The sequence below is a fragment of the Peromyscus eremicus genome, chromosome 15, assembly GCF_949786415.1.
Source record: "Peromyscus eremicus chromosome 15, PerEre_H2_v1, whole genome shotgun sequence".
In the NCBI taxonomy this organism is placed as follows: domain Eukaryota; kingdom Metazoa; phylum Chordata; class Mammalia; order Rodentia; family Cricetidae; genus Peromyscus; species Peromyscus eremicus.
The window spans coordinates 10112341-10234236 of NC_081431.1; the positions used below are offsets into that span (position 1 = coordinate 10112341).

General features: G+C 42.9%; 2 protein-coding genes across 4 annotated transcripts; both read right to left on the reverse strand.

The window, feature by feature from the left end:
- Positions 1-2676: 2676 nt before the first annotated feature.
- Positions 2677-13477, reverse strand: Slc30a10 (solute carrier family 30 member 10). 2 transcript variants are annotated; one of them, XM_059281030.1, is made up of 4 exons: positions 12996-13477; positions 12083-12171; positions 5303-5542; positions 2677-3965 (listed from the first exon to the last, which is right to left on the reverse strand). In XM_059281030.1, the coding sequence occupies exons 1-4, from the start codon at positions 13475-13477 to the stop codon at positions 3499-3501; spliced, it is 1278 nt and encodes a 425-aa protein (XP_059137013.1). In that variant the 3' UTR covers positions 2677-3498. The 2 variants fall into 2 exon arrangements, with proteins under 2 accessions (XP_059137013.1, XP_059137012.1); XM_059281029.1 differs by having other exon boundaries at positions 12083-12160; positions 12859-13477.
- A 32036-nt stretch (positions 13478-45513) lies between these two features.
- Positions 45514-116950, reverse strand: Eprs1 (glutamyl-prolyl-tRNA synthetase 1). Of its 2 annotated transcripts, none has more exons than XM_059280160.1 (32): positions 116771-116950; positions 112285-112369; positions 109526-109625; positions 107991-108147; positions 105135-105274; positions 104052-104146; positions 98691-98817; positions 97848-98040; positions 95462-95633; positions 92127-92360; positions 90737-90821; positions 89613-89672; positions 84345-84455; positions 81854-81990; positions 80590-80797; positions 79577-79689; positions 78758-78875; positions 72523-72882; positions 66954-67187; positions 66398-66660; positions 65077-65128; positions 63866-64075; positions 63504-63576; positions 62065-62144; positions 61778-61879; positions 61152-61307; positions 59569-59766; positions 56673-56846; positions 54346-54506; positions 49890-49968; positions 45957-46021; positions 45514-45870 (listed from the first exon to the last, which is right to left on the reverse strand). In XM_059280160.1, exons 1-32 carry the CDS (start codon positions 116814-116816, stop codon positions 45720-45722), a joined length of 4539 nt encoding a protein of 1512 aa, XP_059136143.1. In that variant the 5' UTR covers positions 116817-116950; the 3' UTR covers positions 45514-45719. The 2 variants fall into 2 exon arrangements, with proteins under 2 accessions (XP_059136143.1, XP_059136145.1); XM_059280162.1 differs by lacking the exon at positions 116771-116950 and adding an exon at positions 116223-116557.
- Positions 116951-121896: the final 4946 nt, after the last annotated feature.

Consider the following 121896-nt stretch of genomic DNA (forward strand, 5'->3'; position numbering starts at 1 on the left):
CTGGCTTCTAGCCTTGGCACAAGTGAAATGAAATACTTTTAAAAATACTGCTTGTAAACAGTGAATCCTAATCCAAGTGTGGTGGTGAATGCCTATAACCACTGGATTCAGGAGGCTGAGGCTGTGGGATGGAGAGTTTGGGGCCAGTCTGGGAGACAGGGTAGTGAATTCTGCCGAATGGATGATACTAAAAACATTGCTGGGTTTGGGATGGGTGAGGGTTCCATTAGTACTGTTCAAACACAGTTACAGCTAGTAGTTTAGAAATAGGAAGGGACACAAAACTTCTCCCCAGGGAATATCTAGAGGAATTCTTAGTTGTCATAAGTTGGGGAGATGATTTGGGATTTGGGATTAGAAGCCAATAATGCTACTAAATAACATGCAATACCTAATATGGTCTGGAACACCCAACTCAGAATGCCAGTGTGTCAAGGTGGAGACACCCTGACAAAGACAAACACGCACTCCATTGAATCTTGGAGTGCCTAATTTACAGGGCGTGTGTGTGTGTGTGTGTGTGTGTGTGTGTGTGTGTGTATGTGTGTGCAATGGAGATTGGTATCCTTGTGAGTGTTTGAATAACCAAATGTCAAGAAACAAAGATCCCAATTTTTAAAACTGAGATTAGAAGATAGGAAATGAAACAAAGGGATCAGTTCCTATAACTGGTGCTGAAGTGCTGGAAGGAAGTGATGTGTTATCCATAGAGAACCAAAGACAGGAGAGCAAGGAAAATACCCAAAGGAGAGCGGACAAGTCGGCATGCAGGACACCTAGTCCTGATGCCCCACAAAGGGTGTAATGCATGTTATAAAGAAGTCTGTGAGGTTGGGGCTATAGCTCAAGAGTCGAGCGTTTGCCTGGAAGCCTTGAAGGCCCTGACATTGGTGGTCACAACCACTTTAGGGGGAAAATGAAGAAGACAAGCAGAATGGAAGGAAGGGCAGGCAGGAGGGTTGGAGCTGGGGGTTCTAGGATCAACCTGAGCATGCAGGAACACGAACTGAGTGTCACTGTTTACCTGAGCTCAAAGAAAGTGTGTTGTCTTGTCTACCAGATGCATATCTGATTGCTGATTCAAGAGGGGAAATATCATGCACTGCCCTCAGAGAATTAAAAAAACAAGACAATCAACGGTCCAGGAAACCCTAAGCAAAAACACCACACATCCAGGGCTGGTGGTGTTGAATACAATCATGTAGCAGAAACATTGCAGCCTCTTGACTTGTTTGCACATTATTAAATGCACTTCAGCTGTCTTCAAAAAGCCATATTTCACACTGGCTTCTGTCTATATTTGCTATGCAAGGATCAATCAAGGTCGTTTTCTCAGGTTAGGTTTAATTACGTCAGAATTAAATGTATTTTCTTTCCAGAAAAATACTTCAGAGATTAAAGATTGTTATTTTCATGCAAACTAGAATATATTCCTTTAGCTAGTAACAGGAAAGCTGTAAAATTTTAGTTTCTCCTTTAATAATAAGGCAGTGATATGAATTCAGATTTTTAAGTTAGAGACCAATTTCTATTTTGGCTTCAACTAAGGCATTAAACAGTGTTTATGTGGAGGAATTTGCTCACACATCACCGTGCTGGGTGCCTAGGGAATCCACTAGCCTGTTACTTTTGATGCCCAAAATAGAAATTTTGTCTTTGCTCCTAGCTTATAAAGTGCATATAATCTAACACAAAAACTTCTGGGAATTAGGAAGGTTTTAGATAGTTTTCTATTTACTTAAGGATGGTTGATCTAACCAACTTAAAAGGAACAAAGAATTTCCTATATTCCTGACCATAGCTGCCCAACAACCTCTAAATTTAAGACTAATAGCTAAAAAACAAGCAAACAAACAAAAAACTGAGTCTCACTATTTTGCCTGGACTCCTAGGTTCAAGTGACTCTCCTTCCTCAACTTCCTGAGTAGCTGGGCTACAGGCATATGCCACTACACCCAGGAAAGACAGTTTCTTTAAAATGGTGTTTGCACTGAAAACTCTGGGTGCCGTTTCTGTGACCATTCACCAGTTCTGATGAGTCCTGTGTAGTTTCTCAATACGACCAAAGCTGACAGCCTAGGACAAGATAACTTTCCACAGCCTTGGAACTTGTCAAACTCCATGCTGGCTCCCTCAGTCAGGCATCCCCACGTCATACCTATGAGGCTTTGATTAAACAAGGATGCCCAAACAAGGTAAGGTGTTAAACACATGACAGACATTTCTGCACTTTCTCCTACCAATACAGTTCCGTTATATGTCTGAATCAGATCATAAACAATTTATTTGAACTTGGTAACGTGGGTCACAGACATAAAACTCTAAGTGCCATCAAACACATTAAAAGCAACAATCAAATTACTTTTCATTTCTCGATTGGATACAACTTTTCCATACAGTTATTAGTTGGCAACTATAATAAATACTTTAAAATATACCTAATTAAAGCAAAGGCAGGCTAGCTTATTCATTAAGCAGGAATGAATATTTTCCTGTCCCTGGAATATTCATCTCCCCCTGGTCAATACTACATGGATCAATGTGATCATAAAGAGAAGACTGTGGGGAAATCCGGACAAGAAAATCATTATCAGAACAACAAGTGCCAACAATCCTACCTGGAGACTCTCAGAAATGGTAAATAAGTAAATAAGAAAGTAGAAGTCTGTCCCCACACTTCTGACTGTAATGGATGTGTTACATGATTAAGCATCGGCAACACACCACAGCTTAGCTTAGCTCCCAGCAGAAAGTAAACGGTAGCCACCTCACACCTCACAGAATGAAGAGATGGTCCAGAACCCACTTTCCCCTCCACCCCAGTAAAGTCTACCTCCTCTAATGTGTTGAGAGCATTTTCTGCCTTAAGAGGCTTTCTGTTTGTGCACCTTAACAACTAAGCATTTTGTGTTTTTTATTAGGTGTCTGTTTCTCATGGTCCAAGAATGGACCTAACAATATATATTTCTGAAGTGCCACAGATAGCCGACTTCCATCTTTTATGATCTTTGAGGGGAAGAGAGGAAAACATACTTCATGTGCCTCAATTTTTTTCCTACCCATTTAAGCTTTGAGCTCATTTGAGAGTCAGCTAGAAATTCTGAACACTTTAAAAACAAGGGCCATGGTGAATCTCTGTAACAGAGCAGTTCCTTAGCACACATGAGCCCTGTGTTCAATTCCCCAGCACCACAAGACAAGACTGAGTTTGAGTCCTGTGCCATGGTTACTGAGTCCCAGCCTTCAATATCCCTGATACACACGCCAGTGAAGTCTGCTTGAGGAAACCCACGTTCACGCTAAAATTGTCGCAGGGAAGCATGAGACGCCCAGGGTAATGGAAAGGGGTGACCACATGAAAATCAGCAGGCTTGTTCCACGAACATCCCAAACATCTGACCCCTACTGACAGGGTACACACCAACAAAGCTCTTTCCACAGGCAGAGCTGGTGACCCAAAGTGCCTGTCCAGACAGTCTGGTTTTGTGTGGAAACCCACTAAAAATGAGTACTGTTTTCATAATGATGTTCCTCTTGAGTCTTGCTAAGAGTCTGTCCCTGTTCCCTCGGACCGCCATCCAAAGCCATATCAATGGCCACTTCCTGAGCATCTAGATGGGGTCCACCATTGTGCTCTGCACAGCCATTGACGAGAGCCAGTGGCAGCGCCCCCGGGGGACAGCACAGTTTCTTGGCACAGCTCTGGGAAATGCAGGGGACACTGCAGGTCAGCAAGAAGTCCTTCTGCTCCAGGGCTTCCTTCAAGTCCACCATTTCAAACTGGACGGTCACACTGTGGATTCCAGCATGGTGAAAGATCTCTCGGATTTTTCTGCTGGCATCCTGGTACTCCGTGCCCTTCTGGTACTTGACGTGCAGGGTAGCGATGATCTTCCCACTTATCAGTTCCCAGATGTGCACTTCATGAACACTGCTAATTCCAGGCACACTAGAGAGCTTGCTCACTACAACAGACAGGAGCAGACAAGAGCCAATGGTGAGTGCTGGAATAGAAGCCTGAGAGGGGCCTGCCTGCCTAACCATGCCCACCAAGGCTGTGCGTTTATCACAGCCCACAGAAGAAGAACTGTCCCTCAAGGGTTCATTTTCCCATAACCACCCTTTCCTCTGCCTTTCTACACCACATAGTGTTAGCCTATAAGTAACTCAAGAGCCTGAGGCAAAAAGATTACAAGTTCAAGACCAGTAAGTTCTGAAGCAGCCTGGGCTACATGTGCACAATCTGTTCCAAGCTAGCCTGCTCTACATAGCAAGTTCCATGCCAGTCAGGTCAACATAGGGAGACCCTATCTCAGTTTAGATAGATAGATAGATAGATAGATAGATAGATAGATAGATAGATCTTACATACATACATACATACATACATACATACATACATACATACATAGACAAATAGATGATAGAGAGTTAGATAGACAAGAGATACATAGATACATAGATTGTAGATAGATGAGTGATAAATAGGTAATTGATAGATGATAAATAGATATGTAGATGATACAGAGATAAATAGATATATAGATGAAATTGATTGATAGATCAATAGATGAATAGATAGATGATAGAGATAGGTAGGTATATAGATAGATGATAGATAGATAGACAGACAGATAGATAGATAGGCAGACAGGCAGACAGACAGCAAGATGGGCTAGTTTAGCAGCATGGATCATAAGCACTTACCAGAATGCTACTTCTAAGCATATATTCAAAGTCTCTGAAACCTTTCACCTCTGAGACACATAACTGAGGAGAGACTCTGACTTCTAGCTGAGCAAAGAAAACAAGAAGACTTCACTCTAGACCAAGGAGGGGCCCTTTAACACGGCCTTTTTACAGTGTAATGTGCCACCAAGTAACTTCCCAATCCGTGAACGTCAACTAACTGAAAGGCATTATCTATACCATGAATGACTCGTTTTTTGCGGGGAGGAGGAAGGTATAAAGGTATATATTAAAAAGAGGGTAAAAAAAAAAATCTAGGTCTTGCAGAGTGGCTTTAGTAGAATTAAAACACATCCTTGTCGTAAGGTCAAACCACCCAGCAGTACATTTTGGCCAATCTTTACATTCTCAGAATCATGCTACAAAGCACCTTTGGTTCTTGGAGCTGTGAATTATCATTCCAGTCTGCAAGACACATGAAGCATGCCTCAATCACACGAAGATCTAGGGTGCTTCAGAAAAACACCAATCAAGCAATGCTCTGTGATCATAACCCTCTGGATCGAACAATGTTAAAGTGTTGGTGGTCCCCGGGTGCATGCAGTCTACTTACTGAGCTCTTCCATGTTAACTCCCTTGGGGACCATCTGCAACAGGATGACAGCAGTCTCCTTGATCAGTGGGAAAGCAGATGACAAAATAATGATGACCATGATAACAGTCAAACTGGGGTCAATGTAGCATTGCCAGTTACACGGGTCTTCACGTCTCAGGGGATGGACATAGAATATGATGGCCGTGATGACCACGACCACGGACCCCAAGGCATCTCCCATCACATGCAAGAGAACACCTGTCAGGAAGGAAGGCAGACCAGTGAATCCCAGAGCCAAGTGTTGGAGCCACATGATGACCCGTGATCCGAGCTCACAGATGTTCACTTTTTGTTAGAGCACTGAATAGGTCAGAATTTTAAAAAACAAGCCCAGTATGTGATATACACCTATAATCTAAGCATTTGGAAGGCTGAGGCAGGAGGACAGTCTAGGCTATAGAGTGAGACCATCTTAAACAAAATAACAATAGCAACGACTCAGAAAGCAAAATCTCAGGCCAGGGCCATGTGATGGTTCAAGCTAATGGGGGCACCTGTTACCTAGGGTTGGTCCCCAGGACCCACGTGGTAGAGTAAGATGGCCTGTGGCCTCTAACTTCCACATGCATATCCATACATTCTCTCTCTCTCTCTCTCTCTCTCTCTCTCTCTCTCTCTCTCTCACACACACACACACACACACACACACACACACACACATACACACATACACACACAAATGTAATGAGAAAATGATTTTAAAGGTAAATGATATAATTATATTTTAATTTCAAAAACTCTTTTTTTTGAGACAGGGTTTCTCTGTGTAGCTTTTGTACCTGTCCTGAATCTCGCTCTGTAGACCAGGCTGGCCTTGAACTCACAAAGATCTGCCTGGCTCTGCCTCCCAAGTGCTGGGATTAAAGGCGTGTGCTGTCACCACCCAGCTTCAAAAACATTTTTTTAATTAAAAAGAAAGAAAGAGAGAAAGAAAGAGAGAGAGAGAAAGAGAGAGAAAGAGAGAGAGAGAGAAAGAAAGAGAGAGAGAAAGAGAGAGAGAGAGAAAGAGAGAGAGAGAAAGAGAGAAAGAAAGAAAGAAAGAAAGAAAGAAAGAAAGAAAGAAAGAAAGAAAGAAAGAAAGAAAGAAAGAAAGAAAAACCCAGGACCCAGACAGCCCAGGAAGAGGAACAACCTAGGAAGAACCTGGGCTAGCTGTCACTCACTGTGCCACCAGCCAATACTGCCACATCACTATCCCCCACCACCCATCAAAGAGCATCATGATGGGAAACAGAGCTGAGCAAAAGATGTGTTGTTCTTTCAGACAAGCATCTGTACATCAAATTCTTTTAAACTTTTGTTTCATTTTGTATTAGAGAAAAAGTCTCACAGTGTAGCCCAGGCTGGCCTCCAACTCCAAATCTTCCAGCTTCGACATCCCAGTGCTGGGACTGAGGCATGCCTCACGGTGCCTGGTTTCAAAGTTTGCAACCTTATTACACTCCATGAGACCGGTATGGGGGGGGGGCTCCCCTCCTAGTCCCTTATGAGCTCATCGTGATGGAGGTCCCATCATCTTTTCTTGATGTTTTTATGGTTACAGTGGCGGGGATGGAGCCCAGCATCTCACCCATGCCAGGCAAGCATTCTGCCTCTGGAGTACAATTTCAGACAGAACTATGAACATCAAGAGTGGTTCTTTTGGGTCTCTGGCTTCCCTCAGCCCCAATCCACTCCCCCTTTTCGTGGTGCTCAGTTTAAGAAGGCCTAAACAGCAGGGATGCTGATGAAGTTTCCTCTGAATAAAAAGCCATTTGTCACAATCACATAAAATTAAAACTCTGTGTGTAAGGGTTAAAGCTGTATGTTCTAAAGGTCTCAGCCAATTAATTGCAGAAAGTCTTCAATCTTCAGCAAAGAAGATCTGGGCTGTGGATTAAGTTAGAATTCAGTAAATTCAGTGAAAATCTGGTCAGAGGGATTAAAAATGGAGACACAAAGCATTTGCGTTCTGAAAGGAACACCAGAATCTTGCTCCCTGAAATCAGAGCAGCAGCAGCAGCAGCAGAAGCGGAAGAACTTGTTAGAAACAGTCTCAATCTCACGTGGGTCCTGTCTAGATCTGAGAAAGGGGTGTCATTCACATGACCCAGCACACCCCACAAAATCACACCAAACAAGAACTTTAAATCACCAGGCTGACATTAAGGACACCTGTCAACAGACCGTGCCGATGGTTCAGAGACAAAGGTCCCTGCTGCCAAGCCTGATGACTGCAGTTCGATCCCCCAGACCGGCGTGGTAGAAAGAAGGAGCAACCTGACTCCTGCACGTCGTCCTCTGACCTCTACACATGTACACATGTACATTCTTATAATATATTTATTATCCATGCAATAAATAAATATGACTTTTTTAAAAGATTACCTGTGACTGGGCATGATGGTATCCACCTACAATCTAACTACCCAGAAGGCTGAGGCTGAAGGATGGAAAATTCAGGGTCAGGTTGGACTACATGGAGATTTTCAGGCCAGCCTGGGCTACAAAGAGACTTCCAGGCCTCTTTAGGCCACATACTAAGACTCTGTTTCAGAAAAACATGAACAAAAGTTTAAAAACTATGAAACTGCCCAGGCCATAAAGGCAGAGAAAAGGCCACCCAGCACCTGATACTTTACAGAAGCAGTGGGGGACCCCAGCAGGACAGTGTTGGAGGTAGGAGGTGTGTCAGGCCAACAGTGCTGCTGGACATAGGGTATTTGGCCCTAAAAGAGGGTGTGGTTGAACATGCCTTTAATTCCAGAAATGTGGAAGCATGGGCAGACAGATATCTGTGAGTTACAGGCCAGCCAAGGTTACATAAGAAGACCCAGTATAAAATAAAATAGAGTGTTGAATTTCTGTTATATATGATCAGAAATACAGGGAGCAAAACCAGCCAATGAAGTCATCAAGAGAACCAGTAAGCTTGAGCATTTAGATGGGGACTCTGGTCGGGGTGCATGAACTTCGAGAGCTCATAGTGGGATTAAAATACACCCAGTATGCCCACCCACCCACCACCAGCAGCAGCCAGTCCTCATGGGAAGGATGGAGCTAAACTTGAAGAAAACAGTCTCTTAGAAGAGACAGAAACCGCAAAACACACGGCACAGGAATGAACCACGTGTCAAACAGTGCTAACAGAAACCAGAGGAAAAGGAGAGGCAGGAGGGAGCCCCACCCTCAAGGTCCACCTGAGATTCCCTCTCCACTCTACAAAGGGGGACATTGAGGCACTGAATGGCTAAGCCACTTGACCAAGATCACACAACCACCAAAGCCAAGCGAGCATTTGAACAAGATTGCCTGGGTGATTCAAATGCACACAGAAGTTGTTAAAGGACTGTTCTAGAAGAAAATATATAGTTAATGAAGGTCTGCCTGGTCACCCCAGCTATCCAAAAGGTTCACTCAGTAGAACTGGTAATGATTCCAATTGCTAATTGCTCGCTCATGGATGAGACTTGAATAGTCTGACCTGGAAGGTGATGGAATTGAGCTGCTCACACATCCTCTGAGGGACGCCCTTGGTAAATGGCATTGTCCCCATGCCTTTTATGGAGTGGTTACTTAAAGCAACAGGACACTGATTCAATATATACATGAGACAGTCCTACTTTCTAGCTCTCTGTCTCCCATCCTCCCCAGCCCCCATTCCCAGCCACAGGAAAGAAATTCAGAACCTTCCCAGAAGGTTGCCCTACCCACCTGTTCCCCCGACACAAGCTAAGGAAGCTTTTGCTTTCTTGGTGACAGGACCAAATGTTACTGTCCAAAGAGGAAAACCTACTGTCTCCTCCTCATTCTTAGTGTCCCTATCTCAGGACTCTGCCTCATTTAAATGTGATGGGGGTCACACCCTCACTTCCTGGAGGCTGACAATGGAGGCTCAAAGACACAGGTAGAAGGAAAAGTCTGAGCAGCCGTTTGGACCTGTAAGCCCAGCACTCGGGACTTTAAGGAGAACCCCAGCTAGCTGCAAGACCAACCTGGACTACAGAATGAGACTCTCTTGAGAACGGCCACAGCAGAGCGTGAGGGGAGGATGGATGCCTCTAAGTCTGGATAGAGGGCTGCTGCATCCTGTCCTACACAAGCTCCAGTTCCCACCCCAGGTTTCCCACGCTTGGCCACTGAGAATCCCACACAACAGCGGCTCCCACACTTCTGGTCCCCACAGCCTATACTAAAAGTTTTGTGTTGCATCCAAGCACACACGGAGATACGAGCTGAAGCAAAAAAATAAACAAACCCCATCCTTATGATGTATTTCTCTTTTCTATTCTGTTTCAGTCCATCCTAATGGTGTCTAAACTCTGCTAAGCAGAATTAGGGCCCAAACTATCATGAACTTCAGCTGATTAAAAAAAAAAAAGCTGTGGATGGGGTAAAGATTCTAAGTGTAGAGTATGTATGTAGCATGCACAAAGCCATAGGTTCAAGCCCCAGCACCAACAATATAACACAACTGTTGAAAATCATTAACACTAAATGTACCCCCTCATCTCTCCGTATACACATAAAATGTGTCTTCAGTGCTGGGATAGAACTCAGGATCTACAACAATCTAGGTGAACACCCTACCACAAAGCTACAACCCCACCTGCTAACATCTTGTTTCCTAGTCAAACAAAATGTGAAGAAGGAGTGTCCACTGTCTTGAGAACACAGTTCCCTGGCAAGATGGGAAGAAAAAGTTTCATTTTAACTGATAAATAAAAATTGAACATGTTGAGGACTATTTTGACTTGTTTGGGGGGAAATGTTTGTTTTGGTCATTTCTTTCCTTTATCTGTTTTGACACAGGGCCTCACTGGATTGTCGGGGTGGCCTCCAGTTCATGCTTCTGGAGTGCTCAGGTGACGGTTCCGTACCACTAAGCCAAGCTCCCTGTGCTATTCTGATACATGTACATACTATGCAATATTACGTCAAATATCTAGTTCTCTGAACCTTTCTTTCTTTTCCTTTTCTTTATGGTAAAAATAAAAAAAAATACTCCAAGCCTTTTCTTCTAGCTTTTTTGAAAGGTACAGTAGTACCTGGCTGCTGTCACAGTCGCCCACTGAGTGAAGGCACACAGGCCAGACTCTGAGCTGGGTGTGTCAGTGACATTTTGGGGAATGGGGGTTTTCTTGATGAGAACACTGTGGAGTGAAGGGGGGTTCCTGAGGAGGAGAGTGAGTGCAGCAGGCAGCCCCAGGAGAACATTGTCACACGGGCAGGATTCCAGGGAGGCTGTGAGTGGAAGATGCCTTATAGGGGAAGAGACAGGTAGCTTCTGCTACTTCCTAGTTTGGTGACTCTGGTTGATTGCCCTGCCCCCCACCAGCTGCCTGCAGTGGCATACACCTACAGTGTTGTGGTGAGGCTCCCATGCACCCTGGTGTGAACAGAGGACTCAACAGTTGGTACCCATCCGATCTCCACACATCAGCGTCACATGAGTGCTACACTTGCAGCTTATTTTAACTGGTTATGATTTGTTTGTTTTTTCCACCTTTAGCAAAATCACAGTCAACACCAAGCATAGTGGTAAATATGCTGTAATTCCAGCAGTGAGGGGGCTAAGAAAGGAGGACTGCCACAAGTTCATGGTCAACCTGTGCTCCATATTGAGTACCAGGCCAGCTATGGCTATATAACAGTACCCTGTCTCAAAACAAATCATAGCCAGTTAAAATAAGCTGCAATGGGGCTTTGGGTATGGACAAAAGGTACAGCATGTGTTTAACATGTACAAGGCCCTGGGTTCCATCCCCAGCACCACACACACACACACACACACACACATACACACAATCTTCTGAAATAAATAGGATACATTTTATGTCAGTAGTATTCATGAAAGTAGAAAACCAAGTATAGCAGTCATGTGACACTGATGTGTGGAGATGAGATCAGACCAACCTGTCCCTGAGTGGTAGAGTTCATGAGAACATGATGCTGATGTATGGGAATCAGGAGAACAAGACACATATGTGAAGATCTGCAGAACATGACACTCATACGTGGACATCAGGAGACACGACACTGATATATGGAGATCAGTAGAACATGACATCGATGTATAGGGATTAGGAGAACTTGATACATATGGGGATTTAAGAAGATCATGACATATACGTAGAGGTTAGAAGAACATTGTATTGCTATGTGGGGATCAGGAGAACATGGCATTCACATGTGGAGATCAGGAGAACATTTCACTGATATTGTGGAGGTCAAGAGAACATGCTGTGACTGATGTGTGGACATCAGGAGAACATGTTACATGTGTGGATATGAGAATAACATGACACGTGGAAGTTAAGAGAACATGTCCTTGATATGTGGGATCAGGAGAACATGATACATATATCGAGCTCAGGAGAACAATTCACTGATAATGTGGAGGTCAGGAGACCTGGACACTCATGTCTGGTACTCAGTGAGATGCAACACTCTTATGTGGAACTTAGGAGACCATGACACTGACATGTGGGGATCAGTGGAACATGACACTATGTGTAACCCAGAAGAACATGCAGCAGGCAGCTGTGGTGTGGCTTAATTAGAGCAAAGATAAATCATTAGCAACTAGTTTTTCCCTCAGAATCAATGCCATGATTAGGCAAGAGAAGAGGGTCATAGTCTGCAGGTAACTGACCTACTTTCCAACAAACTGTTGCCTCACTAAAGCCGGACAGAAGTCACCGCTGCAGCGCCATGAACTACGGGGAAGGGTCCGCGGCGAATCCAGAGACAACCTACCTCTGATGTTCAGTGCTTCAGACTTTTTCTCTTTTTTCGTCGTCTCCTCTGGCTCATTCTGGGTGTTCAGGGAATCACCTGCATTCAAAGAAGAAACCTTGTGTTGTGTATAAGTTCTACAAACAAAAAGAACCAGTGAACTCAAAATGCAGTTTGGTTATTTTCAATTCCTCCTAGCCTATGGGAGTCCCCCACCTCTCCCACACTCAGCCCAGACAGGCGCCTGTCAACCCAGAGGAAGCCCGCGGTCTACCCTTGGACTTCACACACACTTTTCAAATTTAAAACGGGACAAGTATAAGCCTACACCTATCCCCCAAATCCACACCACCCAAGGGGCAGAGGAGAGCCCTGACATTGATTTGTCAAGGGTGGAAACAGTCCAGATAGCACCAGGGGAGGGGAGGGATAGGGAGTGCTCTCTATTGCCCAATAGTAAGAATTGATTTCCAAGATCAATACTGCCACAAGGAGAGGGGAGAGGATAAGGACTGCGGGGTCAAGGAGGAAAGGAGGGAGGGAGAAATGGGGGAGAGGGGGAGAAAGAAGGCAGAGAAAGGAGAAGGGAGATGAGGAGGGAGGAGAGGAAGGAAAGTTAAGTTAAGAGGGGCAGAACAGGCTACGAAGAGGATTTTTTTTTTTTTTTTAATCTGTCAGGAAACAAAAGGAACAAGAGAGAGTGGATGAAAAAAAAGGGACCAGATGCCTGGGGCAGGAGGGAGGATGGAGGGAAGGACAAAGCGGTCCCAGTCCGGAAGGATGCAACCGAAAGGCACCTGCTACATTCGAGAACACGGTCGCGCCCTCCTGCAGCTTTCTTCCGGCCGAGGCCCCCCGGAGAGTCACTACTGCATCTGAGCCGGGGGTTGTGGCTGCCGCAGCCCCTTGGGGGCTCCCCAAAGCGCCGCAAGGGTCCCCCTGGGGCGGCGGTTGCGGAGGGCGGGTCCGCCGCCGCCGCCGCGTGCAGACCGCAAAGCAGGCTCCGCAGTCCTGGAAGATGAGCAGCCCCACCACGTTGACTGCCAGCCCCAGGGTGCCCACGATGAGCACCAGCTCGGGATCGTCGATGCGCTCGGGCCTCGCGAGGCGCAGCACGGCCTCCACGAAGATGGTGAAGCAGAGCGCAGTGAGGAAGACCGCGTTGCTGAGCGCGCCCACCACCTCGGCCCGAGCATAGCCGTAGGTGGCGCCGGAGCCGCGGGTACCACGCCGCGCGATGTAGCCCGAGCCCAGGCCCACGCACAGGGAGATCAGGTCAGACAGCATGTTAAACGAGTCCGAGAGCAGCGCGATGGAGTTGCCCAGGTACCCCGACACCAGCTCGGCCACGAAGAAGGCCACGGTGAGCACCAGCATGAACAGCAGCCGGCACGTCTTGCCCGAGTAGCGGCCCATCTCTGCAGCCCGCAGCGCCCCGCAACAGGTGGGGGGTCTAGAGCCCACCTCCCGCCGCAGGCCCGCCCTGCCTCGCCGGGGCCTTTTGTACAGCCAGCTCGCGCCCGCACGGCCAGAGTCGGCAGGAGTGGCCCCGGTATCGCAAAGGCCACCTCCCGGGGCCCCTGCCCCTCCTCCCTCGCCGCCCAAGCCTGACTTGGCAGGTGGCCACCGGCCTGTGTCTCCTTCTAGGACTGGGTTGGAGAGGAGAGCTGCTGGGAGGAGGGGCGCATCGGGATGCCAATCTTCTTAGATCCCCACCTCCGCCCTCACAGAGAGGCGGGATGGTTCCCCCCCCCCCCACCTCCTCTAGCTCTCCCCAACCCCACGCCACTACAGATCTGTGAATGCCGCTGATAAGGACCTGGGCTGCAGTGGGAGTGATCACTGCACACCCGTGCCTACGTGCCCAGACGCGAGTTGCAGGGCAGATTCCATATGAGCTGGTGGGGCCAATTGCCCTTCAAGGCGTTTCCTGCTTTTTCCTTTGGTTAAATGGTATCTCATTCCTCACTTAACCCCCCATTCCTGCGCCCACCGTCAAGGCTCTTTATCCTCTCTTCCTCTTCACAAAGAGAGGATCCGTTCTGTTACTCCCTCATGGCATAGTATTCCCCCTCTCCTCTTTGGGAGATCTCCATGTTGATCTTTCTGCAGAGGAGCGAAAGGCGGGCAGCCCCGGGGGCATGGCTGCCACACCACTGTAAGCATAAGCGTGGAGCGCTGGTGCAGCAGCCCAAGGCCCGGACACGGCGGCGGAAGATACAAGTCCCTTGGCCATCGAAGAAGCCAGGCTTAGTCTCCTTTCCTAATATGCCGGAAAGAATTTCTACTGACTCCATAGATGACCCGATGTCCCTAGTTCAATTGATTGACCCAAATCGTTTCTTCCAAACAGGCCCGCTTCCAAATGACAGTCACTCCAAGCGAACGTGTCCAGGACATTCCACACAGCAGCTCCTTCAGAAAGGGCATTTGCTGTTGGTCACTTCAGCGGGAGGTGGGTGAGAAACCCTGTGCCTCACTCTCATTTTATGAAGGGTCTGAAGGCTAAGTAGGGTAACTTCCTCCGTGTCTCTCCATAAGCTTTCACCACCCCACCAAGAAAAATGCAGCGGTTTGGACCTTGAAAATGAATACAATCCCTCCCGCCAAACAAAGCCACCAGCAAGTCATAGTAGCGCAGGTCTTAACTCTACTGTTCTAGAGGGTTAGCTTGAGACTGGAATCCACTAGCAAAACATTTAACTTAAAAATAATTTGGGTTAAATTTGTTGCTATGGCTTACACAAATGGAGGCCAGAGGACAACTTTTGGGACTCGATTCTCTCCTTCCACGTGTTGGTTAGTCTCGAACTCGGATCATGAGGCTTGGTGCCAAACACCTTTGTCTGCTAAACCATCTTTCCAATCCCCCTTTTTTGGTTTTCTTTTGTGGCCTAAGCAGGGCTTCCTGTGTAACATTCTACCTTCCCACCCCAATCATGGTCTTAATCTTAAAGTATGCTTCCATCTTTTTCTAAAGGTTCCAATCAATGGTATTAAAATATCCCCGATTTGAAGGTCCTACCTTATCACTAGGTAAACCCCAAATGCAAGGAGCTTACTAATATTCCCTTTTTAGCCAGGCAGATGGCTCAAGCCTGTAATCCCAATATTTGGTAGGCTGAGGCAGGTGGACTGCTGTGACAGGTCAACTGTGAGCTTGTCTTTAAATAAATAAATAAACAAACAAACAAATGAATAAAAATTATCTCCAGGAGAAATAGCTCTACACAAGAACTTGAGGAAATTCTCTAAATAACTAAATAAAAAGTTATCAATAATGTAGAAGAACTAGAAGGTATAGACAATGAAAATTTTAAACTATAGAGGCTTTGGACAAGTTCCTTGATCACCTGGATCCGTTTTCATTACTGTAAAGTGGGATTGATGATTGTATAGCAAGGACTAAACAAACTAATGTGTAAAGTGCTTTTAATGGTACCTAGTATACAGTATGAACTCAACAAATGCTAGGATTATAATTGCTAGTGTGATTAGCAGTCATGCAGTATACATGTAATAGAGTCACTACTGGTCAACAGACAAAATGCTGCTCTACACCAGAAATGTATCCAAGTACTCTTCCCAGCATATACCCTACACTGTCGTCAAAACATTTGATGTATGACCGCAAAAATGGGACTGAGAGTATAGTTCAGTGATACAGCACTTGCCTAGCACATTCAAGGCCCTGGGTTCAAGCCCCAGCACTAAAAAAACAACTGTCTGATGAGAGAGTGGGCCCTTTTGTAACTCACCTGACAGGGCTAAAGTGTTCCTGGCTAATTGTATTTCTTGTTCATTCACAGCTGGGGAAAAAAAAAAAGAAATCAGCAGAAACATATCTCTCCTGCCTCCTGGTTAGTCATTCTCCCAGCTAAGGGAAGATAAGAATTGTGTCACTGGCCCAGGAGCAATACATTAAGAAAAGCCAGAGGCTAAGGACCAGGAGGTGTCACAGATGTCTGATGTCCCTGTCCTCAGCCAGTTCCTGACCATAAGGAGAGGTAAGTGTTCCAGATACTGCAATAAAATGCCCTGTAGAAAAGTGGGATGTGTATGTGGTGCTGTGTGTGTGTGGCATGTTATGTACATGTTATGATTGCATTAGGTGTGCACATGTACACTCGTGTGGTCAAGGCTGTCTTCCCTAATCAGTCCCACTTTGGGGGACAGGGGGTGGGGAGAGAACAGAGTCTCTCATTGAACCCCAAACTCCCTGATGATTAGCTAGGCTGGCTGGCCGGGAGCTGTGGAGATCCACCTGTCTCCACTTCTCCTCCACTGAGGTCACAGGATGTGCAGAATGTGCCCTACTTCTCACACAGTTGCTGGGGATTGAACTCGGGTCCTTGCTGACATTGCTGACTGGGTCATCTCCCCAGCCCCCAGAAAAGTGCTTTGACTAACTTACATTAAATGGCCTAAGTTCCTTGACAGACACAGGCCACCTTACAATGAATGTTTTAATAGCTTTTTATTTATTAAGCTCTGATCTGTATCTCTGGACCGAGCATTTTATAGGCGTTATCTCATTCCACCTCCCAGTAGCCTCACGCAGTATTTTGAACATATTAAATAATGTTTTATTACAAACTGTTTTATTTCTAAAGAAGTTGAAGCCTGGAGTTTTTAAGTCACCAGGCCAAGATTACACAATCTATAAATGACAGGTTGTGAGCACTGACCTAGGCATAGAATGCCCAAAGCTTATTTTCTTCACTTATACCAGATTGATCTGTTTCAATCGTTTTGTCCTTAAAAAAAAAATAGCGTTTTATTTGTTTTTACTTTGAGATAGGGTCTTGCTGTGTAGCCCAGGCTGGCTTTGAACTCAATCTTCCTGTCTTCAACTCCCACTACTGGGATTATAAATTCCTTTTTCAAATGCCCTGTGGGAGCCCGTTCTCAGGTTCCTCATGGCTTTACCCAGCAGGTCCTCATAGAGGATGATTAGGACCACGGGCCTAAGTGCAGGTGTCTGAGATGGTCTGCACTTGGCTGTGCTGGGGGAGGAGGTCTTTTGCTCCACCCCTTGGCGTCTCTATAAAAACCCTGGGGCAGAGACAGTCGGGGCCCGTTGGAATAGGTTCCAGGCCCTCTCGAGGCTATCCTTTATTTTCTATCTGTTTATCTCCGCGATATTCTCCGCAATAAATCCTTCTATCTAATATTTCCTGCTGCTCGCACTCAAGAAAACTCTGGGGAACTGTGGGGGTGGTTGGGTAAACGCCCCACAGAATGGCGCCCGAACAGGGACTAAAGAAAAAAGAAAAAGGGACTAAAGAAAAAAAAAGGGGGGACTAAAAAAAGGGGGGACTAAAAACAAATGAACAGGGACTAAAGACAAAGTAATAGGGACTAAAGATACAGGAAAATAATAGTTTTATTACAGAGTTTTTGGCGAAAGTGCTGAGTTCAGCCCTGCCAGTGGATAAGGCATGCCGGTGTTATGGAAAATATATATTTTTTATATATATTATTGAGAGGCAGGGGTTTTATCCTCGAGAGAAAAGGAAAGCGGACTGGAAGGATGTCCGATGCTGCAGCGATTCTCTTCTGTCAAAATTTTCTATCTTCTATCCCTTTCTCAATTTCTATCTGTGAAAAATAAGTATAAGGCATAGGGTAGTAAAATAGTGTAGGAAAAACTTAGAAGTGTAAGATCGTGTAGAAAAAAATAAGTAAGGCAACTAGACAGAAAAACTCTTCAATTTTCTAACTTGGGGGCTCTGAATGCAAACTGGGGGAAAAAATCTATCTTTGGGCTATTTGGGTAGTAAAAAAGCTCTTCTTCGAGCTTATGGGGAAGAATAAGTTTCCTATGGAAGCTTTTGACCTGGGGCAGCTGAAATGCTAAGTCCAAGTGGCAGGAGAAAGTGATTTCTCCCTGAGGCAAAAATGGGGGTGTAAGAAGTCAAAGTTTAAAGATGGGAAGTTTTGGGAAAAGTTGGTCTTTCTCTTGGGAAAAAAAAATCTTAAACTATAAAGCTTTTCTTGGAAAATTTTGGGGGAAAAACTCTCTAAAAAGTCTTAATCTTTCTCAAACTAAAAGCTCTCTTAAACTTAAAAACTAAAGCCTTTAACTTTCTCAGAGGGACAAATTAGAATCACCTGAAGATATTAGTATGGGGACTACCTGTGATTAGCTCAAAGGGAAAGACAGCAAAACCTCTAAGTTCTCTTTCAAGCTTTAAAAATCCTCCCTGCAATGCAGGAGGCAGGGACAAGTTCCTAAAAACCTCTCTAAGCTGTCTCTTCAAGCTAGTAAAAAGCAGAGGGTCAGAGTACCCTGAGGGAAACGCTTGGGAGAGTGTGGGTAAAAAGCTAGAGAGAGCCCAAAAGGGCGGGAAAGTTTACCTGAGAAAAGCAAAAAAGTCAAGCTTCTCAGTTACAGCCGAGCTGAGGCATCAAGGGTTTTGTTTCTGAGTGAGCGTTTCAGAATGAAAAGGTGCTCCTAATCGTCCTAACGCAAAGATCCCCTGAAGCATTGTATCCTCGATTCTGACCAAAAACCCAGAGGTGACTGGCCAGCGTCTCTGAGTTGGAGTGCATTTCAGGGATACTAGGGTTCCTGCAGTGGTAAACTTCCTGGAGCACAGAGCTGAGGCAGGAAGGTGCAGGACCCAGGGGAAGATTGCCAATGAACAAAACTAAAGCCAGTGGGAACGGCACAGTTGTCCACTTTCCTACAAGTCCCGGGTTGATAGGTCCACAGCTGCAAAAATGAGAAAAAGCTTTCCTATCAGAGTAAGGACCTTTCTGGGAAAACAGTAAAGCTGAACTGTGTCTGAAGCAGTTGTGCTGCTGAGTCAGAACGCTGTCTGGGGAAAGAGCCCAGCCAGGGCAGAACAGAACTATCCAGGAGTAAAGCTTTCTTTTCTGTAAGAGAGAACACCTCTTTGAGAAAAGCTTTGTTTCAACTGACTCCCCTGAGATGAGGGAGTGTAGCCCTGAGGGGTGATTGCCTCTGGAATAAGCTCTGTCCTTGAGCACCCACACAAGCAAATGCAACCCACTGGGGGACTGGGCCAGGTGAAGGTCTGATAAGGCAAAACACCTGTCCTAATGGGAGTTTAGAAATGGCAAAAACCTCCCTTGTTAGATTTTCAGTCTGTACGCAAACCACACAGACCCTGAAAGAAACGGACAAAAAAACCCCTACCTTCAGTAGCAGGGAAAGCCGCCACTGTAGTGTCGGAAACTGTTTCTGGGGTAGAGGGGATAAACTGAGACCAAACTGGGAACTGTCTGGGAAAAAGACTCCAAAGAAACAGAAGGGACATATTCCTCCCCAGAAAATGCATGACCTGAAAAAGCTGCTAGAATTTGAGGCAGATTGGGGGGGGGGGGGGGGGAAGCCCCTACCTCCAAAAGCAGCTAGCAGAGGAACAGAGCCACAGACAGATACCTGAAGCTCTGCATCTGGGGAAGGAACAAGCAAAATGAGATAGATCCATGGGAGAAAATCTCTTCTGAATGAGCTATGGAAAAGCTGTTGTACATGATCACTGACTGGCTAAGGCAAACACAAGCCCCGAGGAAAGTTGCTATCAGAAATTGCCCACCTCAATGCGCACTAACGAGGAAGGTGCAGTTCTGATTTGGGGGCCAGTGTCAATTAAAGGAGAGACACCTGTTAAAGCCAGCTGAGGAGAGACCAGAAAACCTCCCAATGTCCCATAATTGAAAATGTAAAATGCCTGTTCAAATCTCCCGTTGCAAAAGCAAAAAACTTTGTTCAAACCTCCCGGGCAAGAATTTGTAAGCAAGTCTGGTAAAAAAAGAACTTAAAAGTTGACTCTCAGACCCAAAAAGAACTATGGGAAATGACTGATATAAGGGAAATGATATAAAGGACTGATTTAAGGGACTGATACTATTATGGACTGATATAAGGGAAATGCATTCTGGGAAAGGTAGTTTTTCTGCTAAAGATGGCGACATTGCCCTGAAACACTTTTGTCAGCTCGAAAATACGTTCATGGTAAACTTTAAAATACAGCTTTTAAAAGAATAAGGAGGAAAATCATCTAAGAGTTTTAAGTGTCAGTTCCAATGAAACATTGAAAGGATATGGAACTAGGCACTTCGCGGTTTGGGGGTTGGTAAAATGACTTATTTACCCTAATAGCTGTGCAAAGTTTTAACGGTAGTTGGATGACAGAAAGCTACCTATAAGATCAAACAAGCCACTTTAAAATCCTTAAAGCAAGAGAGAGCAGTTTATACACTGAACGTTGTCTTAGATATGAAGGAAACTTATGCTATCTACAAAAGAAAGCTGCCATGCTTTGTGGGCCATATTAGAGTTCACTCCAATCTTCCTAGTCCTTTAGCTGAGGGTAATGCGAAATGGAAAGATCCCTGCTCGGGATTGTGGAAGGGTCCCGATCCTGTGTTAATATGGGGTCGAGGACATGTTTGTGTTTTTTCACAAGAGGAGAATGAAGCTCGGTGATTACCGGAGCGTTTCGTAAGGAGCTTGGAACTAAGAAAGGTCAGCTCCAATGATGTTCCTACAATGGAACCAGAATGAAAGTGGCTCAATTAGTGTTTCTGAGGTTTTGTCACTGGTTAATGCAAACAGTGAGGAAATAGAGTTCGGAGCTGTGCCGCTTTTGGCTTTACTAGCTCCTTTAGAAAAATACTTTATATCACCTAATAGATGTGCGGTATTTGGCAAAGACCATACAGCAGCTAAATACGGTAATTTCACCCTCAGTGTGAAGTGAAGTTTTTCCGTAGAACAAACCAAGAGTACTGCTGTAATAGAAACATTTGTCTGAATTGAAGCACTTAGGGGAGCTATTATGAATTTGGGTGAAGGGACAGCCTCTAGTTAAAAACCGTCTACCGCTGACAGTGCATCTCTGCTGGTCCGGAACGGCTGAGAGAGCTGGCAACTTTGGAGTGTGGCATCATCCTGGGAAGGTTACAGTCCCCTAGCAACAACTATCACAATTCTATAACAACAACACTCACTAAATCCCAGTGCTTTATAGCAAAGCTGACTATAAACTCTAAACTTTAACAATGATGTACGTACTTCCTGTCTAGTTAAGAAAATCTTTCTAATAGAGATAGTAATAATAATTAAGAGTAAGAAATAGAAAAAGGTGAAAATAAGATATGTGAGTTTGTAAAAATTCTGTCTTGTTAGATCTGTGTTAAGAAATCTTTGGGTGTTTGCTAAGTTAAATATATGCTAATAGTAGCCCTATATAAGTTTGTAAAATAGATCTATAGAGTTCATTTTAAGAATATAAGCTTGCAAGAAATATCTAAGGTAGTCTTAAGACATGTAGTAATAAGCTTGTAAGAAGTAAAGATGCTAGTTGTAAATGTAAGTTTAAATAAGAAATATGAAAAGCATATAAGAAGTAATAAGAAATATATTTGCTAAAGTAGTTCTATAGTTCCCTTAAAGAGTATAAATAAGTAGATGTTAATGTTATATGTGAATTTGTAAAAAAGTGTAAATGTTAAACATGAATCTATTCCTAATGTATATGGTGAAAGAACCTGAGACACAGAAGGTAGTGTCCTAGTAGACTGCAAAGCAGGCAGTCTGAGCGGTTTTTCAAAAGCTCCAAAAGCCGCTAAGAAGCTAAGAATGGCGGACGCCAGAACCAGCACAAGGCATCTGCAGCTGAGATCCGTGGAAAATCGACGCAACACAGAAAAACCTGAGCTAACATCAAAAATGGTGCGGTTTAGAATACTACTGTACCTAAAAAAGAATAAGTTCAGAGACGCTTGTTTGAACAAAAATTGTTAACTGCAAAAAGTTTTGGTTGAAAAACGTCTCTTCATATTTGGAAGTGAAAGCCTGATACCAGAATTTATTTCTTGTTTGAACTCTTTGAACTTAAAATGAGATAAAACTACAAAGATTTTGGTTTTGGATTTCTTCATATTTGGAAGGCTAGTACCAGAATTTATCATTTGAATTTTGGGACTTAAGAAATGAAATGAACAATAGAGATTTCATTGCAATTGGACAATTTTGAGTTTATTCATAGTAATGACCTAGGAACAGTTTTCTGGAATTGGGTTAAATGAAGAAATTTATTGTTTCTACCTAGAATCAAGATGCAGTTTTGTGTATGCATATATGCTTTATTAATAGGTGATTCATGAATTGTTTTGTGGAACTGTTTATGTAAAATGGAATTACTTATGGAACTGGTTTGTGTTACAAACGGAACTGTTTAAACAGAAGTTTGGGTTTTCTAACTAGGCTTGAGATTTTGCTTAACTTATAAAGAAAGGGGGAAGAGTTAATATTCCTTAGTCTAATTTCAAAAGTTGTTTGAGGGATTAATGTCATGTTTTTGTTAGTAAGAAATGCAAATGGGGTATATTAAGAGACTACTTTTAAAGTTTAAAGAGTTTTATTAAGAAACTGCTTTTGGATGTTTTGCTAAGTTTTCAAAGTGTTAATGGTTAGATTGAGAAGATTGCTTTTCAATATGGGTTTGTAGGAATTGTATGAGTTTGGGTTCTTCTAACTAGGTTTTAGATTTTGTTTAAAAAATTATAAAGAAAAGGAGGAGTTATGAGGTTGAATTATGTTTGCAGAAATTATATTTATCCTATTGATATTAATGCACCCTGGTTTTGTGGAGTTAAGGAATATTTAAGTTTGATATGAATACATCGAAGTTTTTCCTATGTTCTGTTAGCAAGAAAATTCAAATGATTGAGTTAAAGTTGTAAGACGGAGAAAATTGTTAACTATATATAGCACCATATATGCTAATTCAAATGGTTCTGTTAAGAGTTTGCTTTGAGTTGTAAGATAGAGAATTGTGGCTATGTATAGCAATGTTTATGTTAACCTGTTAATGGTAATGATGAAGCTAAGGGATTCTTTAAGTTTGTAGTTGCCTTAAGAGTTTTTGGCTTAGAAAGGGCTTGAGGCAGCTAAGACTGCTGTAGTCACTTTGGACCTAATTCAAAAGAGAAATGCCATCTATATCATCCTCTACTCCCATACTGGGAGGTGTAACAGCTATGGAGATTGCTGTAAGCCATTATTAGTTATTTTTTTTATATATTAAGAAAGGGGGACCTGTGGGAGCCCGTTCTCAGGTTCCTCGTGGCTTTACCCAGCAGGTCCTCATAGAGGATGATTAGGACCACGGGCCTAAGTGCAGGTGTCTGAGATGGTCTGCACTTGGCTGTGCTGGGGGAGGAGGTCTTTTGCTCCACCCCTTGGCGTCTCTATAAAAACCCTGGGGCAGAGACAGTCGGGGCCCGTTGGAATAGGTTCCAGGCCCTCTCGAGGCTATCCTTTATTTTCTATCTGTTTATCTCCGCGATATTCTCCGCAATAAATCCTTCTATCTAATATTTCCTGCTGCTCGCACTCAAGAAAACTCTGGGGAACTGTGGGGGTGGTTAGGTAAACGCCCCACAATGCCCCAAACTTGATACATTACAGTTTGTAAATTTGGAAATGATTATACTCAAAATTCTTTCTATGTTGGCATTTTGTTTTTATATATCAGTTTTAAAATGCGACTTTAAAAATAAATAAGGCAGCTAGTAAGATGGCTCAGCAGGTAAAGGAATTTGGCATCAAGCCTGATGAATCCAAGTTCAATCCCGGAAACCTACAAGGTGGAAAAAGAGAACTGACTCTTCTGACCTCCACCTGAGCATCATGACCTACACCCATGTGAATACACACGAGGAAGAGAGAGAGAGAGAGAGGAGAGAGAGAGGAGAGAGAGAGAGAGAAATAAATAAATGTAAAATTTAAATTAAAAATAAATCAACCAATCATGGTCTTTGGAGTTGGGCTGATTGGAATTAAATCTGAGCTCTACTATTTGCTACAAGTCATGTGACCTGGACAAGGTCCTCACATCTTCTCCTTCCTCATTGGGGGGGGGGGGGTTACAGTTGTAACAGCATCTAACTCATGAGGCTGTCATGAGACTCACGTAGGGAAATGAAAGTTCGTAAGGAAGGTCCACGGGTAAGTAAGTGTTCATGAGTAACCCCTCCGCTGAGTTTTGTAATCCAGCTGGAGGAGGTGGGTAATTCCTTTCACCAAGGGACTCAGAGCTTTGAGTCTGTCTGATGCATTTGAGGGGCAGAGAGGCCAGGCTATCGGGGATCCTCTGTGTTATGAACACTGTATCTCTGGTCTACGGTGACTTATAGAGAAACTTTAAATAATTGCTTTCAGCTTCACCTAAGAAGCAGAGAGATTTATATTGGCATTAAGTAAACAATTTCAGGGCTGGTGGGATGGCTCAGCAGGTAAAGGCCCTTCACAAGCGAGAGTGGTGACTGAGTTCAATCTTTGGAACAAAGGTAAATGTGGAAGGAGAGAAACAATTCCACCAAGCTGTCCTCTGACATTCACATGTATGCTATGGCTCCTGCGCACACACGAGTACGCACGCGCGCGCGCGCACACACACACACACACACACACATACAAACACACACAAACACACAAACAAATAACTTAAAAACAAATAAGACATTTTGAAATCCCTGCAACTACAGGAAACAAATCATCAGAATGACAATACTTCCACAGAAACAAAACATGGCGCCCCATGTCACTGAACTCGCTCTGTACACTAGGCTGGCCTCAAACTCAGAGATCTGCCTGCCCCTGCCTCCCAAGTGCTAGGATTAAAGGTGTGCACCACCACTGCCCTGCTAAGACTTTTTTTTTTGAGGCATATATTTGTACAGACACCAAGGATGACCAAGGGTTTCCCCTCAAAGTATTTCAGAATACACCAAATTTGAGAGGTTCTTCAGTTGATGTGGTGACTATTTTCCTGACGGAAGTGTGGGATGTGAACAAGGATAAAGGCAGCAGTCAGCACCACTCTGAACAGGTCATTGGTGAAGCTGAGACCGTCCTTTGGCCTGTCCCCTGTTTAAGAGCAGAGAGCATCTACCTGGGATTCACTTGTGGTTACGAACACTGACTTTGGACTGTTGTCTCATCCCTCCTCTGGATAATAAGGGCAGTCCCAGAAAGCCACTATGATTAGTGAGTATTGCTTGTTAACTTGCAAGGACCTAGAATGGTTTAGGGAATGCTTCATTTGAGAAAGTATCTAGGTTGAGTTAACTGAGGTGGAAAGTCAGGCAGCACCATCCCATGATCTGGGGTCCCAGACTGCTTAAAAAGGAGAAAGTGAGTTGAGTACCAGCACTGAATTCTCTCTGATTCCTGACTGAGGGCTCAAAGCCCAGCTACCTTACCTCCTGCCACAAGGCTTCTTCACCATGACACACTGCTCAAGGTCTCAGCCAAATCCAACCCTTCCTTCCCTAATTTGATTTGGTCAGGTATTATTTACAGCAAAGAGAAGGGTAACTAATAGTCACTGTCATGGGGAACACTGCTCAAGGCCTGTGGAGGTGTGGGTGTGGTTTGGGGAAGAAGAGGAGGGCATTAGAGGCCAAACCAGGAAATGAGAAAGCACTTCCCATTCAGAGTTCAACACTACCTACTGACATCATGTGAAGTCTGATGGGGATGGGGGTCAGCTATGAGACTATTTCTAATTCAAATGAAGGAGAAAGAATATTCAAAGTTTAAAAAAAAATAGAAAATGCCATGGAATATTCCTATACAGTTTGTGAATATATGTCTCTATGAATGGTTTACTAAAGAAGCCGACTGGCCAGTAGATAAACAGAATAAGGTTGGGGGGCGGAGTGCCAAACTGAGTATGCTGGGAAGAAGGAGGGTGTAGTCTGGACTAGCAAGCAGACACAGAGAGAAGCAAGATGAGAGTGCCATACTGAGAAAAAGTACCAAGCCACGTGGCAAAGCATAGACAAGAAATAAGGGTTAATTTAAATGTGAGAGTTAGGTAGTAACAAGCCTGAGCTATTGGCTGAGCATTTATCATTAATATTAAGCCTCTGTGTGGTTACTTGTGGGACAGAAACTTCTGCCTACAAAATGTCACCTTGGTGTTCATTCTAAACCTCACAATAGTTTTAATGCAAGTAAAATTCTATATTGTTTCATAATTTACAAAAAGATTTCATGTGTTACTTGAAGCCATCAGAAATAACTCATACAAGCAGCTTTCTTCAACTGCTGGACTTCCCTGAAACTTTAAACTACACAAAAATGAAAATGGCCATTTGCCCAAGAAATTATGAGAAATAACTATTTGAATAATCCCTGTTGGCTGAGTCTGGTGGTGAATGCTTGTATATCCCAGCATTTGTGAGGCAAAGTTAGAAGGGTCATGAGTTCCAGGTCAGCCTATGCTACATAGCGAGTCTCACACCATCCTAGGCAACATAGGGAAACCCTGCCTCAAAATCTTTAATTAATTAACACCTCCTGACAAGTGCCTTCATGTACCCAATGCACTGGTTACATATCCAGGGTGGAGCAGTACAAGGACCCAGATTACAGAGACATGAAGATCTCAGAGCCATTCCCCCGCTCTGTCAGATGTGAGCCAGGATGCCCTTTGTGTTCCCATTTATAATGTAGACATGGGGTATCACCCTCTTCCACGGGGAATCACATCAAATAGCACATGTTCACAGCTGGCATACCACCAGTAGATAAGCTGTAGCCCGTCCCATTAACGTCTCACTGTCAACCTCCCTGGAACTCGACTTCCAATGACTAAGTAGCATCGTAGAGTTTCTTTGAGAGGTATTTGGAACATTACATTTTTCATAAAATCATTACCCTTGGTCCAACTAATCTAATTAGCTTAATTGGCTTAGAACTAATTAGTTATTGATTAACAGAGTATTTTACAAATTTAAACGGATTTAAAGGGTGAGGAAACGTAGCTCAGAGGCACAGTGCCTGCCTGGCATGTGCGAGACACTGTGCTCAGTCCCTGTACCACCACTGTTAGGCCTCAAACTTGGGACAAATGGCTGAGGTGCCCTTTTAAATCAAAGTGGATGCTGGGCTGGCTGCCAGGTTCTCCCTGAATCCCTCAGTCTCTACCTGTTACAGGACCTTCCTGGCTAGCATAACCTGCCCTCTACCCTGAACTCTCCAGCCTAGGTATTGGGCTGGGCTTCCCTCCCCCATGTCCTCTGGCCCCTATATAACTCAGCCTTTTGGGGGAGGCCAGTCTTCTGGCCAGTTTCTTGGCCCAGGCCTCCCCTCTTGGTCAGGGGCTCTTTTCCCCTCTGGCCATGTTCATTCTGGACTCTCCCAGGTGTCCTTGCCTCTGCCTATGCTCTCCCTTTTATCTACAATAAACCTTCTCCTGCTGTAGGATGTTCTGTATGGCAAATGTGTTGCTAATTCGTCAATAAATAAAACACTGATTGGCCATTGGCTAGGGAGGAAGTGTAGGCGGGAAAAGGAGGAGAATAAAGCTGGGAAGTGGAAGGCTGAGTCAGAGAGACACTGCCAGCCGCCATGATGAGAAACAGCATGTGAAGATGCTGGTAAGCCATGAGCCATGTGGCAAGGTATAGATTAATGGAAATGGATTAATTTAAGCTGTAAAAACAGTAAGAAGCCTGCCATGGCCATACAGTTTGTAACCGATATAAGTCTCTGTGTTTACTTGGTTGGGTCTGAGTGGCTGTGGGACTGGCAGGTGAGAGAGATTTGCCCTGACTGTGGGCCAGGCAGGAAAACTCTAGCTACATTCTTCTCTTCCAGAGGACCTAGGTTCAATTCCCATCACCCATGTGGTAGTTCACAACCATCTCTAACTCTAGCTCCAGGGGATCTGATGCCTTCTTATGGCCTACTCAGGCACAGACACACATATGGTGCACATATATGCATAAGGGCAAAACACTCAATATACATTAAATAAAATAACCTAAGTTTTAAAATACCTAGAAGAAATGCATTCAGATTAAAAGGAACTCAGCCTTGAGGTACAGCTTAGTGGTAGAGCGCCTATCTAGGAGAGGCAAGGGAGGGGAGGGAAGAGGAGAGAGAGAGAAGGAAAGGAGAAACGAGGAGGAAGAAGATGTAAAAACCCTATTCATGACCCTGTTGCCTAGATGGATTCAGCTTAACAAATATTTGTGGAAACCAGTCTTCTAGTCTCTGGATTAGATTATTTGCAGGCTTTTTGAAAGGAAGATAATAAGTTAATCCTACTCAGTTTGTTTATTGGTTCACTTGTGTTCCTTAAAAAAGTATTTTTTAATGTTATTGTATTAGGTGTTTAGCCTGCATGTATGTCTGCACATCACATGAGTGCCTGGTACCCACAGGCCAGAAGAGGGCATAGGATCCCCTGGAATTGGAGTTACAGAAGGTTGTGGGCTGCCATGTTGGTGCTGAGAATTGAACACAGGTCCTCAGTGCTCTTAACCACTGAGCCGTTTTGATACCATTGGTTCATTTGTTTTTGAGACAGGGTTTCCTCTTTGCAGCCTAGACCGGCTTCAAACATCAGCCTTCCCGCCCTCACCGCAGTGCTGGGATTACTGGCATGGAGCATAATACCCAGCATGCTGTTCTGTTTGATAGTTATTTTAACAGCTAAGACATGAAAATGGGGTTAAATTCCTTGGTGTGTGTGTGTGTGTGTGTGTGTGTGTGTGTGTGTGTGTGTGTGTGATGGTTATGACCAGATCATGAGCTTGTCATGGATGGCTTTGTGTATTATGCTAAGGAATCTAAAGTGTACCATGAAGGCAGAGGAAGCTAGTAATGAGTATAAATAAACAGAAGAGGTTGAGGAATAGCATACATGGGCTTAAGGGTGAGGAGGTAGACTGTGAGGCACGGTGAGGCTAGTCCCAAGAACTCAGTGACTGAATAGTGGTACCCAGAAAAAGAAGAGGGAGGACTTGAGAAACAGCCTCCTTGCTATCCATCCAATCCATCCCTCACATGGAATCAGGGACTTATAGTGAGTCTTCTGGGACTTCCTTTTCAGACTCACCTGCTCACAAAGAACTGAGCTCTTAGAGAGGAAAAATAGCTGAAGCAAGATGTGCCCTGGGGGTTGGGGTGGGGGGTCTGGGAATGGGCAGATGAGGCTAATTCTTCAACACACTCTGATGAAGACAGATAATGAGGAGTGTCTAGAGTTCAAAGAAGCCTGTGGGGATAGAGATGTTAGAGACACAGAGGATAGAGATGATGGAGACAGAGGATAGAGATGATGGAGACAGGGAATAGAGATGATGGAAACACAAAGGATAGAGATGATGGAGACACAGTGGATAGAGATGATGGAGACACAGAAGCGGGGCTGCTCATTGCTTACAGAACAGCTAATAGTCTCTCTCTCCCTCTGTCTCTCTCTCTGTCTCTCTCTCTCTCTGTCTTTAAGACTGTTTTTATTATGATTATTAGCTTCAGTCTTAGGTACAAAAGAAATGAAAAAGTAAGTCATTTGTTCCTCCAGAAACATCCAACAAATTGAGGTAGAGGGAGCTTCTGTGGGCCTAGAGAAATGCAAATAATAAAAAGAAGTGTGCCCATATCTGAAAACTCTTCAAAGGGAATTAGATCAGGCCAGCCTGGGGACTGGCAACCAGAGCAATCTTTCAGAGACAGAAAGGCAAGACTTCGGAGAGCAATCTGGACAGCAGCCATCCTCTACCCTGTAAGAGAGAACCAGACTCTGGAAGTGATTTAACAGTCATCACCCTAAAGGTGTGGATGCTGTCTAAAACAAACACAACTGGGACGTGACTCCAGGGTCCTGTGCCTGTCCCCTCACTGTGTTGGGTAGTTATGTGTACAGAAAGCAGCCTGTTTGCTCCTTTAGTTCAAAGATCTTCCAGCCAGGGGGAAACCTTGAGGAGTTTAATCTGTGGAATCTGTATCCCAGAGTCATTTAGGATGATAAGATCCTAGACTTTCAGGAATCGGTGGGAGAGGTGAGCGCCTTTTGCCCATGGAAAGGATTTGTTGTGTAGAACGTTTTTTGAAGATGCCTCCTCTCCATCTTTTCTTCTGCACAGTGACTTCCATGCTTGCATCCAGATGTGGGGGCTACAGGCTTGACACTCCTTCCCTCTCATCACCACAGCCTCAGATTTGAAAAGACAGGGATGCTTCAACTTTGATTGTCTGAAAGCTGGGCTGAGAATCCTGTGCCACCTCCAGCCATGTCCTGAGGCTGCTCTATCCAGCATGAGGAAGCCACATGGACAGGTCATCTGTCGGCTGTCTGGCCAGAGGTCCTGAGCATCAAGACCTACCAGACCATGTGCCAGACCAGTGACTGGATCCTCCAGCCACAAAGTGTCCTTGGTCTACCAGGCCACTCCCAGCTTCTGAGTCTCCGCAGGTGAGACCTTAGACACTGTGTGTACAGGCAGGCTGTTCACACTGTGTCCTTTCCAAGCCTGAAATTGCAGAAAATCTGGGTATAAATTGGAGGTGTTTTATTAGACACTAACCAGAAGAGCCATGTGGCCACTACACAGGAGCATCTGTGGAACTTGGAACTATTTAAGCAAAGCCCAGAGAAACTCACATAAAATATTTATGGTATAGCAAACAAAACAAGAAAGAATTGGGACTATCGAGACGCATACAGGGAATACTGATTGGGATCAAGACAGGGCAGTGATCCTTTGAATTGGACCTAGGGTAGAGGCTAGGTTTAACTAGAAAATGCCTTTTGAGTGAGAATATCCAGCTCAGGGTGAGAGCTGACAGGATTTGTTTGGACAGCAGTTGCTTTTGGCCGACCCATAAGACATTGACTTCATTCCTCTCCTTGTGATTAGAAAACAACAACAAGAAAACCTATGTTTGAAAAACAAACGTCTGACCCAGAAAAGAACAAAGACGAGGAAGGCGGTCCAATAAGGACACCAGCCTTCCATATGGCAGGCGCAGGAAGGAGGCCAAGTGTAGAGCTTAATTAAATGGTCAGGCCACTAGCACGCAGCCGAGCCTTCGGGAGAGCACAGAGCAGAGCACAGGAGGCCCGTCTCCAGCCTCAGAGCTGATGTGCAGTGCCTGGAGAAGCACAGAACACAAATGGAACCCGAGCCTGGAAGGTCCCTGCCTCTGAGGGCACCAGGCAGTCACACAATGCAGACACACATGCAGGCAAAACACCCCCACACATAAATAAAAGTAAATAAATGTTTAAAAGCCACAACCTAAGTAAAAGTAAAATCTAGAATGGTAAGCTGAGGCTGGAGTCTGACTTGGAGAAAGCTGTATCAGTCCAACAAGAAAAACAACTCATCTCTTGGTTTTAACAGACATGACTGTATGCAGCTTGAAAGATTACAGGTTGAGGGATGCAAAGTGGAGAGGTGCACCAAAGATCCTCTTATGAAGCTAGATCCCTCAGCGGAAAATTCCAATTCAAACCCAACAGTTAAATACAGAGAATCCCACTGCTCTGAGGAGCGCAGCAAGTAGAGGGGAATATTTTAACCTCAGTGGTGGGCAGAGAGAAAAGTGTCTGCATGGAAGCTGAAGGTGACATGGGAGTGTGGACAAAATACAGACTGTCCATAAAATGATAACAACAAGAAATGTCAGGCCAATCGTTTAAATGTACCCGAGCTCCTTCTGCATCAAAGCACCTGTGGGTTTTGTTTGGTTTGGTTTAGAATTTATTTATTTTTATTTTCTGTGCATTAGTGTATGTATGTCTGTGTGAGGGTGTTGAGTACCCTGGAACTGGAATTACAGACAGGCGTGAGCTGCCATGTGGGTGCTGGGAATTGAACCTGGGTCCTCTGGAAGAGCATTCAGTGTTCTTAACTGCTGAGCCATCTCTCCAGCCCTTGTTTTTTTTTTTTTTTTTTTTTTTTTTTTTTTTTTTTTTTTGTTTGTTTGTTTGTTTTTTTTTTTTTTTAGGCAGGGTCTCCCTAGGCAGCCCTAGGCATCCTGGAACTGGCTATGTAGACCAGGCTGCCTCTGCCCCCCAAGTGCTAGGACTAAATGTGTACGCCACCATACCAGCAGATCTGTGTTTGAAAATGTACCTGTGTAGGGCTGGAGAGATGGCTCAGCAGTTAAGAGGACAGACTGCTCTTCCACAAGACCCTAGTTCAATTCCCAGCACCATGTGGCTACTCACAACTGTCTGTAATTCCAGTCCCAGGGAATCCAATGCCCTCTCCTGGCCTCTGTGGGCACCAGCCATGCAGGTGGTACAGACATCCGCACACAGGCAAAATTCTTATATACAATTTTTTAAAATCAAGTAAAAACATGCAAAAATCTTTAAAATCTATGCTTATATCCTACATTTCAACAAAACAAAGTCTCAGGAAAAAATCATTAAACATTAGTTCATGATGGAAAATTGCAAAGCACACAAACCATCTGGGGTGGCACACACCTAGAGCTCTAATTCTTAGGAAGCACAGAAAGGAAGGTGGAAGGTTCAAGGCCAGCCTGGGTTACACAGGCAAACCCAGCCTCAGAAACAGAAAGTCATAAAACAAGACACCCAGAGAGAAACAGCAAACACAGTAAACAACAGAGGTACGGACGCCACGTGAACCAGCTGTAAAATGTATATGCTTATTGGAAAGGAAAAGTCTTGTGAAGCCCTGGTTTTGATCCCCAAAACAAAACAACAACAACAACAAAAAACCCCAGGAAAATATGAAGATGAATAAATAGTTAAAATTAAAGCTCCTCCCCTGCAGGTGTGAGTGTTGAGGTCCTAATGAGGGGGCAGGACTCCTGCCCCTGCCAACTCACAGAAGCCCAGGGTCAAACCTTGGACTTCTGCCACCAACTGGCAATAAACAACACGGCTTTGGGTCACCAGCCTATCAGGAGGATGAGCCAGAATCTCACAATACCTAAACGTCCAGGCCCAACAGAAAGTCTCTCCTTCTACTAAAAACTAGGAAAAATGCAACTTGCATGGACAAGACACTAAATATGAGGTGGCAGGCATGTCAGAATTATCTGGTAAATAAGGATTTTTAAAGTCATACTTTAAAAATTGTTTTTTGGCAGTTAGTTATGAACATACTTGAAAGGAATTAAAAAATTCTCAGCAAAAAATACAAGGTATAAAGAGAAGTGGAGGGCTGAGGAAACAGCTTTCCAAACAAGCATGAGGACTGGCGTTTCATCCACAGATCCCACATAAGATGTCAGACGTGCTGGTACACTTAGAATCCCAGTGCTGGGGAGGCAGAGACAGGAAGATCCTTGGGCTCTCTGTCAGTCTAGACTATTTAGAGACCTCGAGGCCAGTGAGAGACCCAGCCTCAAAAACACAAGGTTGACAGAGCTGAAGAACCACACTGGGAGGCTGACCTCTGGCCTCTACACACAACACACATGGGCACCTGAACATGTGTGTACACACACAACATAAACAAAAGTTTTAAAAAAAATGATTCAGAAACTTTAACAGTAAAAATATAAGGACCCAAATAAGAACTCAATGGATAGGCTCAGCAGCAGAGATGAGAATTCAGAGTGAGGAATCACTGAATTTGAAGATAAAATAATAGAATGTACCCTATTTTTTTTTCTTTCTATTTTGAGACATGATTTGTCTGGGTTAGCCCTGGCTGTCCTGGAACTCACTCTGTAGACCAGGCTGGTCTCAAACTTCCAGAGATCTGCCTACCTTTGCCTCCCAAGTGCTGGGATTAAAGGCGTGTGCCAGCATGCCAGGCCAAAAATACCTTATCTTAGCACTAGAAAATAGAAATAGGAAAGGGGGAGGGAGGGAGAAGGGAGGAAACAGGAAGGGAGGGGAGGAAGGCAGGAGATGAGGGGGCAAAGAACAGCATGGGGAAGAAAAAGTAAAATAAGGATGTCCTTGGTTCACTCACACTGGAAGTCCACAGCAATTTAGAAAGGTGTATAATAACACCCAAAGAACAACTAGCAGGGCCGCATGCCAAGATGTCCTCAGAAATACAGCACAAAACTTAAGAACAGAACTCTGAAAACATTCAAGGAAAACAAAAAAGGAAAAAGAGAAAAAAATTTAAAAGACCAAACAGAAAATTGAAAACAGTAGACACGAACCCTGCCTTCCAACAACGGCATTAAATATAAGTGGCTTAATAGCCAATGAAAATGAGCTGAGAGGCTGAAAAGCACTCAATGGACGTCCATACAAAGGACACCAGCTGCTGACGTCTGAGCAGCTTTGATGGGTCTTAAGAGCATTGTCCTGAGAGAGAAAAGCCATTTTCAAAGGTTGCATGGGATGCCCAGCATATCAACACAGCATTCTTGAAATAAAAAGACTACCAAGGTGGAGGGCGGATTAATGGTTTCCAGGGCACAGGTGAGGGTAAGAGTGGTGGGTGTGGCTGGTGAACAGCAGCAGGAGGGCTGTCTGGGCTTTAACAGTCCTAGATCTTGGTTTGGGTGGTAGTTACAGGTCTACATGTGATATGTTCACAAACTCCAAATGTCTGTTTCTTGGTTTTGATTTTGTTAATGTTTCGGTTTCACTGGGGCAAACCAGACGAAGTGTCTGTGAAGCCTCTTGGTATTGTCTTTGTAATTTTTTAATCTTGACAAAAATAACAGTTTTTGTTTATTCTTTGAAATTTTCATACACATACACAACTTCTCCTGCCCTCACAGCATATCTCCCTCCCAACTTCATGTCACTTAAAAAAAATAAATAAACTACTGAGTCCAACTCATGCTGACCTTATGCACAACATATGGAACTATGAGCCTAAAGTTATATCTATCTAAAGCTAATGGGCAAGTTAATAGGCATCAAAAAGAAGAAAGGGAGACACACAAACATCCATCTGGAGACCTGCCAGGAGATCCCCATGGGTCACATTTGTATCAGTGCTTTTAACAGACACACTGTGTGGCCGGGCTATTCTCAAACTCCAGGCTGAAATGATGTCAACCTTCTGGACAGCTGAGAGGATGGACATGTGTGCTCCTGTGCCAAGCACACGAGAACACTTTGCAAAAGGGAATTGTTTGTATTTCAAGCTGTTAAAGATTATACATACATACATATACATCCAGAGTGTGTGCGCGTGCGTGCGTGCGTGTGTGTGTGCGTGCGTGCGTGCGTGCGTGCGTGCGTGTGTGTGTGTGTGTGTGTGTGTGTGTGTGTGTGTGTCCAGTAGGATGGCTCAGTGGGTAAGGTACTAGCTGCCAAGCCAGGCGATCTGAGTTCAATGCCTGGTTCTCCACCGTACGAGGAAAGCACTTCCTCCTGAACATGCCTGTAGTCCCATTGGCTTAGAAGACTGAGCAGACCAAGGCCAGCAAGTGCAACACGGGAAGACACATTTCAAAATAATTTAATAATAATGATGGTGGTAAAAAAAAAAAATAACCCTGAGAGGAAACCCAACACCCAGAAGATTTCTTTGGAAAATAATGTACCACAAACTTATTATGGTTTCTCAAAATAAAAACACCCAGATCCCCAGAACAGAGTTGGTTCACAGTGGTCAAGCATCCTCTTTAACACCAAATCTGTCAACCACAGAAGGTCCAGAGATTTGTTTTCCAGCTCTGAGGCTGTGCTCCTCGGCTTCACCCTAGTAGGACTGCCCCTCACCCCATCAGCCTTCACACACACATTCTATGTGATTTCTAGGGGAGGTGGTGGGTCTGTACTGATCAAAATGCAACTAATAAACAATTATAAGAACACTGGCCGAAGATGAGGTCGGCTGCCATCCCACAGCTGTGTGAGCAAGGACTCTGTGCACACAGTGAGCTTTTACTGTTTTTCTTTTCTTTCCTCCCTCTTTCCTGATGGTTCTCCCTATTTGCTTTTAGCCTAGGGTAGTCTCAAACTCACAATCCTCCTGCCTCTGCCTCTTGGGTGCACTATCGTGTTTGGCTCTGATCTTACCAGTATCTCCTTTATAGCCTGTTTTTGTTGGTGGTGGTGGTAGTGGTGGTTGTGGTGGTTTTTTGTTTTGTTTTGTATTTTTGGTTTTTCGAGACAGGGTTTCTCTGTGTAGTTTTGGAGCCTGTCCTGGATCTTGCTCTGTAGACCAGGCTGGCCTCGAACTCACAGAGATCTGCCTGGCTCTGCCTCCTGAGTGCTGAGATTAAAGGCATGCGCCACCACTGCCTGGCCCTGTTTTGTTTTGTTTTGTTTTGTTTTTTGTTTTTTTTAGCAAGCATGGCAATCTGGTACCACCATCACTACCCTTTACTGAGTTACCGAGTGCACTAGAAGTGTTATGCTGAATACTGCATTTGTAATACAATTTTGTCTTCACACCATCCATGAGGTGGAGATTCCCACCTTACAGATGAAGTAACTGAGGTCTAAGAAACTTATTTGTCCTTTCCCGGTGCTCCTCTGTGACCAATGCCAAATAGCTTTTCACATCTGCAGTTTTTTTCCCTTGTTTGGGTCTTTCTTTTGGGGAATTCATTATGAAAAATGGAGATAGAAAATGTTCTCCCTAGCTAATTATTTTTGCAAAACACACATTTCTCCAATTGCATATGACTGAGCTGTAAGTACACTCTCACAGTGTCAAACACTTACTCTTCATTACCATTTAATTCAGGTAACAGTCAGGGAATACCCCACACACTATAATAAAATATCCAAGAACGTGGGGCTGAGCTCCTGTTTCCTTCCCCTCTGTTGAACCTGATTTCACATTTGAAAAGGTACCAATTCCCCAACCTTCCTTAAGACTTTCCTATTCACTTCCCGGAACCGCTCCAGAACCCTTTAGTGGGCAGAAGGAGGGAAGTGGGCTTGGCCAAGAGTCAGGAACATAGAGAAAGAGATGCTGGGAATTTCCCCAGCATCTGGTGTGAGGCAAGGAGAGCGATACGGCGTGTGCTCACACCTGCCACTGAATCTTCCTATGAAAGCAGACTGCTCCAAACTTGTGAACAAAAATAGGCAAAACAGAGTGGCTACTCCTAGGAACTTAAGCTTCATGGTCCTTAAAGTGACTGGTGAACAGCCAGTACCGCTGCCCAGGAGTCCCACCACCCCCTTCCCGCCTTTCCAGTTTGAAGTATCAGGTTCTACTGGTATGCACTTTTTTCTTTTCCTTTTGTGTTTCTGTTTTTACAATGTCCTTACAACGTGGCTCAGGGTGGCCTTGAACTCATGATCCTCCTGCCTTAGATTCCAAAGTGCTGGGCATACAGGAAGAGCCACTACATGCAGCCTGTGGAGGTTCTTACACCTAACTTACTCCGTAGTATTTGCCACCGAAGGAAAAGCAGCAAGTTCTCCCTTGCCTCCCCTAACCCAGAGCCTGGCTTCCCTCTCAAGAAAGGAATCCCGTTTGCCTCCGCTATCCACAGCACTGGCCGGGGGGACAGTGGGGCTTATCTAGAAGCTGTACAAGCAACAGACCAGAAGATCATCGGACCTGCCAAGACCACCCTTGACAGGCCCTGTGAAGCCACTGCTTACGCAGCATGTGGACCAAAGAAAGTGCTGTTACAGGGTACAGAGTCAGGGAAAGGAAAAGGAAGAGTAGGGAGGGAAGGAAAAGGGAGGGGAGGGAGAGAAGGGAGGGGAAGGAACAATTTGGAATCAAAACAAAATCAATTAACTATTAAGGAAAGGTATTTGTGAAAAACACATTATACATTATATATATAATGTATACATAAATTATTTGATGCACAGGTAATTTATAAGGCAGAATGTGAAGTATAACCCTGTAATCCCAGCCCTTGAGGTGCAGGCAGAACAGACAAAGGGTGCAGGCCAGCTCGGACTGCAGAGCAAGACTCCTCAGAAAGGCAAGAGGAGGTGAAAGGGAGGGACAGAATGGAGGGGGAGAGGGAGGAGGAAGGAGGTTGGGGCACAGGGAAGCCTTAGATCAGGAAGGGAGGATGTGGGACCTACAGACACAGAACAGCGTGTGAAGAAGCTAGGAGATGGTGGAGCTGGCATTTTTAGCTAAAATGAAAGACCAAGTGAAAACAGAAACTTAAGGGGAAGACAAACAAAATAAGCTTAAAGTCCAAATGCTGGTGGTTTTATGCATGATCGTGGTTAGGGGAACTGAGCAGGGAAAGGGGTAAAGGGAAAAATGTATGTAGATCTAAACTCGGAGGAGACTGGCTAGTTGTCTCCCCAGCTTCCTCCTTTCCTGTCTTTTCTCTCCCTCCTTCTCCCTCCCCTTCTCTCTCTCTCTCTCTCTCTTTTTGTTTTGTTTTGTTTTATTTTGTTTTGTTTTTTGAGACAGGGTTTCTGTGTAGCCCTGGCTGTCCTGGAACTCTGTAGACCAGGCTGTCCTCGAACTCACAGATATCTGCCTACCTCTGCCTCCCGAGTGCTGGGATTAAAGGCATGCACCACTTCTGCCCAGCTAACATCCAAGATACTGTTAATTTTTTTCCCCCGAGGGTAAAAAAATTTGCTGCCTGTGCATGGCTGATTCTCCAGCACACCTTGCTCCTGGAATCCAGGGATGTGTTGTTTTAACTGACTGTTAACAGGTTATCTGTTAGCACTTCACTTGACTTAAAGGCAGTGGTCCTCTTATTTTTTCTTTTCTATTATCTTAATCATCAGGTATAGCTGGCATCAGTTTCTACACTCAACTGGCTAAAACAGCCACAGAATCAAAAGGCTTGCTAAGTAAAAACCCTCCCTGGTTTCAGAATCCACAAAGGAGATGGGTTCCTGGATTCTGCCAGAATTCTTCTGTTCACAAGCACCTTGAAAGCACAGAAGCTGGGGTTATATGCTCATAGAGATTGTTTTTCTCCCCTTACCTGACAAGGTAGTACACACCAGCACTTGGCTAACTGAAGCATGAGGATCACAAGTTCAAGGCCAACCTGGGCTATATAGCAAGATTCTGTCTAAAACACATAAATAAAAGACTTTTTCCCCCTGTAGTTTATAACCCTTGTTATGTTAGTATGGATGATTTAATCATAGCTCTTCTTAAAATATGAGCCAACTGATACTGGGCTAATATCAATTTATAAAATTTAACTTACATAAATACTTACTCATTAAATTCATTTAGGTAATATGGGCATTAAAATGTGACTTCAAAACATTGATAAATGCAAATTTTGATATATCAATGGTAATAAACCCAGTAGCTACTTTAAGCAAACAGGAAGGCAGAAACCCTGAAATTTCTAACAGATTAAGTAACACCAAAAGGTAACAGAACCAGAATGATCCCAGTGTCTGTGGCCCTTATACCCAGCACCATGCTTAGCTTTAGCATAGAATATAGTCAAAAGAAGACAAGCCAGCGTGGAGCTAAGTCCATAACCCCCCCCCACACACACACACACCCCACCACGGGTGAAGTGCTGTGTTAAGCCCCTGACGAGTGTCTTAGATCAGACACAAACACTGGAAAAGACCATTTCCCACCTGAGAGCTAAGAGTTAACTACAAACAATCCACTTTGGAAAGTAGAGCTGCATTTGTGTGCACCAGTGACACTGTGCGTCCAAGTCTCCTAACTGCTTTCTGCTGTGTTGTATCCCAGAGTAAAAGCAAATTTAGAATTGCTAGGAACAGCAAAAGACATGACACTCCCCGGCCAACACTAACCATCTGACGGTCTTCATGCCTTACCTTTCTTTTTTTTTTTTTTTTTTTTTTTGTTTGTTTTTTTTGAGACAGGGTTTCTCTGTGTAGCTTTGCGCCTTTCCTGGAACTCACTTGGTAGCCCAGGCTGGCCTTGAACTCACAGAGATCCGCCTGGCTCTGCCTCCCGAGTGCTGGGATTAAAGGCGTGCACCACCACCGCCCGGCAATGCCTTACCTTTCTATCTGACAATTACATATACATACCAGACTGTGCATTTCTGACCTAGACCCCCAAGCAGCAGTTTTTATGCCATGTTTGATACAGCCAAGACATAAGGTTTCCAGTTAACTGATGATTGTCTTTTAAAGGGGATGGGCCCTGACTAATTTTAAACATTAAGCTGAATGCAGATCTAGACATTTATCTGTTCACCTCTATAACTGACGTACAACACAAGCATTCTCAGAACATGAATCTGCCAACAGAGATGGCTAAGGACTTAGTGACTCCAGCAGAAACAGTAGGACTATGATGAAGGCTGTGAAGTTACATGGAGAGGCCCCAGACTCTGAGAAAATGGCCAGCATCAAAGAAGTTCCTTCAAGAATTAAGTGACTCTAGATTCCATATTGTGAGTCTTTAAAAAAAAATTAGCCTTTATTAAGTTTCTGCCTAGTCATATGATTGGGGGTGGGGGAGATGGGGGATGGATCTTCACAATACAGTGAAGACTCCTACCATTGCTACGGCCATGGCTGGACCCTGCTGATCTGTTCTTCTCACAATACAGAACTCCTAAAAGACACACTGGAAATTTCTCAAAAAACCTCTCTCTCCCACACATGTAAGCACACACACACACACACATCTATACTTTAAAAACCCCTTTCATGGGAATAAAGAAACATGGTTCCACTTAATAAAGGGCACTCCTTGTTCTCTTCCAAAATTTAGTTTGATCTTGTGACAGATAACCCAGTTAACTGGGTACCCACTCTTAAAGATGTTTCTCAAGATTTAAAAGTAAGTATTTTCTCAAGAACAAATGCTCAAAATCACATGTTAATATTCATAAATGAGACTCCCTACATCATACTGTTTCTCCCCTCACTTTCTGTAACATCCTTCTTGATGTACTCTAGCGAGCTGTCTGATACCTTGGTCTCTCTGAGTCGGTTTGTTAACCCAGCATTTTTTAAACATTTTATGGAAACATTAATATATTAACTTTATATTCAAACCCAGCCACATCCCAGCTGGATAAACCAAAGTGAGACACATAGGGAGACTTTTCAGTTGCTCTGTAGTTCCACTCCACCTGTCTGAACACACTTTTACTCTCTGTGGATAAAAAGTAAAGAACGACTCCTAAAGCATGCTGCTTCTAAGTGCTTGCTGCTTCTGCTCACAAGGAACTTCAGACTGAAAGCGATCCCACTGTAGAGTCATAGAACAAGAGACCCACATTAAAAAAAAACAGGCTAATAGCACCTTCAGAGGCCCCTCAAACAGGACAAGCACCTGCCAGACTCAACCAATTTGCCTCTGCTGTCTAGAGGGAGAGATTTACCTGCTTCGGTGTTTCTCTGGGGCTTGGTCCTTGAGCAGTAACAGCAATCTAAGAAGATGACATAGTTAAGAACATTGAAGAACAGCCCGATGACTCCAGCACTGAGAACCAGCAGGGCCTCCTCCGTCTTCTGGGGACTGATGTACCTTTTGATGGCTTCTACCAGGATGCTGAACATCAGGGCCACAGCAAAAATGGAATTGCCAAACGCCCCTACAACATCTGCCCGGAGAAAGCCGAACGTGCTCTTCCTGTGCTGCCTGATGTTGCTGGCCCGCACGCCAAACAGTCCGATGATCATGGACAACAAGTGAGAGAGGACCGCGAAGGCATCAGAGGCCAGGGAGAGGGAGTTGCCTATGTGCGAGACCACTAGCTCCAGCACAAATAGAAGGATGCTGACCACGCACATGAGGATCAGACGGAAGCTCCGGCCTGAGTATCGCCCCATGGCTGCCGCAGCTCCTCTTTCTCAGGAAGGCAAGAAGAGCTCCTAGCAGACTTAGAGATTAGGAGTCCTGGATAACTCTCCCCTTCAGCCTTTCAGCGCCTGTCATATTTGGAAAGCACCTTTTATAGGCTGCTATAAAGCCATAAAGCAGTTTAAAGGGCAATTAAGCAAGAGATGTCACGTGAGTCCAGGTTTGTGGAAACGGAAGACACTGGCTTCAGGTGTAGACTTGGGAATTGTTTGTTTGGATGTGTTTAATTACAGGGCTTCATGGCTTTCCTTCCTGTGAGAGCTTACCCATAGCCAGAGCCTTTCCAGCTTCTGGCAGCATGCAGTAATAGCTTTAATAAAGGAAGCCACTTGGCATCAATGGCCATCTTGTCTCTTAGGTGTGCAGTTTTTGAATGTGATCTGTGTGAAATGGAACATTTGAGGGATGTCATTCCAGAGCTATACCAAGTAAAAGGCGATCCCCACTGCTTTGCCCACTGACCAAAGTAAGCTACCCCCTTCCAACAGTCTTTGTAAGAAAGACAAGAAAGTCATTCCCAATGGTCAGGAGAGGTTCAGACCCTCAATCTGGAAGAGCTAATCAGTGACAATCTGTTTCAGGAAGAAAGCCAAATAATGAGTTTACTGATGCAAGTTTGGATTTTCACTTTAAAAAATTGCATCCCTTAGGCACTTACAGCTTTTAAAGCTTATTAGTTGTCAAGTATCTAAACTAACAGAGGCCTACAATGTTTGGAATAGCCTCCAACTATATAGCTTTTTTGAATTAAAAAACTGTTTTAATTACGTTTATTGGGCAGGGGTTAGCATGTCTGTGTCAGGAGTACTTGTAGGAGTCCTTTCTCTCTTGTCATCATGTGGTTCTGGTAATCGTCTTCTAGACAGTACAGTGACAAGCTAAGAGCAGACTGTCTGAAAATGACCGAGTAGCAATGTCTGTCTCCCACGTCGTTCTTGATGCTACAGTGGGTACCATGGTTATGTGACAGATGACTAGTAACTATTATAGGGGTGATCTTTCCACAGTTGGTCAAAATGCCTTCTCAGTTGTATGAAATATTTTTCTGCACTCAAGACTCAGATCTGGGCCACGAGCAGTCCAATCAACTGCTCCTGCTGTCCAGTTCCCATAAGGCCTTCATGTACGTGATCCACTGACACAATGAAACTAAAGTTCTTTCATGAATGACTAGAAATTGCAAAGGTGTGTAACACAGGTGCCCTAGTGGACCCTTGGAGCAGAGCCAGTAGTCTGTATGCTTTGATGTCTTTTGCTGCTGTGAGCACTGGACAAGTAACCACTTCTGTGACTCTAATTTATATAGTCTGTCTCTTAAATTCATGGGTTCCACACCTGAAGGTTCAACCAACTTCAGGTTAAAAACAATTGAAAACTTCATTTGTACTGAACATGGAGACTTAAACAATGCAGCACTGGATGCTATAGACGACCTGGAGATAATTTTAAAGTGCATGCCAGGAGTTCAGATTGCATGCAAATACTTTGCCATCTATATGTGGGACCTGGGAACTGGTGCACTTTGGTAGTGGTGGCATTGCAGGACCAAGTCCTCCATAGCTTCCAAGGGATAACTATGTCTGGCTTTTGGGGTTCCTACACCCTCCTAAAAAGCACCAGCACTTTTCATTTTGGTAGTTTCACACTCACTACATAGCTCAAGCTGACCTCAAACTCATGACCTTCCTGCCTTAGTCTCTCAAGTGCTAGGATCGTGGAGGGTGTCAAGCCTGGAAGATCAGCATGGAGTTTAAAAGGTTTTGATATTTTAGCTGACCTCCAGCTAAACAGTTTTAGAAACAAGCCAATTTATCAGACATAATTTCAGTGAACAATTCCTACCTTAATGTAACTAGAGTTCCTTTAAATAATGACTTGGGGCAGGGGAATCCCAGGCTGTTCAGTGTTAGTTTTACACACCAGAAGCTTAAAAAAAAAAAGAAAGAAAAAAGAGCTCCAGAGATCTCTCCCCCGCCCAGATGACCTTGTGTCACAGTATACAATATAATGGGCGATCTACATTTTGTTTTTGTCATGAATCAGAAAAACAAACAAAAAACTTTACCCTTTTAGTTTCTACTAGTTTTTCTCCAAAGCAACATATACACTTTTTAGATGACAAACTTTATTATGACTAAAGCCACATATTAGCAACAACTTCCAGCTGAGGTATGAAATCTGTACCAAATGTAGATGATGTCCTAGGCGCTGTTCTAATGCCCTTCTTCTACAAGGTAGAGGAACCTGACTTCTCTCCATTTCCCCAGAAGCAGTTTACATTGGTCTGAGGATGGAAGAGCAGGACAAACACTCAGAACTGCCACAGCCAGCAAGTTGATTGAGAGCACAAGTATGTGACTCAGACAGGCATGCTCTGTTTACTTCAGTGTGTGGAGGTCAGAGTCCAGCATCAGGTGCTCACCGTTTTACTTTCTGAGACAGGGTCTTGTGGACACTAGAGCTCACTAACTGGCTAGACTGGTGAGCCAGTAAGTTCCAGGATCCTCTTGTCTCTGCCTTCCCAGCTGGGACTAGAACTCAGGTCTACAAGCTTGTCCTACAAGCACGTTACTCACGGAGCCTTCTCGGGCTGTGGGCTGTATTTAACCTGCAGCTTCCTGGGGCATTTCCTGTTGCTCACAGGTAGCACACCTGCCTTTGCATCTCATTCCCTTCCCTAGTCTATTAATACTGAAATCTTACTCACTCTTCAGAGCATGGCTCACAACTCTAACCTTCTAAAGGCTTTTCTTGGTTTTCACCCTGGGAAACCGACCTGGAAATGAAGTGCGGAAATAAGGTATTTACTCAGTTGTCAGAAGAGGATGGGACAGGAGGGTCACAACTTCAGGCTAGCCTGGGCTACCGGTGAGGTAGTCTCAGCAGAGGCACATGCCACAAAGCCTGGTGACCTGGGCTCAATCCACACTATCCACACGGCAGAGATAGCCGATTCCATCAAACTGTCCTCTGAGCTCCATACATGTGCCCTGGCAAGCACACACTCCCCCACCAAATAAATGCACGAATGTTTCTTTTTTGTAAAGAACGTACTAAGAAGGCTTCAAATGAGGTACAAAAGGCCAACAGGTAGATAGGAAACAGAGCCTGCATGAGACGTGTAGAGGGCTGTGCTGAACTGAAGGACACTGAACAGGTTAATGAACCATATTAGGCTAAAGTGTTCACACTTTGGGCTATAAATGATGAGAACTATAAAATGAATTCAGGGGGAAGAAAAACTATCTTAATAAACGACACTGGGAAAAACAAACACTCTTGAAACATGGAGACTGGCGTGGTGGTCTCACACGTACAAAGGTCGAAGCCCTAAAGACAAGGCAGCAACAGCCACCTTTGCCAGCCTAACAATACAACAGCAGGAGACCGCCTGGACGACTGGCTTCTGGCCTAGTGACAGAGTGAATTTTGTCAGGGTCACTCTTCCAAGCAGGAGGAAAGGGCCAGAGATGGAGGGTGAATGAGACTGGGGAACATGCTGACCTGAGATGTGGACGAAACACACATCCCAGGAGAGCTCAATGTGGGTTAGAGCTCCGAGCTGCTGGTAAAAATGAGTTATTAGTCCATTAATGCTGCCTGACTCTGTGAAAAGAGTGACGCTGCTCATCTGTAAGGAGGCCACGTATGGAAAGTTGGCACACAGATACCTAAGGGGGGGCCAGGAAGGAAGAAAAGCCAATAACTAAGAAGTTTGGTGGGGTGGGCACACAGCAGGCAACGGGAGTCAGGTAACACGGCCAGAAGCACCAGTGTGTGTGCTGAGACAAGAGTCAGACGTGCACACCAGGCCTGCAGGCCTGCCCTTCGTGAGCTCAGTGAGACCCACCGTGGTGGGGAAGACGGGAAACTGCCAAGATGCTGGCTTCTTAAGACAGTCGGGGAGAGTGTACCCCTGCCTACCTGGCTTTCAATGACCATCCTGTGTGTATGATTCTGCTGTTGCAGGATGAACTGAATACACAAAATATAATTAGTTCATGGTGTTTATTACCCAGGCTGTTTACAGAAAAGTATTTCCCACTGTTAATTTAGGCATAAGAATAGCTGTTTATCTCATGTGATTTCTTTTTAGAACTTTTAAAAAATGAAAAAGAAAAACTGCATCTGAGAAGATATTAGTATCACTGGTTTTAAAAAAATGAGGATGAGCAAGTGGCTGCTGTTTCGTCCATCAGTAACTCCGACCAAACAACGTGTAGAACTTGGCAGGGTTCTTGCCACAGACACACATGGCTCCTGGCTGCAGCTCACACAGAGGCTTGAAAGGAATACAGAGGCTTTTGGCTCCCATGGACGGAGCCCCAGGTTCCACATCCTGATCCCTGGAATTAAAGAGACAAGACGTCCGTTCACTGCTGCTGTGTACTGCGGCCTCCTCAGTGCAGGTCTAGAGGTGAGTCATATTTACCTGGCAGTTGTCTTTTTGATCCAATCCTCACAGTCAATTTCCCCACAGAATGGAATCTGTGCAATCTAATAAGAAGAGAAAAAGCATCTGTCATTAAAACTCCCCATAGGAGCACTTCAGGTCTCTTTTTACCTTTCAAGCCAAAGGAGTAGGTGTTCCGGTTCTTGTGGAGCCATGGTACCTTTGCAAACACTGGAACTTTGCTCAGAAGTAGACAAGAGAACAAAGAATGGTTTTTACACCACCCCAAACCCACACAGGTCATCTCGGCAGCACCCCGGGGTGCCTGTATGAACTCTGCTGTAGATCCTCTGCAGGTCCTGACTGCTGCCTGTTTTTCAGACCTGGCTGTCAGGAGGATGGGAGGGAGGTGATTAAGAGTAAAGTGATTTCGAGGTAACCCAACAGTAACAGCCGACAGGCAGGCAGGCCTCACTCAATCCCACATGTCTAACATGTGAGGGGTAAGTGAATAACTTTAAAGAACAAATGCTTGTAAAAGACAAAAATCACTTTTTACCAGGAAAGTCAACCTTTGCCAGGCGTGGTAGTGCACACCTTTAATCCCAGCACTCAGGGGGCAGAGGCAGATGGGTCTCTGAATTCGAGGCCAGCCTGTTTCAGGACAGTCAAGGCTACACAGAGAAACCCTGTCTAGAAAAACAAAAACAAAAAACAAAACAAACAAAAACAGATAATCAACTTTTCAATTTTTCTTTGAATAATGGGCCAAGTCAAGACTTGATATTTTGTTGGAAGTTTGAAATTCACCTCGTATTTGAAAATCTTGGGCTGGAACCAGTGATGCTGGCCTGTAATCCCAGCTACTTGGAAGGCTGAGGCAGAAGGATCACAGGTTCAAGGCCTGACAAGGTCTGCACAAAGCAAGTCCAAATGTGCCCATCTCCAAATAAAAGTTAGACACAATAGGGCAGGACATGAGTTCAGTGGTAGAATGCTTAACCAGTATGCACACAGACACTGCTCAGTCCACAGTGGGCCCCAAAAAGGGGGGTGAGAAGGAAAGGAGGGAAGGAGGGAGAAAACCTCTAGCCTGGCTTTTCTTTCAATAAAATGAAATGTCTGACAGGTCAGCATACCTAAATGGGAACTGTTTGCAATAGCAACTACATAATTCCTAGAGATCAGTGCTAATGCTAATGTTGGGAAGAGCAGCAGTACCATGTCAGAAATAGCAGCTGAAGGCTATCTAGAATCTAGGTAACAGAAACCCAAGAGCAACCAAGGGCTGGCGACCTGGCTGGCAGGTGAAGTCAGACAAGGCAACTCCAATCCCAGGGAACAACATGGTGGAAGGAGGGAAGCAAGCCCGCCGGGCTGCTCTCTGACCTCTGTGTGCTGCGGCATGCACTCACTCACACTGGAGATGTGGGAAAGATGAGGGGTGGCTGAGAGCAGAGGGGCGGCAATGCTGCTCGCCACCTTCTCATGAATTAGCAGTGTTCTACATTCTTAGAGTTCACCTGCAAGGATCATGAGTTCAACTCCTGATCTACATAGCAGTGTCTCAGAAACAAGCAAGAAAGCTCCTCTGCACAGCCTTCCTGTGCCCCTGGGATCTAGTGAACATGTTTCAGAAGGCTTCCCCTCTAAGAAGTAAAAGCAAATGGGGAGGAAGAAATTACAGAAACAGGAACTTCTTCAGATGGACCTTAACTCCAAGGAAGGGCAAACACTCTTATGCTCACTCGGTGAACGTGCCAGTCTGATTTCTGAAATTTACCGACTGCTATTCGGATAAACAGAAGTAATACATTTCTAGGTGTGTCCTGCAAGCCAGGGAGTGAATGGAGAGAAAGGGGGAAGAGACCAGTGACAGGACACATTCAGAGAAGTCTTAATACAGAAACTCTTTGTGCCAGAAAAATGGAGACAAAAGACCCAAGAATTAAGCCAAAGTAACAGTTACTTCCCTGTATGAGAGCTGCAAACCCTGAATATTTGCAAACAAAATGCATAAAAAAGAACATTTATAACATAGTGTGTAATATATAAAATAACAATGGCTGTAGCACATGAAGAAATTTGTATTTGGACTCATAAGTGATCCTGCCAAAGCCTGGTGGCACAGGGAGATAATTTTAGCTACTTAGGGGATGAGGCAAGAGGACCCAAAGTTCAAAGACTAGCTTAGCACTGAGTTCAAGCCTAGTCTGGGTGACTTAGTGAGAGTCTGTCTCTTTACTGCGAAATAACAAGTAGCTCCAGTGGTAGGACTCTTGCCTAGCATGCCTGAAGCCCGAGGGACTCAACACCGAGCACCATCAATAAATACAGCAAATAAACTAAAATGAAAAGGAGAAAGGGTGGACTTGAAAATCAGCCAACAAATTAGTCTCCTCACTCTTTAATAGATAAATAAAATAGATAAACCAATAAATAAAAGTGGAGAGGGAAAAAGTAACGATTTACCTAAATTTAAGTTCCAAAGATCCTTTTCTAGTAAATGCACTTTTACTTACAATAGCCTCAAAGGTCGTCTGATGGTCAGTCAGCACACTGAAGATAACCCACATGAAGCAAGAAGGGAGGGGCACTGACTGCTATATATAATAGACACAATCTACTATTTTCCTATGTGTTCTTTAGACATGAAACTAAAATACCCTTGATCCACTTTAAAATTTCACACCCTTAATTTATCTAATATTAGAATCATATATATGACCCACTAACACCTTGTAAATATTGTGGCACAAGCCTCTCATCCTAGCTCCTCAGAAGACTGGAGCAGGGAGATTATAAGTTGAAGGACTGTCTGGGCTATAGAGAGAGTTCAAGGGTCAACCTAGGCAATTTAAGGAGACCTTTACTCAAAATATAAAGAAGTGGGCTGGTGCTACAGCTCAGTGGTAAAGGGCTCGCCCAGCATCAGCATGCCAAAGCCTTGAATCCAATCCTCAATCCTCAGGAAAAAGCCAACTGAAGCAAAAAGAAAACAATGCATGCATAAATCACACAGGAAGGAAATCCCATGCTCGAAGATGGCCACATAACCTCTACTCTTCTACTAAAAGGAAACCCCATGCTCGAAGATGGCCACATAACCTCTACTCTTCTACTAAAAGGAAACCCCACGCTAGAAGATGGCCACATAACCTCTACTCTTCTACTAAAAGGAAATCCCATGCTCGAAGATGGCCACATAACCTCTACTCTTCTACTAAAAGGAAACCCCACGCTAGAAGATGGCCACATAACCTCTACTCTTCTACTAAAAGGAAACCCCACGCTACAAGATGGCCACATAACCTCTACTCTTCTACTAAAAGCATGCAACATGAGTCAAGGGAACACCACAGAACACAGAAAGGTAAAAGGCCAGAATAACAGTAAACCAAAGCCAAGTGCTGAAGAAGTAGGGATCCTCTAGGAATTCTGAGATCATCTATTTTACAGCTCAGTAAAAGAGTCAGAGAGATGTATTCCTCTGCACCAGTAACAAGACATGCATTATTAGGCTATCATTGCAAAAAAAAAAACCTTGGTCTTTTATTCTTAAGAAGGAGTTTTAAAAATCTGAGGAGGAAGAACATTAAACTGTGGTAGAGAGATCTAACTTCTGGCATCTGTCTAATCCTATGGGCTAATTTGTTTAGACTCTGGCCCATAGTTTTCTCATTTGTAATCTGGAGACACAGGACTGGTTGCGTATTTAACACGTATATCAGAATACTAAAGTCCATAAGTGATTCACTCCAATAATACTGAGCTGAATAATATACAATCCTTTCATTTGACTGGCTGAGAAAGAGACTAATACAGAGTATAAGTTGAGGGAGTTTTAAACTATGATTTACTGAACAGTAGTGGAGGTGCAGTTCAGGGGTAGAGCACAGTCAAAGCCCTGGGCCAATGCCTAGCCCACAGAAAACAAACAAAACCAAGACAATTTGTTTGAAAGTCTCTTACCTTTCCAGAATCTAGTACCTTCTGAAAGTCTTCCAATGTATTAGATACAACCATATGAGCTTTAAGGTCTTCAGAAGCCCTACCAAAATAAATCAGAAAATACATAATTTTCTTACAAATATGACAGGATTTTTTTAATCCCAAGACAAACAAGACTTAATGAACTAGTAAATGAAAGTCAGAAGAACTCAATGTGAGTATTAATCCCCTGACTAGCAGTGGCCATGAATAAGCCAGCCACCTTATTCCAGCATCGCCTCAAGCCTACATGTGAGAAACTTGCCATGCACACAAGAGGAAGCTGCTACTTCTGTTATTGCTGCTGATTGGTCCTGACTCCCACTTATACCACCTGTGGGAGTCTGTTATTTTTCTTTTTCTTTTTCTTTCTTTTTTTTTTTTTTTGGTTTTTCGAGACAGGGTTTCTCTGTGTAGCTTTGTGCCTTTTCTGGAACTCGCTTTGTAGAGCAGGCTGGCCTTGAACTCACAGAGATCCGCCTGCCTCTGCCTCCTGAGTGCTGGGATTAAAGGTGTGCACCACCACCGCCCTGCAAGTCTGTTATTTTTCAATTCCTTCTGGTCTACTTTCCCTTCTACAAAATTGGAATAATACTGCAGCAGGAAATATGTAGAACTTCCCAATAATAAAACATGAAGGTATGAATAGATCCCAACAAAGCGCGCGCACACACACACACACACACACACACACACACACACACACACACACTTAAAGATATTTTCACACCATCAAATCCTCCCACCCAACACTTCTGTCCCCGCGGGTCTCACTGCGTTGCCCAGGTTGGCCTGGATCATGATTCCCTAGCTTCAGCTACTATGACTAGGTGTGCACCACCATGCCTGGCCCCACCCAGTCTCCTCTGTCAGGGCCTCAGGCTCTAATAATGCTACAGTAATATTCTCATCAACATTCAAAATCACACACGTGGTGATGAAGGAAAAAAAGACAGTTGTTCTTCTCTGAATCTCCAGGCTAAGACTTTGTGAATTCTTAGCGATTGCTAGCTGTCAGTCAAATCCGTTCCCTCTTTTCTCCTCTGTCACACTTTTTGTAGTGAGATAGGATAGACTAACTAGGAAAAGTCAGGGGACATTTCCTACCCTGCATTTGAAGGCAGTAGGCATGGCTCTTGCACCCTCACCCATCAGCATTCCCTTGACATGACTGTGATCTAGTTTGTCCAGTCACTAAGTTCTGGGTGATGGCAGAACCAATAAAATGAGTGGATCCAGGTTCGAAAAAAGTACACCCACTGGACCTGCAGAGCAACTTCACACTGCTTCACATAAGAAAGGGAAGCTGTTCTATAGCTCTGTATAACTCTGGTCTTCTCTTGTTTATAACAGTTTAGTCTACTTCACACAGGACCTCTTTAACCTAAGCTGACATTAAGGAGGCTGGGATGTAGCTCAGTGCAAGGAAAAGAGCCTGCCTAGTATGAATGAGGACACAGACACCTCCCTCAGCACTGAAAGAAAAAGAAAAAAACAAAACAAACAAACAAAAAAAAACCAGCCACCCTAATATTAAATCCAGTAACCTGACCAGGAGGACTCACTCCCAGACAGTCTAGGCTCCACAGAAGGAGCCTGTCCTGTGGAAGGAGGGAAACTTCAGGAATTCACGTTTGTGATAGAGCTACACTGCTATGTCCTCAATTCAGGAAAATTAATCAATACATTACTTTCTTTGTACTTGGTACAAGTATGCACTGCTATCTTCTTTTTAAAATGAGTTGTTATCTTAATTCAGTTTTTCCTTAGTAATAATATTCTATATATTCAAAGGACCTATATTTATAAGCAAGATTGATATGCATATTGAAAATTGCAGAAGATTAAAAAAAGATGAAACCAAAACTTAGTGAAGTAAATGCATGCTGAGAAATTATAACCTGAATGCACACAGTCAGAATGACCCCTATTCCCATATCCATACAGAAAAATAAACACACAGAATACTCCAGTTAACTCTCCCTGAATGTAGCTTCCATGAGAAGTTTTGCTCTCGTATGTCACAACTTTTTTTATAATAAGCACGCACATCAGTGAGAAATTATAGAAACAAAACAAAAAAATATTGCAAAGAACGACCTACACATAAACTATTTTGATGGACCTTCTATGTGAAAAATCACAGAATGTGAGTCCAAGTGAAAGAAGAGCTGTTGACTCTCTGCTAAGCCAGGAGTGGTAGCATTAGGGAGGCTGAGGCAGGGGGAACGGAATCCAAGGCCAGCCTCCAGTCTGAAGCCAATCCAGGCTGCAGGAGACCCTATTTCCAAAAACAAACGACAACTTGCTGTATAAAAATGCCCATCTGGAGCCTGGGGCGATAGCTTGGCAGCACGGTAGCCCCTTTCTAAGTTCAAGGGCCTGGGTTTAGGCCCCAGAACCTACAACAAAATCAGCTGCATATGTGGTACATGCTATATCCCAGGATTCCTGGGACCTGATGGGCATCCAGTCTAGCCTATGTGGTAAGTTCCGATCCAGTGAACCTTGGCTCAAAAAAAAATACAAGGTGGATAGTACGTGAAGAAAGACCACCAGAGGTTGACTCTGACCTGATGTGAACACACACACCAGGTCAAAGTCACCTTTTACTAATAAAGTTTTCTATCAAGTATTTACTAAATACTTCCATGCCGATAACGGTCTAAGAGTCTATTACTACAGAAAATAAACAAGAAAACACTGTTCTCAACGAGCTTATTAGTTTAAGCAATCTTTGCAAGATAACTAGAGGAAAGGAAGGAAAAAAAAAAAAGAAAACTGCTTTCTGTCACTAATGATGCTGGTTTTCCAACCTTAGACATGTTAATGAATCACAGGAAAAAAACCTCAGTCAACCAGAAATCTAACAGTAAGCAGTCAGGATCTCTAGGTATGAGGTCCAGCAATCTCTGCTCCTCAAATTCCAGGAGACTGAGAACAGCAAGAACAGGACCTTGGTACCTGAGAGAACAATAAGGGTAAGGAGCTTTCCAATGCCTCACCTCAAAACATTCCCTGTTCCCAGTACAGACAGACTTCAAACACATCACATTATCTATACATCGAGCAAATCCTAAAATAACCCTTCATGACACTTTTATGAAACAAGTCCAGAGAGAGCTGCAAACTAGCTGCCTAGAAACACCCGATCGAGCAACAAAGGCGAGACCGAAATTAGTTTATTCTCGCCCAATCAGATTTACTGAGAACCAGTGTGGCCTGGCATGGTGTTGCACGCCTTTAATCCCAGCACTCAGGCGGCAGAGACAGGTGGATCTCTGTGAGTTTGAGGCTAGCCTGGTCGACATAACGAGACCCTGTCTCAAAAAATAATTAAATAAACCCAGTGTATATTAGGCATAGAGTATTGTAAGGCAAAAAATAAATATATCATGGGCCACCTTCCCTGACCCCAAGTTTCTATCCCTAGGGACAGTCGCCTTCCTCACTGCTTCAGAGAGGCAGAGGGGAAAAAATCCTCTTACAGGTTACGCCAGCCCCAACGCCTTGACTGTCTCATATTCCCAAAGCAATCGAGAGGCTCTCAGCCTTGGCTACCCATAATCTTCTGGGGAGCTTTTCATTTCTTAAGATTTATTTATTTTTACCTTATGTGCATTTGTGAATACCTGAATGTATGTGTGTGTACTCTCTCTGTGCCCAGTTCCTACAGAGGCTCTAAGGGGGAACCTGACTCCTTGGAACTAGAGTTACAGGCAGTTGTGAGGCTCTGAACCCAGTTGTGGAACTGAACCCAGGTCTGAAGTAAATGCTCTTAACGGCTGAGGCATCTCTCCAATCCCGTTTATTCTATCTTTTAACTTGTGTGTGTGTGTGTGTGTGTGTGTGTGTGTGTGTGTGTGTGTGTGTGAGAGAGAGAGAGAGAGAGAGAGAGAGACAGAGACAGAGACAGACAGAGACAGACAGACAGAGAAACAGAGAGAGCACGAATACTGGAAATTACAGCTAGTTGTGAGTTGCCTGTTGTGGCTGCTGGGAACCAAACTCAGGTCCTCTGTAGGAGCAGTACCCACTGAGTCGTCCTTCCTGCCATCACTGGGGAGCTTTTGACAGTATAGTTGCTGGCTGCTCTGTAGACCACTATAATTAGTCTCTCAGGGAAGGTGCTGATATTTATTAAAGCTTCCTGGATTCTACCAATCTGTGCCCAGCACTTAAGAACCAATGACTTAATACAAGAACCTGAATCTCAAGTTACCCCCAATGAGTTCAACAACAGACCACAGTTTCATAGGGAACACACACGTAGGAAAAGCCACAAGTCAAAACTACAAATGGAATAAGAAACTGAGGGGCCCTGGAGCTCAGGGAGAAAGGCTACTTCCAGCTGCAATAATCCCCAATCCATCCCTTGTCCTTATCTCAAAGGTCAGGTGAAAACTGAAGTGAGGAGACCCCGGTAAACCAGAGCTACCTAGTGAAAAGGTTAAGCTGGATGTCTTCCAAAATCTCCTGAAGCTTGGCCTCAGCTTCCTTTTCAGCGATTGTCAACTTCTCTCCAGTATCTCGTCTGACAGCTACAAACTGACAGTTCTTCATATCACGTGGCCCCACCTCAAGTCTGATTGGAACGCCCTATAAAACAGAACAGGCAGTTAAAATTGTGCGTGTGTCTCTCAAGTTGAATATAGACTATTTCATGGCTTTACCTACTGTAAATCATCTAACAGTCAAAAAGCAATCATAACCAAATAAGAAAAGGGCAGGCGACATTCCTGACACACTACAGAACTTATTTCAGTACAGAAGGAAAGTGTCTACTGCCTCTGTTGTCAGAACTAAGCAATCTCTTGATAGAGGACCATGTGAATACGGGCATTCCCATTTCCTCACAAACGGCACGTGGTACATGGAGGAACACAGAGGCAGCTTGAAACCAAAGATAACCCCTCAAGGCACTGAGGGGGTTAGCACACTGGTACACCCCAGACTCGTTCCTGGTAAACGTGTGCTATGGCTGGGTTGCCTCGGCTCTCAATGGAACTCCAGCATGCACGAGAATCACCTGCAGGGCTAGTTAAAGTACTCCTGCCAGGCTTCACCAGTTTCTTGTTACTGGAAGTTAGAGGATAGGCTGAAATCCATATTTGAAGGAGTTACTATATGCTGCACAGACTGTTGGCATTAGACAAAGTCTGAGAACCATCATGCTCTCAGATTTCCATGAGGGAACTTAAGAACTGGCTATATGCAAGTATAAGACTCCTGCATATTCAAGTCTTGTGTATTTCCATCTCTGAGGGGACCAAAGCCTTTAAGGTCCAGGGAGACCTTGCATTTGTAGGGTCTGGAACCCTATCTGAAAAATAGTAGGTCTTAAATTTTAGTGAAAGATCCTTTAAAACAGTGATTCTCAACCTTCCTAATGCTACGATCCTTTAATACAGTTCCTCACGTTGTGGTCACCTTCATCCACAAAACTATTTCATTGCCTCTTCATAACTGTATTTTTGCTACCAATATCTGATATGCAGGATAAATGATATGCAACCCCTGAGAGAGGAGGTTCGCTCTACCCCCAAAGTGGTCACCGCTCACAGGTTGAGAACCACTGCTTTAAAACCAATTTAGGGCTCTGACACTGTGAGCCAGGTGTTTCTAAATACAGCATGGCTGCTGCGTAGTACTCACGTCAAAGACAAAGGGAAACTTAAGTGAAGGCCAGCAGGCCCACTGGACCCTCATTGAACAGGTTCCTGGGGATAGAGTGAAAGACATAAAGCCCTATCTTTGGGGGAAGGAAGTAAAGAGGGGAGGGAAGTGGAGGATTCAGAAATAGATGGCATTTAAATCATTTTGGTTCAGCTAACAGCAACAGTTTCACACATGAACTGGCTTAGAGAAGCAGCTGCTGGTATCCCCAGCTATTCCTAGGTGAATGAAAGGCTGCAGCTAAAGACAAATCACAGAGGACAGGCTGACTGTCTTTAAGGTCGTCCCTGAAGGTAGGGAGCACAAAAAAAGCAGGGTCAGCAGCTGGGCACAGGCTTACCATAGGAGCCATTTTTAAAATGAGATGATAAATGTTAGTGGCTTTGTAATTCGAGATGGTTAATTCTGAACAACCCCAACACATCAAACATCCATTCTCAAGTTCTACTACTCCTCCTAATTCCTAGACTAAGTTAATATTCTCTATCATAGCTTAAAGCAAATGGTAAATGGTAAAAGTTTGAAAAGTAGAATAAAGGGCATACACTACCTAATAATGAAGCTGTGCAGGAAATGAAAATACACCAAAAATATTAAACCAGAGTTTATAGAGAGGCTTTGTATGCACAGAGTTAGAAACAACAGCAAAGGGATATGTAGCCATGTGGACCAGACTGCAGATGGAGGGAACCTGTGAAGAGTCCATCATCACCCAAACCTCCCTATGCCAGTGACTGAACTCCAGATACAAGCACGTAACATACCCACCAAATGAGGCTTATATGTTATATAAACAAACACTTCAAGATCATTTTTAGTCTAACATAATAAAAACTGGCTTCCATAAAACTTTTAGGGAGACAAGCCACAGTACCAGAAATCAAAGGCAGGACCAAGCACATGCCAAGTGTTCTCCCACCAAGCTGAACCTCCACAGAAATTAGTTTATCAAGCACACACTCTAGAAACCCCTTTTACACAGTATGACCTATACTGGTGTTCGGAACTCACAACTATAAATGTGGGGAGGTAATAAAAACCCTTAAGTTGCAGAAATCCAGATCTCCCCAGTACAGGACCCCAGCGTACCTTCAGCTCCCAGTGATTGAACTTCCAGCCTGGAGAGTAGTTGTCTCGTAGATCAACTCGGACTCGAATGTTAGCGCCATGTAGCCGCCTTCGATACCCATTGCACTTTGCCATCAGTGCCTCTCTGTCTTCTTCAGAGAGGGCGTTTGTGATTCCACACGGGATGACTACCACCTAGAGTCCAGCCAAAGACACACCACATACACATAATGACATCTACAATAATGAATCAGCTAGATCCTACAGAAACGAACCTCACGGAAGTTAAAACATGCCACTGACACAGTCTTAAATATACATAATATCACTACAATTAAAAACATGGTGCTGGAGAGATGGCTCAGTGGTTGAGAACACTTACTGCTCTTGCAGGACCCAGGTTCGGTTCCCAGGACCCACCTAGTGACCCACAATCATCTGTAAGGAACTCCAGGGAGTCCAACTCCTTTTCTAACCTTTGAGTGCTCCAACACACATGTGAAGCACAGACATACACTTAGAGACACAGACACACACAGACACACACACACACACACACACACACACACACACACACAGAATCTTTAAACAAAACAAAACAAAATAAAATAATCTACAATATGAAGCACCCTAAAATTTCAAATCTTACTACTGACAAAAATTCTTAAAATTTGCTGTTGGGCCACTATATTAAAAACAAAGTACTACTAACAAAAACAATTAAATATTTAGGATGATCCAACATCAAAGGGCCTTAAAAAATCCAACTGTACATAATAATGTCTTGAAATACTACATTTTGCATTGCTTTAAAAGCTCCTTTTCTACAAAGAATCTCAGGGGCAACACGAAAACCTGCACTGTTGTAGCGATGTGATCTTGAGCTGCATGTGAATTTCACATTTGCAACTCAACTGCAGGAGCGCACACAGTATAGGACAGCCATTTACCCCTCACTCCCATCCTCTTCCTTATCACCCTTATTCTGAGCCTGTGGCCTACCAGGCCCCCTCTTTGTTTCCCAATGTGTCTCTCCTTCAGGGTAGCCGCTTTCTGTTCTTTATGTCTGTCTGTGACTGACTGCTGAGGTCACATCACCTGGCTGTTTCTACATCTCTAGTGGCATCTGAGCACTGGAATCTCTTCCCTTTCCTTTTTATCACCTTTGGGAAGACCATAGTTCTTCATCTCTCTGTCACTGTCCATTACATCTCCAAACTTCCACTTTCCTCTGAAGACATGGTCTCCCATCTCTCCAAATATTTCTTGGGAAAAGTCAGCAAAACTGACCTAAGAGTTTTAGGAGCCAGGTGGTGGTGGTACATGCCTTTAACCTCAGCACTCGGGAAGCAGACGGAGGCACATCTCTGAGTTCGAGGCTAGCTAGATCTACAGAGCAAGTTCCAGGATAGCCAGGGCTACACAGAGAAACCCTGTCTCGAACCCCGCCCTCCCCCCAAAAAAGTTTAGGTGTTTAAGTCTGCATGAAGAGAACAAGCAAGGATGTGTTGTCCTGTAACTTGCTGGGGTCTCTCTGTCTGTCTCTGAGACAGAATCTCACTATGTAGCCCTGACAGGCCTATTCTTTCTCTAAACTCTGTATATAGACAATGTTGGCCTGGAACTCACAGAGATTGGTCTGCCCCTACCTCCAATGTACTAGAATTAAGGATATGTACCACGACATCCAGCATTTGGTTTAAGAGTGTGTGTGTGTGTGTGTGTGTGTGTGTGTGTGTGTGTGTGTGTGTATGTGTGTGTCTGTATACCCACTGTGGCTAAAGGCACTGGACTCTGTCTTACTCAGGGTTTTTATTGCTATCAGCAACTCTTATAAAGGAAAGCATTTAATTGGGGTGGCTCACTTACAGTTCAAAGGCTTAATACATTATCACCATGGTGGGAAGCAAGACAGCACTCAGGCTGACGTGGTGCTGGAGCTGAGAGGCCTTACATCTTGATTCAAAGGCAACAGGAAGTGAACTAAGACACTGGGTGTGGCTTGAACATATATGAGACCTCAAAGCCCACCTCCAAGGTGACACACTTCCTCCACTAAGGCCATACCTCTTAATAGTGCCACTCCCTTTATGAGCTATTTTCTTTCAGACCACCACAGACGCTCCCTGGAGCTGGCATTAGAGGAGGTTGTAAACTGCCACACATGGTCACTAAGAACTGCACCTCAGTCCTCTGTAAGAGCAGTGGTATGCTATTTTACCCGCCAAGCCATCTCTCCAGCCCCAGGTCTTTTAGCCATAACCACAGCTAGTGTAAGCTGCTTCCCTGTCTTGCTTGGAGGTTTGATTTAACCTTTTCAGGGCTACAGCATGAACTGGTTTATCACTAACACAATCCTCAGTCTGTTTTCCAGTAACTAAATCTTACCACAAATCAATCGGTGTAATTTCTAATTTGTCTCCAACATGTACTAATTAGTTAATTATCACTTACCAACACTAAATGCATTTCATTTAACCTACTATATTTTATTTAAACAATTCTAAATAACTTCAAAAACTTATTTCTAAAGAAATTTTAGGGCTAGAAAGATGGCTCCACAGTTAAGAGCATCCACGTGGTGGTTCACAACCATCTCTAATTCCAATTCCGTGGGATTCAATGCCCTCTTCTGACCTTGTTTGGAACCAAGCATGCACATGGTCCACAGACATACAGGCAGACAAAACATTCACTCAAAATAAAATTAGCAAACTCAAGAAAAAAATTAAAATAAGATTTCAACAAAGTAATTTTTAAAATTCTTGAGATAATAAATAATACAAACATACATATCTTTACACAATAGAATGGTCTAGGCTGTATTTTCTATTGTTTCTGTACCCTTTCAAAGGTCCTTTGTAAACATGGTCTACACTCTCACAAAAGAAATGATAAAGAGGAACATTTTCCTTACCTGAACAGAGGCTACACGAGGTGGTAACACTAAGCCCATATTGTCCCCATGAACCATGATCATCACACCAATAGTCCGAGTTGTCAGGCCCCAGGAGCACTGGAACGCAAACTGCTTCTCTCCTGGTGTCTTTGGATCCTCAAAAACTATTTCACACATTTTGGAAAAATTCTGGCCTAAATGGTGTGATGTTGCTCCCTAAAGTAAGGAGAGAAACACAAGCTTTAATTTTAAACTATTATTCCTTTGAAAATAATGACGACAAGATCACATACTTTAGAAAACCACCACATCTACTGTTTTATCTCCTTTTCTGGCATTAATGCTTAAGATACCAATATGATTGACATGACAAGAGAGAAGGACTGGTTAAAAAAAAGTACCAGTTTTGCTCTGGGCAGCCCCTTCCGACAGGAATAACTCTGTATGTAAGGCTTTACCTGAGCTCGTGCCTGGGGATTCAGGACGAAACCCTCCTTCACTGCTGTGGAGATGCAGACCAGGCCTAGAAAGTAGCACATGGTGCCCTCCACCACTGTTCTCATCCTCCCCCTCTCTTCCCCTTTCTTTTGGGAAGGGTCTCATACAGCCCACGTGGCCCTAGAACTCACTATGGAGTTGACAGTAGCCCGGAATACCTGATCCTCTTGCCTCTACTTCCAGGGAATTATAGGCGTGTACCATGATTCAACTCAGTTTAATGGAGTATTGATCATCAATATATCAATAAAAATTGGTGATCAATGGCTCTATGCATGCTAGACAAGCACTGTACTTCTTCCTCAGTAATTAAATCAACATAATGAGGCAACACACACACACATTTTGTAATGTTTAAATCATGTTAAACTTATCTCAAGAATCCATCATTTCTTTCTGATAAAAACTTTCAAAATCTTTTGAGTATTTTAAAAATGCACAGTGCATTACTACTGATACTTACCCCCTGCACAATAACAGGCCAGATTGTTCTTTCCCCTAAAGACAGTGTCTTATTCTGTAGCTCACACTAGCCACATACTCAAGATCCTTGGAGTGCTGTGATCATAGGTTTCTCCCACCATCGTTGGCCACAGTGTAACATTCTGCTCCTATAGAACTAAAATTTAGTGCCTACTGACCAACTCATTTCTCCCTAACTTCTAAGGGACCACCATTCTGTTCTCAAGTTATATACTATCACTTCCTTGGAGTTCACATACCACTAAGATCATGCAATGCCTTGTTTATTATTTCACTTAACACAAACATCTCCAATTTTATCTATGGTACTGCAAATGACAGACTTCACTCCTTCCATGGCTAATATTCCACTGTGGTATGTGCATTGTTTTTTACCAGGTGACATCGCCACCACTTGACTGTAATGCTGTAATGAACAGAGAGCAGATGTCCCTTCGGTCACTCACTGTCTCCATCTGGATCCACCTCGAGGAAAGGCATACTAGAGTGCACACTAGTGATTTTATTGTTCAGAACCTCACTACTGCTCTCTGTACTGGCAGGTACTAACAAAGCAGCACATACTGCAGCCACGCCGTGGGCAGTGCGTCCAGCTGCCACGTAGCACAGCACATCCATACCTGGATGGCCCGTCCGCTGGCAGATATGAAGGCTTCGATTGTGGTCGTATAGTCTCCTCCTGCAAACTTCTCCTTTTCAGTCTTTCTTCCTCTCACAACGGGGATTGCCAAGAGCTCTTCATACACTCGAGCATATAGCTCAAGGATCTGCAAGACCTGTAACAACATTTACGGCATGTTTACTCAGTATAGGCTTGTCAGTCTACACTATCTCAAACTGTTTGTGAAGAGGACTTCAAACAACAATAAAATTATGGAAAGGTTAAAGAAGTCAATGCGAGACTTAAGGAAGATGTTCAACAAAAAAGCAATGTGAGGCTGAGTAACATTTAAGTACAAATAAATTTAGAATGTCGGAGAAGAGTGCTTGAGAGATATACAGTAATCAGATTGATTAAAAAATGATTAATTTCAATCATATGACTAATTTTCTATAAATTAAAATCTAACTTTATCATACAAAAATTTTAAATAGTAAATTTACTAGTAAAATTTTAATAAGCAGTTTTTACACTCTGTTTACTCTTGGATTAACTTTCTATTTTCAAACAGGTATTACACAGCATAAGCCAAACAATAACAAACAGGCCTAGAGAGACACGGGCATAGTAGAGGACTGCTCCTACCTCCTCAGCTGCCTCCTCAAAGGTGGCAAAGGCGCTGTGCCCCTCCTGCCACAGGAACTCCCGAGTGCGGAGGAAAGGCTGTGGGTGCTTGAACTCCCAGCGCTGTAGGATGCAAGGACAAAGCCAGTCAGTAGAGGAAAATTGCCGTTTATATTATCACAAAAATAAATATTGTGATCCAAAACACTTTGAAAACTACTTTCACACTCAAAAACAGCAAGCATGCTCTAAAGAGCAATGGACACATACAATGGCGGCCGAGTAATAAACAGTGCGCGTGCACCTACCACCACATTGCACCACTGGTTGAGCCTGATGGGCAGGTCTCTGTGGGACTGCACCCATTTTGCATATGCAGGATACATTACTGAAAGTCAAGAAAATATAGACACTTAGGATTTGACTTCCTCCTTAAGGCCGACAAGAGTTAAATTTGCAATGTAATTAATATGAATTAAAGAATTAAAGTGTGTTTGCTCTAGTATCTGTGATGGCTCACTGAATGACATCATTACCTAGTCTATCAATCACAACCCTGAAGATAGACATACTCTGTGTTCTATGTAAAATCATTTTCATTCTTCATCTCAAACGTTTAATTCTCTCCTTTGGCTTACATATATCATTACCAAATTTAAAGATGTCAATGTTATTCCTGAATTCAGCTATGTATCAGAATTTGTTAGATTCACAGATTTCCCATCCAATGAAGAACACACTTGCCAGGAACTATGACTTGTCTACAATGTACAATCATTAAAACAAAACTAATTTGGTATGAGAAAAAAAACAACAAAACCAAAAAAACTAGAGTTCTAATTTCAAAAGTGCAAACACAAAAACACACTGGAAGTATTAGAGAATGAGCACGCTAACTGTGAAGACAGGTAATCACCGTAGGATGCCACCAAGCCCAAACTCTCAGACCCTGGTAGCACACCCAATCACCAAGTATAATTCCAGGAAAATTATTTCACTGATGGCTGTCTCTGCCTTCCCATGGCAGGAAAACTACACAACACAGCCACATGAAAGCACTCTAAAAACCCTAGGGAAGGTGAGCGTGGTGGTGCACACCTTTATCCCAGCACCTGGGAATCAGATCTCTGTGAGTTCAGGTTAGCCTGACCTAAATACCAGGTTCCAGGTCAGCTAGAATTGGATGTGAGTGAAACCCTGTCTCAAAAAACCAACAAAAAACTCTACAGGAATATGAATCTAAATGAATATCATTTGCAATTTTATAATCAATCCCAAGAACAATCCAATACAATTCCCTCTATAAAGTAGTAACTCTGAACAAAAATAGATGCTGTTTAAAAAAGAAAAACACCTTTCAGCCACAGCAGCTATCTTCCAGTAACTTGCCAAAATGATTCTCCAGGCTTTTTAGGAAACATGGCACTGTCCCTTTATCCACATACATGTGAAGCCAGAGACTATTCTCTATGAATTCATGGCTTAGTGTATAAAAAATAAATAAAGGACCTAAAACAAAGTGTTTTTCTTTAAAAAGAAGAAAGATGGACAGAGACTTCCATCCTACTGCTAAAGAACTCTGTAACTAAATGGCTTAACATGAAATCTACATAACTTAGACTTTCACTCTGCCTTCATCTTTCAGTAAATTCTGTTTTCAGGAAGGAGTGTAAGCATGAGAAACAGCGAGACGCAACCCCGCCCTAACAGCTCAGCAAGCTTCTCCAGTGCTCCAGGCCGCTCTCACCTGTCTCACTGGTGGGTCGAATGGCAATTGGCTCTGCCAACTCTGTCTTACCCGACCTTGTCACCCAAGCAACCTGGTAAGATAGAAAGGATGGTGGACACGGTGTTAGTGGCGTTTCTGAAGAGCATAAGTATATGTCAACTTTCAGGTGTTCTCAGTGTCAACTAGGGTCCAAACTCTCGCTCCTGTCATCAGGAGGGAATGTGACGAACAACTAACCTTCCATAGAGTAGAAGAAACAGGACATTATAAAGAGGAGGAATAGCCCCAAATGTCTCTTGTTGGTTGTTAACTCTACTGAAGATATAATTCCAGTTTATAAGAGAAACCACAAAAAGAAACCCCCGTCTTTTCCAGTGTACCTCAGGGGCAAAGTCATCGATGTGACTCTTCTCCTTCTCTAAGGCAGCCTGAGACACAAAGATGGGGAAGTAGCAGTTCTCAACTCCCAGTTTCTTGATCTCAGCATCAAAGAAGTCCTTAATGGATTCCCAAATGGAGTACGACCAGGGACGGAGAATATAGCAGCCACTCACATCGTAGTATTCAATCATCTCTGACTTTGTGATGACCTTTTAAAGAGAAAGACCTGTAAACTGAACCAGCATTCTAGTGCAAAGGCAAGAGCATGTGGAAATTAAAGTTCCTATCTGTAGAAACGGCAAACACTGTCATTTATTTATTTGTTTATCTTGGTTTTTCAAAATGGGGTGTCTGTGTAGCCCTGGCTGTCCTAGAACTCTGTAGACCAGGCTGACCTTGAACTCACGAGACCCGCCTGTCTCTGCCTCCCAAATGCTGGAATTACAGGCACATGTCATCTTGCCTAGCTAGGAAACACCCTCCTTAATGTGCAGGAAAAACATACTTTCCTACATGCAGCAGCAACAGCAGCAACACACAACAGGACTCTAAAGTCTGCAGACTTCCCACTGAGCTACACCCTTAGCCTTCTTTTCTTTTTAGTTTTTATTTTGAGACAGTTTCACTATGTAGGCCAGCTAGCCTGGAATTCAAGTTCTCTTGCTTTCCTCTTCCAAGTGTTGGGGTTACATGAATGTGCCACCACACCTGACATGATAGCTATTATAATGGGCATCATGGGAGATGGCACAGGCATAGGTACAATGTCTACCTTGCACTGATCCCCAGACCCCTAAGATGTCAAGTGTAATGGTGTGAGATGTGCACCTGTAATGTCAATGCTAGGGAAGGAGGGAGAGCGGAGACAGAGGGCTTTTAGGGTGCACTGGCCGGCCAGCCTAGTCTAATTGGTGAGGCCAGGTCAAAGAAAGATCTTGTCTCAAAGGAGGTGAATGACTTTTCTAAGGGTAACCCCCATATGCTTTTATGCACATGTGCACATACACATACAAATGCACATGCTTGAACGAACACACACACACACACACACACACACACACACACACACACGCGCGCGCGCGCGCGCGCGCGCATGAGAAAGGGGGAGAAATCACATTGTTAGGCCTACCTTTCTCCCTAGACTTTAGAATCAGAACATAAAGCCAACCTTGAGAATATTAACATAAAAGCCCACTGAAAGCATACTCACTTGCGAGTACCATTCGGCAAGATTTTCTTCTTTTTTTGCTTCAAGACCCAATCTGCAGACATGCAAAAGGAAAAATGAATCCTTCATTTGGCACCTGCATTAGTTTGTGTCTTAGTCTGCTTTCTATACTGGAGAACAAGCCATCTAGAGAACAGAGCTTACTTGGCTCCTGGTGCAGGCCTTGGTCTCGTGGGTGGAGAGGGCCCTCTAGGGGCATAACTTGTGCTGGGTGTGACACAGCAAAGTACTAGGAAGCTGCTAGCTTGGGGACTCTTCCTTTGTTTTAATTAACACCATCACTGGACCCCATTTCCTCGACCTTGGCTTATCTTAATTACTGCTGCAAAGGCTCCACCTTTACATCCTATTCTCTACCAACTGGGGCACTAAGTTCCCAGCATACACACTATGGAAAACATTCAAACCGCAGCAGGCTGAACTGAAAGTAAGAATCTAAGCTCAACAGGGGAGCTCTTCATTTTCAGTCATTTGTATATTTACTTCTTTTTCTATTCATTTCCACAATAATGCTTTTAATCTAGAAAGCAATTCAGTCTTTGTTTTTTAACACAGGGAGGTTTTCTCTATTTAGCCCCTGCTTAGCTATAACTTGATAGATAGATCAAACTGGCCCACGCTTGGACAGTTTTCTTGCCTCTGAAGTACTGAGATCATGGGCATCATCACACCTGCCCAGCATCAAAACAGCTTCGCAAAAGTTGGTCAGATGTTGTCCATGAAAACTGCCAAGGACAAATCTGTTTAGAACTATGATTTTTAAAGTAGACATTTATTTATTATAAAATTCTTTTTCAATTAAAATATATTTGGCAAAACCAAAGTCTATTCACATATATTCTCTACTAAAAAGCTTTTGTCAATCTCAACACAGGTGATATTAACAACTAAAAAAGATCAGTGTTGCCAAGCAGTGGTGGCACATGCCTTTAATCCCAGAACTTGGGAGGCAGAGGCAAGCAGATCTCTGTGAGTTCGAGGCTAGCCTGGTCTACACAGTGAGTTCCAGGACAGCCAGGACTGTTTCACAGAGAAACCATATCTCAAGAGAAAAAAAAGATCAGTGTCTCACCAAAGGTAAAATATAAAAAGTAATAAAAACAGCAGCTACGACCATACAGATAAATGAATATTCACGTAAGTGTATATACACTTACATTTCATACTAAATAGAAGATGTAGAGGTGGAAGTTATCTACTGACACCAGAGTATGAGCATTCTGCCTTGATGATAATAAACCAAGACCTGCTTATTTTAAAGACAGACTCTTGGGAACTGAATTCACGCAGAAACGGTTAGTACCTGGTCTGTTTCTTCGGCCCCTGCCCTTCTCCCGCTCCACTCGATGACAACCCACTGCCCTGGCCTTTGGAAGACTCTTTCCCTTGGCCGTCATTTTGTTTCTGAGGCTTATTCTGCTTTTCAGATTTATTTTCTTTTTCTTTCTTCTTCTTATCTTTGTCTTCAGACCCAGTAGCAGACACAGGCTTATACTCAATTCCTGTCAGTGACTTGTACTGTGCCTTCAGCTGAAGGAGTTCTTGTACAGCTGAATCTATTTGATCCTTCAGTGTAACAAAGGAGGACAGAGAAGACAACATGCAGTGAAAATTACTGTCCTGGCATACATTAACAAATACACACCCAGATTTACGAGGCTTACAACAATTAATTAAGGGCAATAGATATAGACACAAAATGCTAAAAAATACTAAGAATATAAAGAATATAAGAGGGACAAAACTAGCCTACAGTACTAGAAATAGGTGATCTACGCAGAGCACTGTCTTGTCCCTAGCTACACATGGCTATGTAAATTAATAGAAAGTAGGACCACACAAAGCAAACCCACACTGACCTTAGAGGCTTTTTCCGCTTTGAGTTTCCGGACTACATCTCCTTGACAAGCCACTCTGTCAAAGAGCACTTTAGCTTCCGGTGTCTCCAGACCAGCAGGCTCAGAACTGCTGACAGAACTTGAATGTGACTTCTGAGATGCTGGGGGCTGACCAGGGACATACTCCTTCCCAGTTTTTTCTTTATACTCAGCTTTTAGGGACAATAAGCATTCTACAGCTTCATTTACTTTAGCCTGAAAATAAAGAGGAAGAGAAGTATTTCACATCTACAAATATTTCAATGTCATTTTAAAGTCTTTAATGATTATCAAAGAATACTTAGCCATTTACATTCAGAGATCCAAGTATTCAAAGACCAAAAATATTTGAAAACAAAAAAAAAGTATCATAAAAAATTGGGCAAGGAAAGAAGAAACTGGACTAAAAATTTCTTTCTAAGACTCAGTTGAATAAAATATACTTTCTAAATTAAAAGATGCATGTGGCAAAACACTGCTCTATTCTGAAAATATACCAATGTTTCATTATTTCCTAAACAGGACAACTATTTACATCATATTAGGTACTGTAAGTAATCTCAAGAGGATTCTAAGCACACAAATACATAGAAGGAAATGAATTGACAATATGGAAATACCACACTACTTTATATAAGGGATTGTGCACCCTTTCATTTTGTTATCTGATCGAGTTCTGAAACCTGTCTCCACTGACCACTTCAAAGACTAAAAAGAAGTGACAAAGTATGTTGAAGTCTTAAGTTACATGAATACCTGCATATTTTAATATCTGATAATTCAACATAAACAGAAAGGATGACACCCTCAGCAAGGAGACACCTGATACTCTATCACAGAAGATAGCAGTACAGGGAAAGGACTCAAGCTGGATGCCTGACCTCAAAATGCACCACAAATCAACATCTGATTGAGAAACTTAGTGAAGAGAGAGTGCCTCATGGATACATCACATCACTGCATAGGGTAACAGAGTCAATGCAACAGGAGTGAGGGAGTACACCCAAGACAAGCTCACAGCCATGCAGGAGCAGCACTAGAGCAACCTCAAGGAACCTGCATCCAGGAGATAACAATTCACATCTTCTTGAGTTACTTTGTTTTTCTGCCTGTAGACTTTGCAGTCTATCATCCCAAGAACAACAAGGAGGGAGTAAATGCAAAAGGATAATCTAGGTGTGTTGGTAGATGTTCATAATTCCAGACTAGGGAAGCTGAGGCACAAGATCCTGAGTTCAAGGCCAGCCTGGGCTACACAGTGTAGCCTTGATTCAGGAAAAAGAGGGTTGGGGAGTGAACAAAGAAATTAGAGAAGGCTGTCTATATTCCCAACCTGACTCTTGTTGCTATTACTTTAGAATTAAGAGCTTTTTCCCAATAGACTTTCTTCTGAAGAAAAAGGTCACAGTTAAATGAAAAGTGAAAGAGAAAGGGAATGAGAATTCAGGGAGAGGGATAGAAGAAATCAGAGGGGAGGGCAGAATCAGCTAAAAGAACGAAAATGTGGAGAAAACAAGGGATACCCTTGGAAATATGTCTACAAAATACTTTTTGAAATAAGTTCCAATGACCTGACTTAGACCCAGGAGAGAACTGACTCCCACAGTTGTTTCTGATTTCCACATATGCCCTACATTCACACACACACACACACACACACACACACACACACACACACACACACAGACAGACACACGTTTCAACATTCACTTGAGTTTGAAGTCAAATGATAGTTACATTAGGAAAAATTCCTTGACAACATAAATTTGAAATATTATAGAAAATTAAGCTAAACAATCTATTACATTATTCAATACTCTATTCTACCAAGATTACATGTATAATACATACTTCCAAAATAAGAGCAAAACTCTACCAATCACTACACAAATTTCCCTGATGACTTAGAAAGTACCTAAGGTTCTTGAGGGAAATTAGAATTATTAACAAAGAAATGTATCATTTCAATGCATATTTACTCTATGCCAGATGCCATACTAAGTGTTTCATAAGGACTGTCTTGCAGCACATATCAGAAACTAAGTGCTTGACCCACAGTGACATGGGAAGAGGTAGACAGAAACCATATCCTGTGATCTTGACTACAGTCTCCACAGCATCACAAGTGCACGGAACAACGACCTGAGTGTGCGTGAGGGGCTTGCTAGCCAGACAGTCCAGCCAAAACAGTGAGCTCCAGCTTCAGTGGGACCCTGTCTCAAATAATGAGGTCGACACAGACAGAGGAGGCCTCAAGTCAACATCTGGCAAGCACACACCTTCACACACATGCACACCACACATGAACACACATACTTCCTATCACTTGAGTGTGTCTCTGGCACTACATAAGGTACAACTAAAGGATGAGAAAAGTAAGCTTTTAAATTGTTTTGGGGTTAAAAAGAGTTTGCTAAGTGAAACCGTATGATGTACTTACTTCTTGGAACAATATACAACACCCAGAGCTAACAGATGTTAAATTCTTAATGGACAAAGGCTGTTTTGAGCTTATGAAATATGGATTACACACATAAAATTTTACATAGTTATCAATATGGACTAATAATGATGTAAACAATCCACACAAAATTTCTTAGGTTTCAGACTGAATCTGAGGAATGCAAAACTAAACCTAAAATTGTAATTCAAGATTGGGAGGCGAAGAGAATGGAGAAAAATAGAAGTGCTCATCTGGTCTCATTTAGAATGCAAATACATGAAAAGCTATTTCTGCAGCAGCCACTAGATGGGAGCATTTCAACATGGAGAATGGAGGGAACATCAAAAAGAAAAATCTAGTTCCCTTAGCTATTTAAATGCTAAGAGAGCCGGGCGGTGGTGGCGCACGCCTTTAATCTCAGCACTCGGGAGGCAGAGCCAGGCGGATCTCTGTGAGTTCGAGGCCAGCCTGGACTACCAAGTGAGTCCCAGGAAAGGCGCAAAGCTACACAGAGAAACCCTGTCTCGAAAAACCAAAAAAAAAAAAAAAAAAAAAAAAGATATTAAATGCTAAGAGAACTTTTTAAAATAGCCAGGACGCGTCAAAGTTTCTCTCTAAAAAAGTTCACCTTTTCTCCTTAGCACATGCAATATTTATACACAACAAACAGTAATAAACAACTCTCCAGGGCAGTTTGCACTTGGAGGGTAGGAGGAAATGGGAATCAGAACCAGTGATGTTTCCAGCTGAAGGGAATGCTGAAGCTTGTGGTCCATGTTTAGAAGATATTGAGACTAACAAAAGATCACAGGATTTTAAAAAACAGTATCTTCTAATTAGAAATCTGTGCTGAGTTGGACTACCAAAGCCTGTAAGAAATAGCTCCAGAGCAGTCATGACTTCACCAGCTGGTACCAGCTGGAACAGCAGTGCACAGAGCCCAGAATTAGTTTGTAAATACTATTAGCAATGTAAGTCTTCAATACCCTCTGCTCTAGGGTAGGGATCAGGCTCTGTGAGTCTAAATTTCAAATACCCAACTCCACATCTACAGCATACAACAGACACAGACAACACAGACAACACAGTATGGCAGGTGGTGTTCCAACACTTCATAGTTTGCTAAACTGGGCTGTAGAATCTAAAGTTTAGTGCTTCACAAAGCCTTTGCCATGTTATAGCTGCTGTATTAAAAAAGTCATTCAGACACTAAATACATAAGGAGTAAGTGTAATTTTTCTCAATTTTAAAAAGAGCCATCTGTGCTCATACTGGACCTGGAAGGATCAGGCATAGCCTCAACATGCAGAATGATGGAGTGTGTGGACTTGTACCTGCCTCTGAAACTGCCCTTCAGTTCATGTTCATCCATCCACTGGACCCATACCCCACCTATCCCACACTTCCTTTCCATCCATCCTTCCCCTCTCTGTTCCCCAAACTATGTCTTCTTCCCTCGGCTCTTCTTGCAACCACATCACTGGTGCCAAGGATCACACATTCACTCAGGCTGATAAGGTCTCACACCCAATTTTAATGGCCAGTTTAAAAACCTATACTATTTTCAGGGCTATTCGAACGATGGGTGAGTCAACGTGATTCTACTCTGTGATTGGCTAAGGCTGCTGATGGTATGTCTCATAGGACTTTTGACCAGAAGAAATCAGGAATACTTGCCATATGAACAAACAAAAACAAAAAAAACCCCAAGCCAGGCATGGTGGCTTTTTTTCAATACCTGGTCCAGCAGCACCAACACCACCTGAACAACTATTTGGACATTTATTATGAGGGTTACTCTTCATTGCCAACTAACTGGACTTAGAATCACCTAGGAGACACACCTTTGGATGTGTCTATACGGTGTTTGCAGAGGATTAACTGAAGGAAGTCTGCTGAGATGGGACGCACCATTCACAGTTAGGGGCCCAGAATAAATTAAGAGAAGGAAGAGGGAAAGCCAGATCAGTGCCTGCATTCTCCTTTCTGTGTGTCCTAGTCCACCAAGTCCACCTGTCCCCACTTCTGTGAGACACTCTTGCCTCCATGCCTTACCCATGGTGAACTACAGTACCTGAACTGTGAGTGACAATATAAACCTTCCCCCTTATACTGCCTGTTGGGTTATTTGGTAAGAGATGAGAAATGTAACTAATAACACAAAAGACAGAGGGTATCTCTCTGCACACCCTGGTCTTCCTGAAGCTTAAAGGAAGAGAGGCCACATGATCCTTGTGTTTCAACAAGACTTCTAAAGCTTCTAATGCATGTAGGGCTAAGAACCGGAGTTCCACAGTCAAAATGCCCCTTTGTGAACTCTGCCATCTGTAAAAGGCTTCTATTACCTCAGAAATGTATGTGTGTGCTATGCTGGGGATCAATCCAAGCTTCACATCTACTAAACACAGACTCTCAACTGAGTGATACCTCTAGATGTGGTAGCCTATACCTTTAATCCCAGCACCCTGGAAGCAGAGGCAGGCAGTCTGTGAGTTCAAGACCAGCCTGATCTATATAATAAGTTCTAGGACAGCCAGGGCTATATAGAGACCTTGGGGTTTTTTTTTTTTGTTGTTTGTTTGTTTTTTAAAAAGAGCCTACAAGGAATATTTTAAATATCCTTTATGAATTAATTGTCTTCTCCTTCCCCATCACTCTTGACTACAAATACACTCATGTCACAAAGTTACAGTGAGTCTGTCTTGTTTCCAACGCCCCTCACCTCCAAGAACTGAGGGATTGTTTTCTTTAACATTTAAATTTCTTTTTCCTTTTAAAGATTTTCCTCTTAATTATGTGTATGTATGTAACTGTGTATAGGTATGTGCACATGAGAGCAGGTGCACACTGAGATCAGAGAGGAAGTTGTCAATAGCCTGACGTGGGCACCGGAAGCCAGATTTGGATCATCTGTAAAAGCAGTGTGCAACTTTAACCAGAGTCACCTCTCCAGTCTCAACTGTGAGTTTATTTTCTGTCTTGGCACACAGCAGGCAATAACTGTTCATTTACAGGGAGCCTACACATTGTTTCACGGGGAGAGGGGGCTGTGTTCAAACAGAATTCACAGGCTTGCTTACAATGTACTCTTGACTCCAACATACCGACCTTGGGAGCCTTTTCAGCTTTCAGCTTGCGCACCACTTCCCCTTGGGCAGCAACTTTATCGTAGAGGGATGCATTTTCCACAGTGCTAGATGGCGGCGTAGCAGAAGCACTCTGTGCTGCTGCAGTGGAGGGGTTCCCAGGTTTATACTCCTGCCCAGTTTTCTGTTTATATTCAGCTTTTAAAGCCAAAAGCTGTTTCACAGCTGCATCTATATCTTCCTTTGCTGCTTTCTTGGCTTTCAACTCACGAACCACCTCTCCCTGAACCGCCACTCTGTTGTAAAGGAGGGAGGAATCCTCAGATGCAGCACAAGTATTACTCACAGAAGGCACTGGTCTTTCTTTAGAAGCAGAGCTTGTCTATGGATGCAGAAAACCAAGAGTAAAGTATTAATCCATGTCAAACAGTCTCACAAGCTTATATCAAAATTACTATTTCATCATATTTTGTAAAAACTTTTATTTCAATTCTTTCAAAAGCTCAGATGAATCAGTTCACATCTAAAAACCTTTCCCCACAGAAATGGCAGCAGCAGACAAAGGAGAGGTAAACAGACAGTCACTGCAGCATTCTCATCATAGGAAAACCCGAGGGAGGTAAGAGGACTCCATAGGAACCTGCCTCTTTCTCTTTAGAAGACCAAAAGTATAATGCATTCATTCAGGTCAAGAATAAATCACTGCTGGGCTAGAAGATCTATTCTGATTTAAACTGGATACTAATTGCTATTTATTTATTGGTCGTGCTGGTCTAAGAACTAAATGTTAGAGTCTCTGGGTAGGTATTATTTGGTACTTTCTTGTACCACACAGCACCTGGTGGAGTAAACAGATTTACTGTCTAGTGTTAAATATTTATTCAGTGTCTCGAAAAACCAAAAAAAAAAAAAAAAAAAAAAAAAATTTATTCAGGTCAGGCAGTGGTGGTGCACACCTTTAATGCCAGCACTCAGGAGGCAGAGTCAGGTGGATTTCTGTGAGTTCAAGGCCAGCCTGGTTTACAGAGCTAGTTCCAAAACAGCCAGAGCCACAAAAAGAAACCCTGTCTTAAATAAACAAATGAATAAAAATAAATCACCATTACCATACATACCAGAAATGTAACATAAAATAACTATGTATGTTGATATAAAGGTTAAGTATTTTTAACACATTTAGACGATGTGAAATAGATGAGAAAAAGAAATTAATCTGTAAAAAAGTCATTCAGCATTATCATTAACATTTTTTAAAAGTTGAGATGTGTCATTTATTTATTAGCAAAGAATTCATTGAGATACTCTGAGAGAATCAGATGTGGTAGCATACACTTAATGTAATCCTAGAACTTGAGAGCTGAAGCAAGAAACAACACACACACACACACACACACACACACACACACACACATGCATCAATAAGTCCTAGATCAGACTTCAATTTTGACAGTAACAGTCTCTTACTGGAGGCAAATACCTTCAAGGATCATCAAAAGGAAACCATTAAGACTACAGAAATCTCTCACTACAATACTGAGTACAAATAAATATCAGTCAACTGCATTTGAATGGTCAACTGCACTTCAACTTTTTTTTAGGGTTTGTGGTTTCAAAGCATATCCATACATTCTTTGAAATTCCTCCCACCTAGAAGTGCGTATCTGCTGCCCTGAATATGGGCAGGCTTAGAACTATCTTCCCAATAGTACACAGCAGACTTGACTCTGTGAGACCTTCCAGGCTACAACCATAAAGGCAATGCTGCTTCTCCTTTCCCTACTGAACACACACTTCTGATATTTGTTGTTTTGCTTCTTTTCTTCCAGACCCTCACTTCTGGAGGTCTGAGCTGTTACCCTAAGTAGCCTCCCTACCATGACACTACCATGATGGAGGCCATATCCGCCACAGAGCCACCATCATCTGGTACCCAGGTGAAGGTATTACTCTGGATGTTCAACTTAGTTTAGCCTTTGATGGTCACAGCTATGATCTAAACGACATCAAGCAAGATATTCAGTGGTTTGTATTAAGCCTATACTCTTTAATATCAGTCTCATTACTTCCACTATGACAGACACTCAAAAGCACTTACTATAACATTGGTATCTTTCAGAGAGAATAAGAGGATGGGTGGCACACGAGACCAGTGAGCTCTCAGAGTTTCTGCAGCCCCTCAAAGAGGGCCTAGAAGGACACAGCTATTTCATTATAATGGTATACTAAGGTGTAATCAGCCTTTTGTGATCTCATTCTCTTGATGAGTGTTCAGTTCAAGTTTTCAGAGGTGCTTAAGTAAGACATTAAAGAGATCTGCAAGCTGGGTATGGTGGCACAGGCCTTTAATTCCAGCAGGTGAATCACACTGAGGTCAAGGCCAGCCTGATTTACATAGCAAGTTCTAGGCCAACTAGGACTGCATGGTGAGAACCTATCTCAAAATAAAACAAACAACTGCATTCCTCCAAACAACAACAACAACAACAAGGATTTACAAACTTCAGTATGACATCTTTCTTTGAACAGCAAGCTTTGTCCTGGAATACAGTTACTTTTCATAAATGGTATTTTTGAAACCTGGCATAATGACATATATCCCTGTAATCCCAGCACTCAGGAAGCTGAGGTAGGATTATAAATTCAAGACAAGCATGAGCTACTTAGCCAGCTAGTTTAAGGCCAGCCTGGAATATACTGTGAGATTCTGGCCCCCACACATGCCCCCAAAAACCAAAAGTTATTTATGTTAATATGCAACTGGGTTTTGTTATTTTAAGTGAATTAGCAGTTTTTAAAACCTTCCCAGTTCACCAACCTGGCATAGTCACTTACTCTTATAAACACTGCATTAGGAAGAAGAGGTAGAGGATGGCTAGTTTAAACCAACCTGGGCAACATGGCCAGATCCTGTCTCAAAGAAACTTAAATAAACAAATACTTTGAAATTTTAGTTTGGTAACTACTGACAAATACAAAACTATGGGGGCTGGAGAGATGACTCAGTGGTCAAAACCACCGATTGCTCCTACAGAGGACTCGGGTTCAGTTCCCAGCACCAACATGGCCACTAACAACCATCTGTAAGTTCCAGGGAATGATACCCTTTTCCGGTATCTGTGAGTACCAGACACACAGGTGATTTGGACATACATACAGGCAAAACAACCATACAAAAAAACTTAAATTAAAAAAAAAAAAAAGCTACATAAACAAATCATTTCAAGTATCTAAGGGGTCCTGGGCTTGAGATATATAGCTATGGTGATATTTTATTTGTACTGAAATGTGATTTTATTTGTATGTTAATAAATAAAGTTGCCTGGGGGTCAGAGCTAATAGCAAGCCATAGCTGAAGCTGGGCGGTGGTGGTACACGCCTTTAATCCCAGCACTTGGGAGGCAGAGCTAGGCAGATAGATCTCTGTGTGTTCAAGGATACAGCCAGCATGGAGACACATGCCTTTCATCTCAATACCAACCATAGAAGATCTGGAGGTCTGTATAGACAGGCAGAGATGAGGAGGTTATGTGGTTGGGTTTACAACCAATGAGAAGGCAGAACAGAAAGTCTGTAAGAAGACAGACACACAGGAAGTAGTTCTCTTGCTGAGGAGGACAGCAGCGGCAGTGAAGGGTAAGGTTTTAGCTCTTAGCTATCGCTCTGACCTCTTGGGCTTTCATCTTTGCATTGGCTCTGTGTTTCTTCTTTAATAAGACGATTACTTCTACACATAGCTCAGTGGCTGATCACTTACCTAGCATGATGAGGCTACAGAGAAAGAGGAAGGGGCGGGAAAGGAGGAAGCCCAAAGTTTGAAATTGCACAAAAACAGTTATAAGGATGCTGCCACTTAAACTGTTGTTTCTCTCTTTTGCCTTCTGGGTAAACTCAGAGGTTTTAGTCTGTTCAAATTAGCATAAAGTGTAAGACATACATGCTCACTGTAAATAGTGCCAGGCTTTCCTCTCCTAATGAACTATGTCTTCTGTCTTTCCTGGGTTATTTATTTACCCAGTCAACCAAAATAAATCTAGAAGTTACTGGTTTTTCCTAATTCCATACTCTGAATCCACCTCCTACTTCCTACCCACCCCCCATCCTTCCCTAGCTCTTGCTGGATAAAGCCTGATCACACACCACCAATATAACCTTATACCATCACACTATTATCTTCAATGGACCCACCCATTTGCTAAGATCCATGGATCCCACCTGTATAGGATTATCCAAAGGTGTCAGCAAGTTCCTAGCAGCTCTATGGGATATTTTAAGTATCTAAGAGAAACCGAACAATATGCCTGACAAAACACTGTGTTACTAGCTCACAGCGGTTCAGTTTTAACACAAATGTGTTACATTCCTTTTGATGAAACATCTCAGAAAACGCTCCCTTTGCACAGCTGCTGTGTTTAAAAAGCAAATATCACAAAAACCAACATGGACGGGAAGTAAGCACAGTGTGTGTAATCAGAATCAAAGGTTTAAGAAAAAATAAAAGTACTATTGTTTTTTTCAATTAATATACCATTTTAAGAATAAATAATCAATATTTAAAATCTTTTCTTCAATTTATTTGTATAATTTTTTCAAACAACACTAACTAATTAAGACATAAATATTTTACTGGCTTTTTGAGCTTAACTATGTAGAGACTTTTGAGAACTCATGGCTGAGGGTGACATTCAAAATCCTGAGAGATTAAAGAACTATGAAAAGGGACATCTGACAAGCCTGGCCTATAGAAGACCCCCACCCTACTGCTCTGTTACCATCTCCAAATCCACTCTGCATGAAGAGAACAAGACATGCATCTCAATCTACAAAGCCTTTCTTAAACTAGACAGCTAGGCGGGTTTCCTACCTCACTCCCAGAGATTATTAAGCAGAAAATATTCACATTCACCATCTAAAAGGCAAAGGAGCTTTTCCTACCATCCACACCACAGAAACTTCCTTTTCCTTTTCTCTTTTCAGAACCTTAATGGCAGGAGGGAGCTCTCTCTACAGGGTAGTGTGTGATGGAAAAGTACAAATAACAAGAATCCTGTTAAAAAATAAAATAGAGGCTGGAGAGATGGCTCAGAGGTTAAGAGCCCTGGCTGCTCTTCCAGAAGTCCTGAGTTCAATTCCCAGCACCCACATGTTTGGTGGCTCACAACCATCTGTAATGAGATCCGGTGCCCTCTTCTGGCGTGCAGACAGAACAATGTGTAAATTTAAAAAAATAAATAAATAATAATAATAATAAAATAGAATAAAAGAAGAAAGAGAGGGTGGGAAAAAAGATCTACTGCAGGGGGTGAGGGAGTCCCCCAGAAATGTTCTGTCAGTCTAGGCTGTCTTAGTTTTTTAGTATAGTAAAATTACATTTTTAAAAAATTGTGTTCTTGCTGGGTGGTGGTGGCGTGTAGCATGAATCTTAAAAGTTCTTATTAATAAAATCAAACCTGAGCCAGGTATTGGGATGAACTGGAAGATCAGAGAACCAGAATAAGCCACAGCTACCTCCCCTTGCCGGATCCTCAGCTGGTCTTGTTTCCTCAGACTGGAGGCCTCTGAGTCCTCATCCAGAATGGGTCTCAGCTGAACTGCTGCTAGAAGCCTGAAAGCTTAACCAGCCAAATGCTTAACCAGGCTAAATGCTTCTAGTTCCTGGTCCTCATGCCTTATATATCTTTCTGCCTTCTACCATCACTCCCTGGGATTAAAGACTCGCTTTCTGGGATTAAAGGCGTGAGTCACCATGCTTGGCTGTATCCTTGAACACATGGATTTCTGCCTAGCTCTGCCTCCCAAGTGCTGGAATTAAAGGTGTGTGCTACCACTGCCTATCCTTTATGTTTAATATTGTGGCTGTTCTGTCTCTGACCCCAGATAAGTTTATTAGGATGCACAATATTTTGGGGAACACAATACCACCACAGTGGCGCACACTTTTACTCCCACCACTTGGGAGGCAGAGGCAGATGGATCTCTGTGAGTTTGAGGCCACACTGATTTACAGAGAGAGTTCCAGGACAGCCAGGGTTACACAAAGAAACCCTGTTTCAAAAAACAAAAACAAAACAAAACAAAACAAAAATCTTTCCAGAAAAGATAACAGAAACAAATAGCAAAGCACAGAGCAGCACTTGGTGTCCTCTTCAATCCCAGAATCTCAAAGGCAAGAAAAACCACCACCTCTTAAAAAGACATTTCTAAGCCTTGGCATATAAAATTTACAGGTTTCAGAGCCCTCTGTAGGAGTCAGCATTTACCTCCTTTCTTGAGGTTTCTACTTTGGTCTTTTCCTTTGATCCTGATGTTGGCATTTCCTTTGTGTGACCATCAGGTATATATATCAAGATACATGGGGCTTCTTTGCAACTATATGGGCTAAAAAGAAAACAGCCAAAAGTTTATTTGAACAAAATTATCTAAACAGCAATTAGAACTGAATTACTAGATAAATTCAATGATACATAGTTAATGCTTTTCAAATTATAGTGCATTCTTGTGGCAATGCCACTTACCTAAGAGTGGGCCTGATTTTTTTTGGTCTCTCCTGTACTAATGTAACAGAGGTCTAGTCTAAAGAGAGCAGCCTGAGCTGAGAATCTAACCTAAGCAGTCCTGAACAAACTTCTCTTCTACAGTGAACAACACAAAGCCACATCAGCTATCATCATCCTACACACACTGCTTCCAGTATTTCTGTGGGGAGAGAAGGGCACTGTTTTCAAGATCTCGCTGCTTCCAGCACAAGATCTTTACCTGCTCACATCTCATGGGAACTGCAAGATGTTTCACTTTAGAACTGAATAACTTACTAATGTCCAGTGTGCGTTGCTTACTAATTACTCAAGTCTGAAATATTAAGTATAGAAGATCAAATTAAACTGAGCAGGAATTGATCAGACACAGCGTTTAAATCAAGTTCAACTTTTAAATTAGTCACTGTGAGAACTTCAGAGATTCTGTTTGGAAGTTACATTTATTTACCTAAAAGACAGCTGGGGTAGAACGCTTGCCTGTGAGACTGTAGGCTCAATCCTCATCACCACCCAACCAACTACAAACAAGGCCACAGTATTTACCTAACTGGTTCATACGGCTGGTCACATATGAAGAATCCTCTTCTCTGCAGTTGTATGATATCTCCTTTTTTCAAATCCTTAAGGCAGGGGTCCCCTAGCATTAGTTCTTCATGCTATGAAAATGATACAGAATCGAATTTACGTATTCAAAGCAGAGCACTAACATAACTGTAAACTGTAAGGAGTGTTCCAACACTGCACTATGCTTGCTTAAAACAGAACTGGTTCATTCGGTAAAGCCTTTGCTTTGAGTAGGACCCCATGACACGTATGAAAATGCTAGTGTGAGAATGCACACTTAATTCCAGTGCTGAGTATTTTGATTGGTTGGCTTTGTTTTGCGACCTCTCACCATGAAGCCAAATCTAACCTGGAGCTAGCAATCTTCCTTCCTCGGCCCCAGGAATGCTAGGATTACAGGCAAGAACATTCTTCACATTTTTAAAACCTAACACTGATGAACCGAATAGCTCTAGGAAACTTTGTTCATAATTTGACTGGCAGTCCTGTGAAAATAAGCTCCCACCATACCTATGAAATGCAGTGGGAAGGTACAGCAACACTCAAAGGCTCTGTAAGCAGGATCCACAGGTTTTAATCCACCTCTCCTCTTTACTGCATCTTCGAGCAAGTTACTTAACTTCATTTACAAAATAGAACATTACTCTTTATATCTTTTCTGTTTGTTTGTTTCCACTGATTTTGTTTCAGTGTGGAAGCTGAAACCAGGGCCTTGTACATGCTAGGCTAAAGCTCTGTCACTGAGCTATATATTTGCTTTTTGGGACAATATGATTCTGTAGCCCAGGCTTGCCACAAACTCATGATCTTCCTGCCTCAATCCCCAAATGCTGGGATTACTGGCATGAGCCATCAGGCCCAAGTACATATTTATATTGAAATAAAATTTCTATAAGCCCTTTCTATTTTAGCTAAGCAACTAAAACATTTAAAATCGCTTTCCAAATGCTGAGTTGGTGTAAGAAAGGATGAGATTGGGTTTCTTCAGGTACCTTGCTGTCCTTGTTGACGTACTGCTTAAAGTCCTCGTCCTTCCCCAGCACTGGCTTTGTGATCAAGTGCTCGTAAGTGACACAGACTGCTGGAATAGGGAGAGCGTGGGAGGTCTCAGCAAGCCAAGTGATCTTGGTTGTTTTCTTGTAGTCTTTGTTTTCTAAATTCAATTTTGCATCCAGAGATACAATTTTTCCATCTGCATTTCTAGATAAAAAGATCAAAAAGCATTCAAAAGAATGAAAGTAAACTGCTAGAAATGCATTATTCTGTAGTAAGGTGAAAGAAGAATTCTCTTGGAAAATTTCAAATCAAACATCTATCATAATTTTTTAGTATGTCTGACAGACATTAGTTATATATGAATGGAGCAAACTGCTGTCAGTTACTACTAATTTGCTGGAGCAAGGTCTGTACACATCTGCTGAAAAACACAAACACACTTAGGAATTTAAAGTCACCTGACTACTAAGCACTATAAACCTGCAATGCTAAGTTAACAATTACAGGCACACATAGGACAATGACCACATAATTAAGATTTCAGAACTTACGTAACTCTTAAACAGCACATAATATTTACTAGAAAGTAAAATTCACCATTAACATCGGCCAATCTATTTTAAATGTTTAGCTAAAGATAAACTATATAAAGATTACATATATATAAATCCTATCCAAAGGATCCTTTATCAATTACTGAATGAAATGCCATTAAAAAGCTCTGAAACAGCTGGGTGGTGGTGGCACACACCTTTAATCCCAGCACTTGGGAGGCAGAGGCAGGTGGATCTCTATGAGTTTGAGGCCAGCCTGGTCTACAGAGTGAGTTCCAGGACATTCAGGACTGTTACACAGAGAAACCCTGTCTCAAAAAACCAAAAAACCAAAAAAAAAAAAAAAAGAAAAAAAAAAAGGGCTTTGAAACAAACTATTTGTTTTATATCTAAACTGGTTCCTAGCACACACAGCAGCTAGGAATCATATAACTCTAGTTAGGGATCATCTGATGCCCTCTCCTGACTTCTGATGGCACGAAGCACCACACAGTACACATACATTCACGCAAAACAAAATACTCATACACAAAAAATAAAAATGCATAAATCTAAAAACTAATGCCTCCATCTGGGCAAATTTACTAGTCAGCAGCACCTATGTCAAGGACACTAGTCAGGGTCTGAATTAGATAATGTTTAATACATAAAGAAAAATGAAAGAATTTTTCCCCACATAGTTGAAAAATAAACAAAAAACTCTTACTTGTGTATTTTAGTAATGTTGATGTTGCCCCAGTTTATAAATGTGACCATCTCACCCTCTGAGAAAGTCTCTGCATCGGCTCCTTCTATGAAAACCTTGGGACTATACCACACAGGCTTCAAACCAACATCAGGATTCTGAATGATCATAAGAAAAGCAGGATATGAGTTTAGCCACAAACTACTGAGTGCAGAATGCAAATCTTCCATTCCCCACTGTATTCTTTACCAAACAGAGTTTCTTCATGATACAGTTAAAAGCTTGTTTTGTTAAACAGGAAGGGCAAGTGTTACCCGAGTTCCCAGTTCTGTTCTTGGAATTTACACAGTGCACACTCATCACACAGGCACACACAGTGCCCTCAAAGCAGAAAACCCACACTCTGAAGCCCATCTGACACAGGACCAGTCACTGTAATAGAGTTACACCAGGTAGCCCATCCGAAATGCTTCTAGTCTAAAGGAACCCTGATTTCAGGGCTAAACGCACAGTAGTTACCCCACAACTAGAACCATCTTGCAATCCTCAGTCTCACTGCTTTTGGATCAAAGGAGAAAATAGTCATCCTCACAGAACACTATCAGACAGCAGATGCCAACTTAGCAGAAAAGTGTAAAGCTTTGTGTTTTAGAAGACAAATTTTGAGAAAGTACCATGTATGTGTAGGCAGGCAAAATGTTCTGCTTTACACTGTGGATCACACGAAGAGAGAGATGAAGACTTTAAAAGGAATACCTCTCTCATTTGAGGCTCCTAGCTCCACATTTTCAGACATGAGAGCATAACCTGCAGCAACTGCAGAAACCAGGAAAAGCAAAACGGGGCATTTCAGGGGGACGGGAATAAGGGAGGGTAAGAGCAGGGTATAAGTTACCTGAAAGTGGAAATGGGAAAACTGGGGGGAGGGCTCTAATTGTGAAAAGGGACAGAAAGAGGGAGTAATGATTTCTGAAAAGGTCCTAAGGAATCATACTATATAACTATCTACCTAACAAAAAAAACCTAACAGCAAGCACTAGGAGCCTTCTTTTGAGTTGTTGGTCAGAGTTGTCCAGGAGACTCCGGCATTATTGGTTATTGACTATTGCCTTTGACTGCTGAGCCCCCAGAGGTAAATTCCTATTGCTGTATATACCATACACTTCAGACTTGAGGCCCAGTTAGAATGCAAGCTTCCAAAGAAGAGAAGCAATCAACAGGCCTACCCAGGTATGATGCCTATGAACCACAATAACAACCAGTATGGCACCATAGACCCGAGGGTGTATTAGTGGCACACATACCTTGGCAGTAACCAACAGCTCTCTAATAGGATGTAAGGTTCACCTAACAAATCATTCTGGTCCTGGAACCCTACCGACTACATGGTGATAGTGAAGTCATACATCTTGGAGAAAGAACCTACAACTGATACTTTACTAACCCAGCCTAATCCCGAAGTACACTCTAAATGTTTATCCTGTACCCACGGGTAAGTTAGTTCTCACTCATTCAAGGAAACACCAAGAAAAGCCACAGCCTTGCAGTCTCACCAATACTACTGTCTAAACATGAGCTGAAAAGAATGTCACCCACAGACATGCTAATGTGGAAGAAGGAAAGACGAGGAGGCCTCAACCACAAAGAACTACAGGCAAGTAAGGAATGCTGAGCGTGGGAGAAATAGCTTCCCCAGGAAAGAGCTGACACAGACAGACAGACACAGACACAGACACAGACACACACACAGACACAGACACACACACACACACAGAGCAACAATTAATGAAAAAGAGCCCATGAATTTGAAAGAGCAAGGAGGGGTTTATGGGAGGGTTTGAAGAGAGGAAAGGAAAGGGAAAATGATGTAATCTCAAAAAATAAAATAATAAAAAAATTGCAAATATAAGTAGTCCCTAATCCCTCTTGGAGAGGAAAAAAAAGGAGCATGATGCATGTTTGTTTTAATTTAGTCTTGTCCTAATCTCATTTTCATTCAGTTTGAAAAGTAACAATTTATAATAATAAAGTTTACTTTAGTTCATGATGATGAAGAAAAAAATGTCTTCTTCATTAAGTTTCAGGACTTTAAAAATAGTATGTATTTACTTCATTATTGCACTTACTTACTGATTGACAACCATGCATGTGTGTGCGCATGTTAGGGGTCTAATGAGTGAAAGACAAAGGTGTAATGTTGACAGAAGAGGTACCATAGCTTCCACACACAGGTAAGAATGTGAACTGGAACACCTCACCTTCAGAATGACTCTAAGAAGGAAGCGGAAAGGCCTCCTCACACATTAATAAGCTGTCTCTACATAACAGAAAGTAAGTGCTGACTGAATGTAACAGTTCTGTCATGTGCTGGGCATTACTAGGAAAATCAACTACTTCAGCAAGAAACCCACACAAAGATCTGTTCCAACTGGTATCAAATCTTGACAAATGACATGAAACAGAAAATATCCCCAAACCAGAAGAAAACACCGTGGCCACAATGCAGGGCGACCTTGGGGTGTCTGGCTACTTCCTTCATCTCCTCCTGCGCGTCTGGGACATTCACTGGGATCACTTCCTTCTTCAGCAATGCAACATACCGGGGAGCCACCGGGTCAATAACCTGCAACAAACATCCTCATGTGCATACTGAAATACATAGCAACACGTCATAAATAAAAAGAGTAACAGCACAGGAATACTAACTGGTTTATTTGTTACTGCATTTACTAATTTTTTATCTGTTAATTCTTTCATATTTAATTTGTTACTTCTTTACTATTTAACTGTCACTCAAGATAAGTTTAAAATGAAAAATAAAAAACTAATTACAAACTAATAGACACAGATTTTCTTCCCAAAATAACTACTGGCAGGTAAAAAGAAACTAAAAGAAACAAGTCAGAAATAATTTGAAAATAATCTTTAAATCTAGCAGTATTAGAAATGAGGAGAATCCTGTGAGGGTTTATAAATTAAGATCTAAAGGTAATTTGATATTCAGTCTTGCATTGCTGGAGAGACATCCATTTGAAGAGTAGAGACATTAAGAGTTTCAAGTATCACTTCTATAATCAGCTAAGCATGATAGCACCATCCATAGCAGAATAGCATTAGGTCACTATAATAAGGCAACCCTGTAGTTTACAAGAACAAACAAGGTGGTCCTTTTGAGCTACAAGCCACACACAAGGTGGATCTCTACACTGGAGTAAGAAATCTGAAAAACACATCTGGTCTCAAGTGTTTTGGAAAAGGGACACTCAATGTGTATACACACAAAGAAACCACTACATTCCCAAATCTAACACATACTTGGCATGGACAGGCATCCAGTAGGTATCTGCAGATTAGCTGAAAGAACAACCTATTCTAGCTCCAAAATAGTAGTAGCCTCCTCTTCTGGAGCCGGTGAAAAACATCCACTAGTCAGCACAATAGAAGTGGTTAGATACTAAATACCTGGGAGAAAATGAGCACAAGGCAGATGCAGGCCTGGGCTTGTGTCTCATACTGGAGGTCCTTGTATGGGGAGGCTGGTAATGAGAAGACCCTTCCTCTAATAAAGAAATGCATGGATGGATGGATGGATGGATGGATGGATGGATGACAAATGCAGTCAGATAAATTCAAGCTTCCAAAATATCTTTAAACAAGCAGCACAACTTTGAGAAGCTTAATTCCATTCACTGCAGCTAACTTCCTCACCTGCAAAACTGTCAAAAGTGGGCATGGTGGCATACGCTTTTAATTCCAGCATTCAGGAGGCAAGAAGATCTCTATGAGTTCAAGGCCAGCCTGGTCAACACAGTGAGTTCCAGGACAGCCCGGGCTATGTAGGGACTGTCTCAAAAAACCAAAAAAAAAAAAAAAAAAGGAAAAGAAAAGAAGGGGGGTAGGTTCCATAGCTGGCTAATAACCTAGGGCACTGTCTGCACAGACTCTTAGGCTGCCCTAGAGAAGTATGATTCAAATGGTCCAGGCAAAGTCTGGAAATGTGTTTTTTAAAATCATTCTACAAAATTGATCAAGCAAGTGTGGAGAACCATGAATTATTTAAAAAATTGGAGTTCATAGCCAGAAATGGTAGAACATAACTGTTCATTTTAACTATTTTAGAAACTGAGGCAGGAATATCACTTCAACCCAGGAGCTGAGACCAGCCTGGGCAACCTAAAGAGGCTTCATCTTAAGAAGGAAGGAAGGGGGCTGGAGAGATGGCTCAGAGGTTAAGAGCACTGACTGCTCTTCCAGAGGTCCTGAGTTCAATACTCAGCAACCACATGATGGCTCACAACCATCTATAATGGGATCTGGTGCTCTTTCCTGGCATGCAGGCAGAACACTGTGTACATAATAAATAAATAAATCTTAAAAAAAAAAAAAAAAAAAAAAAAGAAGGAAGGAAGGAAGGAAATTTAAGTCCTCTTTGGCTCTAAAATTATATAATTCTTAAGACTCTGGACCAGTGGTTTTCAAAAGACTCCAAAGAATCTACGAATTTCCAAAAGAGGCCCGAAAAAGCCCCAGAAGGGTATTACAAGGTGAATCGGAAACGTCCCCAGGTTTATGCTTCAGCACTTGCTCAGTGGCACTGCTGGGATGGCTGTAGGAGACTTGAGAGAGGCCTGGCTCCACGACACCGGCCCTTAGAGGTTACAGCCACAACCTCCCAAGAGGATCACCACCTAGGATGTCCAAACACGTGAGCCTGTGGAGGATGTCACACAAACAAACACAGCAGGAACAGAGGAAGGAAAGAGTGGATGGATGATGGTGGTGTAGTCCTTCCTAGACTTCCCATGTCAGCTCTAGAGCCCTGACAGCCAGGACCTTCACATTCAAGGGGTGACAAAAGGAACTCCTCTGGGAAAACTGCTGGCTACATGGGGGAGAGATGGCTCAAGGCTTAAGAGCACTAGCTACTTACTCTTCTGGAAAACCTGAGTTCTATCTCCAGCACCCTCAGGGCAGCTCACAATTGGCTGCAAATTCAGACCCAGAGGATCTGGTGCACAGACATACATGTGAACCAAATATCCACACCCATGAAACAAAATAAAAATGAAAAAATGAAAACCTTTCAATAATTTTTTTAAAGTGACTACATGGAGTTCTTCTCACCGGCCCAGCCAGCTCATCCTACAGGAAAAACTTCTCGTCATTCCTGTGCACTCCATATTAAACAGATAACCCAGACGACATGACACTACTAATGCCAAAACCATGCAACATGCACTGAAAGCTATTTGAAGGTCTCTGAAATATGACAGTAAAAATGAGAAATTCAACAGGAAAGGAACTTAAATAGATCTATCAAAAAGTAGAGCCAAAAATCAAGAGAGAAAATAAATCTGGAGGCCCAATGTCTGCACATGTCCAGAGAGAAGAAAGGCTGGGTCGAAGAATATGTGCAGTGCACGTAGTCATGGGAGAGAGGAGAGGGAGTACAGGAGAGAGAGGGAAGCAAAAAAGGAAAAGGATTTACAGTTGCCTGCAACTGCAACACTTGTGAGGCAGACAGAGGCAGGAGAATCACTCTAAGTTTGAGGCCAGGCAGGACTACACATTAGGACTGTCTCAAAAAACAAAGGGGAGTGTGTGTTAGGAAACCTCAGAACTGAAAGAATGAGTGAGATTTTAGGCTAGAACTCAATGGATATGATGAAAACAGACCCATACACCAAGGTATACTAAAATTTCCAAGTAAAAGAACAGGTCAGCCAGGCATGGTAGCCCACAGACTGAGGCAGAAAGATCCTGGGGTGCAGAGTAAGCTCTTGTCCAGAAATAAAGCCATCACACATACCAGGTTATAAGCCTGGCACAGAGGTAAGCACCCATAGACCCTGTTTGTTCCTCAGGAGCTGAAGTGGGATGGTTACTTTGTGTCTGCAAGTTCAAGACTGGTCCATGCAGCACACATCATACAATATGTCACATGTCATAGAAATGGTCTCAGTAGGTCTCCTTATCCCATATAGAGTGCAGAACAAAAGAAAGGATGGTTAGAAGGAAGGAACAGCTAGCATGGTAGTGCATGCACGTCTGTGGTCCCAGCTCCTAAGGACTGAGCTAGGAGGACCACTTAAATCCAGACACTTGAGACCAGCTGGGCATCACAGAGACCCAGTACAAGCAAATCAAAACCATCCAGGAAATAGGTGATCCATCACAGAAAGAAAGAAAAGAGAATCCCAGGGTGATGTGAAGAGATCTGGATGCACAGCTCTGCCCCCAAAGCACTGGAGCACCAACGCACACCACCAGAGCAGCGTAAAAGGTTCTGGTAAAGATGTCTCCGAGAGTAAGCTGAAGAACATAACAGAGTACCTGAACACCTGGAAGGAACTTGGTGACCTCACAGACTCCTACAACCAGGAGTCAAACAATTCGGGAAGGGGAGCAGGCAAAACAAAACAAGTGACAGAAGGAAACCAAATTGTTATGAGCAAAAGACCAAAACCTCATTTCTAATCACAGGAAGACGACTGAAGGAAGCCCATCTAGTCTCCCACATGCCTAGAGCATGGACAACAAACGCCGCACGAGTCATCTGAAAACTCGGCAGCTTCTCTACAAGGAGGAAAGTGGAGGGGAAGAGCCCCTGGGATCGTGTGACCCAGAGAAATACATTTCATATATGTGAAATAAATACATACATATAGCTTGATTAAAACTTAGAATTATAAAGGCTGAGTTTAAAAAGGTACACAAATATTAACTGTTTGTAAATTCTACTCATGTTTGTTATTAGTAACTGCAGCAACAGAAAGAACCAATTAATGATTCCTTAATATAAAAAACTCACTAAAAGTAAAAAACTAAATAAATTCAAGACACATGCGAGACAAGCAACTACTTGAGGCAAGACATCAGCACAACCAAGCAGCAATGTCAAGAATTTACAGAACACAATCACAGAAACCGCAGTGCAGAACGTGCATTCTAATGATTCGCCTTATTATAGTGTCCAAGCATCTGCTTCCAATTAGGGATTAACAATATCAATATGCATGATTCCTGGTTTGATTTTCCAATTAAGAAAGCTTTGGGTTGTTTTTTTTTTTTTCAAGCTGAAAGCATAGCAATTGTAGTTAGCCAACCTTCATTACAATTCAATACAATATGTAATTTTTTTAACTCTTATGTCCTCTCAGCACACAAAGGAACAGCAGAATGGAGTTAGAGAAGTCTCCCTTTGCTTTGCCACAAAGAACAGAGGACATATTTGGCAAACTAGGGATGATGCACTGTCAACAGGTTGATTGAATAAGTAGTTACAGAAATGTGATTGTGCTTCGAAGCTATATAACTCCTCAGATTGTAACATGTACTATGCTAAAAGCTATGTTTGAGGCAATACAAGTATGAAGTGATACCTTCTTACAGAGAGCTCGCAGCTTGAAAGCAGAAAAATGAAATGCAGAGTGTTCATAAGAAATTTAAGGAAAAACTATTACCATTTCCCATAAATCCGAGTTTGTTGCTTCAATAACTGTTCCTTGCTGGGGTGATTAATAGGCTTAGTGCCCTTATCCATTTAAAGAAGGAAAACACTCCATTTTCCTGAAGACTGCAGTGATAACATTGTTCAGAGGCCTGATCTCTGTTACAGGCACACAAGTGAGTTCTATTGCCTACTACTCAAGAGTGAGGCAGAGGATCATGTACCTTTTTGTTAAATGATAACACTGTTCAGAGGCCTGATCTGTTACAGGCACACCAGTGAGTTCTACTGTCTACTACTCAGAGTGAGGCAGAGGTGAGGATCACATACCTTTTTGTTAAATGCCCAGATTTTGTCCCATTCCATGTTCACCACAGACCTTGACGAGCCCTAGAAAAGCAATAAGGATAGTTTAAGAATAAGAAATACCAAGTAGTAGGCTGGCAAGATGGCTCAGTGGGTAAAGGTGTGTGCCACCAAGCCTGATGACCTAAGTTTAGCCCCTGGGGCTGACATGGTAGAAGGAGAAAACAATGTCCTAAAAGGTGTCCTCTGACCTTCATGTGCATGCACACATACATATGCTAAATATAAACTAAAAAATAAACAAATACTAAGAAGAAGACTTTGCTTCAAGTCAAGCATGCTTAGAATAACAAACAGAACAATAAATACTTGCACATTTACTTCCACTGAAATTTCAGCCTTGGTGTGTAGCCGTAACAGCAGTTTCTTTTTCTTTTTTTTTTTTAATTTATTTATTTATTATGTATGCGGAAGAGGGCGCCAGATCTCATTACAGATGGTTGTCAGCCACCATGTGGGTGCTGGGAATTGAACTCAGGACCTCTGGAAGAACACTTGGTGCTCTTAACCTCTGAGCCATCTCTCCAGCCCAACAGCAGTTTCTTGTTGGAAGCCATTGTGTAGGCTGGCCAGAGTTAACAACTGCCCTCCCACTGCATGGAAACACTTTTGTCCCAATCTTTTATTATTATAAAATGTTAACATAAAATGTTAACTTACTCCCTTCAGAAAAGTTTTACTCTTAGGTAGACACAGTGACATGTGCCCCTAAGCCTAGCACTTGGGAGACAGAGGCAAGAAGACCTCTACAGACTTAAGGACAACCCGATTACAGAGCAATTACCAAGCCACCAGGGAGGAGAGGGGGACCATCCTTGATGGCATGGGATTATGTATCTGTAGTCCCAATACTCAGGAAACTAAGGCAGGAAGGTCACCAGAAGTTCAAGGTCACCATGAGCTACAGAGTGAAACCTTATCTCAAAAAGAAAAATCTCACAGTGAACCACAACACACACACACACACACACACACACACACACACACACACACACACACACGGAACAGAACAACAGGGATAACAACAAAAGGTGTATTAATAGGAATGCTTGGAAATCCGGAGGAGCTGGAAAGAAACCTTAACTTGCCTGAGCAGCGATGAACTGCTTCAGCCCCTCCACTGTCATCCCTCTTCTCAGAACTCCTCGTACTGTAGGAAACCGAGGGTCATCCCTGGGAAATACGCACATTGTTAACACACGTTTATATCACTTGACTACAGAGAGAAGATCCCTAACGCATAACAAATTAGATTCAGAACGAAGTGTGGTAGCACAGGCCTGTAATAGCAGCACCTGTAAGGTTGAGGCAGGAGGAATCACACATTTAAGGTTAGCCTGAGGTACATAGTGAGTTCAAGGGCAGCCTTAGCTATAGAAAGGCTATTTCAAATCAAATAACTGATAGTCCCTTGTTAATGCTTGACAGAGTGTGATGGTGCACGCCCTAATTGCAGCACTTGGGAAGCAGAGGCCAGCGATCTCCGTGAGTTCACAGCTAGCCTGGTCTATAAAGCAAGATTTAGGCCAACCAGTGCTATATAGTGATACTCTGTCTCAAATAAAACCAGGCAAAATATAGAATCATGTCAACTGTTTGTGAATATATACACAAGAATATATATGGAAGTTTTGATATTTGGCAAGGATTTGAAAATTTCAGTACAATTATACTTTTAAACAAAGATAATGCCCAAGATGAGCCTGCCTTTTATCAAAATCGGCTGTATAATTGAATTTTCCCAGAATATATCTAATACATAATACATAGTACATAATATATAATCTTAGTCATCATTTTTGTTTTTTACTTTTTAAAAGAGGCTAGCTTTGACTGAACTCAGGATTCTCCTGCCTCTGTTTCTTGAGTGACAGAATTATAGATGTTTGTTCCTGGCCACCATTATGCCGATAGTATAAACTAACACACAAATTCTTCTTAATTCAGGCAAAATAGTTTTCAGATTTAAAACCATGAAAATCCAGATATATGGGCACCATTTATATAAGTACATGACTACAAGGTGATTTCCATTTTTCCACTCACCTTTCTTACAAAAATCCCATGGAAGTGACTCCTACCTACAGAAATTTTCTGACTCTCAGGAACCTCATGTTCTGCAAATAAGGTGAGGGCTAAGCCCTGAGGCTGGGACCACTTCACCCTTGCCTCAAGTCACTTCTGAGTGGAGGCTGTGGGGTGAGGACAGAGTCACAACCACTCTATGTGGTCTGGTGCACGTCTCATTTTCTCACATGGTCTACTGCAGGCAACCCATGTTTACGTCTAAACCAAGGGAGAAAGAGACCCTAAGGCACTGTCGGAAACAGAGATGAATTAGGAATCTTATAGGCCTACAGGTCTATCCACTACACTACTTCCTAGTCAAACCTGACACCTACAAGTAGTTAAAATAAAAAAATCTCTGCTACACCAAAGCCTTACTGCTCTGTCAACTCTAGGTGATATCAGACATACCATCCATCTACTAGTCCTTCATTGACAAACCACGTGAGTTTTCTTTTAGACAGCACTGTGTTGTTGAGGTTTAAGCGACTGTATTCCCAGATGTATGGTTTCCTTATGCCTAAAGCTTCAATAATCCAATAAAACTGCTCATCTCTGTCGTGGTATTCTGTTGTCCTCAAGGCATGAGTAACCCCTTCAATGCTGTCCACTATAGGGCAGGCAAAGTCATATGTTGGATAAACACTAAAGGGAAAAAAAGAGAATGTTCTTTTGAATAAACAGATGATTGTATCTTCCCCATCGTAAACATTAGCAATCATACTCATTTAAAATATAATTCCTTATATACTAAGAGTGGTTTGTTTTGTTTTGTTTTTCCTGGACATGGTGGTTCACACTTGAAATACCAACCTTTGGGAGATGGAAGCAGAAAGATCATTACAGACTCCAGGCCAACCTGGGCTGCATAAAATGCACCATTTAAACACACACACACACACACACACACACACACACACACACACACACACACACACACACCAACCAAGAAAAACAACAAAAACAAAAACGCTAACAATGTTTTGATATACTTTGAGTATTATGAGGTCGAAATAAATATTTTTTAACATTAGTTTTATGTTATGTGTTTTCAGGATTTTACCTGCATGTATATGTCTGTGCACTGTGTAAGTGAGGTGCCTGCTAAGGCCAAAAGGGAGCAGCAGATCCCCTGGAAATGGAGTGAGCTGTCATGGGCTGCTGGGAATCCAAGTCCTCTAGAAGAACTTTCAGTGCTCTTAACCTCTGAGCCATCTCTCCTGCCCCACTCGTTTTATTTTTTGAGACAGAGTCTCACTATATAGCCCTGCTTGACCTAGAAATCACTATACAGTCCAGGCTAGCCTTGGGCTAATGGCAGTCTTCTACCTCCCAAGCACTGGAATAAGTCAGCAAATTTGCAATTTAGTACATAGTTCAGTATTAGTTTGGCAAATTCTACAGTACTTCTGTAACAGCAAATATATACTGTTCAGGGCCAGTCTGAACTACAAAGTGTGACAGACACTGCTTCAAGGAAAAAGGAATGAACTCTGGTAGAAGGAAGGGATGAGGGCAGACAGGCAGGCAATAGAACATTTCATTTAAGATGGAACTTATGTTTTTAACCAGTGCTGGGGACTGAACCCAGGATCTTCTGAACGTGACGTAAGCACTGCACCACTGAACTTCTGCCCAGCTCTATTTCAGCAGGACAGCATTCCCTGCATCAGCTGGTAGGGCCCTTGCCTAGTAGATGTAAGGTCCTAGGTTTATGGCAGCATCATCAAAGAGAAGGGGGAGGGAGCACTTGATTCAGCTCAAGATGTAAATTATACCAGGCAGGGTAATGCAAATCTATACTCCCAATACCTGAGATGAGGCAGGAGGATCATGAGTTCAAGGTCAGACTAAGCTATATGAGTCCTTGTCTCAACTCCCCCTGCAAAAAGAACAAAAAACAAAAAACAAAACAAAACAAAAACTAACCAGCTGTCAGTCACATCTGCCAATCTGCAGAAGGTACAGTGGTTTCATATGCAGTGGCTTTCTTCAGAGCGTAAAAAAAACAAAAGAAAGATGGCTCATGATTATAATCCCAACACTCAGGGCTGAGGCAGGAGAATCACTGTGAGTTCAAGGCCAGCTTACATTACAAAAATAAGACCCTTTCTCAAACAAAACAAAACAAAACAAACAAAAAAACCCAATGCACAAAGAGAAAATCTTCATTGGCTACACTTCAGTGCACTGCAGACAAGAGGCTAATGCCCAGTGTTTACAAAGAACTGCAGAAATTAAATACGAAGGAAATAAACTCGCCAATCAAGAAATAAGTAAATGAACTGAATAGTTTTATAAAACACGTCAATAACTACTTTTAAAAGTGTTCAATATTCCTACCACAGGGGAAATGCAAATTAAGACTACTTTGGGATACCACCTTATCCCAAACAAAATGACTAGCATCATGAAATCTGACAACCATGTTGGAGAGGACGTAGAGAGGAAGGAACCCTTACTCATTGCTGGTGGGAGTGCAAATTTATACAGCCATTGTGGAAATCAGTTTGGAGATTTCTCAAAAAATTAAAAATAGGACTACCATATGACCCGGCTATTCCACTCCTGGGCACATACTCATTTACACATGTATGTATACCCCCATGCTTACTGCTACTTTACTCACTCTATCAAATAATTGGAATTAACCTAGCTGTCCATCAACTCCATTAACAGATGAATGAATAGTATGAATTTAGTGTATAAACAAAAAATGAAATACTATTCAGCTCTAAAGAAAAGATATAATAAAAAAAATTGCAGGATAAGGGACTGACTTAGAATGTATTACATATTCCCTCTCATATGAAGAACTTGAATACTAGTAATAATACATGTATATGTGTAAACAAATGTACACATGGGAACATGTGGAAAAGAGAACAAGAATGAGTTTCTAATAGGAGATGAGGAAGGACTGAATGCAGGTAACGGACACAAGTTATAAAAAGGATATAAAGCTAATTGTTTTCCTAGTTCTAACCCTATCATGGATCTTTCATTTTTGGTGGTGGACAGGTACATAAAAATATATTTAATAGTGAAAGTATAAAGTTCAGTGTGAAGCTTCACAACTTCAGAATGGCTATTCTAACTATAGAGGTGCATTAAGTTGTACAGAATTTAGGTGTGGTTCAAGTTTTTTTTATAATAAAAGTTTATTAAAATAAAAAGAAAGAGCATATATTTTACAGAACAAAGATAGACTTTTAAAGGGTATCCTATGTAAAGAAAAAGACTGTAAAATTGGAGATGTTAGTTAGTGACAGGACACTTGCCTGACCAGCATGAGGCCTTAGAACCAGGAACTTTAAAACAAAAGAAAACAAAATGTGATCATCTGTAAACCCCCCAAGGAAAAATAATTGAAACTTTAAAACACACATGCTCTTTTCTTGGTTTGTTTATATTCCTGGAAATTTCTGTACTATCATTACTGTGTCAATTTATACTCAGAAGAGACACATCATTCTCTGAAGATATACCTACACACTTCATCAAGACAGACAGGAAAACCACAAACATCACAAAGTGTCGAGGACTTTCCTAGACCAAAATGTTCTTAGAGAGCTGAGAAGGCCATCCCTGCAAGGCTGCACTGCATGCCTCCAGAAAAGGTCACTCAGCCACTCACCTACGCAGGGCAAAGGTGCTGGCCCCGACTGCTCTGCACCACTCCTCTCCATGTCGACCAGGAGCAAAGCCAAGCCAGGCCACCCGACAGGGCAAAGCATTGAACTTACTTGTATTTACTCCCGGTTCTTGGGTGGGGCTGGATTTTGCATCTGTAAAGGGTTGGGTCCCTCATACACCCATTGTTACTACTCATGTCAATTTTTGCTCGTAGGCAACAGGACTGACCAAACGGGCTTCCTTTTTTCATTTCTTCCCACATTTGTAGATTCTTCTCAACAGCTGTAATATAACAAGTGTATTCTTATTGATCTGACTGTTACAAGGGTTTGTTTTTGTTTTTACTGCACACACATTCCATTGGTTTAGAAATACTGTAACATTAACAGCTGGGTGCGGTAGAACATGGTGGTGGTATCCCCAGCACTCAGGAGGCTGAGGTAGGAGGAAGGAACATGAAGACCAGGTAGGGCTACTCAGTGAAACTCTATTTCAGAAACAAACAGACCAACAACAAACTTCAACACCTTCAGGAAACAGACTCTACGAATGTTGCAGAAAAGATAAAGGCAATAAATTTCACTAATACAGCAGAAGAGGAAGCCTTCCTTCTCACCCGCTATGCCCCATTTCCCATCAAGGCACAACTAACTGGTCAGCCCTTCTCCAACTTGCAAGTCTGACACTGTGTCTTTAAGTAGAAACACTCTTTTCCTTTGCTGCATCTTAGCAAGGGGACAGATGGCCTGGCCTTCAGGCTCCTTCAAAGTCCCTTTAGGCTCCCCAGTGTGGCACAGGAAATGCTTGGCTCCATGAAAATGAACGATCACAGGAAACAGATAGTGGTACAAGACATAAAGGGATTTAGCTGCAAAAAGGACTCTATACACTAAGTGGCTCCAGCTCTACCTGCTTCAGAATATCAAAAGCTTGTTCCATCAGGATAAGAAAGAATTGCTAAAGAGTACCTTCCTGTGGAAACTTCTAAAGCTATAACACGGTTCACTTACAATCAAAATAAATACATATAATTCTCAAAATCCAGTTAACTCCCTTTGAAATTGCAGTTAAAAAAAAGTTTGCTGTAACAACTAAAATTTACTATGCTTCCCAAATGAGATGGTTTAGATTTAAATACAGTGTGGAAGTTCCAGCAACATATTGCAGTGAATAAAATTACCTTGATTTGTGCCAGGGGGGGTGGTGGTGGTGCACACCACTTTAATCCCACCAATCAGGAGGCAGAGGCAGGCAATTTCTGAGTTTGAGGCCAGCCTAGTCTACAGAGCAAGTTCCAGGACAGTCAGAGCTACGCAGAGAAACCCTGTCTTGAAAAAACAAACACACACAAAAAACTAAAAACCAAAACAAAAGTTTGATTTGTAAGCTCAGGGACAAGTCACAAATAAGAAAGGTAAGGTAGTCTCTTAGACCGAAGATAGTGATCTACATACTCTATATAACCTGTCATCCCAGCACAGAAAAGCTGAGGCAGGACAGCAAGTTCAACATCAGACTGGGCTATATGGTAGCCTTTCTATTTGGTTATGACTGTTGGAATGTGAAATGTCTCCCATGGGCTCCTTGTGTGAACACCTGATCCCCAGCTTCTGGCACAGTTTGGGGAGGTTATGGAACTTTTGGTACAAGATTAGGGTTTTATCTTTGAGTGTAATAGTTCAGCATCAATTCTGATCCCACTCGATGCTACCCAAGTCACTAGCACATAAATAAGCCATACTGTAAGCTCCCAGCAACAATGACAGAGTGCTGCTCTCTAACAGCTGACCATACCCTCTTAAGCTTCTGGCTGCTTAACCTCATGGCCCTAAGCTGCTTCTGTCAGATATGATCACAACAGTGTAAAAATAATTAAAAGAAGCACGTGATTCTGCACCAATACAGATGATAATGAACTTACATCATATGGACCACACACATACCTACATGCTGTGGTGCTCGAAGCATTACCAAACATTTTAGGACTAATGGGCATTTAAATTAAAGTAACTATAATGTTACAGAAAAAAAACCCTCCAACTGAAATAAATGCAAAAGACTGCATACAGAAATGAGGTGTGAGAGTGAGGACTCTGCACACAGTTCTAATGCAGACAAGGTTGTAGGAAGCTAGGCCAGGAACTGGGAGTAAGCTCAGTGGCCTAGCAAGTACAGGCCCTAGATTAGACTCCCCAGGCCAAAAAAGCAGGAGAAATGCAAGCATGGCACAAGGACACATCGGATAATCCCAACACTAGGAGGCCAAGGCACGAGGATCTCACATTTGAACCCAACCTAGGCTACACACACACACACACACACACACACACACACACACACACACACACACACACACACGGAAAGACTGCATCAGACAAACACAGAAGGGCAGAAGAATTAGAGAAAAAAATAGCCTTAAATGGTCTTAAGGAACATCTTTCATTTAAAAAAGAAATAAAAGATATCAATTAAAAGCTGACACCAACTGAGCCTTACAGTTTTGCCTGTGTTTGGACTCTGCCCTCTGCTCCCGTTCCACTTTCATCTGTTCTGCAGGAGTGTCATCCACATAAGCCTTCCCTTCTTGAATTAATTTCTCTGCATATTTCATTATAGTTTCAAAATGATCTGAAGTATAAGTAAACTGATCTGGTTGAATATGCAGCATCGCGACATCTTCCAAGATAACCTGCAGGAGGAATCAAAGTAACCATCAGTGTATCTGTCATTTTCTCACACATTTTCAACCCACTATTTTTATTTTGGGCAAATATAATAAAACATTATCTGTCTTAAATAGCCTGAAAATGATTGTGGATGATGCACGATGTCAGGTCAAAAAAGAAGAAAGCTAATCAGTGCACTGGCTTCCAGATTTCCAGCTGCAAAAGCGGATCTCAAGTTGGAGCTCTGTTACTGAGAGCTGGAACTGTGTGACTCTGCGCCACTGGTCCCTCAGTGCACACATCACAAGTCCTTCAGAACAAAGATGCCACGAGGCTAGAAAACCACACCTTACAATACCTGTGCAGTTTTAATTTCATTCATAAACTTAAGACTGTGACATAAGAAGAAACCTGCTTCCAGTTAAATTGGTATTCAAAGGAAAATGCAGTATTCAAGTAAACTCTACGACAACCGGAGAAAGAGAAAATTAACTCCGGTTTTTTGGTATGGGAGCACAGTTGTTTTTGGCTTAGGTCTCAGGCATGAAACAGACAGATGAGGGAAAAGGCAGCTATGAGACCAAGTTTATTCACATACCATGAAGGTATCAGATCACACTCTAATTTCCATCAACTTTTCTGAGAAAAAGGTCATCACTACACTTTAAATTACCTTCTCAAAATCTTCCTTTTCCTTTTCAGGATTTGTGTCATCAAATCTCATGATCAGTTTCCCTTTAAAGTTAACCTGGTAGTGCTGGTTCAGAAGAGCAGCTTTTGCATGCCCAATGTGTAAGTAACTAAAACAAAAACATTTCACAGAGAAACTCATTAACATGCTTCAACTAGATTCTTACCCTTAACCTCTTCGAGGAGGTAAGAACTAAACAAAACGTCCGATACAATAGTCCCCAGTCATTTTACTTTCCACCAACAGGTGCTGTAACAGAAAATGTGACTGACAAACAACAGACTTGACCGTGGGCAGTGTAACCAAAAGGTACAACTCCTTACGTAGTAAACTCTTAGAGGGGAGGTATACAACTATAACAACCCTAAGAACAATCTTTTCTTTCCTCCAAGAGGCATGGTCATTTACAGGAAAGGTTCTGAAACCATTATTGGCACAGCCCAGGAGCCCACCTCTCTGCTTTGCGGCTGCTGGGAACAAACCCTCACACTCAGAGAGAAGCGCCCAAGACAGTCGTCAGTCAGTCACGGTGATGGCTAAGTCGGAGAACACGAAAATTACTGCGACAGCGAAAAAGCAGTGAGTTTTGATTACTGTCCTTTGTTTTGGTTTTCTCAGGTGCCAATGAAAATATTTTAACTAAATGATCTCAAAGGTCCAATCTAGCACCAAACTCTACAAACCAGAATCTAGGAACATACTGTTTGTTCCTATGGGCATCTGACAATGAGAAAAAAAAAAAATCACCGCTGACAGTACTGCATAGCAATGGCCTCCTCCATCAATGCAGCAGAGAGGCACTGGCGGCAGACAGGAGGATCACATGTTCCAGGACAGCCTGGACTACATAACCCTGACCTAAGGATCTGAGCTCTTACTGCTAAAGAGATTGTCAACTAGGAAGAAAACAAGGCATAAGGCAAGGCTAAACACTTACAAAGCAAGTTTAAATAGCTCTCACAGATGTTTATTAGTTTCTGTGGTAGCTACAGTAAGTAATGTTTTATGATAGTTACCTAGTTTGAAAGCACATCTTTGATCTCAACTAATATACCAATACGGGAGGAGAAAACACAAACCCTTATTTATGACACTGCACTATTTTTTAAATTGAAAACAAGCAAACAAACAAACAAAACCTTTCTGTGGTGCTAGATATTGAACCCAGTGCTTTGCCAATGTCAAAGAGGCATTCTCACTCAACTGTATGCCCAGATCTAAGTCAAGCAGTTTTCTTTAGACATTCACTCACACAGCATTTAGATTGGTGATTCAACTTTCTATATAAACCAGAGAACTGTTTGGGTATCTTGGGCGATATCACAGAAAATAAAAAATTTATGTATCAGCAAAAAACAAAGGGAACCCCCAAATATATAGTTAAGTGAGTAACATTAAGAAAAACTGAATGCAACATATATAACTTTCTATCCTATTTTTGCAACTTTCTATAAATCTAAAATTACTATAAAAATAAACTTGTGCCTGGCGGTGGTGGCGCACACCTTTAACACAGCACTCAGGAGGCAGAGCCAGGCGGATCTCTGTGAGTTCGAGGCCAGCCTGGTCTACAGGGCTAAATTCAGGACAGGCACCAAAACTACACAGAGAAACCCTGTCTCGAAAAAAAATCAAAACAAACTTGTTTAAAATAGAGGGCTATTTTTGTCTGGGCTAGAGAGATGGCTCAGTGGTTAAGAGCACTTGGCTAATCTTCCAGAGGATCCAAGTTTGTTTCCAGCACCCACAAGGTGGCTTACAACTGTCTGTAACTCCAGTTCCAAGGGATCTGACACTCTCTTCTAGCATCCACAGGCACCAGAGGAATACATGTGGTGCACAGATATACATGCAAGAAAAGCACCCATACACATAAAATAAATAATCTAAAAAATAAAATAAGCTAGGCATAGTGGTGCACACCTTTAATCCCAGTGCTTGGGAGGCAGAGACGGGCGGATCTGAGTTTGAGGCCAGCATGGTCTACAAGTGAGTTCCAAGGTAGCCAAGGCTGCACAGAGAAACTGAGACACTGTGAAAATGTCATGAGTGTGCTGCATTCAGGAACACTGCTATAACCATTGTCAAGAAGAGAAATATTGGGCTGGAGAGATGGATCATTGGTAAAGAAAGGCACCTGCTACCAAGCCTGACAACCTCGGTCCAATTTCCGGGCCTCCATGGTGGAGGACAATGGACTCCGAAGCTGTCAACTGACCTCCACATGTGGCATATGTGTGCCTATACACATACACATATGACACATATGCAAATAAATGTAATGTTTTAATTTTTTCACCCACAATCACTGATTACCTATTATTAGTTAATGTGCTTAGCTTTATTCACAACATTTGAGGATAGACAGGAAAAAACTCTTATGCTTTAAAGACATGTCTGACTTGGAAAACATGTATACAGTCCTAAGAATACAAATCTCAAGAAACAACCAAGACTCTTAAAATAGTCCTAAGGTTAACATTCTCAAGAGAAAACTGACATCAAGTCAGCTCTAAAAACAGATTTACAATACATACTTGGCAGTGATCCACATTACATTCTGCCATCCCTCCCTCCCTCCCTCCCTCCCTCCCTCCCTCCCTCCCTCTCTCTCTCTCTCTCATACACACACGCACGCATGCACGCACGCACGCGCACGCACACGCACACACACACGGAGTGGGTGTATAATTTTTAGTTACTAGAACTCTAGAAACAGATGGCAGAGATTTAAGTCTGGCACATTACTAACACACAGTGTGAGTCAGTTTCTGAAATCACGTATAAAAGAGTAACAGTGCCTTTGCTCAAAGAGTTGCAGATTTATGGGCTACTGTATGTGAAACATCTGGTAGTGTCTGCATGTAATAGGTACACATAAGTGTGATGACACACACCTGAAATGCCAACACTTGGAGGCTGAAGCAGGAGAAATGCTGAGTTCAACACTAGCCTTGTCTACATAGTAAATGCCAACTCAGCCAGAGCACACATAGTAAAACCCTCTCTCAAGACACCAGAAAAGGGCTAGAAGTGTAGCTCAGTTGGTAGAGTGCCTGCCTAGCGTGCATGAAGCCCTGAGTTCAATTCCAGCATTGCTCAAAATGAGTATAGTGGCACATGCACATAAACCCATCACTCTAGAGAATCAGGAATTTGAGGTCACCCTCAGCAACATAGTTAAGTTCAAAAGCAGTCTGAGGGTGGCCTGGGGTACATGAAATTCTGTCTCAAAAATAAAGTAAAAGATCAGAAAACAAACAAAAGGCAAGGAGGCAAAGTCAAGCCTTCTGGTTTTCATGCACACACAAAAAGAAATCAAACAGTTTATTGCACAGCATGTGGGGATGCGATCAAAAGTAAGAATGCTAAGCAAGGCCGGGCGGTGGTGGCGCACGCCTTTAATCCCAGCACTCGGGAGGCAGAGCCAGGTGGATCTCTGTGAGTTCGAGGCCAGCCTGGGCTACCAAGTGAGTTCCAGGAAAAAGGCGCAAAGCTGCACAGAGAAACCCTGTCTCGGAAAAAAAAAAAAAAAAAAAAAAAGAATGCTAAGCAAGACTGGCTGCTGGGTTATACTCCAATTCCTGCACTGTATTAGAGCATGGCCTCTGAAGTTATATCATTATAAACACTCAAATAAGAGAAACTCACCATTTTAATAAATGACAATGGTGGGGAAAAAAAAGATAAACGGCATAGCTACAAATATTATTTTAAAAGTACCTTTTACCAAGCCATTAAGGTCGGTATTCAAAAGGACAACTGTGACTTTTCACAGTGCACAGTAACAAAATATCAGGGATCAAAATGTACACGGAAAAACCATGTAAGGTGTTATATGTGACAAATTTCACTTTGTCAAGTATCAATCAATCATTCATTGATCAAGTCTGTACATTTTTTAATTAATATTTCTCTTTGATTTCTTTCATTTTAAAAAAAAATAATAATTTTAGGAGCTGGAGATGGCTCAGTGGTTAAGATACTTGCTGCTCTTGCAGAGGACCCAAGTTCAATTTCTGGTACCCTCAATGCCTTGGGCACCTGCGTGCACAAGGTGAACACACAGATGTGTATGTGCACAAGTATGTGTATGTCTATGTATCTGGTACCTGCAGAGCCAGATGAGGACATTAGAGCTCTCCTGGAACTGGAGTTCCAGTCAGTTGTGAGCTGCCACGCAGGTGCTGGGAAGAGAACCGGAGTCCTCTAGCAAAGCCGTCAATGCTCTTAACCACAGAGCCATCTCTGTAGGCCCTTTCTTTTTCTTCTACCTAGCACTCAGTTCAAAATCTGAATTGACAAACTTAGAAAAGTCAAAATAAAATGTGGAATTCTGCCTGGGGTGGAGGCACATACCTGTAATCCCAGCACTCAGAAGTAAGATTAGGAGTTCAAAGCCAGCTTTGCTACATAATGGGTTCAAGGTGAATTTTGGCTACATCAGACTTGGTCTCACTATCATCCCACCATCCCAAAATGTAGAATTTCAAACTGCTATTAATGACAAATAAAGAACTATTAAACAGAAAACAGAAAGAAGACATGTGATCTGCCAGTAAGGCAAGATTCAACTACAAAATGCAAGGTCTGAATTAAATTCAGGAAGCACAAATATCTTACTTACAAAATGATGTGTGATGCTGTGCTAAGGCTAAACTCCTGAGGGAGGCTGCTATGGGGAGACTCACCTCTGTATTAGTACCTTTGGGAGGATTCTATCATCACCAGCCTGACTAGGGAGCTTCAGAGAGAACAGAATGACAGAGAAGACTCTACTCAGCCTGACGGAATGTAGGGTGGGACCTGTGGGCGCTTATGAGTGAGTCAAATACTATTTTCTGTGTGTGTCAAGAGTTAATAGGTTTGGGAAATCTGTATGTAAATTTATGGAAAGAACTAAGTAGGTTTTCCAAAATCTCCCTACCTTTATTTTAGAAAAATAAATGTTACTGTAGCATATACTACAAATAGAAAGGACTGAGTAAGTATAAATACAAATCCTTACTGAAAAAAGGCTGCAAAAGTCTCAAAATACAAGCAAAACCTAAGCATATGGACACTTTTTTATACTTAAAATTTTCTATCTATGAGTTTTTAAAGTTCTAAAATAAAATTTAGATGTTGTCTCTCCTACTGCCATAATGAACTAAAACTACAAATTAACAAAGCTGTAAATAATTAAACTACAAATCAACACAAGTTGTAAATAATTAAACTGAGGCTTTTTGGATTTACTCCCCCTAAACCATATCCTCTGGATGAGCACAGCAACGTAAGTCTTTGGAGGGCAGAGCTTCTCCACTAAGCATCTCTGCATGCGAGCAGGCGGCGGCTCCTTACCCGCTGGCCTCTGGAGGGAATCTGACCGTCACCTTCCCCATCTCTGCACCTGGAAGCTCAACGAATTTGCCAACATCTTGTTTTCTGTCTGGTGCCTAAAAATCAAAACAGCAGACACTTACATGGCTAAATGTTTAGGGATACATTCACTTACAAACCCTGGTCATAAGCACAATGATGACTGGACCATCCGTCCACTATAAAGACTCGAACTCTAGAGCAGAACATGAATAACCAAACACTGGTTAGCAGAGACATTGAAAAGGTGGGAAGACATCCTCTGCAGATTCACAGAGAGGCTCTTCAAAACCTGGATTCAACTCAGTGTCTCAAAATCAGTGAAGATTGAAGATGAAGGAGGAAGTACAGCTGTAAACCAGGTGATTGTGGCATCTCTTAATAGCTGGCCAAATCCCCAGCACCACAAAATGATAAAATATGATTTTCATTATATGGAAGAACATAATCTTATAGACATAAAGTTTAGGGCTTTATGGAGTTGAACAGTTAAAGGTATACAAACACTTAACAAAAACAGAATTTAAGATCTTTTTTTTAATAGAAATAACCTTTTTTGATTTTTTTTTTAAAGATTTATTTATTATGTATACAGAAGAGGGTGCCAGATCTCATTACAGATGGTTGTGAGCCACCATGTGGGTGCTGGGAATTGAACTCAGGACCTCTGGAAAAGCAGTCGGTGCTCTTAACCTCTGAGCCATCTCTCCAGCCCTGATTTTTTTTTTTAAGCAGTGCCATGGATCCAACACCAGGCCCTGACTATGCCAGGCAAATACCCTGCCACTGAGCTATACTCCAATCCCCAGAAAATAAGCTTTCTGTGAGAATAATAATCTTTTCAGATATAGTCTCAGTTAGACTGAAACATGAGCATAAAAATTTTTTTTAGAGACCATGAGATGTCTCAGCAGGTAAAAGCACCTGCCACCAGCTTGAAGTTAGGTGGTGAGTCCCTGGGACCCACAGGTGGGAGGGACCTGACCTCAACAAGCACACCATAGCTCATGTGCACCTACAAACACAAATAAATAAAATGAATACAAACAAAATGCAAAGACTTACCACTCTAGCTTTGTGTTCTGAAACATCCCACTTGGTACCGACAGAGCGGAAGGCCTGCTGGGCTTCAAGAAAGCCGAACCAGCGTTTAACATGGACCAGAGTCTTGTTCTGCTCCAACTGTTCCTGCCATGCAGCATTTCCTATTGGTAAACACAATTTTTTAAATCTTTACTAAATTGGCAAATTCTAAAGCAAAGTTCCCATCCCAGTTAAACTACGAGAATGAGATTAGCTTACAGCTGTGCTTCTACAGTGGAACCCTAAGTTTAGTATATCTTGTAGAGTCACGAAGTACATACTTTTTAGATCAAGGCTAGGTGTGGAGGTGCGCTCCTACCATCCCAGCACTCAGGAGGCTGAGACAGAAGGGTGGGTCACAAGCCAAGAGCTGGAGCTACCTAGTTCTACCTCAGAAGAGAACCAACGCTAAAACACTTCACAGCTCAGTTCACTCAGCTTCTCTAAGACTGGCTCCTGTCCTCCTCCCACCCCACACCCAGTGTAAGGCCAGTGCTTCAATCCACAGTGGGTCAGCTGGGCAAACAATCCGAGCAAGCCAACCGAGGAGCAGTTAACTACTGCAGCATCAGTGCACGAGCGGGTCATCAAGCCCACTTCCTCCCCACTCTGTAACGTCTGATAGGATACAGAGCCACTGGTCAGCCCATTTCAACTACACAACCACGATGCTGTTCAGAGTAAGCCATAAATTCCTAATTCTGTCAGCCAATTCATACACCTTAAGTTTGTAATAGGTCTAAAGCGTCCATTAAAACAGGCAATCTAGCCGGGTGGTGGTGGCACACGCCTTTAATCCCAGCACTGGGAGGCAAAGGCAGGTGGATCTCTGTAAGTTTGAGGCCAGCCTGGGCTACAGAGTGAGTTCCAGAAAAGGCTCCAAAGCTACACAGAGAAACCCTGTCTTGAAAAACCAAAAAAAAAAGGCCTTCTACCTACATCGTCTTAAGTAATCTTCAGTGATCCATGTTTTTTCATATTGTAAACTTGTAAAAATTATAGCTCTCTATACAATCATAGTCAGACATAAGCTACCAATCAAAACTGCTTTTTTTTTGGGGGGGGGGGCGTGTTAAGACAGGGTTCCTCTATATAGCCCTAGCGGTCCTGGAACTCACGATGTAGACTAAGCTGGCCTCAAACTTACAGACATCCGTCTGCCTCTGCCTCCTGAGTGCTGAGATTAAAGGCATACACCCTCACTGCCCAGTCAAAATTACATTTTTAAAGGCTGACTCTCTCTTTTGGCCTTGTGACTTCAGCGATCTCATGTCATGAAACCTATGCAACTTTACTCCAAAACTACTTCTGTATCCGCCTCCATGAACTGTCAAGTGCACGACTGAGTGAAGTTTCAACCTCCCCCTGCTACTCTCAGTGCACCTTTCCCCACTCTGCCTCAGCAGCATTGTAAGACACTGGAGTTTGTGATTTCTGCACACACTGAGTGTGCTTGTATAGTCACTCCTGACTGGGGTAAAAATACTACAGCTATAAACTATGTCAAAACATTTCAATCTATAAAGTATAGATTTCATATATCAATTCTACCTCATGAAGTTTTTCTTGTTTTGATTTTCAAGTTAACTATTTCCCAGGTTGGTAAGGACATCATCACATCTGCTGTAAGTTAATTATATGAGAGGAAAAAAGAGACCCACCAAAAGAATAACAATCCAAATACCGCACTAACCTGCCCTCACATTCCCACCGAGCGAGACAAGACTGGGAACGAGGCAGCCTGAGGTAGGAGTGCTAACTAGGATGAGGGTCTCTTTAACAGGAAAGACAACAAGAGAGGCAAGAGAAGTCAGGGAGAGAGAAAGATGACTTCCAGGGCCAACAGAAGACACTGAAGCTCTGTGACCAGGAGCAAGAAAGCCACATTAACCACCCCTCTGGAAGGAAGTCCTCAGTTACTGCCTACACACATACATAAAGGCAGAAATGCGTTCACTTTTCATCTAGCAAAGTGTTAAGTGACCAAAAAAAGAATGCTACTTAGTCACAGTGATCATCCCTGTAGTCTCAGTCATTTGGCAGACTGAGGCAGGAAGTTGCTTGAGCCTAAGAGTTAAAGACCAACGCCGTCTCAAATATCAAACCCCGACCCTGAACAGCAAAAACCCAATTTAAAAAAAAAAAAGCCAGATGGTTGTGGTGATATATTATGTACCCTAATAAAATTTGCCTGAAGATCAGAGAACAGAACAAGCCACTAGATTAAACACAGAGGTCAGGCAGTGGTAGCACATACCTTTAATCCTAGCACTAGGGAGGCAGAGATCTGTCTGGATCTCAGTGAGTTCAAAGCCACCCTGGACTACATGAGACTGACTCAGTCTAGGAGAAAAACAGGCAGTGATGGCACACACCTTTAATCCCAGCACTAAGAAGGAAGTGACATGGCTGGGCATAGAAAGATATATAAGGCGTGAGGAGACAGAAACTAAAGCTTTTTGGCTTAAGGGTTTAGGCTGGAGACCTTTCAGGTGAGGACTCAGGATTTCAGTCAGAGGATTCATGGAACTGATGAGGTGAGACGTGGCAATGGCTTATTCTTTTGTCTCTCTGATCTTTCAGCATTTACCCCAATATCTGGCTCTGGGTATTTTATTAAAACACCTATTAGAATTTGTGTTACAGGTGGTGGTGGCACATGCCTTTAATTCCCAGCACAGGAGAGGCAGGAGCAGGTAGATCTCTGTGAGTTCAAGGTCAACCAGGTCTATAGAGTGAGTTCCAAGACAGCTAGGGTTACACAGTGGAACCCTGTCTTGAAAACAAAACAAAATAAACCCCCAAAAGGCCCAGTATCTTAAGAAGAGTTATCCATACCTTTGAGGGTGGCCCACACACATAAGTCTGCTAAGGTCAAGGAGTTTCCAACTAGGTATGTTCTCAAAGATAGGCAATGATTAAGCTCGTTAACTGCAGAAGTCAGCGCATCACACGAAGACAGCTTTGTAGCACTAAACTCCAACCAATGATCAATCTGTGAACACAAAAGAATGTAGTCCAGAGTTCAGGCTTCAAAACAAAATGGCCACACAAAGAATGCTAGTTAATGGAGCAACAAAATATTCTTGGCTTCTTCAGCTAGAACAGAACTTTTCTTACCTGAAATTGTACAATTTATCATTACATGGTTCAATTCTGGTTATCTGGGGTCCAACAATTCTGGTTATCTGGGGTCCAACAATTCTGTTTATCTAGGCTCTAACAATGCCACTTAGATAAATGCCATCTCTGCAGTTACTTTCCTATGATTTCTTTTTGTTCTTCCTTTTTTTTCCAGGTACATGGAGGGTCACACCAGGAAAGAACAAGAAAAATACTTGATAACTGACAGAGGGACTAACTAATCTGAAGCTACCTACACAGACAAATTAATACAACTGAGGAAATTTAAAAGCCAATCATTAAATCCAGTTTCTGCCCAGCGTGTTGGCACATGACTGTAACCCAGCAGGGCAAGAGGATCAAGTCTGGACACCAGCCTGGGCTATACAGTGAGACCTTATCCGAAAAGTCTAAAAAGAAGAAGCATTATTTATTTTTGAACTGTGTGAACACACACCAGAGAAAAACCACATCTACATAGAGGCACTGAAAGCTGGTCTATTATTGCTCCCAAACATGTGTGAGCCTGGGCAATGGCAATCTTCCTGGCCTGCTGTTTTACGTGTAATGTGAAAGGTGAGTAGCATGAGCTAGACAGTAAAATCCAACTATGAAATCCTAGACCAGGAAGGTGAAGAGAGCATGACGTGACCCAAAAATACACTCAGTTTGGAGGGAGACGGTGAACCTGAAGAGCTGACAGTTTGTTCCCCATGCATGCCAACTAAGAAGTCTACCCAAACTACACTTCAGCTTATTTGTCTGGAAATAAACGTGCAAGGAAACTAAGTGTGAGGGGACACAGCTGTAATACATTCAGGAGTCTGGGGCAGGTGAGTCACAGTTCTAGGCCAGCACAGGACACAGCAAGTTGACAGGCTAGCCTAGACTCCATTGAAAGACTGGGTCTCTATTTTAAAAAGCAAACCAATCAGAAACATTTCTTACCTTGGACCTATGATTAAACCTTGGTCCTGGCCGGGCGGTGGTGGCACAAGCCTTTGATCCCAGCACTCGGGAGGCAGAGGCAGGTGGATCTCTGTGAGTTCGAGGCCAGCCTGGTCTACAGAGTGAGTTCCAGGAAAGGCGCAAAGCTACACAGAGAAACCCTGTCTCGAAAAACAAACAAACAAACAAACAAAAACCTTGGACCTGTTTATTTACTAATGTCACATGCCAATACACGGTTGGACAAACATCAGAATGCACAAGACCAAACATGCCCGAGAAAATACATACCCCTTGCTTACCTCAGTGTGTTCCATCAGATTAGTACCATACAGTCCAGATGTAGTTGCAACTCTAGCCAAGTAGCGCAGTATTGAGTTTATGTCAGTGAACACCACGTTCCTAGAATTAAAGCATTAAGTCATTATTATAGTTGCTTCGGCAAAAGTCTTGAGAGTCACAAAGGAATGTGAAAATGGAAACCCTAACATATTTACCATGTTCTTTTTTCTACTGTGCTGGTTTGAATGTAACTGGCCCCCATAATCTCATAGGGGTGGCATTATTAGGAGGTGCAGCTGGCTGGAGGAAGTGTGTCACCATGTGGGCAGGCTCTGAGGTCTCCTTTGCTCAAGCTTCCCTCAGTGTGACATGGAGACTACTTCCTGTTGCCTGCAAGATGTAGGACGTCCACTCCACTACTTCTCCAGCACCACATCTGCCTACACGCCACCATGTCCCACCATGATGATACTGGACCGAACCTCGGAAGTGTAAAAGCCACCACAATCAAATGTTGTCCTTTGTAAGAGTTGCTGTAGTCATGGTGTCTCTTCACAGCAATAGAAAGCTTAACTAAGACAATCTACCACAGTAAAAAATATAAAGTACTAATTTGTTCTTATTGTTTCTTTCAAATTTTAATCTGTTCTAAAATATCCACCTGAATTTAATTTACTTTGGAGCAGATTTTCTATATGACACTTCATCCTTTAAGTTTTTGTTTATTATTTTATTATTTTTCTATTTTTAATTTATTTTATATTTTATACATTTGAGTACAAGTTTATTTTTAATTATACACATTCATTTTGAGTACAAGCATGCCATGGCTTGCATATGGAAGTCAGAGGACAACCTGCAGTTATTGTTTCTCTCCTTCTAACACATAGGTCCTGAGACTTGAACTTAGTACATCAGGCTTGGCAACAGACTTTTTAGCCAACTCACAGGCTGCTTTGTTTTTTGAGATAGGGTCTCACATATCCTGAGCTAGCCTTGAACTCAAGATCCTTCTCCCTCAGTCTAGAGAGCACTGAGCCTATAAACCTGCACCACTATACCCGCCCTCCTCACTTACATCTTGTCAATTTCTTATCAGAATTTAGCAGTGTCTATGTCTTATCAGTGGTGATGAAAATGTAACTGGGATTTAGAAGTATAAAGTAATTTAAAATAAATGAATGCAAAGAAACCAAGGATATATACCACTATAAGAAACCTGCTTTTATCAACTTTCAAGAGAAGAAAGCATATCTAACCCCACCAAAATGCCATCAAAGCCAGACAGTGGTATGGTGGTGTGCCCCTACAGACTAGCTACTCAGAAAACTCAGGCAGGAGTACTGCTTGGATTCAGTTCAAGGCCAGCCTGGGCAACAGAGCCAAAACCAACATGTTTAAAAAAAAAAAACGGAAATCACTAGCAGAAAACAACAGAGTGAGTGAGTAAGTGAGTGAGTGAGCAAGCCCTATCACAACTGTTTGACAAAAATAAATTCTTTACAGGCACACGCCTTTAATCCCAGCACCAGGGAGGCAAAGGCAGGGAGGTTCTGTGAGTTCGAGGCCAGCCTGGTCTACAGACACCCAGGGCTTGTTACACAAAGAAACTCTGTCTCGAAAAACCGAAAAAAATAATTCTTTATAAGACACAAAATATAAAGAAAAAAAAAAAAGAAAGTAATAGCAAGAAAATTTCAGTGCAAATCCAAAAAATTTATAAGACCTGGAGAAACAGAATCTTCGGTGGATAAAAAGTGAACAGTAAGCTGATTTAAATTTTTGAACATGAGAGAAAGCTTGGCTGGAGGAGGACTGGCTGAAAGCAAGCTTCAGAAACATAGCTACTCATGCAGCCTTTCCTGTCAGGCCAGCCCCACTGCCCTATTCTAGTAAAACACTATGTGGAGGCTCATGCTCACCTCAGCACTTGGCAGGCTGTGGTAGCAGGACTGCTGAGAGTTCAAGGTCAGCCTGGGTTACTTAGAGATCCTGTCTCACCCCTGCCCATCTGACCTCATCCCCAAATAAATGGAAATCTCTTCTCTAATAAATAAACCATGAAGTCTTTGGATAATCTCATCAACCCAAGGAAGAAAGAACTGTGGACTCTGACTTCACGTTCACTAAATGACGAGCACCACTGCTACAGCTCGGCTGACAGGACCAACCTGAGATCTTTAGTCTCCTGCTCAGAACTGCAAGCACTTCTGAGAGCCTCCAGGTCTAACCTGATATTTGAAAAAAGTCTTTACTTATTTATTCATTCATTCGTTTGTTTGTTTGTTTGATTGATTGATTGATTGATTGATTGATTTGTGGTGCTGGGGAGGGCCTCAAGCAAAATATGACACACCCTTACCACTTAGCTATATCCCAATTCCCCTTTTACTTTCAGGACAGTGATCAGCCTGGCATGGTAGTGCAGACCTGTAATTCCAGCACTCAGGATGCTGGGGTAGGAGGACCTTTAGCCTCCACAAGCATGCACTTACAGGAGCATGCACTTACAGGAGCATGCACTTACAGGAGCATGCACTTACAGGAGCATGCACTTACAGGAGCATGCACTTACAGGAGCATGCACTTACAGGAGCATGAACTTACAGGAGCATGCACATGAATGCACACACACACACACACACACACACACACACACCATGAAACATCTTTCTAGGAACAATCCACCTAATTAGCAAGCAAAATAAGCCCAGAAAATTCAGAGCTGCACATTTTAAATGCTCTTTAGAACTGAACAGATATATAAATAAGCACTTACTCAGAAACACGAAGAAGATTCTCTTTCCCTTCTTCCACAGAAATGCTGACATCACCTTTCACATGTTCCACTGCCAGCAGAGCTTCTAAAAATGATAGCATGAAAGATTTATTTCTCTTCAAAGACAAGGTAGTATTTATAACCTGAGTCACAGAGCAATAAGGATAAATCAACAATCTAATATTAAGTCCTATAAGGTGTGACACCCACCTCACCTCCCATCCCCACACTCCCCCAACCCTGCAGTAAAGTCGAAGTTTGGTGCTTAGAAAAGTAGCTGTTTAGTCAGAATCTGCTGCTAGTTCAGTCCAATCACTTGTCACTGCTCAGCTTCCAGCCAGCAACACCAAAGTCATCCCTTTCCTCCCCTAGAGGAGGGGAAGAGAGTAGAATAGTGGCTCTGTATTTGAATACCGTATGTTATGCATTACGCTGAATACTTGACTGTCACACTTTTAATCTCTTTAGCAACCTCAAGAAGTAGCTACTCATTTACAGGGAGGAAGCTGAGGCTGGCAGAGGTTAAACAGCCAGCCCAGTGCCCTTGGCTAAACACAGCAGTCAGCATTTGGATGCCGGTCAAACGGCTCAGCACTCAAATTCTAAAACCCCTGGTAATGCTGTCCTTCAGCACCTAACACAGTAAGTAAACAAACTCATCAGTCCTCTGTCCTGCAATTGGTTATTAAGATGGACAGCTAGCACAGACACTCATTTCTATGTAAATACTATGTTCCACTGGGAGCAGGGCCCTATCAAGGAAAGCACAATAACCTTGCAAGGCTTATTATAAGAGAAAGCAAGTGCATTGGTTTGTGTGTCTCACCCTGTAAGTTTGACTACAGTTTGCATGTCTGACCTCTGTTAAAATGTAGTTGTCCTGGTCACAGTATTAAGAAATGGGTCCTATAGAGTCAAGCATGATGCCTGTATTCCAAACACTCTGGAAGCTGAGGCAGGAACATCAGGAGTTCAGGACCAGCCTGGGATATACAAGATCATTTCTGAAACCTAAAGAACAAAATTGGAGATACAGCTCAGTAGTACAAGGCTTGTTGAGCATGCCTGAGGCCCTAGGTTCAATAATCAGGAAAGAGTTGGAAGGGGAGCTGAGTTTTCTAGGAAAGGACTAATACAGTGAAGGTTTGTGTCGCCTCAAGCATTCTCCCCTTTCTTCAAGGATCTATGACAGCAAGATCACCACTACAACTGGCCCATTGGTCTTGGACTTTCCATCATCCAGAGTTGTGAGCCAGCAAATCCTGTCCATTACAAATTACCCTGTCTGTGGTACTGTCTTATAGTTGCACAAAGCAGACTAAGACAGCCAGAGATTTCTCAAAAGGTAACATATACTTTAAGTGTAATCCAAGTAAATGAGATACATTTTTAACCTATCTATAATAGAATCCTGTCTAGCATATAAAAAGAATGAACTACTGTTACAGGCGACACCATGAATCAGAAAAGCACTATCCTGTGTATAATATATATGTGTGTGTGTGTGTGTGTGTGTGTGTGTGTGTGTGTGGTATGAGTCAATATATACAAAATCCTAAAAGCAAAAACAAAATAACAAAAATCAGGTCACTGGCACTAAATGCCAGAGAAAGAGAGAGAATTTCCTATAATGGAAATATTTGGCATTATTGTTATGGGGATTTAAATTCCACATATGTCTATACATATATGCCATTGTATATTAAAACATACAATTAATATTAGTGAACTTTAATATATGTACGTTCCAAAGCCAATTTTCAAATTTAATTTTAAAAAGAAAATTAAATATTTCACATATATTGTTATGAATTTAACATGAGAAAAATGATAATACATACAAAAGAAAATGTCTAGTTGGAAGGTCACCATTTGAGGCACATCTTAATAACCAAGTTAGACAGGATGCACCAGCAGAAGTTGAAACCAATGAGGTATTCAGGAAAAGAGAAATGTCTGCATAGCACTGAGTTCTCTCCATTAAAATGCCTTTGGTTGAAAGGGAAAGCTCTACATCAGGGAAAACTGGCAAACAGCATGTTAGGTGATCAAGACTAGAACGGGAAAATTAAATTCATATACCAACTGATGGGCTGCAATGTAGAGCAGGAAGGAATGTTACACCAGCCCTGCCCAGGATGGATAGTCTGAATCCACCCACAAGGAAACATCTGACAACCCAATTAAAGGAAACATAAGAGGTTTGTCATCTTCAGAAGTCAAAGCTATTAAAACCAAGGGAAGGCTAATAAATCATTCCACATTGAAAGAAACTGGGCAAACAGGGTGTTAAGAGGCAAAGTATGGTCATTCCAAGTTGTTGGGTCCTATTGGAGCAATTAGCTTTAGAACAGTAATGGAGTCTGTGCATTAGAGAGAAGAATTCTATCAATGTACGGTTCCTGTATTAAGTTAGGTAGAGAGATCAAGTACTTATAAAAGATGCATTATGAAGTATTCTGGGTGTAGAAGCATCGAATATGTTGTATGCTCTTAAGTAGAATTCGGGGAACATTCTGTTCTATGAGTGCATCTTGAAGTTTGAAAGTACTTTAATACACACAAAAATGTCATGTCAAAGACATAAAATCCTCACAATTTGGGGCTGGAGAGATGGCTTAGTGGTTAAGAACACTGGCTCCTCTTCCAGAGCAGGTTCAAGTCCCAGCACCCACATGGCAGCTCACAACTGTCTGTAACTCCAGTTCCAAGGGACCCACTACTCTCACACAGATATACTTGCAGGCAAAACACCAATACACATAAAAATAAACTCTGTTTAAAAATCCTGACAATACAATGTTTTTTTCCTAGATATTTAATCTAATTTTATTGCTTAAAGATAAGATTTATCAAGCCGGGCGGTGGTGGCGCACGCCTTTAATCCCAGCACTCTGGAGGCAGAGGCAGGCAGATCTCTGTGAATTCAAGGCCAACCTGGGCTACAGAGCGAGTTCCAGGACAGGCTCCAAATCTACACAGAGAAACCCTGTCTCAAAAAACCAAAAAAAAAAAAAAAAGATGTATCTGATTTGAAAGAGTCATAAGAATTTAAAATAAAGGGGAGGTGCAAGCAGAAAATAATGTACATTATCTAATGGGCCTAGAGTTCAAAATGAAAACAAAATTTAAGACTCTCTTCCAGAATAGCAGCAGAATGTGGTTCTGAGTTCTAAGGACACAGACCTAGTGTTCCCCCACAGTGATTTTCCAGGCAGTGTTAGTTTACAAACAAAACAAAACACTGTGGCTTAGCTATGTACTGAACATCTAAAACGTGAAAGAACTTTCCCATAGTCTCACTTAATTCTGGCAACCAGCACTGGATAGGTTTCCTCCTTCCTTGCAGGATAAAACAGAACAAGGAACCTGTAAAGTTTCACCATAACCAGCAGCCAGGATTGAACTCAGGGATCCAGGATTAACGATGAAGCCAACACTGTCTAGTGCCACAAACCAAGAATCAAATATATTTCTTTTAGAGCGCATGGATTTCTGTTAGGTTAGTGTAAAGGGACCGGAACTAATATGCTAAAATACTATCATTTGAAAACATTTCAAATGGTTACTACATTCTATTTTAGGTCTGGGGAACGCAGCTCAGCGGCAGAGTGCTTGCCTAAAATACAAAGCGCCCTGAGCTCTATCCCAGTACATTAATCCATAAATAAATGTCCTTTCATTCCAACAGGCTCAGACCGCTTGTCAAAGTTGAGCATGTAAGAAATTTCATCAGCCCCCATATGGCCAATTGTATTTAAAGGGCTGGGCTTCTTCAACATTAAAAAGTACTTCCGCGTCTACACTGCACACATCATGGTTAAATGAGTTTGTATAATTTCCCAAAGTAATGAAAAGGTAGAAATCCTAAACTATCAAGCAGTAGCGTTGGCCACTTTGAAAAATCAATTCCGAATGGAACCTAAGATGACATTTACTCGAGCCTTTACTACGTCCACGGGGTGAGTAGTAAGCCACCCGACAGCATCAGTCCGCAGCGTTCCGACGGCTTTCCTAAGTAATTACTGCCTTCAACGAGAAGCAAACGCTGCCTCGGTTAAAACTCCAAGTGCTGACAGGAAAGTCTACCCTGTCCCCTTCAACTCGACAACGTATGGGAAAGTGGGGCAAGTGAATTCAGATCTTCTCTGGGAGGTGGGGAAGGGGTGGGAGGTTCCAGATGAGAATGAGGAGAGGATGCTAAAAAGGACGTTCACAGGACAGGCAGTTTTCAGTTCCACTTCCAAAGCGGCTTGGGACCCTCCCCGCCAGGGCTCTCGTCCTGTCCCTCCACGTTCCCCCCCTCCCCCCGGGACGGCAGGACTCGGGAGACGACGCCCTGCGTGGACAGAGGCCGGGGCCACGCGGGGCCAAGCCCGTCCCGGGGCGACAGTCTCCCCCCAGCGTGACCGCCGCTGCACCTGCCCCGCACCCGACGGCTGATGCAACCCGCGCACGGCGGCGGCGGCGGCGGCGCGGCCCTTACCCAGCGGAGGGTCTCCAGCGTTCACCGTGAGGCACAGGGCCGCCATCTCCCAGGGGCTGCGGGGCTACCGGTCAGGGTGTCTTCCCGGCGCACGAAACTCGGGCTCGACTGGAAGGGAGGAGATGCAACGTGGGCCCGCGCCCGAAGCCGCCGCAGCCTTCGCTCCGCCCCCAGACCGCCACCGCTGCGCACGCCGCAGTACGTCATAAATATGCGTCCGCAAAGCCGGTTTTCGCTCCGCCCCCACTCCTCCGCCACGACTGCGGGGGTCAAAGGCACGCTACTGTGTGCGTCATCACGGCGCGCCCACTCCGTGGAAGCCTTCGTTTAGCCCCCGGCCCGGGAACACTGCGGTCTGGGCGAGCGGTACTGTTCGTCATCACAGCGCGCCGGCTCCACCTTCAACCGCTGGCGCCAGGGGTCTTCCCGTCGCCCTTTGGCAGCCGGTCAGGACCCACGTGGGGTGCCACGCCGCTGTTGGAAAGCGACGGACTTGACACGACACGTTGTCAAGCGAGGGAAGCAGGGGCATGAGACTAGTTTGTCCTGGGACGGTGTCACATGTCCCAGACTGTGCTACTGGTGGACGCTTGTGTTCGCAAACAGAAGGAAAACACGCACAAAGTCGACCGATTACAGGATACCCCTATCCTCCGTCTCTTCATTTTTCTTCAAAAGAAAATATTTTCTGGAATAATTTGGAAACAGGGTGTGTGGTAAATGCCTAATTCCAGTACCTAGGAGGCGGGATAGAAAGACAAAATTATGGGGACAAGGAGAGAAAAAGGATCCTCCTGCTGGGCTTCTCTCCCATGAAAATCAAGAGTTCCCCAGTTAACATCTGTAGTGAAGGCTGCCAACGTCGACAGTATTTCTTTTATATAGAAGTATTTTCAAATAAGAATGTTAAAATAACAATTCAGGCTCGAGGACTGAGCGTATATGAGCTTAGGTATGGTCTTCTGCGAATCTCGAAATACTGTTAACTTGTTTTTACGGTGAAAATAAAAGTACAATTCAGGAACACCCCGTGACCAAATTCCTTAATAACCCTTGAAAGACAATAACGTCACTGTTATTGTAAAACCGTGAAGTGTGACTGCTGTGGGCGCTTCTCTTAGAGCACCCCTCTCTTAACCCCTATGCTTAAATGTATATTTTTTTTAAAAAAAATCTCATCATAAACTCCATAAAACTCCATAAATTCTTTTTAGGAGCAAGTGAAGGCTCCCTCTGTGAAGGTCTTAAGACTGAAAAAAGTTATTTGGTGCTAGGAATGTATTCCAACGGTAGAACACTTAGCATACAGGAAAACTAGCAAATGGACAAACGAACCCTGAAGAGTTATCTATAAACCAGGAATGGTAGCCTGTAATCCTAGGTGTCTGAGGCAAGATGATTGCCAGGAGTTTGAGTTCAGTTCATAGTCATTTGAGCTACTCCATAAACAGTATCTAAAAAAACAAATGTTGATTTTTTTTTTTTTTAACTAAAGAGTCCTTTGTATATTTAAAAATAATGGTTAAGCCAAATGTGTTGACTAAGACAGGAGATCGATCTCAGGTTCCAAGCCAGTCTGTCCTATATAGGACATGTTGGATCAACCCTTTTAATAGATAGAAATTCTGCCTCCGATGAACAAACCAACAAAAATAACTACAGTAATGGTTAAAAAACTTACAAAGGGCTCCAAGAAATACTTCTGGGCTGAGAGATATATCTCGTATCTCAAGGATAGAGCCCTGACTAGATGCAAAACCAAACCCCCACGGCTGCCCTAATTTGTCCTGTTTTGGAGTGTATTAAGTAAGCATCTTTCAGAGAATTTTCTAATCCAAATTCTCTGTGATGGCGTGTGTTTGCCCTGGGCATTTTCCAAGGATTGAAGTTCAAGTCCAAGGAGCAGGACTGATTTCAGAAACCAGTACCTATCTACCTGTACTTTCCAGTTACCTCAGCAGCACATCCATGTTTTAATTGGGGAGACTTAGGCTTTTCATGCAACTATAGGGTAGTTATTTCTTTGGGTCCCTGCCTCTGAACCAGTACCAAAGATGGCTACATTTATACACAGCCATTCCGCAGAGCTGGCATGGTACCTATTACTACAGTGGAATGAAGGCAGGCATCAGCCAGTGCACTGAATACCATTTGGTTCCCTTCTGGCTTTATTTCTGCCTTTGACTCTCCCCCTCCTGCCCTCCCCCGAGTCATACTCTTCTATAATTACCTTGAATTCCAGGGATGTTAAGATCATGGGACCAAAACCACTCCCAAACACAGAGGAGCCTCAATTCACCGCACCCATTCCTGTTGAGAGGACAGCCTGGAGCAAAAGCAATCACCACATACCAACAAGATTGCTCTCCTCTAATGACAGCAATGACTTTAGGATTTTTTTTTTTTTTTTGGTTTTTCGAGACAGGGTTTCTCTGTGTAGCTTTGTGCCTTTTCCTGGAACTCACTTGGTAGCCCAGGCTGGCCTCGAACTCACAGAGACCCGCCTGGCTCTGCCTCCCGAGTGCTGGGATTAAAGGCGTGCGCCACCACCGCCCGGCGACTTTAGGAATTCTTACAGAACCAGGCTTGAGATCATGATCACTCTGAGCACTGGTTTGGTTAAGATTGCCCGCTCTATCAGCTATGCACACCGATCCCCTCCTTTCGTTTGTCTGATCTATAAACTCTCAATGTTCCTCTTAGCCCCTGAAAGACTTGGGAAATTTTGACCAAAGACAGGGATTTACTAAATAAAATTACAGGATTCCATTATTTTGGACTAAGTTCTGGCACTAGACCCCAATAGATCTGGTTCAAAGTCAAAAGGGGTCACTTCTGCTGAAGTTCCCTGTCAAATGCTAAAGGAAGCAGTTTATCTGACCTAAGAGATCAAAATTAGCTATCTGCCAAACTTCCCTAACAGGCCAGTTTGGATTAGTCTGGTCCTGAAGTTCTCTTGATTTAATACTTACAAAAAGACACTTGAAATAACCTGATGTTAATTTGTTATGCCCAGATTATGACCCCAAAGAGTCCAGAATGCAACAGCAAGGTTTATTCTGTAGATACTAGTCTAGACAGGGAACTCATTCCTACACCCAATAGAGAGAGGCAGGGAGGAGTTGCTCTTTCTTTGTGAGGCTAGCTTTTTAAAGGCAAAAACCACAAGCCCTCCAGGGGGGCTTGGGGGGGTTGCACCAGTGCAACTCGAATTGGTTTATTTTTATCTCTGTTCTCTTTTAATTGGGTGAGGGTATGTAACCTTTGAATTTACTGGTTGGGGGTTACAATTATCATTTTGGGGGCTGTCCGGGACAAGTCCCAGGCTTTGTCCTTGAGCTGCCATGGGGGCTGGCTGGCCTAGCACGTACTGACTGTGGGGGCTGGCTCAGTGGTCCAGGCTCTGTCCTTGACTCATGGACATAACTCTAAGTTGGTGAGGGGTCCCAGACAGTAAACATCTGGCTGAACTTTGAGCAGTCAGAGTACGTGCAGAAAGGGAGCTACTGCAAGGACTATGTCTTTTGTTCATGGCCCTCCCAAAGACTGCTTGCTCAAGTCTCAGGAAACTGAAATTGAGGCCTGATCTCTGAGAGAAGACTGAGCAGCCTGTTATGGCATCTGCCTGGTCCTTTCAAAGTCACCACTTATTTTTCTACTATTCATGTTCTCCCAGTCCAAAGTGCTGAGATCACAGGCATGTGTAACATACACAGCTCTCATTTGGAGGCTTTCTTCATGTGGTCCAGACTCACCTGGAACCTGTGATGCTGCTGACTCAGCCTCTGAGTGCTGTGACTACAGATCATGCTCAGTATCATTTTATCATTTTTTAGAACCACAAAGAAGTACTTGGCTCACCCCAACCACATTTTATAATATTTTCTCATCTTCATTTTACTATAGGCATAGTGGCTTGCTTTCTGTTTTCTTCCTCTTAGAGAAGTGCCTGCTATTCCCACATGAAACCTTACCGTGTAGCATGGCTGAATTCCCTCTTGCTCTTAACCGGGGAAGATATACTTCCTCCATCTAGATTCTAGATTCTAGAGGAAACTCCCTTCTAGCCTTCCCACCTCACTTGCTTTCTAGCACCTTCCAAATCAATTTCTACAGAACTTAACATAATATGAAGTAACTTACAAAGAAGCAGACTTCTGGTCAGTGCCATGCCCACTGGTGAATGGACAGGATCTGTATGATGCCGCACTAATATTTGTTTGAGTACACATAGTCTTCTGGGGCAGCATCCAGTGGTTGAGCATGGATGTGGTATACAGTCAGAGTTGATGCTGGACAAGGAAGAGGCCAGGACATTAAGAGCTTCCCATACCTTCATACGGAACCTCAAGTTTATCCTGAAGGCAAAGGCAACGCCAAGCAGACTTTGAATACGGGAGGCTTGATTTTTTTTTAAATTTATCTGTATGAGTGTGTGCACCAGTCTGTGCACCACATATGTGCCTGGTGTATGCTGAGGCTGGAAAAGGGTACTGGAGTTAGACAGTTGTGAACTGCCATGCAGAACTGGGAAGCACACCTTGGTCCTCTGGAAGAGCAGCCAGTGCTCTTCACCAGTGAGCCATCACTTCAGCCCCTAGATTTGATTTTTAAAAAAGCGCCAGGAGGTGATGTGATAGGTGGGTTACAGGAAGCCATCAGCCGCCGCAGGCTCGCTGAGACTCGCGCTTGAGGCTGGAGCACTAAGTGCTTTGAGCTGCGGGTTCAGCCGAGCTCCCAGGGGATCCTGCCCGGGTCCAAGCGGCTCCGCTCCGCCCAGCCCCGGCCACTACCACTGCCATTTTGTGCACAGCCAGCCCAGCTTGTGTCAACACTTCACCAATGGTGAAGCGCAATTCCACTCTGCTCCGAGTCCAATCCCTCGAGTGCCTGTGCTCCTCAGCCAGCCCACGCGTTCCTGCGGGGCGCTTTTAGCGGGAGTTTTCTACTAGTGTGCCCCAAACCCAGGGTTTTAAAAGCCACGTCTGGCCGCCTGCTGAGCAGTTCTGTTCTGGCGTATTTCCCGATGCCTGCAGCCTCTGCCTGAAACGTGCGCAGTCGGCGGGTTGAGCACTGAGTTCTGAGAAAGGCAGTCCCCGGCCTCCAGCCTCGGATCCGCCTGGCTG

Excerpts from the sequence above, each read along its gene's own strand:
- Eprs1 (XM_059280160.1), bottom strand. The coding sequence starts at position 116,816 with ATGGCGGCCCTGTGCCTCACGGTGAACGCTGGAGACCCTCCGCTGG. Across the intron at positions 64,076-65,076 it reads TTGCCGAATGGTACTCGCAA|GTCATCACAAAGTCAGAGAT; the intron begins GTGAGTATGCTT and ends TCTCTTTAAAAG. Across the intron at positions 63,577-63,865 it reads TCGATGACTTTGCCCCTGAG|GTTGCTTGGGTGACAAGGTC; the intron begins GTACACTGGAAA and ends CTATCTTACCAG.
- Slc30a10 (XM_059281029.1), bottom strand. The coding sequence starts at position 13,477 with ATGGGCCGCTACTCGGGCAAGACGTGCCGGCTGCTGTTCATGCTGGTG. Across the intron at positions 12,161-12,858 it reads CGTGTTCTCGAATGTAGCAG|GTGATTCCCTGAACACCCAG; the intron begins GTGCCTTTCGGT and ends CTTTGAATGCAG. Across the intron at positions 5,543-12,082 it reads TGAAGCACTGAACATCAGAG|GTGTTCTCTTGCATGTGATG; the intron begins GTAGGTTGTCTC and ends CCTTCCTGACAG.